The 141,477-nt window shown below is 54.7% G+C and overlaps 2 protein-coding genes across 5 annotated transcripts; both read right to left on the minus strand.

Moving 5' to 3' along the window:
* Positions 1–16,579: 16,579 nt before the first annotated feature.
* Positions 16,580–58,877, minus strand: ADGRB2 (adhesion G protein-coupled receptor B2). 4 transcript variants are annotated; one of them, XM_075553406.1, is made up of 30 exons: positions 58,755–58,877; positions 50,346–51,192; positions 33,555–33,638; positions 33,115–33,279; positions 31,703–31,867; positions 30,946–31,110; positions 30,697–30,864; positions 30,511–30,612; positions 30,306–30,412; positions 29,399–29,593; positions 29,229–29,297; positions 29,044–29,152; positions 28,487–28,820; positions 28,063–28,168; positions 27,810–27,853; positions 27,474–27,600; positions 27,066–27,169; positions 26,871–26,973; positions 26,070–26,220; positions 25,902–25,971; positions 25,456–25,522; positions 25,193–25,278; positions 24,821–24,919; positions 22,629–22,800; positions 22,288–22,383; positions 21,921–21,960; positions 20,896–21,518; positions 17,904–17,939; positions 17,577–17,672; positions 16,580–17,064 (listed from the first exon to the last, which is right to left on the minus strand). In XM_075553406.1, exons 2-30 carry the CDS (start codon positions 51,175–51,177, stop codon positions 16,879–16,881), a joined length of 4,701 nt encoding a protein of 1,566 aa, XP_075409521.1. In that variant the 5' UTR covers positions 51,178–51,192; positions 58,755–58,877; the 3' UTR covers positions 16,580–16,878. The 4 variants fall into 4 exon arrangements, with proteins under 4 accessions (XP_075409521.1, XP_075409514.1, XP_075409512.1 ...); XM_075553399.1 differs by lacking the exon at positions 24,821–24,919; XM_075553397.1 differs by lacking the exon at positions 24,821–24,919 and having other exon boundaries at positions 17,577–17,675.
* SPOCD1 (SPOC domain containing 1) lies at positions 58,644–117,936 on the minus strand. The gene is made up of 18 exons (XM_075527948.1): positions 117,841–117,936; positions 117,266–117,432; positions 116,628–116,898; positions 101,565–101,606; positions 100,296–100,427; positions 99,793–99,868; positions 99,391–99,481; positions 98,563–98,722; positions 98,352–98,468; positions 96,824–96,943; positions 94,536–94,650; positions 94,224–94,386; positions 93,620–93,755; positions 93,082–93,171; positions 92,247–92,433; positions 86,793–87,383; positions 85,569–85,697; positions 58,644–59,317 (listed from the first exon to the last, which is right to left on the minus strand). The coding sequence occupies exons 1-18, from the start codon at positions 117,934–117,936 to the stop codon at positions 58,644–58,646; spliced, it is 3,357 nt and encodes a 1,118-aa protein (XP_075384063.1).
* Positions 117,937–141,477: the final 23,541 nt, after the last annotated feature.

Here is a 141,477-nt window from a genome sequence, read left to right on the forward strand (position 1 = left end):
TGAGTGAGTGAGTGAGTGAGTGAGTGAGTGAGTGTTTTTCACTAAAACGTTCAGTGCAATTGGACTTCTTCCTTCAGTATCATTGGTTCTTGATCATACGCTCCCTCATGAACTGGGTGAAAACCAACTAGGTCTCTTCGGTGCAGTGACTGTTTTCCTTTCATCTTCTTTCGATGCTTTTTCTGCATCATTCAGTATATTGCCCATGGAGTTCTCCAGAATCTCAACTGAAGGCCTCCGCTTTTTCTTCCGTCCTTTCCACTTGAGATATGCTGAGCATATTCTTCCTGACTTTCTAACTCCAGGTCTGTGTCCATTTTGCTATAATGTTGTTGTTGTTGTTAGGTGCCATCCAGTCTGTTCCAACTCATAGGTGCACAACCGAATGAAACACTGCGTGCTGCTGCATCATCGTTGCGATTGTTTCTGTGCCCCAGCCCGTTGTTGCAATCACCGAGTCAACCCAGCTCACTGAGAGCCTTTCTCTCGCTATTTTTGTTTGTTTGTTTGTTTGTTTGTATCTCATCTACTAAGCAAGATATCCTTCTCCAGGGACTGATCTCTCCTGACAATTTGTCCAAAGCGTGTGAGACGAAGTCTTGCCATCCTTGCCTCTAAGGAGCACTCTGGCCTCACTTCTTCCGAGAGGGATCAGTTGGTCCTTTTAGCAGTCCATGGTACTTTCAACGTTCCTCCCAGCAGCACTATTCAAATGCAAAGATGCTTCTTCAGTCTTCCTTCTTCAGTGTCCAACTTTCACGTGCATAGGAGGTGAGTGAAGATACCATGGGTCGGGCCTGCCTTAGTCCTCAAAGTGACACACTTGCTTTTGAATACTCCAGTGAGGTCCTGTGTAGCAGGTGTACCTAATGCAGCCGCCTCCATGAGCATTGATTGTGGATCCAAGCAAGACGAGATCCTTGATAACTTCCGCCTTTTCTCCATTTCCCATGATCTCATGTATGATGCTCTTGATGTCATCCTCGTCAGGTCTGCTGTCTGTAGTGTCCAGTGTCAAACCTGTTCTTGAGATGTTCTCAAAATCCAGGTTATGTTTTTTACAGGTTATATTTATACTATATACCTGTTTTAATATACTGCAACGACAACTTGATGTTACATTCTGTTTGCAACAAATGTAACAAACCTTGGCCGCATTTCTTTTGCTAGTATTGAGTTTTTCACAGTCTCTTCCCACAGATGCAGTCAATCTGATTCCTGTGCATGCCATTCAGTGAGGTCCATGTGGAACGTCATCCTTGATGTGCTGGAAAAAGGCAACTGTATGGTGATAAGAGTTGTATGAGTCCCTAATAAAATGTAAAAAAAGAAGAGAAAAAAATGATTAGGGCAAAGACTGTACAGATGTGCTTTATACAATTGATGTATGTATATGTATGAACTGTGATAAGAATTGTATGAGCCCCTAATAAATTGTTAAAATTTAAAAAAAACACAAAAGAAAAAAAAAGGCAACTGTAATGAAGAAGTCATTGGTCTTGCCAAATTTTATCATGGGATCTCCAGCTTCGCTTCTATCGCAAGGAGCTATTTTCCAACTACCGTTCCTTCCTCTTTGCTTCCAACTTTTATATTCCAATCACCAATAATTATTCATGCATCTGGATCGCATGTTTGATCAATTTCAAACTGAAGAGGTTGGTAAAGCTCCTCCAGTTCCTCATCACTAGCTTTAGTGGTTGGTGCATAAATTTGAATAATAACAGCAGTGACTGGACTTCTTTGTAGGTATAGCGATATTAGCCTATCAGACAGCATCGCACTTCAAGATCTTAAGGTGTTCTTTCTGGGGTTTTATTGTTGTTGTTGGAATACCAGATTTATTTGTTCTCTTGGCAGTCTGTGGTACTTCCACTGTTCTCCAGCACCCCAATTCAAACACATCTATTCTTCTTCAGTCATCTTTATTTAATGTCCAGCGTTCACATGCATATGACCCAAATCCCATACTCATTGCTACTGAGTCGATACTGAGCCATAGTGACCCTAGAGGTGTTCTTTTTGATGAAGAATGCAATGCCATTTCTCTCGAATTAGTCATTCCCACCGTGGTAAATCATATGATAGTCTGACCCAAAATGACTAATACCAGCCCATTCCAGCTCACTAACACCTCGGGTATCAATCGTGACACATTCTATTTCATTTTTGAAGATTTCCAATTTTTCTAGCCTCATACTTTGCACATCCCACATTCTACTGTTTGCATTTGTTTCTTCTCGTTACTCCATCCACACCATTATGGTCCTCTGTGCTTTGAAGAGGTAGCGCTTTCCAGTTGCATTCTGAAGGGATCCCAGGCGGAAGGGCTCCTCTCCCTGCATCACCTGTGGCAGTGTTCAGCTGGTATTCGTGAGCTTTTCAGTGGCTAATCTCTCAGAAGTGAAGAGACTTCTTTGTAGTCTGTTCTTGGTCTGGAGACGGCTTCTGGAATATTTTACAGATTTTTAAAAATTGCTTTCTCGGGAAAATCCTAAACAAGTATTGTTATTCCCGTTTTACTAGTGAAGGAGCGAGCCTGTGGAGTTGCCATTCCCAACTGGAACATTTTACAGGGAAGCAAGCTACCCAGAGCTTAAGCAAGTTGTCTGTTAGGAGATGAAGGTGGGATTTTAATGGGGCACTCTCACAACACACAAGCTCCTCTCTCTGGGACTCGGTTTCCCCATCTGCAATATGGGGGTGTTGGCCACAGAACCTCTAAGCTCCGACTTGGGACTTTTGCTGCTGCAAGCCTAGGTCCCCCACTCAGAGGCCTAGACCAGCCCTTGAGCCTGAGCAGCAAGGAAGGGCAGGTGCAGGCCCGACTATCCTGCCAAAGGGGTGGGGGTGGGTGGGGCACCGCAGACACACAAAAACAATCAAATAAACCAGGCCCGAGAACTCCTAATCCTTCCCGGCTGTGGCTGCTACTGCGCAGGCCAGTCTGGGCTGCCATCGCCTGGCCCGCTCCCGGGACAACATGGGAGGGGGGCACGGCACTGCCAGGAGCCGAGTCTGGCCAGCAGAGTCGGAGCGATGCCCAGCTGTCAAGGCGGCCTCAGCTCCCGTCGGAGGGAGGGGGACCTCTGGGCAGGGTGACTCAGGCCTTCCAGACCCCCCTCCTCGGTGGGCAAGACCCAAGGCTTTGGTCTATTTTTAGAGCCAGCTCCAGGCCTGAGGCCTGAGAAGGGGGAGTAAGTGGGGCGCAGGCGCTTGAGCAGCTCCCCCATCCTCCAGGCCCACGCCCCAAGTCTTCCATCTGTCTCTTCAGAAAGTACTGGAAGCATATTACAGGGCAGGGGTCCTCAGCGGCGCAGGGGTGATGCCCGGGACCCCCAAACCGGACGGTTCCAGGGAGCCGGGTGTAACCCTGTCCAGGAACCGGTAACTTTGTAAGTGGGGCCGGGAACCGCCCCACGGGCGGCAGGTCTGGCTACTAGATTGGGGCCATGGAGGAAGGGGTTCCCCGGCAACTCCCCCCTCCCCCGACTGCCTTCAGCCCCCTTCTCCTCGCCGCCCCCCGCCCCCCCCTGCGAGCCCACCACTTGAGCGAGTTGGGCCGCACCCATGGCCTGGAGGCACCCCCCCACTCCACCCCTGACGCCGCCCTGTCACGCCCCGCCCACCCCTGGCCCACTAGTCCCGAGAGACCAGATGCTGGGCATCGGGCCCCTGGACTGGAACCGGACCCAGCTCTGAGGACAGGGGCAGAAGCGAGAGAAATGTGCTTTGGCGACCGGGAGGGCGTCGGAGGACGACAATGGCACTGGCGGCCTGCGACCCTGGAGCGGCCCGGCTTCGAGGATGGCGGGGCTTGGGCGGCCCGGGGCACGGAGAGCGCCACTGAGGCGCGAACAGAGGCCCGCCGGAGGCTGGGGCCTCGGGGGGGCTTGACGAGGGGCGCGGGACGTGGGGGGCGGGACACAAATCAAGGCCCTTCTCCCAGCGGGGCGGGGCAGGAGGCCGAGTGCGGGCTCCCAGCAGCAGCCCTCCCTCCACCTAGTGGGGAGCCTGGGAATCGTGGAAGGCAGGGCGGGCGAGGGGCGTTTGCGCTTCCCCAGGACTTCCTCTCCTGGACGTCAGCGGATCGCAGCCCTGCCCACCGCGCTCCCCAACCAGAGCCACCTAGAGACCTCACATCGGACAGCAGCAGGAGCCATCCTTCATCCTGCCCTCCTCTCGCCCTCAACTCCCAAGTCCTGAGTCCTGGGCCGTCATCCTGCACTCCTCTCCATCCCCAGCCACAGGCCCAAGCTGCACCCCACAACTGCTCTCCTGCCTCCAATCTTGCCCCTCCCCTATCCATTCCGCACAGTCATGTGTTTCCACAACAGAAAAGTGCTCACACTGCCTCTTGGGCTACAATCTTCCCATGGCTTCACCTCCTCAGGATGAAATCCAAAGGAAACGGGCTGGGACACCAGAGGCTCAGCACCTGCCCGGCCCAACTCCATTCCCAGCCCAGCTCGCTCCCAGGAACCTGCGAGGAGGATTCGTTCTTTACACACCTGTGTGCCCTCGCAGGAGGCCTTGGTGCCTGCTGCTCTCTTACCCTTAATCCTTACTGTCTTCAGGGCTCCCCTCCTTGGCTGGCCTTCTCTGAAGCCCAGGTGCGAGTCAGGCACCCCCAGTTCACACCTGCCCTCTTAGGGCATTCAGTGCTTGGGGGTGCGGTGGCAGGGCGGTGGATTGAGATACTCTTTGGTTTTCCCCCTGTGACTTTCCTCACCCAGGTCCAAGCTGACCCCACCCCCTTTGAGTGTCCTCGCTTCAGGGAACAGGGCAGGGTGAACACATAGCCACCCCAAGTCTGATGGCTCCGTGGCTCACCCTGATGTTTAAAAAAAAAACCTAACCTCCCAGGGGCGGGGAAGAGGGGAGGACAGGCTTGTGGGGGCAGTGACAAAGGAGAGATGGCAGCCGGCTATGGTGGGGGGGGCTGTGCATGGGGAGGGCCTTGCCAGCATCCCCCCACCCCGACAGGTGACAGCAACAAGGTGGTGGTAACATGGGAAAGCTGGAGGCTGACACTTGTCGCAGCCATGTTGCTGGAGTCCCCAGTTGCAGAGGGGCAGACGAGTGACAGGCGCCCTCGGCACTAGGTAACAGACATCTCTGTGGTGGCCAGTCAGGACCTGAGCTGCCCCCTCTGGGCGAAGGTGCAGGGGGGACCACCTGTGAGGAGGTGGGAGCGAGGCCGTTGGTGTGGATTTGAAGCGGGCACAGAAGCAGGATGCTTCCTGAACCCTTGAGTCTGTGTGCCTGCCGCACCTGCCTGTGTCTCCAGCACAGGGGCGGGACCGCGTGTGGCTCATTCAAAATCGCATCCTCAGCGCCCAGGCTGGTGGCGCTCGCATGCTCTGAGCATACTTGGGAGGCCACTACTTCTTCTTCTTCTTCTTCTTTTTTTAATCATGAGTCCACTACTTCTTGGTGGTTAGAGAAAAAGACCCAACTCTGACCTGTCTAAACCCCTCAGTTGCTTTCACAATAAAATCCCAGCCGCTGTTGTGGGCTTTGAACATGACTCCCACTGCAGCCTCCCTACCTGCAGCCCCTCCACTCGGGCCCCCCATCCATCCTGTCCACCCATCACTGTTGCAATTCCCCAAACTCGCCGGGTTGTTTCACGCCTCCGTGTGCTTTGCTTACGTGGCACCCTCTGCCCGGCGTGCTCTTCCCTGCCCTCTGTCTGCTGAGCTTTCATTTCACGCAGCCTGCGTGTGCAGGGTCCCTTCTTTCAGAAGCGTCCCCACACCCTCCCTGCAACCGAGAGGAGCCCCCTCCTGCTCCCGGGCTCCCTGCTCATCCCCCCCCCCCCAGCATCACCAGCTGTGCCCTTGGTGCTCAGGAAACATCCACTGAGTTCAACACTCCAGATGCCCCTGGCTCATACTGTGACCCCGAGATGCCTTGCCCCTCTGCAGGCCCCGGTTTTCCTCTCCGTGCAGTGGAGAGTGGGGGCTGGGGCTCGGTAGTTCCCTAACGGGGAGCACCCGTGTCATGGCAGAGTGGGTGTGCAAGAGCCTGCACATCAAGTGCAGTTCCCGGGCGTGCACTGCAAGGCAGGAAGGCAGGGCGCCGCTAGGACCTGCAGCATCACACAGGACAGCCAGGCATGGCCACCTGGAGACAAACCCCTGCCTAGAGAGCTGAATGTGACCCCCTCACCCAGAAGTGTAACTTGGCCTTCCCAACGCGGATGCACTGTCCTCCCAACCCCCTTCCTCAATCAGCCCTGGGCGCTGACAGTGAAAAACAGAGCCGCAGCCTGAGCTGCCAGTCCAGTGGGGAGTTAGTATTCTAAGAGCAACGTGCCTGCTGCAATATGCATGCCCTGAGGCGGGTGTCCTCTGGGGCGCTCCCCTCCCCAGGCCCGTGCATGCATGCCCCCTTACACACAGGCACACGTGCAGACAAATCTGCCTAGGGCAGGGTGGAGAGAGCCAGGCTCCAAGCTCTACCTGCTTCCTGGACACCCCCATCCCCTGTTCTGCCCCCCCTCCCCCAAACTAAATGTCCAATGAGTCCCCAGATGCCACACTGGTCCCTTCATTCATTTATCCAACAGTATTAAGTTCCTCTCCCATGCAGGGCAATGGTCTGTGTGCAGGGCCTGGAACACAGCCCCATTCTGCCCTCGGGCGCGCCCGGGCTACTGGGGGAGATGCACCCAACAAGACATGGTGACTTCACTTCAGAGGGTGAGAGAGGGAGCCTCGGGAGGAAATCGGGAAATCAGGGGCTATGATAAAAAAATGGCTCCGAGGGGAGAAAGGGGGGTTAGGAAGGCTTCTGAGGAGCTGGCAACGGACTGTCAATCAAGTGATTGACTCAGCCAGTGTGTCAGCCAACTGAGATAAAGCCTTTCAGGTGGGGAAGGCAGCAAAAGCAAAGGCCCTGGGGCAGGAGAACCCGTGACATCTGTTCAAGGGGCAGATTGGGTGCCATGCAACTGGAGCTCAGGCAGTGAGAGAATGTGGCAGGAGACAGGCTCTGGACGCTGGGTGGGGCCACTGGGCCAGGCCCACCCCTTGGGCCATGAGGACTTTATTCTAAGAGAAGCTTCTGGGAGGTTTGTAGTAGAGGGAACAAAATCTATCCCTCTCCCTGCTCCTCCTCCTTTGAAATATGTCTCCCCCAGCCCAGGACCCAGCATGGGGCCGTGGTCAGACGATGTTTAATGAAGCAATAAACAACCAAGTCAGGTTCTCTGGCCCAAGAGTTGACTGAATGGCGCCGGTGGGTGAGCTGGGCTGGCAAGGAGTCTGAGGGCAGCTCAGGCCCGGGGGTCAGGGGGGGCCAGACTAAGACACTGCACTCCCAAGCCCGTTGGAGCCTGTCCCCAATACATAATTCATAATAGAAACAACACTAATCTATGAAGCATAATCTTTATATGTAGCCTGAAATGAAAACAATTTCTTTGAGGATTTTCTGATTGCAAAACTCCAGATAAGTTTATCGAAGCTGAATGTCTTTCCTGCGTGCATGTGTTTGTGTGTGTGTGTGTGTGTGTGTGTGTGTGTGTGTGCGCGCGCGCGCTGCCCTGTTGCTATCACAGGGAACATTCATTCTGCCCATTGGGCCATCCACTGCTAGGTGTCAGGGCTGGACCAACTGTCCCCTCAGTGAGATGGTTTTAGGAGGGACATACATCAAGGTGTACCAAAGGTGCCTTCTGGGTCTAGGACTGACCATGAGCAGCCCAAGGGTGATAAGAAACAGTAGGATGATGGGCAATTACCCCTGCCCGTTGCTGGCCCTGTGAAAACGACATAGTGGCCCAAGGGCCTCTGAGGTGAAACTAAGGTTCTCCTGCACTGCTCTTGAGTACTGATGCCGACTCAGCCACCCGTCAGGACAGTTGGACTGCCCCTGTGGGTTTCTGAGACTAACTCTTCCTCGGAGTAGAAAGACCTGTCTTTTGCCCTTGGCTGGTGGGTTCATATGTTGGAATCATTTCAAGGTCAGCAGTTTGAAACCAATCTCAGAAACCCACTGGGGCAGTTCGACTTTGTCCTGTAGGGTGGGAGCACGCTTGGGCCCTAAACCCAGCTCCATCTTCAACTTACTGTGTGATCCTGGGCAAGTAAATTACCTCCCTAATGGTGGCTTTAGAGCCCAAGCTTGCCCCCCAAAGCAGGCCCCATTCTCTTCCTGAGGGGGTGGGCAGGTAGGATGGCCACAGACACAGCCCACCTGCCCATATCTGCCCCCACAGAGCTGGCATAGCACTGAGGGGAGGCCTACCCTTTCAGCCTTGTGGGAGGCTCTGCCCTCCCCTGGCCCCCTCCTTTGCTGCCTAGGTGGTCTCTAAGCCTCTAAGCTCACTCCCCCCAGTTCCTCTCTTGGGCCTGGAAATGAGCCCTAATCTCAGGGTCGGCTTGGGGCCTGGAAGCGGTTCCACATCTCCAGGGCAATACAGCAGCGACAGGCTCCTTCTGTCCACTGCTTTTGACTCGCTCAATCCCCACCTCACCTCTGGGTCTGGGCTCCCCAGGGAATGAGACTCCTCACTGGGAGAAGGGTTGAGATTTGCCTCCCCAGGGCTAGGGCTGGGGACCCAGCCTCCTCACAGACCGGTGATTATCAGGGGGAGGGGAAGTGGGGTGGCTCAGGGCAGCACCCCCAGGCAAGCCAATCTTCCCCGCACCAACCCCAGGCTGAGCTCTGCCCCTACTGGGTCCCAGCGCCCATCCCCCACCAGTGGGTAGGAAGTGACAGATGAACCTGAGGAAGTAGAAGTGTGGGGGGGGGGGGTTGATGATCGATGGCATTAACATGGTGCCCAAATTAAATATTGACTTTCGTGGTTGACTCTGGGGAAGCCTGGATTGATGGCTGGGGTTGGGCTGTGCCACGGTAAGGGATGGGGACACACCAGCCCAGAGCAGGCTCAGCAGGGAGCTGGGGCTTATGAGGGGCAGCTCAGCCCTGCTCCTTCCCATTATCATTATCGTTATTGTGTGTCCAGGGAGCACCCCATGGCGTCCAGAGATCCTTCCTGGGTCTCAGAAGCCAGCTTTGTTGATCTCTAACTCCCTCCCACCACTTCAGGAGAGTTCAACTCATGAGCACAGTCAATCTGATATCCATGCCACGAGACCCTGCCCCCACCCACTCCCCCACAGGGGATGGGGGGCTGGTTATTTAGGATCCACCACTGTAGGATCTTGCCGAAGCAAAGAGCAGCAGTCCCTGCCTTCCTGGGAACTTTCCAGCATCCCCACCTTCGGAGGCTGCAGTAGGTCCTGAGCACTCCTCTGCCTTTTTATAGCCCCACTCCAAGAATTGTCCACACTGGCTCCCACTCCCTTCACAGCCCACTCTGACCTGCCCTCCCACTGTGTCGGGACTCCAGCCCACTCCCACCCCCCACCGCCCCCGTGAGCTCCAGTCACTTCTCCAACTGTCTACTCCTGACCTGCTATCTCCCCTTGGCCAATTCAAAGGTATCTAGAGGTTAACACACCCAAGGTCAAATTCACTACCATCTTCCCCAAAGCAGCTCTTCTTCCTGGGCAGGCCTCTCCATGCAGGTGTGCAAGACAAACCCAACTCAGTCTCAGTCCACAGCAAGGGCTGACAATTCTACACACCACCCACACACAGATTCCATCACCCCTCCTAAGGACAGTCTCCTTACTGCTCTCTGCATCAGCAGGCACCAGAGCGCGCGCGCGCACACACACACACACACACACACACAGCAGCTAGAACCACCCTGCGAATGAGGAAATCTGATCACGTCAGGCCTCCACACTCCAAGCACTTCCTTGGCTTTCCACTGGTCTCAGAGGCCCAAACCAGAACCTGGTGCCCTTTGGTCTCTCCCTTCCCTCTGTCCAGCCACACCCATCTTTCCATTTCTGGAACATTCCATGCTCCTCCCCACCCCAAGACCTTTGCAAATACAGCTCCCATTTGTTATTGCCACTGACTTGGCCTAATTCACATCTGCCTTCCCTCAGAGCTGAGGTGAAGTGCCCCTTCCTCCTGCTGCCCCAGCCTGGGGCCAACTGCTTTGTTCTCTCCAGTGTGAACTCGGCATCCATCCACAGGCTTACAGGTGTCAAGCCGGTTTCCTCCACCACTGCACCTCGGTGAGCAGATGCCATGTGGTTTACCGTTTTAGTCTTTGCTCCCAGCACACCTCTTGGCACAGAGTGGATACGTGCAGTGGTTGAATATGCACTCTTGGCCCCAGGGGTAGAGGTGGGGGCAAAAAAGGGATATTAAAGTCCTGACCCTAGTACCCACAATTGTGACTTTTGGGGATACAGGGTATTTGCAGATGTAATCAAGTTTGGAGGTCATGCTGGAGGAAAAAAACAACAACACCAAAGACCTGGCTGCTGAGGCAATTCTGACGCACGGCAACCCTGGAGGACAGGGAAGAACCAGCCCAGAGGGTCTTCAAAGCTGTCATCTTTGGAGAGGAGCCCTGGTGCATACTGGTTATGCCTTGGGGGCAATCCACATGGTCTGCAGTTTGAAACCACCAGCAGCTCTGTGGAAGAAAGACTGGGCTTTCTACCCCCATGAACAGCTGCAATCTCAGAAACCCACAAGGGGGGGGGGCGCTATGAGTCAGCACGGACTCGATGGCAGTGCGTTTGTTTTTTTCTGGTGGCATAGACTTTTAAGCATTGCGATACTAACTGCAAGGTTAACAGTTCAAAACTACCAGCCATGCAGAATTGATGTGATGGCAGTTTGATTTGGGGGGGAAATCTTATGTAAGCCGATTGGAACTGACCTTTCCATTAGCATCAGGGACTTACCCACTTAACCAACACAGCTCCTTTACTGTACTACCATGGGTCCCAAGTCCACGGTCTGGTGTCTCTGTAAGACTTGGATAGGGAGACACAGAAGACACACACAGGAAGGTCTTATGAAGCCACAGGCAGAGACTGGAGTTCTGTTGCCACCAGCCAAGGGAAACAAAGATTTCCAGCAGGACCAAAGCCCTAGAGGAGGCAAGGAAGGATGGAAGGATCCTTCCCTGACTCAGCCTTGATTTCAGATAGCTGGCCTCCCTAGAGGAGGCAAGGAAGGATGGAAGGATCCTTCCCTGACTCAGCCTTGATTTCAGATAGCTGGCCTCCCTTGTCTGAAACGGCCGAGTTTGTGTTACTGCTGTGGCAGCCGAGGAAATGAACACCATTAGAGCCAGTGAATCATTTCCCGCCTGTGAGGGTGATAGTTTATGCCAACTAGACATTCCTGGGTGAAGGTAGGAGGCGGAGGCCTAATCTATCAATCACGTCGTAGCCTGATGATGCCTGCTTGTGGGTGTGGCCTTTTGTATAAAAGAGAGAGACCCAGAGCTGAACTGAGTGTTCTTGCCCCTTCATCTTCTCCTGCATCTGGTTCATCAATATCCTGTTCTGCAGATCCCAGGAGTTATCAGCAGATTGCCGGCCTCGGATTCATTTGGCTGACCTTGGATTCATTTACCTCTGTATCCACCAGTCTGTGGCCCTCTGGCTTCCTGTTTGTCAGCTTCTGCAGCTACACACTGTAGGAGAAGCCTCCAGCTTTCATCTGACCTACTGACTCAAACTGAAGTGAATTTGCTTCTAGAACAGTGTGAGCCAATTCTTCATAAAAATCTTAGTATAGTCATACACATACTAGTGTCAGTGGACTTGCTTCTCTGGCCAATGCAACCTAACAAACTTCCCAAGACCTGTTTCCCTATCTCAGCAAAGATACGCTGCTTCCGCCAGCTACCCGAACCAGACGCCAGGCCATCATGTTCGATGCCACCTAGCCCTCCCCAGTCCCTGCATCCATCCAGTCTATGGATTCTATCTTTGCATGTCTCCAGAAGCTTGTTTCCTCCATGCCTTGCCCACTCGATGTAGGGTCAGGCTTAGAGGAGTGAGCATCATCCGGCTTTCTGCTGCAGCCTCCACAGGGCATTCCACTCCTTGTGCACAGTATTGCTCTTGGGGCAAAGACTTCCTGCGGCACCCAATACCCACAGTATAAAACCCAAACGCCTTGCGCAGGTGTCCAAAGGCCCTTTGCAATCTGGCCCCAACGTCTTTCTCCCACTGGGAGATGTTCTTCCTCCTAAAAGCTCACTGTGGGTAGGTGTGTGTTTGCTTCCAAACTGTGTCTGGTGCAGTTTGGCCCCCACATTCGGCTTCCGCCAGGCCATCTAGCCACCTTCTCAAGGAAGCCTTCCTTCATCGATCTTTGTTCCTTCTGAGAAATCACACTATTTCTGCCTTTCTGTCTGTACCCAACCTCGTACACAGCCGCACTAAGCATGTTGTCTCTAAAATATCAGAGCTGAAAGCAACCTCCAAAGACTTCTAGCTCCACCCTCCCCACACCCCACCCCATTTTAAAACCGAGAGGTCAGTAGAGAAGCGACATCCTCAGGGTCATTCTCCATGGCCCCACCCACTCTGTCCTTGCATGTGCGACTCTGGGCTGACCACAGAAGAGAGGATGCTTCAGCGAGGGGTGGGCTGTACTGCTCCTTCTCGGACAGCGGGCCCTAGTGTCTCCTCAACCCTGGCCACGCACCATGTGTTTTGATGGTCTGAGAGCGTGAGGATGCAGGGGGAGGATCTTCCCGGGACAGGTGGTCTTGCAGGAGTGAAGGGAGGAAAATAAGGATTTCTAGAGTTAGGACCTTCGACGACTGTAGGGCGTCAGGAGCTTCCAGGGTGGCACGAGGAAGCCTGGCGGGAAATGTGTCCAGAGAGAGAGAAGGCAGCTGCTCCTTCCACCGGGCCCTCCCGTAAGCTGCCCAGGACACCTAATTTCCTTTAATTGGTGCCTAATGGAAGCGAATCAAACCCAATTGCACTTTAATGTCTCTGCTGAAGTGCCAGTCATAACCTGCCTCCCTCTCCTGGGCCTGGCTGGGCTGCAGGTGGGGAAGAGAGGGACGCAGGGTGGGGACCCTTCCCCCAGGCTGGCTGGAAGGAGGGCTGACAGAAGCCCACGTCTCCCTTGGGAGCCTGCAGGAAGCTCCAAACTGCCTGCTTCCGCTGGCTCAGGAAACACTTCACTCGGGACCCTCTCCATGCTAACATTGCCAGAGCTTTCCTGCCCCTGTGGCCCTTGAGGTAGCTGGCAAGGCAGGCTCTGCTCTTTCCCCTTTATTTCAGGGGACACAGAATTGACTTGCCCAAGGTCACTTCCTTTTGTGTGCATGGAAACATGCCGTCCAACATGGCGGCCACCAGACTGGGGGTGGGGGTGGGTGGGAAGGTAGCCAGGATGCACTGAGCACCTGCTCAGCCTGTGCCACACACAGCAGAGACCACGACGCTAAGGTGGGGGGTGAGGGGAGTGTAAAACACCTCAGTGGTAATGTTGATATTGATTACATGCTGAAATACCATTTTTGATCTACTGGGTTCAATCTATTATTAAAATGAATTTCACCTGTTGCTTTACTTAAGAAAAAAAGGTCCAGAGGACATTTTAAATGCCATCTGTTTAAATGCCATCTGTAGGGAGCTTTCTGTTTTTACCAGCCATTCCCAGATCAAGGTCTGGTTCCATGAAGGGAGGGGCAACCTGCTGACCCGGGGGCCCACTGCCAAGGGAGGGTAAGGAAAGGCTGCGGCTTGGCTGGGCCCCTTAGGAAGGACTCGCGATGGTGGCAGCTCTTTCAGCACCCTGGACAGCGTCCAAGATGGGCTTCCATTAGGGCTGAGAGATGGCGGTAGCCAGGAAGACCGAGTTGGGAAAGGGGTAGCTACCATCACAAAATGCTCCCCTAAATCAAGGATGCGCTCTGTATCCTGCAAGGAATCCTCCCACTCACCGTGACCCCACAGGACAGAGTCTCCCTGCCCTAAAGGGGTCCCAGAGCTGTATCTTTCTCCCCTGGGGCGGCTGCTGCGTTTCAATCACGGGCCTTCTGGTTCACAGCGGAGCACCTGACCACCGTGCCACCAGGAGGCCTGGCAGCCTGGGAGGTGATTATCAATCCACACCTTCTACCCACATGCTCCGTTGATACCCACTGACGCTGTGGGTCCTGGAGTGCTGACTTGAGCCAGGTGAGCACCAGGTGCGCAAAGGTACGAGCAAGTCTGTGTAATCAGTGTGGCAGGGAAAGTTGGAGTTGAGGACCAACCACTGGGCAGGGGGTGTTCCACAGGACAGCTCAGCTGCATCTGGAAAGCTGGATGGCAAATCGGCCGGGAGGGGGTTCCAGGTGGAGGGAGTGGCATGTACCCAGACATGATCCAAGAGTCAGCAAGGTCCAAATCCCAAACTACTGCCATTGAATCCATTCTGAGCCACGGTAATCCTGCAGGATGGGGAAGAACTGTTTCCTTAGGGTTTGTGAGATCATCAATCTGTATAGGCATGGGCAGCCTCATCTTTCTCCCATGAAGCCGCTAGTGGGTTTGAACCTACAACCTTGCAATGAGCAGCCCCAACTCTAACTCAGGAGGCTCCTAAGCAAGGTGTTGGCATTTGGAAGCGGTCCCACTGTGGCCTTATCCATGAAGGGCTGGGCTGGAGGCTGTGGGCCACAGGCAGGGAGTAAAGGCAGGGCAGTACAGTGAGACGGGAGTCCCGGGATGAAATGACAAACGCACGGTGTCGGCCCCTGTGTGAAGGATACCAGCCCCACGCATGGTGCAGGCCAGGTGGTCAGACAGGGCTGTGTCCTGGTCACACAGCAAGCCAGTGCCTCAGAGCTGCAAGGACAGAGTAGCAAAGAGGAGCCCAGTCCTTCCCTCCCAGCAGGAGCACCCTGTCCCATCGCCCACCCCCTCCCTGTCCCTGACCACAGGGGCAGTTGAAGGCCCTGCTGCCAACTGTGGCTGCTGCTTGAACAGAACCTGCAAGGTGAAGACCACATCCCTCCTCAGAGGTAGATGCAAATCCAGAGACTTAGCAAGTTGGAAAATGCAGAGAGCTCCTGAGACTGCTGCTGGGGGAGGAGCAGGGGCTGCAGAGTGGGGGGGGGCACTGGAGGGTTGGGAGGACAGAGGCAGCATAGAGTCCTGGCTCAGGATTTGGGGGGGGGGGGCGGGAATGCAAGGTCAATGTCAAGGACAGGGGCGCTTTGCTTCAATCAGCCCACCATCCACTTCTTTTGGAGACCTGCCCTCTTCCTGAGGGGGCTACCAACCAATGTCCCCTGCTCTCCCAAGTCCCAGCAGGCCCCTTCCTTTGGTGAGGTCTCAAATTGGAATTCAGGAGTCTTGCTCTCTGGGCGCAAAGTTGAGGCAAGTTGGGGGCAGGGTGTCTGGTGCCCCACCCACATTGAGGGCACCTGCCTGGCAGAATGAGGCTGATATGAGAGTGGCTGGGAGGAGACACTGACCCTGCCTCTCAGCTCTGTGGGCCCACTGTAGCGCAGGCTGAAGCTGGCACTCCTGGTTGAACCAAGGCCCCTCTCCTCAGCTGGCCGCTATCAAGATTCTACCACTCATGCCCACACCAAGGGAGTTTGAGTCACAGCCCCTTCCCATACCTTGTGGTCCTCATCAGTAGGAGGGTGGGCACGATACCTCCCCCCTTGGAGAATCACATGAGGCAGCTGGTGCTGACAAGTGCTGTGGATGTCACACAGCCAAGGGACTGGGGAGCTCCAGGGCAAGGAGCACAGAGCTGAGAGGACTCTGCCGGAGCCCTCGCTGGCTGGGTCCCACAGACAGAGCAGGAGACAGAGGAAAGCTAGGCCTGCAGGGGCTGTGACACTCTGATGGCCCCTACCACCCATCAGGTCCCACCAGCACTGTCCCCTCCCTCTGACAAGTTGACTCTGCCCGCTCCAACTGATTGTCAGCTCTCCAAAGGCTCCCCAGAGTCCTTGGGGAGGGCACGGAGGTCCCCATGGTAAGTAGCAAGGGCAGCAGCGGCAGCAGAGCCCCAGTGCACAGGGCAGGTCGGCTCTGCCACAGGCTGCTGCTCCGCCTCCTCTGCCCGGGGCCCCAGAACCCAGCAAGCATCCATGCACCCACTCAGCAGTGTGTCCCCTGCCTTGGCCTTCGGGCACCAGAACTGCTCCACCCCACACCCACCTTTCCGTGCAGGCCCCAAGGCCTGGTACAGGTGCCAGGAAGGTCAGGTACCAAGGGGCTGCGCTCCGACTTCCAATACCGGTCCCAAAAGGAAGAGGGTGAGAGAAAGGACAGAGGCCAGCAGGTACCAAGGCCAGGTTTCTCTCCCTGCTCTGGCCAGGCGGCCTGGGCAGGTCAGGGGCTGTGTGTGTGGGGGGGGGGAGGGGCTCCTGGACAAGAGGCTGTATGCCCAGTAACAACAGTCCAAAGGGACAGTGCATACTGGGTGCCAGCCCACACACTGTCTTAGTTCCAGGCCAGGCAGCCTGCAGCCACTAGGGAAGGCAGGCCGGCTGCAAAGGACCTGTCCCACCTGCCCAGTCTGCTCTCCCAGACCCTCCCTGCCTCCCCAGGGAGATGGGCAGACAGGGTCGGAGCCCAGCTCTCCCCCTCCCAGTCAGAGCCGGCTCAGTCACATGGTCCGAGGAAACTAGGTGAGGGCCAATGCCAAGGGCACGGAGGGCCAACATAGGAGTCCCAGGGCCCGGGAAGCAAGCAGCTCAGCCACAAAATCCAGAGACTGAAGTTTATTCCCAACAAAGGTCCCTCCCCCCTCCCCAGCCCGGGAAGGGACAAACAGGCTGGGCGAAGACGGGGCTCCAGTGGCTGAGGGCCTTTGAGATACAGGGGGGCGGGGTCTGGCCCCAGGCCACACTGCACGTGGCACCCCCAGCCCAGCCGAGTCCACGGCGCCTCCCTGCCCAGCCCTCGGGAGAGGGGAGGGGGCGCTGGCTCCTGGGCTGTTCCAAAGTGGCGTGTGAAAATAGAGAGATATATATATTTATACGCAGCGGGCAGTCCATCTCGGCACTCACACCTCTGTCTGGAAGTCACCTTCCGGTGGATCAGTGGCCTCCCAGGCTGCTGCCCGGTGCAGGGCCAGCCGCTCCCGGGGCTTGGCAGGCAGCGAGCCCAGGGTCATAGACTTGAAGGTGCTCCAGCCCTGGTGATGCCGCTGCTGGGACGGGCCAGGACGCTCCCCTGGGCTGGGCTTCTCCTGTTCGGGAAGGGCCAATACCCACTCACCCATCATGCAGAGGGACAGACTGAGGCGGCCCAGCAGGGAGGCCCTGAGCAGCACAGACAGTTGAGCAGAAGACGGGCCTGGCGACCTGCTTTCAGAGGGCACAGCCTTGAAAATCCTTCCCGTGGTTCTACTCTGCACACGGGGCCGCCCGGATGGCAATTAATGGAGACAGTGCCAGCAGGGGCCAGCTCTCCATCTGCCAGCCCACCTCACCCCTCACCGCATGTTTACCTATGGTAGCCTTCCACACCACCCAATCCCCAGGACAGCATTCACCCTGAGGGACTGCTCCTGGGGAGGCGGGATGGGGCTGGCCTGGTAAGGAAGAGTGAGAGGGGGGCGAGGAACAAGAGCTTCAAGAGCCCAGTCTGGGAACTCACACTGGACATGGCCCGTCCGAGGACACTGTTCACTGCTATGCCCTCTACCATGGGTCCTGAGTCAGGCTCGTGTGCCAAGTGGGCGGGCCGGGGAGCCCTCACCTTGGCCGTAGACTGGCTGCGGTAGCGGTCGAACGTGTGGAACTTCTGGTTGAGCTCATGGTAGAGTTCCGAGTGCCGTTTCCGGGTATGCATCACCTTCTGGATCCACAGGGTGTCAGAGAAGGTCCCTCCTCTCCTCCCCAGTCCCACCCAGGTCAAAGGGCAGAGCCTAGGAGCTCCCCTCTTTTCACCCCAGGGCCATGGCTGAGGCAGAAAGATTCCACACAGGATTGGGATCCCAGGGTCAGGTTCTGCAAGGGGACCTGCACCCCTTTAAGGGGTGTTGGTCCAGCCCTTCAGGGACAGACACACGCACACAGCACTTACTTCAAAGTCCAGGTCCGAGTAACGCAACTTCTTTCTCTGGGAAGGAGCAGGAGGCAGCAGGAAGAAGGAAACAGTGTCTCACCCAGTGCAAGATCGGTACAGCCAGGAAGCCTGGCTCCCAGCACTCTGCCCACTGCTGATCTCCCACCCAGGCCCAGCCAACGGCCTTACAAGGCACAGTCCTTGGGGTTGTGCCACAGGGGGCAAGGCACGCTGTCCCGGTCAGGGCTCAGACACTGGCCTACTCTCCCACTGCTGCGATGCACATAGGCAGACACTCACAGGGAGCAGGCACGCATAGGCACAGCTGCACACGCATATACACACATACCGGAAGCTGCCCGCAGATACTCACAGGAAGCAGGTACACATGCAAGCACACGCACACACCCACACAGGCACATACAAATGCACACACAGGCATGCACACACATACACACATGCTGGAAGCTGCCAGCAGACACAGGGAGCAGGCATGCACAGGCATGCACTTGCATGCAAACACATACATGCACACACATGTACATACAGGCATGAATGCACACACACAGGCATGCACACACACAAGCATGCACGCATATACACGTATGCCAGCAGCTGCCAGCAGACACAGGGAGCAGGCATGCACACAGCACAGACTACAAACACACACACAAGCACACACACACGGCTTGGACATACATGTGCACATGAGCCAGAAACTACTGTACAGACGGCCAGGGCAGCCACGAGGGCCTGGAGTAGTCACTCATTCCAGTGCACTGGGTGCCACCCTCCTGCCCCCTCACCACAGTCTGTCAGCCACTGGGACCCCTTCTCCTCACCCCACCTTGTCCCTTTTCCTACCAAACCAGGCCCTGTCACCCCAGTCTCCCCTTCTCCCACTCCCCGCAAGGCACCGGTGCTGCCTGAGGACAGAGTCTCAGAGTTCTTGGCACCAAGAGGGAACACATGAGACCTAGGCCCACTGAGGCCTGGGCGGGAAAGGGGCTTCTCCCCTATCCCTTAGAAGCCAAAGACCCCTCACCCCCAGGCACTGTCACTGCCATGACGGCCCATGCTGGCTGCACTGAAATGTTCCCCTGCCCCTCCTCAGTCTCTTTCTGGAAGCCCCAGAACTGCTCCCCCGCCCCCCCCCACAGCTCACACCCCCCTGAATGAAACTGAAATCTCCCACTCCTGTTCCAATGCCATTGCCCACATCAGAATTCTAGACATTGCCCCTGACCCCTCGGAATGTGACCACAGTGGCTGCCACCTCCCCGAGATGTGCTCATGCAGGCCCCCCACTCCCAGCCTGAGCTGGCAGGTGCGGGTGGAGCAGGACCTGCCGCCGTGCTGTGCACGCCCCTCCCACCGCCACTCTGTCCCGGTTACGCCTGCCCGTTTCTGCCATCTGTGGCAGGAGCAGCACCGAATGTTCAAGATGCACTCAGGGAGAAATGAGCTGCTAACTTCATCTTCGTTGCACGGAGGATAGGATATGCTCCTGCCCCGCCCCCCGCCTTACCCACAGCCGCTCAGCCTTGCACTAGAGTTCCACAACGGCCAGGAGCAGGCCACTGCTGCCTGCTTGCTCCCACCACATCAGTGGGGGAACTGAGGAGGCCAGAGGGAAGGGTGTCCACAGAGAACACACACCGGGGCCCAGAGGGGCCTGTGGCTTCTCAGGAGGAGACGCTCTATCACACTGGCCTGTGGGCAGTGCCACGCTGATTGCCGGCAAACCGAGCGCAGACATTTCCAATTATCTAGCATTTCTGCCTGCTCCACGCAGAGCCCGATGCTCGCTCTCTCCCAATTAACCCAGCTCTACAAAGGAAGCTACTATGGTGCCTCCACTTTACAAACGAGGAAGGCTGGGCTCCAGGGCTCCTGACTGGTTCAGACCAGTCTGACCTACCCTATCCCACAGCCCCAGCAATGTGCTTATTCACCCCAGAGAGACAGTACTGGAATCTGCATTTTGACAAGATCCCCTGGAGGACTGGAATAGACTCCCCAGGTTGAAACGTAGATTCAAACCGGGTCCATCTGGGTGGAAAGGAAGGCGCTCTGGTGATGACAGATAACACAGGTTAAGCATCGAGCTGTTAATGAAAGGTCGGAGGTTTGAACCCACCCACTGCTCCGCAGGAGAAAGATGAGGCTGTCTGCTTCCGGGAAGGTTTACAACCTCTGAATCAGTATGGGGCTGTTCTGCCCTATCGGGTCACTGGGGTCAGTGGCAACTCTTTAGCAGTAGGTATGGTGTGGTTTGGGGCTGAGGTGGGAAAGGCAAATTCTCAGCAGGTGGAGGCTGAGGGATTCGACTGCACTGGATCAGTCTGGAGCCCTGGAGGAAACTGAAGCTCAGATGAAAACCTATGCTCCAGATGCCTCTGCCACCCAGATCCCAGGTGTGAACTCAGCCCCTCCGGGCCTTGGTGGCCCAGGCTCTGACCCCACGTGCGCTGCCCCTGTCTGAGCCGTAGTCTTTTTAAAGAGATCTCGTTCTAGCCTGCCACCCCAGTGGAGGCCCCAAAGCCAGAGGGGGCAATTCATGAAGGGCCCTCCCCACATATGTACACGCGGGCAGTCCAAGCCTACTCAGGGAATTCGAGAAGCTGGGGTTTGCTGGGCGCGGCCAAGGCAGCAGCTCGCTGAGAGGTCTTCAGAAGAGCCTGCGGCCATGCAGCCACTGTATGACCGAGAAGAGCGGCAGGCTCTTCTTGCTGCCCTCTGTATGGAAACGGATGGCCAGGCCTTCCTTCCAGGAGGCTGTTGGTGAGTTCCAACTGCCCCCCTTCGGGTTCATAGGTGAGCACAATCCGCCTGCCACACCGCAACCATGAGAGCTCTATGGAACAGTTCTACCGAGCACACGCGGGATTACCGTGAGTTCAAACTGACTGGATGGAAAGAGCAGCGGCGGCAGCACACCCAGACACACAGCAGACACACTCCCGAGCGCTCCAGACAAGCTTGCCGGCTGCCCCTGCCCGGCACTCACCTCCAGGGAGCCCAGCTTCAGGGTGGAGCCGGGCACGGTACGGGGCATGGTCCGGCTGCGCTCCGCGGGCTCCGGCACTTGGCGGGGGCTGGGTGTCGGCGGGGGCGGTTGGAAGGTCATCCCGTAGGGGTTCTGCAGAGACCCATAGGCAGGGCCCAGGCCCAGGCCAGAGTGGTCCACGGACAGGAAGCTGGGGTAACCTTCAGTGTGGGCCAGCGCCTTGGCAGCCCTCCGAGGGGTGCCCTCAGGCCGGGCCCGGGGAGCCTCCTCCCCAGCCCCAGCCCCTCCACCACCAGGCTGCAGGCTCAAAGTCCGCCGGGGCAGCACCATGTAGTCCCCCTCGGAGCCTGCCTCGGATGGCCGCAGCCATGTGAGGTCCAGCTGCCGCAGGCCGCCCTCCCCACACATGTACACAGGGTTGGCCTCCCGGGGGGGCGGCGGCTCCCCCAGCCCTGGTGAGGAGGCCATGGGCATCAGTATGTTCCCGGGCAGTGGTGAGAAGCTGAGGCCACCCTCAGGGCCCATGAGGCAAGACTTGGGCTCCTCGTCCTCATCCAGGGACAAGCGGGACAGTGTGCCTGTGATGGTGGACGGATTGCAAGTGTTGACTTCCTTGAACAGAACTGGGGACAGAAGTCAGGGGAAGGGGTGAGTCCTGGGAAAGAGGGGGCCCCAGGTGCCAGGCTGGCCCCACTCGGACAAGGTGGGAGCTTCTGGGGAGGTTGTGGGTGCTGGTCCTCAAAGGGTGGTCAATCCTTACTCACTCCCACACCAATGGCAAAGAGAACAGACCTGATTGGGGCCCACAGACAGGCAAGGCCAAAACTAGAACTCAGGACCAGCTGCTACACTGCTATGCAGGGCCTGACCTCTAAACCCACTGAACCCACTGCCCCAAGGAGCCTGTTGCCCTCACTACCCCTGAAACCTGAGGTGCTGACTCTGAGGACTTCCCATGGTGGGGATCGGAGCACCCCTTCTGGACTGCTTCTAGGACCCTCCTGCACTTGACTGCCCAGACTCACCTGTCTGACAAGCCAGGTCCACATCCTTTTCAAAGTCTGACTGTGGGCAGAGAGAGCAGTGGGCAGGGCCCAATAGGTCAAGGAGGGAGGGCTCACCCCACCCAACCCACTCTGCTCAGCAGGCTTGCTACCAGGGCTGCCCATGGAATCTACTCGACAGAACCCAGAGGGCCCCGGGCAGGACCTTCCTCCAGCCCCAGCTTCTCCAGCGGAGACACTGAGGCTGGGAGAGGGAAGGGCTTGGCCAACCTCACCCAGTTGTCAGGGGCCGAGCCTGAGTGCAGCCTGGTCTCTGTGCCCTCCCTGCTGTGGGTGGCAGGGGAGTGGCCTGGGGCAGGGGCATGGCAGCCCAGGCCCAGTCACTCACCAAGATCTGCAGCTGCCCATTCTTGCACGAGTCAGGGGAGTCCTCGCTCTCCTCGGCCCGGCACACGCCCATCTGGCACTTGACCACATCCTGGACCTGGGAACAGAGGTGCCTGCTGGCTCTGAAGGCCCATCCTGGTGGTGCGTGGACCAGCAGAGAGGAGTCGTCCCAGGACACCAGGAGGCCAAGGGTGAGTCTGGGGTGCACCAGCAGGGCCAGGGGCTCTTGGAGCTCCCCCGCCAGGCTCCCTGGAGATCTGGTCCTGGATGTGACCTGCTGGAGTCTCCCTCCCTCCCTCCATCTGAGGTCAGCCTGGGGGTGGGGGGGTGGGGGCAGCCCACCTCTCGACGCAGGAAGCAATGCACAGCAGTGATGACAAAGCCCTGCGCGGAGTTGAAGACGGCAAAAAGGGCCTGGAAGAGGACGGAGCGGCGGTCCGTCATGGCCAGGACAGCGGACATCCATGTGAGTGCCAGCAGCGGCAACACCACACAGGAGCTCCAGAGGGAGGCCCTGGGGGAGGGAAGGGGAAGGGGGCACACAGAAGAGGTTCCCTCAGGGTGACACAGCAAGCGACAGAGTCACCTGGGCCTGGATCTCCACCCAGCTCAGGGCCCTTGCACTGACCCAGACCGGCAGAGCCCCAGGTGCCAGGACCTGAGCAGGCCCCCCAGCAACGAGGAGTGGAAGAGCTTAGAGACAGACAGAGGTGAGGAGGAGACACTTCAGGCCAGAGCGGGGGCCAGCGGAAGTGGGAGAGGCAGACACAGGAGAATCTCAGGGAGGCTGTGTGAGAGCCCGAGGCAGCATCAGCATGGGGGGTGGGGGAGATAGAAGTGGACAAGGTGGGTGGGGACAGCGGGAGGGGAGAGGAGGCAGAGAGATGCAGGCACTACTAGGAGAGGAGAGAGCGTGTGTACCAGGATCACCAGGGAAACTTTTCAAAATGCACAGGCCTGGGCTGCCTCCCCAGGGGCTGGCAGGAGAGGAGAGGATGGGGAGACGGGGAGAAGCCACAGACACAGTGAGACAGACGGAGAGATTACACAGGCAGGGCACGCGGAGGCCTGACGGCACACTTGTTTGGGAAGAAGGTGGGCCGGAGCCCGACCAATGAAGCAGACTCTCCGCCCTGCCCCCTCAGTTCCGTGGGGCGGTTGACGCCAGACAGGGAAGAGGTGCCAGCCCCTCCCCGCTCCCAGGGGCAGCTCCTAGGACTGGGTAGGGAGAACACAGCTGGGACAGGGGGTGAAGGGAGGGGCAGGGCCTGATCCCAATGTCCAGCCTCCTTGTCAGGGGAAGGAAGGAGGAAAAGGCAGATGGGCCCTACTCCCCACCTGCCACCACCCACCTGGGCACAGAGGGGCATCCCTGCCCAGCCCACTCTGCCTCCTAAACACCCATCAGGTCCCCAGTGGGCCCGGCAGGCCAGCTCCAGGCAGAGCAGAGGGTGATCATGGGAGGCCACGGCAAAGAGCCGGGCAGGGGGCCAAGGCCTGCCCCAGGGAGAGCTGCTCTGCCTGGCTGGGGCAGCCCAAGGGTCTCCGCAGCCCCTGGGGGCTGAGCCAAGACCACCAGGAGGTCTAATCACAGTAATAAGATCTGCTATGATTAAGCACTGACTCTTGGTCTGGCCCCACAGAATACTTTACATACATCATTTCAAATGTATTTAATCAAAACAGCTCCAACACACAGGCATGGGGGTTATTAGCTCCATTCACAGCTGAGACGACGGGATCGGGCCCAGCAGCAGGGCTGGGATGCAAACTCAGCCAGGCCAACTACAAAGCCCAGGCCCCTAAGGCCAGCTGGGACAGACTGGGCCAGGGAGGTGGATGGCAGTGCCAGGCACAGGGCGCTGGTCCCCGAGGGACTTCTCGCTCCATGGAGCTAGTACCTCCAGGGGCTCGACGTGCTCCCCAGGTGCAGACACCTCAGCCAGGGAGGTTTCCATGTGTGAGACCCTGGTGGGTCCCTTCTCCTCTTGCAAGGGGACCTTTAAGAATCTCAGCTGGGGGATTGGGGGCGGAATGGGGGAGTGGCAGTGAAATCATTCTCTGCCCCTGTGACTCTGTCTCCAATTAATTGTGCAATTCAATGGCTCTGAAACTCTCAGCCTCAGACTTGATGACAGATGATAAGACCCAATGATTCACTCATCTGAACATTCACTGCTTCTGATTGTCTTATTCTAAGATTCTATCACTAAGGCTAAGGTCCCATGGCTCCAACACTCAAGAGCCTAAGATTCTGTGGGCCTCTGTAGGGTGAAGGGTGAGGAAGAAGAGTCTAGGATGTGCCTGGGTGGAGCAAGGGGGCGGGCGGGGACAGGGCAGGCACAGGAACCCAGCATCCCCAGCGACCCCACAAGGTAGGTCAAGCCTTTAAGTCTAAGAGCGTGTGGCAGCTGTCAAAGTAAGGCCAAGATTTCTGGGTACCGGGTTGGCATCCCGCCTCCCCCACTGCAGGCACTGCCCCCCACTCCTCTGCCCACTCCACCCCCAACCGCCCCCCGGGGGGCACGACTAACATGGCGTTCCTGGCCGAGGCTGAGCTGAGCAGGGGGCTGGGGACCGCTCCACACGCTGAGCAGGGAAGGAGCAGGCTGGCCCAGGGGCACCGCTCCGACCTCGGGGGGTGAGGCACAGACAGGAGAAGGGAAAACATGGGAAGCCAGGAGGGGACAGGGGCAGAAGGTGCCCCAGTCAGGTGGGAGGGGAGGGCAGATGAGAGAGAGAGAGCTGAGTTAGGGGACGGGGGAGCAGCAGCTGAGCACTCTGGGTGCCCTCGGCCTGCGCCCAGGGGCCCCGATGTTGGGAGCCCCAGTCAGTAGGCCTCCTCCAGCCGTGATCTCTGAGAGCCCACAGTCCGTGCCCCCGGCCCCGGGCCAAGGGCTTCTTACCCAGCCCTCTGCTTCTTGGATTTGTCGGAGATGCCGTCCCGAGCCATGAGTTTGTTGAAGACGATGATCCCAATGAGCATGTTCACCTAGGATGCCGTGCATGGGAAGGGGCCGGGGGTGGGTGGAGGGGAGACAGGGTCACCAGGTGCCCTCTGGGCAAGGAGACCCCAGAGCAGGGATCTGGGATGCAAGGAGGTGGCAGAAGAAGAAACAGGCTGAGTCCCGGGGCCACATCCCTCCCGGAACACTGACTGGGTACATACCAGGACAATGACAGCTGCAGGACCCACAAAAGCATAGAGCAGGCCGCCCTCCAAGGAGAGCCAGCAGCTGGAGGGGGGGGATAACTGTCAGATGCTTAGTAGGCTCCCTCCTCAATCTCAAATCCACTCTCTACCCCCACCCCAGCAACATCCCCCTGTCCCTACGGGGCCACACCTCCATCACCTATGGGGGCCAGAACCCCCAGGTTAGGAGGAGCCACCGAGCCTCAGTTCCTCCCCCCCCCCAACAGAGGCCAAGAACAGCATAGGCCCAACCCCAGAGATGACTGTGGGGATGGACAAGGCCAAGCCCCAAGTTAGGCGTTTCTTAAAAGAGGTTCCACTGTGCATCCATTTATAGACGGGGACACTGAGGCTGGGGGGAGGGGATCTGCCCTAAGTCTCCCAGCAGGCAGGGCCCCAGCCCAGCATGGGCACCCACGTACTAGCTGGCTGTGCCGTATCCTTTGGTGCGGGTAAAGCCAACAGACACAGCCACCACCAGGGCAGGCAGACCTGGGGAAGCAGGAGGAGCCCAAGTGAGTGACCCCCGTCCTTCCAGGCCAGCCCAGCCCAGCAGCCCCTTGCCAGAGCCCCCGCGCCACTCGGCTCACCCCAGCCCAGGCAGAGGAAGCGCTTGCGCACGAGGCGGGTACGCATCCGGCCGATGACAGCCAGGTAGGACTGCCAGGCCTCGGTGAGCACCCAGCAGAAGGAGGAGAGGAAGAAGAAGTGCAGGAAGGCAGCCGTCATGGTGCACACACCCTGGAGAGGGCCAGAGGGAGGGCAGGGGCCTGAGCAGCGCTCAGGGTGGCCTGGAGGCACTAGGCTTCTCCCCACACCTGCCCATTTGAGGCCCCCCACCCCCCACAGAGCCCTGCCAGGTGTCCCCGCCTTCCAGCACCCACACACAGCACGACACGAGCTGGTGACTTGCACGAGGCACTCAGCATCCGGGGAGGTGGCAGGCAGGCTGCCTACACCCAAAGGAGGCTTGCAGGGAGGGGGGCAGACAGAGGCCCAGGCCGAGCACTCACCAGGCTGGCACTGTGCAGGGGCGGCCTGGGGGCAGAGGGAATGGCCAGCACAGGCCCTCCACACAAAGGTGGCCAAAGGGGCCACTCACCTGACTCCCATGCATCAGACACGAGGCCACCCAAGTTCCGAAAATACTACTCAGTCATGCCCCACCACGCCCTCCAACACCCCAGCCCGCCCCGGCCGCACCCCACCCCACCCTATCCCGGCCACACACACACAGAGGCTCAGCACACATCCAGATCCACAGCTGTGGAGGCCTTCTTAGAATATGCACACACCCTCACCCCGAGACACACATCCACCGAGCTTAGCTGCCCTGGGACCCTCGGGCCTCCCCACCTCTGCGCCCAGTGCCCCCAGCAGCCTGCACCTGCCTTGCTTAGCACCCGGGACTGGCCCACCAGGATGAGGATGTTGGATGCCAGGATCGACAGGCAGAAGTTCAGCAAAATAATGGAGCGCTCGGACTTGATGAACCTGGAGGGCACAGCGGGCATGGGCAGGGGGCTGGCTGTCCCAGCCAACCGAGGGGGCTGCCCTCCCTGGCCCCTGCCCAGCCCCGGGCCTACCTCCAGAAGGCAGCGTAGATGGCAAGCAGGGTGAGCAGTGCCATGCAGGACACGGCGCAGCCGATCACCAGGGGCACTGAGGGGGAGCCCGCCAGCTCCAGGGTCTGGGGGAAGGGACAGATGCTCAGAGGCATTGCTGGCAGAGAGGTGCTGGCCATGCCCCCCACACCCTGGCACTCACTGCTGTCCTGACATGGGCAGAGCAGCCCTGGCCCTACACGCACAACCACCACAGGGAGCCACACACAATCAGCTGTGTCCACATGCGCTCACCCACCGGCCACACATCACCATCTGGGGCACAGTTCCCACACCCAGTGTCTCTGCACAGATGCCCATTCTAGGGCACCCGCCTCACTGCCCGACCCCAGACAGCTGACAAGTGCCACGCAGGCCGGCTTTACTCACCAGATCCTTGGGTGGCTGGGCCAGCACAGCAAAGGTGGACAGGTGCTGGCACTGGCAGCGGGTATGAGCTGCCTGGGTCTCCAGGGTCTGGCAGTTCTCTGTGTCCCAGTCCCCGGAGCTAGCATCTCTTGGGTGGAGGAACAGCCCAAGTGAGCTGCAGTCCGGGTCCACAGCCCTGCCCACAGGGCTGACCGCTGCCCAAGAACTGGTGAAACCCAGGGCAGAGCCACACACCAGAGCCAGGTAGGGAAGGGGGAGCCCAGAATATGCCCCAGTCCCTCACACCAAGGCCAGCTCCGAGGAGCCCCTTCCCACTGAGGTGCCCCCCAAACTCACGCTCTGGAGTAGTCCCAGCTGGCACAGTGGGGGTCCGTGGTGCCCTGGGGAACAGAAAGGCCAGTGTGGGCAGGGGGTCCCCACCTGACCCCTGCTATGGGGCAGACCCTCCCAGGGCAGATCCAACTCGGTACCAGCAGCAAACCACACCCCGCTATCCACCTCCAGCTGCTGCTCACTGTGTAGAGCTCACTGTGACCCCCACACACACACACCCTGGCTGCTACACTGCGGTCCCCCCTGAGCCACTTACGTTGATGATGTAGGAGAGCTCCACTGTGATGAGGGGCTCCTCTGGGGGCTGCGTGGGGGGCCTCACCGTCACTGTCATCACCCGGGACGTGACGGCCAGCGGGGGCCTGGGCCGGGGCAGATACTAAGGTCAGCTCCTGCCAGCAGTTGTGCCCAGACCCAGTTGGGAGCCCTGAAGGTGCCCCCAATGGGGGTGGGGCTGGGCCCAGGGCAGGCCCAGAGCTCAACGCACCTGACCCCAAGCCCCAGCAAAGCTGGAGGGGGAGCTATAAAAACCACCTTTGTACAGAGCTGGCGCAGGGCCCGAGGGAACACAAAAGCTGTCGTCTCTCTGTGGCCAGCACAGACTCAGTCCTCCCAGCTCTGCCCGGGCCCTTCTGGGACCCACTACACCCCACCCCACCCGACCCCAGGCCGGGACTCACCTGGGGGGTGGCAGGATGAGGCCAAGGGTGCGGTACAGCACAGCACCAATCACAAAGTAGGACGACTCATCAGGGTCAGCCGGGAGGAGGCGCTGGTGGGAGTGGCCGGGGCCCGGGGGCACTGTGCCTGGGCCCCGCACCCGGCTGGGGCTGCTCGAGGTCCCAGGGGTGGCGGACTTCCCAGGGGCAGGGGCTGAGAGGCTGAGCACCTCCTTGGGCAAGAAGAGGCGGTCTTCAGAATGCCGTACCCAGTCCTTCATGCCCCTGCGGCCCCGCATGGGGAAGGTGATGTCGCTGGACACAGCCGAGATGGGCTCTCGCTGAATGCTGATCACTGCAGTCCAGACCCATCGGAGGGGGCGGGGACACACACAGAGCAGGTTCAGACGGGGTGCGGGGCGTAGTGTACAGGGAGAAACAGCATGGATGGAGGAGAGGAAGATACAAACCAGGGTTACATAAATGGGGGAACGCCTGAGGCTGGAGGAGGAGCAGTGAGCTTCAGACCAACCATCCCTGCTTCCCGGCACACAGGCTCCCACCCCACTGCCACGCACCCAGGTTGTCCGTGACAATGAGCGAGCTCTGAAAGGCCTTGAGGGCATCGCCCACCAGGTGAATGAAGTCCTCCACAACACGGAGCAGGTGCACAGAGCCAGGGGACACCTGGGGGCAGAATGTATGGGTCAAGGGCCAAGGTGGGCGCGGGTCGGGGGAGAAGCCTAGATGCCCAGCCCCTCACCTGCTGGGCATCATCCCACTTGTCCTTGTTCTCTGCGTCCACCATGAAGCTCACCACCTGGAAGAAGCGCTAGCGAGAGAGCAGGGAGTGTAGCGGAGCAGTAGACCCAGGGGAAGGGGGCTTCCCTGCCACCACCATGCTTTCCCCCACCCTCCCTCCCAGAGTGGCACCTGCACGTCGTCGGCCGAGGGAACGTAAGTGGCTCTCTTGAAGGTGTCGGTGACGTTCCTCAGGATGTCCACGGAGAAGAGCAGGTCCCCGCTGTAGTAGGTACGCCGGGCCAGCAGCTCCTGCAGACTGCGCACCACCTGTGACATGCCCTCGCCCGCCAGCATACGCTGCCCCTTGGCTAGGTGCTCCCGGAGCTGCAGCGACAGCGGGAGGGTCAGGAGCCAGGACCGGCCTGGCCCTCTTCTCCCCAGCCCAGCCCACCCATTAGCTGCGTCTGGAGGGGAAGTGGTCGTGAGAGAGGCTCAAGGAGCTCACAGGGATACCAAGGCCAAGAAAGTGGACCAGTGAGAGAGAATCCCAGCAGACACTTACACAGATGAAATCCGCAGACTGAGAGGAAGGAGGGGCTCAGATGTGCATTTCAGACACCATGGGAGCGGGGACTCACCACCCTGGAGTGACCACGCGCGCGCGCGCGCACACACACACACACACACACACACACACACAAAGTCCCAACGCAAGTGCATAATGAATCTCCGATCACAACGGGGTAAACAGGTACCCAAGGACCACTTTCACTGACACCACTCTTGCCCTGGCTCTGGGAAGGGCACCGGGGACCCTGAAATTAATTCTCCTCTGTCCCTTCCTTCCAACAGCTTGCAGTCTGGCGGAGGACACAGGCACCCAGATGCACTCATAACACCTAGTGATTGAGAAGCTTGGGGCACGCAGGCGGGCACCAAGGAGGAGGGCAGGCACTCGAAAGCTGGACCTTGAGGTAGGAGAAGGCATTTGCCAGACAAGGAGAGGCACAGCCAGGCAGAAGTGAGCACCACATGTGCCAAGATACCCGGAAATGGGAGAGACTCAAGCCCCCGCGCCCCCCAGCAGGCCACTCACAGACAAGTACAGGTAGCGGTACTCATGGGAGATGCAGCGGGCGAAGCTGGGCAGCCCCCAGTATGCCACACCCTGGGCGCTGAGGAGGCAGCGGCGGCTGGCAGACCCTGCAGCAGGGAGAATAGAGAGCAGGGTGTGGGTCTGGCCTCAGGCCCACCAAAGCCAGAGTGGCGATGCAGGGGAGGCAAGCTGCGGCCGCCCTCACCAGAAGCATTCGGGGGACACTTGTTGTAGATGATATCGCCAGCAGCTGCCTTCTTCCACGTCATCAGCATCACATACTCGTCTCGGCACATCTCGTGGAAGGCTGTGAGGGCAGAGGGAGGGGCTGAGCAGGGCAGGCTGTAGGGGAGGCCCGATCACCCCACCCCAGGGCCGTGCCGAGAACTACCTGGGCACCTCTTCTCGCTGCAGGGCTTCACCTCCTCACTGGTGCCCTCGCAAGGGTAGCCCTGCGCGCCCGAGGCCTGGCACATGCGGAAGCGGCGCTGCCAGCCCGTGTCGCATGTCTTCGAGCACAGGCTCCACGCATTCCACGGCCCCCACTTGCCATCCGCAGCTGTGGGAGAGGGAGCGTGAGCAGCCCCCGAGGCCCCCAGGATCAGGGCTGCCACCTGCCACCCCTGCGCCCAGCACTCACCGGGGCACTCCAGGTGGCTGCAGTCACGAGTGTCGGTGAGGGCACCTGTGCATGTGGCCCAGGCCGGGCCTGCCACACTGCACTTCCGGCTGCGCTGCTGGGTCCCGTTGGCACAGGATGAAGAGCATGGGCCCCAGGGACCCCATTCTAGCCACTGGCCTTCCACTGCATGGGAAGACAAAAGCAGGGGTGGCCGTTGAGCAAGGGGGTGAGGGCTGGGGAGAGGCAGAGCACTGGGATAGGGGGGTGGCATCAGAGCCTGCTGGGCCTTCTGGCTGGAGTCAGGCCAGCACTGTGTGGAGGCTGGACTGAGCAGGGGGCACTGGGCCTCATCTGTCTGCCTGTCACCAGCTCCAGGCATAGGGAACACCTCCCTACTCAGGCCACACACTCCTGACTTCCAGCTAGGGAGAAGGCTGCAGGGACATCTCCTGGTCTTAGCCCACACTTGAGGCCAGCTTTTGGGTTCCCTTACAGCCCTGCTGGCCACTGGTACCAAAGTACCATAACCCACAAAGGCAGCCTGGGGCTTTGGAGGTGGAGAACTGGATGGGACTGGTGTATTATCCCCAAGCCTGGACTAGGGGTTCCCTCCCACTCTACAGGTACACTTCTCCAGCCTCCCCATGCTTGGTCAAAGGTCCCGGAACCCCAAGGGCACTGGACCTGATTGCCCACCCGGAAACCCAAGGGCACTGTCTCCCGACCCCCACCCGGCTGGGCAGCGCCTGCTTGGAAACCCACGGGCGCTACTGACCCGGGCAGGCAGCCATGCTGCAGAGCTTAGTCTGCAGCTCAGGACCCTCGCAGGCCTTGCCGCCGTGCTGGGGGGGCACGCAGGTCCGCATCCGGCTCCGGGACCCCCGCCCGCAGCTGCGGGAGCACAGGCTCCAGGACCCCCACTCCTCCCACACGCCGTGCACTGCAAGGAAGCACGTGGCCGGTGGCTGGGCGGCACCTCGGCCCCGCCCACTGCCGGCGCCTGCCCATCCACCCACCAATCAGGAGCTCCACAGCTCTGCGACTGCTCCTCATTGGTTCTGCCCTGGATTCTGTTGCCAGGGAGATCTCTAAGGGCCCCCATGGAGCCACCCTTTGGAGAAATAGGGAGGACACGGGTTTCTGGTCCCATTTCACCAGGGACAGCGCCTGTGGACACTCCCAACAAGGAAGCTGGTCCAATTCAGGAGGGATGTGGGGGTCCCCCTCTCATAAGGGCACAGGAAGCCCAAGCAGGGCCCCCAAATCCATCTATTCCCTTCCAACCCGTAGTCCACGAGCCTGAATCCAACATGGCAGGCTTGGGCAGGAAGTGCCCCTCCCTGCCCCCCGCCCCCACACACGGACACAGGTACAGACATAAGCCTCTACATGGACACCAACACAGAGCGTACACCTGGCACACGGCTTTGCCCCCGCACCTTGCAAGCACCTGCAAAGCCCCAAGCACCAAGACCACTCCCCAGCCCCACCCCCCAGGTAACCCCTACTCTCCTCTTATCCCTCCCCTGGCAAGCCCTACTCTTGACCTGCCCCTCCCCAGGCAAGCCCTACTCTCCACCACAGCCAGCAGCCATGTGGTCTGGCAGGAGGCAGAGTAGACGAAAATGCCCTGCTCCTTAGGCAGCCACCTGCCCGCTGAAGGCACTTGGCTGAGGCTCACAGCTACCCGTGTAAGTGAAGAAGGCTTCAAGGTCCAGGGGAGGTCCCCAAAAGCAGGGTGTGGGGGCGCCCAGAGGACGCTGGGGATTGTCAGGGAAGTTGTCATTAAGTGGGGGGGGGGGTGTTGCATTTGTTTTTCGTCTTGAAGGACAGACTGAATTGAAATCGCGCAGAGGGAGGAGGAGGGGCAGGAAGCGAAAGAGCACAGGCAGGGAGGTGGGGGTAGGGCCAGAGGTTGAACACAGCGTCAGGATGATGGAGGGCAATGGGGGTCAGCAGGTGAGCTCCATTCCCAGGACTCGGGCATCAGGGGGATGGGCGTGATGTGACCAGACCTGAGCACCCCCAAGAGTGGACCCTGGTCTCATTCATCTGTGTCCCAGTGGCCAGCACGTGGCCTGGGAGTCCGTCAAGTTTGATGAATGACAGGAGGAAGCAGCCAACCATCTTTGGCAGATTTGCCGGCCCAGGTCTCAGGCAGATGGGTGGGGAGGAGGGCGGGCCTACCTGGGCAGGTAGCTGAATTGTTGCAGGGACGGGTCTCCCGCAGGGGCCCGCTGCACAGGGTCCCATAGGGGGAGGACACGCAGGAGCGGGTCCGCACCTGCAGCCCCTGCCCACACGTCAGGGAACACACGCTCCACGGGGACCACTCCTCAGCCGCTGGGTCACCTACAAGAGAGGGACAGCGTCGGCGGCAGGGCACCTCCCTCCCCTGGGGGTAGGGGGAGCACCAGGAAGGTGGATGTAGGCGTTTGAGGGGCCTTCCTACCCTAACCCCAAGTGACAGGCTCTCCAGAAGACCCAGCCCTGCCCACAAACCTGGCAAAGCAGAGACATGACTGAGTTTCGGGACGCAGACGGATGGGGACATGCCACGCACACATGCCACCAGACACCACGCAGTCGGGCCCCCGCCGCCAAGGAGGGAGGCGGGCCCTAGTTACCTGTCTGTGCCATGTAGAGGCCTGGCTCATCTGCAGACCTTGGCCACTGGGTTTTCACCTTCGGTTCCTCTTCCGGCTCCTCACCTGGAACACCGAGGTGATGGCAGGGGCTGAGCCAGTGCTGAGAGGGCAGCCCTGGGGTCTGGAACTGACCCCCCTGGACCCCTACCACTTTACAGTGGGGGAACCTGAGGCTCGGAGGGGCTGCCAGACTCGCCTAAGCCTCACAGACATCTTCCTGTCGCCTCAGCCAGAAGTCGGCAGAGTGGAGGAGAGATGCTGCTGGGGAGAGCACTGGGCCAGACAAGTGGGCTGCATCCCTTCCATGCCTGACCTCCTTCAAATCTTTCTCGGGGGGTGACCTCCATCGTCTCTGTGTCTCGGGCTGACTCCTAGGGCTGGCAGGGCAGCCCAGGAGGGGTGTAGGGACCTCTGCGAAACCTGCCTCTGTGCCATGATTCATGCCAAGCCAGGCCCTAGGTGCGGGGCCCACATTCTGCTCCCCAAACAGCACTGGAAGGAGGTCAAATGCCACTCCCAAGGCCCTAAGGGCCTGGGCAGAAAGCTGCACCCAGCAGACCCCGCTCGCCACCACCCCAAGGACGGAGGAGCAGCAGGTGCTTCTTGGGAGGCAGGCTGCCTGGGCCCGGCCTCACCAAGCACTTGGGTGTCCTAATTTGTGTTGGGCCTAGGCCTTGGAAGTGCTGCCAACTCTGGGGGAGGGCCTGGGAGCCACCACATCTCCAAAGTCTGCCCCTCCTGCCACAGACCCACAGACATGAGCTCATCACAGCGCCCCCAGCCACCGCTTCCCCCCTCCCCTACGCGCCACCCAGGAGCAGTACAGACGAGAAAGGCCAGCCCTCGAGGAGGCCGCTGGGCAGGTGGGACTGGGCAGGGCTTGCAGACAGGGCTCAGTCCAAAGTGTTCCTTCTGGCCTGGGAAGGCACTCTTCTGCCCAGCCCTGGCTCTCTCCTTTCTGAGCCACAGGCAACGCTGCTCCAAGACAGCTAGTAGGGACTGGCTTCAAAGTTAGTGGTTCAAACCCACCCAGAGGGGCCTCTGAGGACCAGCCAGGAGACCTGTTTCCCAAAGGTCCCGGCTGTCTCTACACAGTGCTGCTGTGGGTCAGCCTCCAGCTGACAGCCCCTGACAATGAAGGGACTGCGTGCCTTCCTGCTGATTAGAAAACGCAGGCAAGGCACCAGGAGGGTCACCCCAGGCCAGCAGACCACTCACAAGGACTGGAACCACCACCTGGCCCAGCTTCCTTCCGGTCAACCTCAGAGATGGTGCAACTACTTCAGCTCCCACTCTGCATCCTTCGATATATTCTAGTACCAAGACATGTGGGGTCAGGCCACCTGGGCCCCTGCCCAGGGCTGGGATCCTGACAGCCAGCCTGGGGGCCTCTCGGACCCCTCCCACCTGTGGGCTGATACAGGCCTGCCTGCCTGCCCAGAGGGAGGCACTCAGCACCCTGCCTGGCACGTGGGAGTGCTCCCAAGGCAGGGACACTGGGTTTATTTCCGTCATTTCCCCTCCCCTCCCAGCCTCCGCCCTCCCGCCCCCTCACATGCCATCCTTCAGCCCCCTTGGCGCAGCATCTGTGCACCGGCCTGGCTTCTCTTCGCTTCGCTTCACGTCAGGCCCTGCCTTGGTTGGGTCAGCAGAGATGTCCCTCGCCGCAGCTGCCATCCCCAGAGTCCCCGCACCCAGCCTTCTGCCACGCCCGCTCAGTTAGACCCCAGGCGCGAGCCTTGCTACAACCGCCTTCTCCACGCCCACCCCCAGGCTGCCAAAGAACTCCACAGCTGTGCCAACTGGAACCAGGACAGACTCCATAGCTGCACAGCCACTGGGGGCCCAGGGCTTCTCCATAGCCCTCCTCAAGCCCCCCAAGCTCTTAGAGAAAACCAACTTCACCCAGAAACCGGAAGTGAGCCAAGCGCTTCCCGTCCTGCCCCTCCCACCCCCAGCTGATCTCCATCGCCACCTCCCTGGGGGGCTGTGACCACCCTCTAAGAGAGATTCTCTCTCCAGCCTCCCATCAGCTTCCCCCCTCCTCCAGGCAGCCCAGCATTGCCCAGGCCCCTCCATGCTGGGGGGACCCTCCTCCCGATGTGCGCCCAGCTTGTCGTCAGCCCCGAAGAATGGTCCACAAGCTGGCACTCCAGTTTCTCACCTGTCACTCCTTTCCTGGCTCCAAAGTCACTTCCTCTATGAATCCACCGCAGCCTGGCTTCTGCCCACATCTCTGGCGGAAACGGTTTCTGACAGAGTCATCAGCACCGTGCTTGTCGCTAAGGCCTGCGGACACTTCGCAGGCCTGGTCTCGCTTGACCCCTCAGTAGCATTTGGCCCTGACTGCTCCCTCCTTGAAACTTGCCTGACTCGGGATTTTCTCTGGCCTGTCTGCCTAGCCTGTCTCCCCAGTGTCCTTGGCTGGTCTACCTCCCCCTTTGCTTTCCCCATCAGCCACCCACACTTTGTCCTGCTCTGGCTGCACAGCCACCCCCAAGGCTCAGTCAGCTCCTGGGACCCACCACTCCCCAGGCCACCCGACCCACCTCTCTACCACGCACCAGTCTTATCTAGCTTCCCGTCTCCACAACAGCGCTCCTGACTGGCCCTCAGGCTTGACATAACAGGATCATCCTCTCCTCCACACTCAATAGCTACTTGTTCTCCTCCTTGTCCTACGAAACTCCTCCGTGTCCTTCAAAACCTACCTTAAATGTCCTCTTGTCTGTAAAGCTTTCCCTGTTCCCTGGATGCCCTTCCATCATAGATGGCTGTCTTCTATCTGAACCACCTCCTGTCTCTGAATTCTTTGAAGGGGAGGCTCTGAGTCATCCCCCTGACCCCAGTGAATGCAAGGATAGAATCCGGCTGAAGGTGGATCCTGAACCCCAGTGAACACACTGCTCCCGGCCTCCTTGCCTCCAATGGGTCACTGGAAACAGCCATTTGTAACCTGGATGCCTCAGGTAAGCCAATCAGCTCTGCCCACCAGCCAGCACCAGCATCACAAATTTGACGAGCCAGCCTTCACCACAGCCAATCCTTCCAACAGACTCCCAACACAGGGCTCGGGCCCTCACCGAGGCCACCCCAAGCCTGATGCCCATATAGTAACAGCACTCTGGGGACACTGCTTCAGGCAGGTCCAGCAGAGAGTCCTTCCACCAACATCCTGTCCCTTACCATGTCTGTGACAACCATACCACCCCCCCACCCCTGCCACCTGCAGCCCATCCATGAAAGAAGCCAGCCTGACCTGTTTGTCACCAAGTCACACTGGTGCCTACAGGCCCAAAGTTCTATGCCACCTGCTTGCCAGCCATGGGCTGGCCAGTCCCACAATTTTCCCAGAGATAGTGTCTGTGGTGTCTAATCAACTATATTTGAAAACCAGAACTTGTCCCAGGTCCCTGGCATGGCTCTGCAGGTCCTAGGATGGGCCAGAGAATTGAAGGAATATGCCAGCCTTCTCTCTGTGACCTGGAAGTAGAGGGCAGCACTCAATCCCCCAACCAATACTGTGAATGAAGGCCATGCTCCCTGGGGGACAGATGGGACCAGAAGTGTCCATCACTGAAGCCCACATGAATCCCACTCAGCATGAGCCGGCTCCAGCTCTGGGGACGCAGAGCCAGGCAGGGTCAAGGAAGGGGTCCAGGCATCCCTAAATACCCTTCCAAGGGTCCTCTCTGTAAGCTCAGCTGGTCCTTTCTGCCTGCAGCCAATCCGGCTTGTTCTCTGGCTGCCAGTCCTGAGTAGGGATGACATCTGCTGCCCAGGCCCTCTTGGCCTCATACAAGTCTGTCTTGTTTTTAATAAGGTGGCATTCAGTACACAGCCCCAGCGTGGCAGTCGCCGTGTGCTCTGCACCCCTTACAACCTCGCGAGGACCCTTTGCCCCAATTCCTTAATGAGGAGCAAAACTCCCTCTGGAGAAAGGCAATGGAGGATTTCACACACCAGGCTGGCTTGGGCTCTGACCCTCCACAGCTGAGTCAGGCCCCTTCAAACACCTTCCCTGATTCCTGTGCACACCGAGGATGGCCCTTGTGTACAGCCCCAGCCACGTGCCTAGTCTACACGTCAGCCTCCCTCACCGCCAGTCTCCTGTGGCTTCCAGAATGATCCTCTGGGAGCCTGCTCAGCCATTGGGCCCCCCACTACCACAGCTTCCAGCATCAGCTCAGGGTTGGTGCTCAGGTCCACCTGCGGCAGCCCCTGCCGACCTGGCTGGTGCTGATGTCCTTGCCTAGCAAGCACCCCGCAAAGCCCTGTGCTTCTCTTCTCTGGGAAGGACAGTGGTTCGGAGGCAGGGAGACGCAGGCTTGACTTTCAGCTTTGCCCCTGCTTTGCGTCCTCGGCAAGTCACCTCACCTCTCGGAGCTTCCGGTTCTTCAACTAAAAATAAGGATGGCACCCCCACCACACTAGCTCCCTGCTGGTAATCTCGCAGTGAAGGGAGATGTTGCCCCAGGAACATGCAAACGGCATCTGCTTATGTTCTCCCTCCATCGCGGTCCCCAAGTCTTCTCCACATCCCATGCCCCCTCTTCCAGGAAGCCTCCTGGAAAAGGGCTGGACACGCTGGCTCCTCCTTCCCAGCCTCTGGGCTCGTCCTGCTTGATCTGGGGTCCTGGGCAGGGGGCTCAGTCTCCTTGGCTCCTCTCACAAGCAGGGCCTAGACTAGACCATCAGACCCAGGCCCAGCACTCTGTAGTCAGGGCCAGCGTGCTCTGTAGGGGTTCATCCACCCAGGCCCACGGAGGTCACCTTGGTTCAGCCCTGCTACCAGGGCTCTGTGCCTGAGCAGGCCTGCAGACACCGGCTACTCTCTGACCCACAGACGCTGCCCCCCAAACAGCCCCATCCAGCCCCCTCAGCCTGCTTTATCATGAATGTGTTAAATAATTATCACTTCCGCAGAGAGAGTGAGCGGGGACAGGCAGAGCAGCCGGCTCTAGGCAGGCACCCTCCCCGGAGCAGGCAGGCACTGAGGGTCCCGCTGAAGCCTGGCTCCGCCCCACTCTCTGTAGCTGCCAGCCCACCAAACCAAAAACTCACTGCCCTCCGCTCGATTCTGACTCATAGCAACTCAATCAGGCAGGGCCCTGTGGGTTTCTAAGGCTAACTCTTTATAGGAGTAGAAAGTCTCATCTTTCTCCAGTGAGGTAGCTGGTGGTTTTGAACTGCTTACCTAGTGGTCACCAGCCTACCCTGTAACCACTACACCACCTGGGGGCCCAGGAGTGGAGGGAAGTAGCTTTTGAAAATTCTAGGATACCTCCCCTCACTCCGGTAGTCTATTGAAACCCACTACAAGACCAGACACCCAGAGGCTAGGGCCCACTCCAGTGACTCTCGCCCCCAAGCCTCTTCTCTGTCCTGTCCACCCAGATCCTGAGAGCTAGCTGGGTCTCTGCCACCACCCCCACCACCCCCACATGGCTCCTTGAGAACAGGGACCACATCTGACTCATCCTGCCTCCCTGTGCCCCGCTTCTTACTGTGACAAGGTCCTGAGCCAATAGGGCCCGGCGCTAGTGCCTTAGGGTGGCAGTCCCTGCTGGCCCATGTGCTTGGCCCCACCTCCACCACGGGGGCCATGGCCCAGCCCCTCCGTTTACTTCGATCTCGCTGCACTTGGTGGACATCCCTCCAGGCCTACTCACGGGCTTGTGCTCCCCTCTGCCGCCAAAGCCCTCCTCCATCCTGCCAGCCGCCAGCAGGGTTTCACGAATCTGGAACCTCAGGGTGGGCGATCCCTTAGGGTGGCTCCCCAGCAGGCCACTAAAGAGTGGCCTCTGTCTAGGTTCCTTTGAATGCCTTTTGAGGTCCAAATCACTGTCAACAAAGATCCCTGATGGAACAGTAGTTGAGAGCTCGGCTGTGAAGTCAGAAATGTCAGCTGTCCGAATGCACTGGCTTCTGCAGAGGGACAGGAGCGGGGACATGGCCGTCTGCTGTGTAAGTTTACTGCCTTGGAAACCCTATGGGCCTGGCCTGTCCTCCAGGGTCACCACGAGTCAGAAGCCACTCGATGGCAGTGGGGTTTCATTGCCAATTTCCCTGGGGTAGTCTGGCTTATGCCTGTGGTTCTGATGTCATTAACAGTATCTCTCTCCCACCCTTGTCATCCCGAGAGTATTTCTGTGGAGATGATATTATCCAGTCACCTTCATCTTAATCCTTCCATGGAAGATAAAGTCTGTGCGGGGCTGGATTTTAACACGTCTCCAACACTTGCTAATTCCTCTTTCTAACAAACCCAGAGAAGGGAACAACATCTAGCTAGGATGTAATCATGCCACTTTGTTTTCACTGTGGTGGTTTCTCTGGTTACCTTCTATTTAAGGGAAATGACACTCTTTTTTCCAGTTGGGATATAAATTTCCCTGTGCAGACATATTAGATTTAAAAAGAGATTCAATGGAAAGAAAAGCTTCACAGGCTAGTGAATTCCTATTCCCTCCTCAAAACCCAACCCAGCCGCTTTTTGGAGGCATTTCTACCCTTTCATGGATTAATCCCTCATTCTCCCACCGCCCCGGACACCAACACAAAGTACAGTCACATCAATTAGGCTCATCACAACGGCACCAAAAAAACTCCCTGCCATCGAGTCAATTCCGATTCAGAGCAACCGTACAGGACAGGGTAGAACTACTGCTGTGCTTTTCCAAGACGGTAACTCTTTCTGGGATGAAAAGAAAGGCCCATCCTTCTCCCGAGAAGGGGCAGGCAATTTCAAACTGCTGACCTTGCAGCTAGCAGCCTGACCCGTGATGCCAGCATAAGGCCTTCATCTTGCCTGGACTCACAACCAATGTGCACGGAAGCAGCCGTCGGGAAGCCAAAGGACAAGCTGCATTAGGGAATCTGCTGCACAAGACCTACCTCTTTATAGAGAATTGAAAAACCAGGTTGTTCCTGTGAGGACCACGGTGTGCTTGACCCAAGCCAGGGTGTTTTCAATCATCTCATGCCCATGTGAAAGTTGAACACTGAATAAAGAAGACTGAAGAAGAATCGATGCATGTGAATTGCGGTGCTGGGGAAGAACGGAAGTATGAGGAGCTGCTAAAAGGACAAACCGATCTGTCCTGGAAGAAGTGCAGTCAGAGCGCTCCTTGGAGGCAAAGCCGGCGAGACTTTATCTTACATGCTTTGGGGCATCTCATCAGGAGGGCCCGTCCTGGAGAAGGAGATGGTGTTTGGTAAAGGAGCGGGGCGGCAAAAAGAGGAAGGAGATGGACTGGCACGGAGTTCCAGCCATGGGCTCCGGCACCAAAGCAGCTGTGAGGGTGGCGCAGGGCCAGGCAGGGTTCTGCTCTGTTGTGCACAGAGCAGGGGTCCTCGACCGTCCTTGGGCCGCGGCCCTTTCACACAGTTCCTCCTGTGGTGGGAACCCCCCCACCATAAAATGATTTTCGTTGCAACTTCACGACTGTCATTTTGCTACTGTTATGAATCGTCGTGTAAATATCTGATGTGCAGGAGGTATTTTCATTGTTACAAATTGAACACAATGAAAGCATAGTGATGAATCACAAAAACAATATATAATTATATGTTGTGAAATATTTATTTCTAATGACAAATAAATGAAATTGTGTCTTGAAGCAGGGTGTCGCATGGGTAGCAGTCTTCACACGAGGTACTCGCAGGTGGGCGTCTCTGCATGTAGGCAGACCCGCCTGGAGACAGAGAGAGGAGCGGTGTCTCAGTTCCGATGGTCTTAGGCAGCCCCTGTGAAAGGGTGGTTCGACCCCCAAAGGGGTCGCGCCCCACAGGTTGAGAACCGCTGGCACAGAGTTTCTCCGAGTCGGAAAAGACTCCGTGGCACTTAATGAGAGCAGCAACAGGTGCCAGGACCATGGTAAGCACGTTGCCCACAGCTCTTTCTCCATTTCCCCATGGAATAGCCCTACTATCTATCTCCTGCTCAGCTGCCCACAAGCCAGCCCCAACCCATGGCAACCCCGTGCACTATGGAGCAAACTGCTGCCCAGCCCCACACCTTGCCATCTCTACACCCAGTTGCAGATCAGACTGCGGTGAGCCAGAGGGTGTCCCTATTGTTTTAAATAATCTTTTACTGTGTTCTGGTGACAGTTGACCCAGCATGTTGGATGCCCACTTGACAATTTCCTCCCAAGTTGTTGGGTGGCAGTTACATTCGTCACCACCATGTGTCATCATTCTCTTGTGCTGTCTGTTCCCTTCCCACTACACCACTCCAGTTTCTCTGCCCGCTGGAGAGTCTCGTGCTTGCTTCTGAGCAATCAACTCCTTTGTGCCTGCATACTGATGATTTTTTAAGGAGGACCTCATTCTTTTTTTTAAATCATTTTATAAGGGGCTCATACAACTCTTATCACAATCCACAAATACATCAGTTGTTGTAAAGCACGTTTGTACATTCATTGACCTCATCATTCTCAAAACATTTGCTCTCCACCTAAGCCCCTGACACCAGCTCCCCCTCCTTCATGAACCCTTGATAATTTATAAATTATAATTTTGTCATATCTTGCCCTGTCTGACATCTCCCTTCACCCATTTTTCTGTTGTCTGTCCCCCAGGAAGGAGGCCACATGTAGATCCTTGCAATAGATTTCCCTTTCCAGCCCACCCTTCCTCTACCCTCCCAGTATTACCACTCACACCACTGGTCCTGAAGGGATCATCTATCCTGGATTCCCTGTTTCCAGTTCCTATCTGTACCAGTGTACAACCTCTGGTCTAGCCAGATTTGTAAGGCAGAATTGGGAAAATGATAGTGGGGTAGGAGGAAGTATTTGGGAACTAGAGGAAAGTTGTATGTTTCACCTTTGCTACATCGCACCCTGACTGGCTCGTCTCCTCCCTGAGATCCCTCTATAAGGGGATGAGCAGGACCTTATTCTAAGGAATACCAGCTGTCAGGCAGAAGCAGGGTTAGCAGGGCAGGTGGGCTAGGAGATACAGCTGGTGAAAACTCCAAGGACACTAGGAGAGGCCCGACCCCCTTCCCCACTCCTCCTCCTCTCCTTCAGGCCCAGGTGTAGAAGACTAACCGTTACAGATAACTTTTAACTCTATTTTGTGTGTGTGGGTATGTGTATATAGGAAAGAGCTTTATATCAAAGAGTAGTTGTATATATTTTTTTGATATTTTACTTGGCTCTTTTTTTTAAATCATTTTATTAGGGGCTCATACAACTTTCATCACAATCCATACATACATCAATAGTGTAAAGCACATTTGTACATTCATTGCCCACTTTTAACTCTATTGCTTAGCTCCGGACCTGCAGGCAACAAAGCTACAGTGGAAAATTCCTCAGCTACGCCCTTCCCCCAGACCTGAACTATAAAACCCCTCACCACCCTCTCGGGCGCCGATTTCCCTGGCCTTGACTTAGGGGTCCGTGAATTTTGCCCGGGAGCTCCTAACTAAACTTCTGAAACGGTTTTCTACCTTTGCCTTCTTTCTTTCCTTCGCCAAACCACCTCACAACAGCCTTTATTTTGTGTGTCACCTGGCTATTTTGGTGAAAGGTCATCTCAGGGGCTAGGTGTGGTGCCAGGTTTAAAACGCATCTAAGGGCGGTAGTCTCATGGGGTCCTCTATTCTCCCCCATTCCAAATCTGACTTGTTTCTTCCAATATTTTCAAATAAGAATATGAGTTCTGTTCCATATTTCCCCCCATTCTATCCAGAGGCAACCACTGTGACCCCAGTTGGAATGGTCTGTGAGTCACTGGGCACCATCTAGTTCTTCTGGTCTCAGGACATTGAAGGTCCTGGCTCCTGAAGACTTGTTTCTCCTCTGCACTCTTGGTTACCTTCTGACAGCTTTGCTCCTGGCAAGGAAAGACTCATAGATGGCTATTCAAAAGCTTTAAAGACCCCCCCAGACGCTGTTTCGCTGGGATGCAGGTCATGAGTTTTAATCCTAAGCCTTCAAATTGAAAACAAACAGTGTTGGAAGGTGTGTGTCTAGGAGCATCTACATTGTGTCTTCAATGAATACCCATGGGCCTGCCTCACATATCTGTATTTGTTCGTACCTAAGGAGACTTCTAAAGGCCTAGCAGGTTACACACAGACAGCAGTTCAAAGCCCCCAGCTGTTCCTCCAAAGAAAGATGAGGCTGTCTGCTCCTAGAAAGATTCAGTCTCAGACACCCAAAGGGGCAGCTCCACTCTAGCCTGCAGGGTCCTTATGAGTCTGAATCAACTCATGGTGGTGCATTTGGGTTGGTTGGTTTTCTGGTGGGGGATTATAGATATCTACCTCTGTTCTCACCTCTGTATACATCTGTGCGTATCCTGTATGCCAGTCTGCCTTCACCCATGCAGATGTGCTCAACCACTCATGTTTACTTCGGTTGTGCTGTGTTTACCACATCCACAATAGGCACCACTTCTCCCACCGCCAAAAAGAACTCCTCTGAAAGGTATAACTCATGCTTTCCCTGCCCCCACCCCCTTCCCGGGAACCATCAGCGAACACTGGTCTCTCTGTAGTCATCTATTCTTGTCTTCCTGTAAAGTTCTTGCCTTCATCCAATATTTGTCCTTCTATGCTTGACTTATTTCACTTAGCTTCGTGCCCTCTGGGCCCATCCAAGTCACACTGCGGTTCACAAGCTCATCATTGTTCCTTGTGGGTGTGCAGCATTCCACTGCACATAAGAGGGGACTTCACAAATTGCAGGGAAAAAATCTGTTTCCTTTTAATTCCACATTTCCACGAACATTTTGAAGTCCTTGCCTATGTACTACGGTCTGCTGACCCATCTACAGTGATGGGCACCTCGGTGGCTTCATTTGCTATTACGAACAAAGCAACAATGAACCTGGGTGTGCATGTGTCTGTTCAGGTCATTATTTTTCGGTCTCCGGGATATATACCTCGTTGCTGGATCATAAACCAAACCCACTTCCATCGAGTTGTTCTGACTCAGAGCCTAGTCGGCAGAGCGGGGCGGCTCCGTAGGCTGTCTGTCCATCGTTAGAAAAGCAAACTGCCTAGACTTGCTCCCCCAAAATGGTGGGCTCAACCCACTGACCTTGCAGTCAGCAGCCTGATAATGCTCAAGCCTCTGTGCCACTGGGGCTCCTTGTTGTATCACAGTCATTCTATTCCTAGTTTATAGAGAAAGTGCATCCCATATAGTATAGTGGTTTTAACATTGTACAATCCCACCAGCAACATTCCAATAACGCCACATCATTGCCAACATTTGATGTTAATTTTTTATTTTGTTTATTCAGTGCCATTTCAGCCAGCGTAAGATCGCTGTAGTTTTGACATACAAGGTTGGCAGTTCAAACTCACCAGCCACTCTCTGGGGGAAAGATAGGGCTCTTTTTTTTTTTTTTGCTCCTGTACAGACTCACAGCCTTCCAAACCCTGTGGAGCGACTGGACTCCATCCACAGGGTCCCTGTGCGTCAGAATCAACTCCGTGACACAGGTCACTGGCTGAAGACCGTAAACATCTTGTCACTTCACGTTTGCTGGTTGCTTGGATGCCCTCTTTGGTGAAGGTTGGTGAACGTCCTTTGCCCATGTTGTGATTGGTTTGTCTTTTCGCTGTTGCATTGTTTTTCTATGGATTTGAGAGATTGGACTCATATGGGATAAACTGTCCTGAAGACTTAGGACCAGTCTGCAGGTTGCCAACTCATTCTTTTAATAAAGTCTCTTACTGAGCCTAAGTTTTTAATTCTCATGAAGTCCCATGTATCTGTCTTGTCTTCCTCTATGGATGTAATTGTTGTCATGTTCGCGATCCTCTTTTTGCAAACGATGAGATCCAATTGCTTACTCCATATGTTGTCTTCGAGGAATTTTGTGGTTTGGGTTTAACCCTTACTTAGGTCTTTAATCCATTTGGAGTTCATTTTTGTGTGTGGTGTGAGCTATGGGTCCTGCTTTACTTTCCTGCAGTCCAGCACCAATGATTAAAGACACCGTTTCTGCCCCCTCTTAAATGACCTTTGACACCTTGTTGAAAATCAGTTGCCTATATGTGACTGGATTTAATTCTGAGGTCTGAATTCCATCCCACAAGCCCACGTGTCTATTAGAGACCAGCGGCTTTGATGATATAGTATAGGACCAAATCCTCACCACTGGACCAATAGGTCACATCACGCTAAGTGGATAAGAGATTGACATTGCAAGGGTTCTGTCTTGCTTGGATCCATAATCAAGGCTCAAGGAAGCAGCAGTTAAGAGATCAAACAATGCTCGGCATTGGGTCAATCTGCTGCACAGATCTCTTTAGAGTGTTGAAAAACAGGGGTGTGACGTTGAGGACTAAGGTGCCCCTGTCCCAGGCCACGGTATGTTCCATTGCCCCATGTGCATGGGGAAGGTGGACACTGAACGGAAGACCGAAGAAGAATCCTGCTCCATGCATTTGAATGGAGGTGCTGGTGAAGAAGGTTGAAAGGACCATAACTGTCAAAAGGGGGAAAAGTCTGCCTCGAGAGAAGTACGGACAGAGTGCTCTGTAGAGGCAGGGGTGGCAAAACTTCGGTCGTACGTACTTTGGATAGGTAGCCAAGAGAGGCCAGTCCCTGGAAAGGGACATCATGCTGGTAAGATAGAGGCGCAGTGAAAAAGAGGAAGGCCCCGAACACGGCAGATGGACACAGTGGCTGCAACAATGGCTCAGGCAAAAAAACAATTGTGAGGTTGGCGCAGGATGGGGCAGTGTTGCGTCTTGGTATATGCATAGGGTCCACATGGGTCAGAACTAACAGTGCAGCGTGTGTGGGTACCTGGAAGTGGGAGGCCTAAGGCTTTGTTCTTTTGATCCGCAGGGTTTGCACTGGCTAATCTTCAGAAGGAGATCGCCAGGCCTGTCTTCCTAGTCCACCGTGGGGTGGCCATTCCACTGACACCTATTCTGCATTGGAGTAGCATGAATCTCTCCACTGATAGAGGGGGCAGGTGCACATGAGGTGCACTGGCCAGGAAGCGCAAGAATTCTACCACAGAACTGTCATGTCTCGGCCCCATCAGACAGATCAGAAAACAGGGCGAAGTAACTTGCCCACAGCCACCTAGGTATCGGGATCAGGAACTGAACCGGGGACTGGTGACTTCAGTTTGTAGCCTTGGCCAACTCTGCGCACCACCCCCACCACAAGTCCACCTTGGGTCAGAGACCCGGCATCATCTCACCCTACAAACCATGAACATGCAGAACCCGTCTGGCTGAGGATATCCGGGAGAGACTGTGCTCCGTCCCCCTCTGTCCAGAGGTCCAGGCCAAAGCTAGAGGACACTCAGCAGAGCTCTGGCTGGAAGGCCTTTGAGAAGACACCACAGTCCCTGCTCGGGCTCCCCTGTCCCACCAAGACAGGCAGGTAGGACTTCACTTCCTGCCAGCAGACCAGGCTAGCCTGAGTGGACAGCAGAGGAGGGAGGTCTAGCTTGGGACCAGGCTGGGCAGGTCAGAGGTCACCTCCTAGAGGGGACTGGGTCTGGGCTGTGATTGAAAAGATGGAAGTGCCACCTAACCATGTGCACAAGTGAGGGACACAGGCCAAGCAAAGGCTGGGAGGCCTGAAGTAAGGGCAGTATTTAAAGGGGAGGCTGTAAAGGAGGCACAGCCCGGTCCAGGACGGGCCTTGACCAACAGGCTGAGGAGCGTGTTAAGCAGTGGGAGGCCCCGGGAGCTGAATCAGGCAAGTGACCCACCGAGAACTGGGGTTCTCAGGCCCCCAAGAGGGACAGGACTTTGTTCAAGCTACACCAGAGCAGCGGTAGAGCCAAGCTTTGAACCCCTCCTACCACCCAGGCCTGACACTCAGGAGATGCCAGGTTCAACTGGTGGCTGTGGCCTCAGAAAGGAGCCTGAATGAAGTGGAGATGAGCCAGCAGGTGGGACCCAAAGGTGGGACCGTGGTCTCATGGAAAGGAGAAGGACAAGGGCTTCTCCCCAGTGTCACTCTGCCGGGCCATCCTCTCTTTGGGTCAGTGGACAGGCGCGGCCCCCGGGAGCTGAGCTGTGCAGCTGGCCCTCCCTCGTGGGCCCAGCCAACTTCCCCGGCACAGCATCCTTGGTGCCAATCCTCCACCACCGAGCTGCTTCCTGCCTGCCTTCTTTTTCTTCCTTTCCCCCCACTTAACAGATTGCGGCAGCAAGATGGCACAAATTCATGGCTCAACTCACCAAAAATAACAAGAGATCTATCAAAGGCAGTTTGCGTGAAATTAACAGGCGCCTGTACCCTCTTGTCAAGCGCACTCGACACCGAGTCGGGCCCAGGCACTGCCGCCCCTTCACTGCCCACCAGTGCCCAGCCCAGCCACTCTTCTGGCACCAACCCAGCCCCGCCACCCCCCAGCGCCCCCGGAGTGGCCTCACAGCTCATCCGACACGGGAGGTCCTCAAGAAAGTGCACACCCCACCCGACCCCAGTGCCTGGCAGAGGGTGGGAATGGAGTCTCACTCCTGCTCACCTCTGTCCCCAAGGATCTAGCTCTTGGTCTGGCAGCTCTGGGTGCCAGCCTATCCTCCTGCAGCTGGTACCTGTGGCCAGCTGGTCCTGGTGGAGAGGTAAGGGGGCAGAGACAAGGCCAAGGGTTTGGTAATAGGGTGCTCGGGGCCCTGACAAGGCCACCAGCCCTCAGGCACTCCTGCCACATGCCACAAGCTAGGTGCTCAACACCAATCCATCCAGTGAGGTTAGGCAGCAAGAAAGGTGTGGCGGTGTGGGAGATGGAGGGGATGGGCCAGTATGACTTTAGACCCCAGTGAGCCCACAGTAGATGCCATATCACCCCATGCCTTTACCCCAAGGGGCCCTCCCTGCAGGGCAACCCCACGGCGAGGTCTTAAGACATGCCAAGTAGGACAGGGGCAAGGCACTTAAGAGTTCCAGCTCAGGACTCCCTGCTCAGAGATGATACCAGGCCTTGTGCCCAGAGACAATCAGGAGTTCAATCTTCACCCTTCTCCAACCCTAGGGGCCCCCATGGAGGTACTCAGGGTGGTGGGGAGGCCCAGTTGGGGTGCTGTCTTATCGCTGGTCCTCACTGACCCCCGAAGACCCTCGGCTTCCAACCAACTTTTGCTTCCGGCTTCCACTCAGCCCAGCTGGCTGCTCCTGGCTCTGTGCTCCACATGGCAGCCTGCCCAGATGGTGCCCGCCCAGGAGGGCAGAGCCTGGCTCCATCCATTGCGGACCAGTGGGCCGAGGGACCATGGGGAGAGCCCGACAAAAGAGCCTGCCTTCCGCCAAGCCCCAAGAGGGAGGCTCCTGTGGAGTTGTAGGCAGTGGCCGCCAGGCAGGAAGAACCATAAACCTCCTGATATACGTAGGGCACTCTCCGCCGATGTTCGACAAAGAAGCGAAATTCAATTTCTTCCTGCAGGCACTAAATCCCAGGCCAGCCTCTAGGGCCGGTAACCTGCCCACGGCCTGGCTGTCACAGGGACGGCTTCATTGACCACTGTCAAGAGGCCAACCTGGCCTGGGGGAGAAGCCAGAGCAGGGCCACTAGGAACTTGGCATGGATGGAGCACACTGCCAGCTGTCTGGGGGTGGGGGTAAGGGGCTAGGGGAAGGCTGAGCCCCACCTGCCCAGAGCACTAGTTGCCATGACAACAATCCACTTGAATTAAACCAAAGAAATATCCGTCCATTTTACAGAGGAAGAAACTGATGTCCCAAAGAATTCAAGGAACCCACTGGAGGTGACACCCAAAGGTCGTGCCCAACTCAAGGACACTGGCCCGCTAAACAGAGAGGAGCAGGAGGGGCTGCACGCTCGCTTCATGCTCTCCGCCCTCCTCGGGCCCTGCCACCTCTGAGTGCCCAGCCTCTCTCCTACCTTCCGCAGCCCGCCAAACCAAGTGGGGAAACAGAGGCCCCAAGAAGATATGGGTCCACCTGTCAGTATGAGAGTTAGGGACCAGACCCCAGGTCTGCCTCCCTCCCATGTCCTCAGCCCCTGATCCCTTCCAGGCCACTTGGCTGGTCCCTGTCCTGCACTGCTCAGGAGGCCCCCTGGGCTGCCACTGAGAGTCTCAGGGCCTTGAAGCTGAAAGAAGGAGCATGGGGTAGGGGGCAGCAGGGGAGGGCGCTGTGGCTGAGGAGGGCTGGGGTGGGAGCGGGAGCAGGCAGGACTCAAGGGCTCTCGCAAAGCTTTTGCCCAGTCAGCAGGAAGCTCTAGCAGCTGGTGGCCTCCGTCCCAGAAGATGTGGGCCCCAAGGGGGAGGAGGACAAGGGACGCTGGGAGTGGAGCCAGCCCAGCCCTCCGAAGCTGCCCCAGCGCTCAGGCGTCTTCCCCCAGGCACATTCTCCCTTGCCCTTCTATGCCCTGACCCTGGGCCACTGCCAAGGATCACTGACCCGTGTGCACAGGGTTAGGCCCTGCTCCCAGCCTCCTCCGGCATCCAGGCTAGCTCTGGGATGGCTCGCACTGCAGAGACTGGGGAGCCTCGCCGTCCCTCCAGCTGTGGGCTGTGTGCACACTGCTCCCTGTGCCCCAGATGCCCTCACTGCCCCTCTCCTTGGTCTCAGCCCACTTCCAAAAGCAGGGCTTCCTGCGGGAAGCCTCTCTGACCGCCCAGCTAAGGGGTCTGCGGCTCCCGAGGCATTACCTCATCGGCACCCCATTCTCCACCCTAACCAAGAGCGAGAGAGCTTGGTGGTCCCAAGGTCTCAGTGACCTCGGCACCCTAACAAGGCAGGGCACCAATGGGCCCGGCATGGGCCCCAGCGGCCCCCAAGACACACCCAGCCCCAGACTCACCATATCTCATCTCGGTTGTGAACAGGTCATTGCTGCTCCCGGAGTGCAAGTCGGCCTCGGCGGGCGGGGTGGGGCCCCCGGGCACCAGGGCATTGGACAGGGTATGGGCAGCAAGAGGGCCCGCCGGTGTGGTGGCGGCCGGGGCGGCGGCCGCCTCTCCGGGACAGCTGCAGCCCGGCTGGGCGAAGCCACAGGCCCGGCCCGCGGCCCGGCCGCACTCCTCGGTCCAGCGGCAGAGCACACCGCAGGTGAACTGGCTGGAGTTGTTGTTGTTGATGAGCAGCACCTCCACAAAGCGGAAGGCCAGGGCGGCGGGCGCGAGCAGGCGGGGGGCCTCGGAGGGCTCGGCCGACAGGCAGAGCTGCACGAAGTTCTTGTCGAAGTGCAGGAAGGTGAAGGGGCCAGAGCCGCCGCACAGCTCCAAGCCCGCTGCTTCCTCCGCCGCCGCCTCCTCCTCGTCCTTCTCGTCTTCAAGTCGCCCCGCCTCGGCCTCGGCCTCGGCCTCGGCCTGGCCCGCTGCCTCCTCTGGGCGCGGCCGCAGGCAGGTAAAGTTGACCAGGTAGTGGTCCAGGGGCAGCAGGCGGGGGGCAAAGTGGGTGCACACCTGCTCCTGGCGGTTGAAGCGCAGGTAGAGGGAGTACTTGGTGGGGTCGGGGTTCTCCAGGGTCCAGGAGCAGCCCGAGGCGATGGTCGGAAAGAGGTCCTGCAGCGAGAAGGCCCCGTAGAGCACGCCTGAGGCCAGGGCAGAGCAGGCACTGGGGGCGGGGTCGAAGGCGGTGGCCAGGCGCAGGGACAGAATCACAGACAGTAAGAGGGGACAGGCTGGGGTCATCCTATGTCCCTTGCCCTGTGGAGAGAGACAGTGGTCAGTGGGCCACCCTGCCTCTGAACCTCCTGCCTCCTGTGGCTAGCGGTAGCAGGTAAGTCTCATGATTAAGCCCATGTTCTTGTTAAGCCCCCCACTGTGTGTGCCCCCTTAGAACAAGGGCCTGGACCTCTCTGCCCCTGAGTTTCCTCGCCTGTAAGATGGAGCGTTGATGGTACCTATCACACAGGTTTGATAACAGGACTCAGGGAGCTTCGTGAGGGGGGAAAAAGGGTTCCTCAGAGAATCTTCCAGAAACAGGAGTTTTTGTCACTATTTCCCGATCAACCACAAGGGTCTCCGCCTGACATCAGGTCCAGCCCCCGAACCGTGCCCCCAATCTTCAGTCTTCCTAACTGTTGCTCTCCTTCCCAGGATGTCGTGACAGCTGGGAGGTGTGTCAGGCCTAATCCAGCAGTAATTGTCAAAGTGGCAGTGTTTGACGATGATTTGCTTTTTTATAAATCAAAGCAACTGAAGGTTATTCCCAGAACAATGTCACTGGCGCTCACTTGCTTTGCTGAGTGGGAGAGAAAGGGGTGGGGTACTGCCAGCGTGCCAGGGACTGCGCACAACCCAGGCAATGCCCAAGGGAGGGGCTGCGGTGGGAGCATCCGTGACTGGTGCTGTGGAGCGCCTGGTGAAAACACGGGAGGGCCCGGGGCTCCCACTCAACTGCCTGTCTCCTAGCTGGGAGACCCTCATAGGCGTCTCCAAAGCAAAGGGCAATAATCTCCTCCTTCCCTTCCTGCCCACACGGGGTTATCCTCAATGCCAGGCTCAGCTCCAGTGAGACCACCAAGACCTATTCCCTGTTCTTAACTCCCACAGGCCCTGCCTGAAAGGCCACATCACCCAGCATGACCTCTTTTGCTGCTGTCAGCTGTCTTCAGCCTGTGAGAGACACAGAAGCAGCAACAGACCCAAGAGCCAGAGCACAAGACAGAGCAGTGGGCCCGTGGGGCAAGTAAAGGTCTTTGTGGCAGGAGGCTTGCTTGCAGAGTGGGATGCCTGCAGGCACTTAATTGGAGAGCTAGGTTTGCTGACCCATAGAGCTAGAGCTGAGCGCCTTTGAGCACTTATCACCAGCCCTTTAAGAGCTTTGGAACATTGCCAGAGCAGGGCAGAGGCCAAGAGCTGTGTGGCCAAGAGGCCTGGGACTAGAGAGACGCCTGTGTGCTGGCATGGCTGGGAAGACACCGTCCAGACTGAAGAACTGTGTCCCAAGCATTTCTGATCTTGAATTTGTAACCTGTTAACTTCCTTAATAAAACCCAGAATCGTGAGTATGGTCTGTGCATTCCATGTGGCCCCTGCAGGGAATTATTGAAGCCAGTGGAGAAGCAGAGTGTTGGTGTTAGAATTGGCCAAGGAGGAAATGGGGGAGGGGTGTAGGTTTGAGCTCTGCCTCACAGGACTCCTCACCCCCCCCCCAGTGAAATCTGAGTCAGGCATTGTGCTGCCTCCTCCCCACCACCACCCCCCCACCCTCAGCCTGCCCCATCCTTTTTGCAGCTTCACTGACTGAGTTGCTATTGTAGTTGTGGCTTCAAGTAGATTCCAAATCGCAGGGGCCCCAGGAGGCAGAGTGGAGCATTTCCCCAGGGTTTGCATGCTGTCTTCCAAGGTGCCTGGGGTGGGTGTGAACCTCCAACCTTCTGCTTACAAGTCCAGCCCTTAACCATCCTCTCTTGATCTCTCTCACTGCCTTCAAGTTCATTCTGACTTACAGCGACCCTAGAGGACAGGGTAGAACTGTAACAGGGTCGACTGTAACTCTTCCCGAGGCCATGGGTGGTTTCCAACTGTTGACCTTGTGATTAGCAGCCTATTACCCCACCATGGATCTAGCCCTTGCTATGCCCCCAGGGCCAGCTTGTTCCATCTCATGAGTTTTCAAGCTCCTAAGAGTAGTACTCTACAGCCACTCACAGGCTGCACTAAGCTGAACTCCCAGCCAGTGTGTGTGATACTCAGGGTGAAACACACACACACACACACACACACAGACCAGAGGGAACCAGGGGTCTGGGTGCGAGGTGATCTACAGGTGCCCTCCCAGCGTGGGGCCACGGCCCACAACCTGCCCAGCCTCCACCCCCAGCGGTCCACAGGGCAGTGCCCAGGCCCTGGTCTGGCTCAGCTCCATTTCCAGCCCTGCCCCGAGCAGCCACACTCCCTCCCTCCCACCTCCGTGACCCCCACCTGGCTGTCCCCACAAGAAGAGCAAGGATGAGGCTCCGCCGAGGGGAAGCCACGCTCAAGATTGCACAGCTCCAGTGGAGGGGCTGGAACTGGACGCTGCGCCTCAGGGCCCAGCCCAGGTGGCTCTCTCCCGACCCCTTGCCTCTCTGGGCTCCTCCAGCTCTCACCATTCAGGACTCTTGGGCCAGATGGGCAAGCTATTAGCTCTAGGAACTAAATTACAAACAGAAAGATAATTCACAGGTGTGGCTGGGTTGTCCCAAGACACAGCTGCTCCTTGGGGACAGGTTTCCTCTTGCCTATTCAGGAGTCTAAGCAGTGACTGGGATTGTGGGAGAGGGGGGTCAGGAATTGGAACCCAGAATTCCAATGCCTGTTCAGTCATGGGGATGCAGTCATGGGGATGCTCTCTGCCCCACAGACCATATGCTGCACCTCTAAGTCAGGCCCAAGCACTGGCCACAGCAGGCCTCCCATGCTTCCCAGTCACAGAAGGGGGGGGGGGGGAGGGACCACAACTCATCACAGCCCCATTCCCCTAAGATGAGCTGTCTCCTCCAAAGGACTGCCTGGCGTTGCTCAGCAGAAACCAGAGCAGGGGCTTTGTGTGCCCACCACCCCATTCCTGACCACTCCCATTCCCACCTCTCCCTCCACCCCAGAGCTGAACCAGGGGCCAGAGCCCTGGTCTCCCCTGCCTCCCATCAGGCCAGTCCTGAACTGCTCAGCCTCCCTAGCCTGCTGCAGCACCAGCAAGGCCAGCAGCTGATGATGAGTGACATCCAATCCCCCCGCTGCCCCCAATTATTTTTAAGCAGGCTGCAAAATTCAGGCCGTGGCTGCAGCTCAGTGGAGGGGAGGTAGGGGCTCACTATAATTGGCCTCCCCTCCTCCACTTAGAGCAGGTCGGGAACCTCCACACACACACCAACCCATGGGGCCTTGAACATCCTTGTGCCCTGAAGACAGGTGCACAAAAGCACGTGCACAAGGCAGTGTGTACCCAGAGGCCTGCACGGGTGTTCTATACACAAACAGGCTGGCATGCACACAGGTTGGTGAACACCAGACATGTGAATGCATGTACACACAGGGTGCACACACTCATGTGTACAGGGTGTAAAGAGTCAGACATCCGGACACACGCACAGGGGTGGAAAGGGTCTCTTAAGAACACACAGGGGCCTTTGCTCCTCTGGGACTTAGCACGTGGCAGCTGAGCCGCAGATGCAACCTGACCTGTTGCCCCTTCCTTTGTGCTCCTGCAACTGGGGCCTGGGATGCCCAGTCCTACCTCCCGGACCTCCCTACTGCACAGCCCAGCCCATCAAGAAGCTAGGTCCACTCTTGCAGCCTTGTGGTCAACATTAGCTGGCCACCTCTAGACCCAGCCCAAGGCCCCTGCTTCAAGCAGCATCCTTCAGACAAGCCCATCACACTCCTAGAATTACCTGGAGTAAGCGTGACTCTCATTGTTCCTGAAGCAGCATCAGACCACCTAGGGGCTGCTCTCTCTCACTCCCCATCCCATGAAAGACAGCAGGGAACTCAGTGCTGAGCAGGGCCAGGGACCACCACTGATTCTCCCAGGCTCTCCTGAGCAGTGGGAACTGACCCCCCCTCTCCCCCGCAGCCTTGAGGGACCCTAAAAGGACCACCCCTTCATAGGCAGCCATATGACTGATCTACCAAGCCTCAGACACACACACACACACACACACACACACAATCCCCCCAGGGTTCCAGGTATTCAGTCTTGCCCAGTTCCTAGCTTGGGCCTGGGCACCTGATGGGGCTCCCCTCCCTCTTCTCACCATCCTCTTTCCTGCAGAGATGAAGTCACTGGGGCCTCTGAGAAAGCTCTTTGGGTGGAACCACAGAGTGGCTTTGCCACCACCAAGGCCACCAAGAGCACACACACACACACACACACACACAAACACACACGAGACCCCCCTGGGCTGGTCCCAGCCATCTCTGAGACCCTCTTCTCCAGCCCGAGGCTTCCCTTCTGCACCAATTGAGGCATCCTGGGCTTTCGAAGCAGTTGGAAGTGACCAGACTAGAATGGGAGGGGCGGGGTGGGGGGAGAGGAAACTAAAGCAGCTGGAGAGGGGTGCCTTTGGGCAAGGGGTCACGATCAGCGGACAGCCTAGCACTGGGTGAGAAAGGGCAGGCTGGAGGGGTCTGGGAGGAATCCCAATCCCAGCGAGGGAGGGGCCTAGATGGGTGAGGGGGCACACATCCGTTGCGTTTATCCACCTGGCAGCTCCAATTCGCCAGCCTGTCACTCACTCTCTGCCTCCCGGGTGTTAGCAGTCTGGTGCGACCCAGGCCGCTCCGCGGGCAGGGATCCCCCCACACGAGGCCCCTGGGTTCCTAGCTCCTGCACCCACCGAGGCCAGAGGTCGGAGTCCTCAAGGGGCCATGGTCTGGGAGCTCTGGGACCCAAGAGGTAGCTTCGAGATCTGGTGGGCGGGACTGGGGGGGAGGGCGACCCCTAGAAGCCCCTCCCCCTCCGGCTGGCAAAGAGGATCGCTGGGTCCCCCTCTACGTCTCTCCGTCGGAGGAGGGGGCTCCAGGCCTCCCTTAAGCTAAAGGAGAAAAAAAGATACAGGACAGGAAGAGGGACGCCTGCGGGCCCCCAACCCCCTGGGGGCGGTGCCTTAGGGTGGGTCGGGCGAGGGAGGGGGCGGTGACTCAGCCGCCCTCCGCCTGCCTCCCCGGAACTTTGCAGCAGCTGGAGCCGCCGTTGCTACAGGAACCGAAAGCTTTTGTTCCCCAATGTCAGGGCTGCTGGGGCAGGCGGGTGGCTGGGAGGCTGCCCACTCCCTGGTGGCTCTCAGGTCAGGCCACAACGTCCACAGGACTTCCGGCAGAGCCGACATCACGGGTTCGAGGCCCCTTTCTTCCCTTATCCAGCCTTCACCAACCTATTCATGCCAGAGCCCGGTTTCTCCCAACTCCAGCGCCCGGGGCCGGCCCCTAGCCCTCTCCACAGTGCCCTGGGGCTGATGAGGCCTGACCTCCTGGGAGGGGGTGGGGTCGGGGGCTCCTCTGTGGCATCCTCACCCCACCCTCATGCCATCTGCCTCCCCTTGAGCGGCCCGAACATGAGTGTCTTCCCTCGACTCTCCTCACTCTCCTCACCTCCGCAGCCTCTACACCTGATGCTCTCTGGCTAGACCCAGAGAGGTCCCCTGGGGGGGAGGGTTGCAGGATGGAGGGGAAGGGGGGCAAACTGGACCTGCTGAAACCTCTCTGGGGAGCCGAAGGTACTTGCTGGCTTTATTACCCTGGGAGTTGGGATGAAAGACGCCAGAACCTGCTTTACATTTCTCTTCTAAAATTCTAAGCACAAGGTGGGGGGAGGGGTGGGGAGCCTGACCTTGGCCTTGGACACTTTTTTTTTTTTTTTAGTATTTCCCAATGCCAGACCCTCTGTACAATCTCATGACGTTCTCCCAGCAAGCATGAGCAGCAGTGATCCCTGGCCCATGCTACTGAGGGGTAACTGCGGTAACTGAGATGAAGCACTTGGCCAGGCCCCACAGCTTTTGAATGCAGACCGGCTGACTACAAGCAGAGTGCCCAGCTACTGGGCTCAATGACCTAGGTCTAGGAGGCTGGGGTCAGGGCAGAGGCCAGCTGGCTTTGTGTTATGGAAGTGCCTACCACTTATACACACCCCCAGGTTAGGAGAAAGAAGAGAGTGGAGGAGGAGACAGAGTGAAGGAGGAGCCAAAGGAAGCAGAGAAGACCTTCCTTCACCCCCTTTCCCCCAAAACGTATCCCGTACAAAGTTGGAGCTGCTCTCTACCCCCTCTTTGGCTGACAGGGGAGGGACATCCCAAGTGCCCGCTCAGTCCCAGGGTCAGATGACTCCACTACAGCCCTCCTGCGCCATGCCCAAACCAGACAGAGCCCACCTTTGTCCCCATCCCCACCTCCCTGGGACAGCTGTGGTGTAAGGAGGCTCCCTGAGGTCAGCTTCCAAGTCCAAACAAGCCCAAGCAGACTCTACTGATGGCAGAGGCCAGCCCCACGGGCTGTGCCTGATACCTCAAAGGGCTCCTGACTTGCTGCTGGGTGAGCACCCCCCTCTCCCCACCCCACTCCCAGGGCATGTGACAAGGAGCATCCTGGCCCAGGGGACATAAGGGTGCACCCGACCTCGACCACCAACCCCATTTCCCTAGGGACTTCCCAGCGCCAGTCCCGCAGCCACTGCCGCTGCGCCCGGCTGCGGAAACCCGGGTTGTCCACGGGTGGAGAAGGGGCGGGCCGCGGGCAGGGGGCGCCAGAGGACGCCCGGGGGGCCGGCCGGCAGCTGGCTAGGCGGGCAGGCGGGTGGCATCTCCCAGCCCGGGCACCCCTCCCCCCACGGGCACCAGCCCCTTCGGTCGCTCTGCACCGACCACGGCACCGGCACCGAGGACTTTCCGCAGCCGTGCCCTCGGACCGAGCAGACTGCGGGAGTGGCCGCCAACTTGACAGCCTAAACACCCACCCCCCAAGTCATGCTGGCCCGGGGGCTGCGGGAGGGTGCGTCTGGTGCTCAGTTCAAAGCCGGGGGTGGGAGAAGCGGGGTGCGGGGATGCACAGATAAGACTCCGGTCAGAGATGGGGATGGCGAGCCAGGGATGCGGGTCCAGGCGTTGTCCCGCTGGGCGGGAGGGAGCTCGGAACAGACACGGGGGACACGACCCCAAGTCCAGGCTAGGGGGAGGGGACTTGCAGCAGAGATTGGCGAGGGAAGGCGGGACTCCAGGCAGATATGGGGGGAGGGGGCGCTGGGGCAGAAATGGAGGGGGTACCCCTTCGGGGTACAGGCGCGGGGAACGGCTATGGGCGGCACGGATCGGAAGGACCCTGGGCCGAGATGGAGTGGGAAGTGGGGAGCAGGGTCCGGCCCCCGGACCAGGAGGGGAGATGGAGGAAGGCAGCAAGCTGCAGGTTGGAGAGAAGAGCTCTCACCAAGGCGGGGGCGCACTGGCGCGATCAGGGCCGAGACAGGAGACAGTGATGGGAGTACGGTTTGGGTCAGGATTGGAGGGGGGTGGGGGCGGCTTTTAGCAGACGTGGGCAAAGGGGTCGGCCCCGTCTGGGGGAGGGGACGGTACAGGGACTCCTCAGAACGAAGGGGGCCTGGGCCCCAGGCTTGGGAGTTCCCAGAGAGATGGGGGTGGGAGGGTGCTAGCAGAACTCATTCCTCGAGGGGGGAGAATTCAGCAGAGGAGGCCAGGAGAGAGCCCCGAGTTCGGGCCGGTGCGGAAACTCCGGGCCGCGCGGGTGGGCTCGGCGCGGGGCCGGGTCGCGATCTCAGGCCGGGCACTCACCTGGGCGCCGTCAGCAGCAGGAGCGGGGGCCGGCGCTGGCGGAGGCTGCCACGGGGCGCAAGTTTGCCATCCCTGAGGCGGGGGCCGGGCCGGGCGCGGGGCGGCTCGCAGCAGCCGCGCCGAGGGCCGAGGCTCCCGCTCCGCGGAGCGGCGGGAGCAGAAAAAGCGCCGCGGAGCAGTGCGGGGCGGGCGGGCGGGCGGGCGCCGGGCCGGGCGCGGGCTCCAGCCGCCGCCGCCGCCTCCTCGCCGCGCCGCCCCCCGCTCCCCCACCCCGAGCGCCGCCCGCGCCGCGCGCCGCCTCCTATTCGCGGGCGGCGGCCGCAGCCCCGGGCCCCGGAAGCCCGCGCCGCATCCTCCACGGTCTCCTCGCGCCGCCGCCGCCGCCGCCGAGCCAGGTTCCTCCGGCCGCTCCGGCCGCTGCCGGCAGCGCGCGCCGGGCGGAGTGACGGCCGAGGGGGGACGCGGCGCCTGCGCGGGCCGGGCGCGGGAGGGGGCGCGCGCCGGGCCGGGCGCGAGGAGCCGCGGGAGAAGGGGCGGGGGGCGGGGGCGATGCGCGCCGCCTCCTGTTAAAGGGGGAGCAGCGCCAGCCGAGCCCAGCGCACCCTCCCCCTTCCCGCCCGGAGCCGCGGGCGCCGGCGCGGGAGAAGCCCCGGGTAAGCCCTCGCCCCGCCCGCGGCCTCCTGGACCGCAGGATGTGGCGAACCGCGACGCCCCTCCAGCGATACCCTGGGCCTGAGATCTCTGGAGCAACCAAGGTCTCCAGGGCCCTGAGGGCTGAAACAGGTGCCCCACCCCCGGTATGCATTGCATATTGCATCCCTGTGCATGCAGGTGCCACTCTTGTGCGCTGAACTTTGCATATGCTTATGCATACAGGTGCCCGCTGTGTGCACTGCAATGTTGCCTGGCTCACTGCTTGCATAGTGTGTTAACGTGTGCCCGACCCTGATTGCATGTTGCTTCTTCCTGTCCATAGAGATGCCATATGTGTGCAAGATTACAAGTGCCACATATGCTGTCAATCTCAGATAGGTGTCAGCTGTGTACACTGCAATGTGGTATGTTTGGTGCATACTCTAGTGTAAACTCTGCAAGGTTGCATGTCCCTAGGCACGAGAATGCTGCACGTGTGCAGTATGTTACATGATTTCCTGAAGGCCTGTCTATTCCAAGTGTCTTCCCTGTGCCAGGGGCGCCTCCGTGTTGCATCTGTTTGTGTAGAAGCAGCAAAAATGTACAGACTCAGCCCCTCCCCATCCTGGCACTGTGCCAGGGGCAGTTGGGTGGTGTCTGACCCCACATGGTTCAGGCAGTGTCCAGGGCCCTGTTTTGGCAGTTTGTGGCCTGGGCATGCTGCCACCAGGAAGGTGGGCAGACCAGAAACATACCACAGTGGCCAAAGACAAGAAGGTTAATCCCAACACCCCCCACCCCCTCCCCCACATCAGAGAAGGGTAACTCTGGCCAAAGAGGAACCAGCAGGGGGCAGCTGTGTAGAAAGGGTGGAATGGTCTGAGACACCCCCCCCCCTCTTTTGAAAGGTTCCTGAGCCAGGAGGTGTCCAAACTTGGAAGGCAAAGAAGTCTCCAATCCCCCCACTTCACCTCTCTGCTAAGAACCCCAAACCCAAAGATGCCCTTCCTCTCCAAACTACCCTGCCCATCTCCGCCGGGGACAGTAGCAGGAGGACTCAGACAGAATGGCCCCCTGCTCTGTCTCCCTCCAGAGGTTTCAGTGACATTTGTTGTGAGTGATTGTGAGAGATTATGGACCTTAATGGAAGGAGGTAATAAGGAGTGGTGAAGGAATCTCACCCATCACCTTAAGGGGATTTATGAGGCCCTGGGGCAGGCAGGAGGACAGGGCCCAACACCTTCCTTTTCCCAGCGGGAGCCCAAGAAGGTCTGGGCTTTGGACCCAGTGCTGGCAGGCAGGACTCCTGAGTTCTTCCTGGGCATCCTCAAACTGGCCATTCTGGGCTGGAGTCTCCACCACTACCTTAAAAGCCTAATCTAGTCAAACAGGCCTCTCCACCTGCCAAATGGACTGAGAGCCACACAGGAGACCCTGGGACCCCCTTTCCTTAGGTACAGTGATGGGTTGCTGGGGTTGGGGCCTCAAGGAGAAGGTGGGCAGAGATATGAAATGCCCATCAGGATGCAGGAACAGGCCCTCAGGAGCCCCAAGAACCCTGTCCTCCTTAGCCCTTTCCCCTGCCCACTGGGAGCCAGTCTCCCTCCTTATGAATATTCATGAAATTAGCATACTAGAGACCCAGAGCCCAGAGAAACCCTGGCAGGTCTCTGGCAGATGTGATGCAGCTGAGTCCCAGAGGCCCTCCCCCAGTCCCCAGGCTCCAGCTGGGATGGGGATGATGGGAGGGGCTGTCTCTAGAGAGACCACAGCCTTTTATGTGTTACTCTCCACCCTGTTCAGTCCTCACAAAAGTGTATGTCCTTGGGAAAACAGGTGGTCAGACAAGGTGAGGGACAAGGTGAGGGTGCTATCCTACCCCAGGGTCTCCTCTTGGCCCCCTGGATGGGCATCAGGGATGAGGGTCTATGGGAACTGGGTGGAGAGAGCAGGACCTCTCCCAGGAGGTGTCTCCTTCCAATGGGATATGAGGGTGGGGGGGCCTTCCCCACCTCCTCTCCCATGAGCCCCTGCCCTTCCAGACTCCTGCTGGTGATAATACCGCCCCTGAGGACTTGGCGTAATTACAAATCGTTTCCATATTCAAATCCAGCTGGTTGAGGAGAAATTACTTCTTGGATGGCCCTGGTGGGGGGTGGAAAGAGCAAGCCTTAGCTCCAGGAGGAGCCCCAGGGAGGAGACACAGAGACTAGGCAAGAGCAGGGGCAACAGCCTATACTCGAGTACAGAGAGGCTTTGGCCAGAGTGAAGGGACATGGCTTCTCCCCCGTCCCCTGATCTCCTAGCACATGGGACCGAGGAGGAGGACCCCGGCCCTGTAGTCTCATTGGCAAGTTCATTGGTGCCTCAGATGGAGGGGACCTGCCCCACACGGAGGGGACCTGCCCCACAAGGGCAACTAGAGGCCAGGTTCTCTTTCCTGTTCTCACACTGCGGTGTGTGTGGCAGGTACAGGGGTGACCTTGAGAAAGTCTTCTCAGCTTTGGGGGTTGGGGGACTTTGCTTGCTGATCTGTGAAATGGTGTAAGTAGCACTAGCCTGGGCTCCCTTAGGAGAGAGAACACTGAGCCTCTGGACGAAGTCTTTATAGGCAACTCTTGAACCCACCCTCGCCCTCACCCCACCTCCCTGGCCTCCAAGTTGATTCTACCTCCCAGCGACCCCAGGAGGTTTCCAAGGGTGGGCTCCTGATGGAAGTGGGCTGCCATCGCTTTCTCCTGAGGAGCATTTGAACCACGCTGCCACCCGTGCTCCTTTTAATAATCATTACCAAATGATTCGTATTTAGTGACTAACAGCCACCATTAGCTAGGGGGGTGGGCAGCTCAGGAGAGGGTGTGCTGGGGCCAGGATGCTCCCTGGCCTCAGCCTGGCCTCCCGCTGGGGCGGCCGCAGTTCCGCTTCGTTGTCCTTTAAACAGATGAGAAAATGCTCTTCTTTTCCCAATGATTTATTTGGCCGGGAGCCTGTACAGGCTTCCTTCTAGCCCGTGGGACCGAGGCACACCCCTCACTCAGTCCCTGCCAACCGTTGCCACTCAGCTAGCACCCCCTTCCCCAAAGCTCTGAAGACCAAGGTCCCCTTCTGGTTCCCACTTCCACCACAGGGGCTCTGAGCATGCCCCTACAGGACACTCACATCTGAGTGACAATCTTCTCACCAGGGGCTGCCCAGTCATAGCACCAACAACTCACTGCCTAGTCGTCATAGATCCTGGAGGGGGGACCACACAAAGATGGAAATGCTGCATGTCTACCTTCCATCCTTCCAGCTGCAATTGCTAAAAAGGAGCTCCAGGCAACCTGGGTTGCCCCAGGCTACTGTTTGTCCTTTTCTTGGTGCTATAGATTTGGAAGAACCCAAAATACCCAACCCCATGGTCACTGAATCAATTCATCTCGACTCCAGAGGACAGAATTAGTAGATGTGCCCCATGGGGGTTTCCAAGGCGGATGCACATGACCTTCTCTTTGCTCCAGATAGCAGCCAAATGCTTTAACCACTGAGCAATCTCAATTGAGCAGACAAGGGAGGATTAGCTACTCCCTAACCAAATCTTCCCAGAAGATCAATCCCAGGGTCCTGTGGCGTCCATCTGGGCAATGCCTGTATCCTCTGGACCATCGGATCAAGGGTGGAGAAGCCCTTTAGAGACCTGGTGATCTTCCCACATAGAGGCCTTCCCCTGACACGTGTGCCCAAGGATTTGTAGAAGTTGACAACAAGGTGGCCTCCTCCTGGCACATAACCAGTATCTCTGAGAGCTTGCTGTCTTCTCGACACTGAGATCCAGGTCATCAGCAAATCCACTGGCTCTGTCTTCCAAAACATTCCAAATCTATCCACCCTTCCGCGAGCCCTGCTGGGACCGTCGGTTAAACACGGGACTGCTGATCAAAGAGCAGAACACCCCCCCCACCCCCCCACCCACCCCACCCCCAGCAGCTCAGCAAGAGAAAGAGCACACAGTCGGCTGCGGTAAAGACCGACAGTTCTCCTCTGTCCTACAGGGTCGCTGTGGGTCCGAATCCACTCAAGGGCAGGGGGCTGGGTTTGCATTTGTCCACTTTTCACATCCCCCCTGCCAATCCCTGAGTGTGAGCCACCTTCCTCTTGGGGGCTGGACTCTCCCAGGTCCCCTTTCTAGCCCCACCCATTCTCCTGAAGCAGCTCCTCCCCTTCATTCCAATGGCGCTTAGCATCAAATACAAAGTCCTCCCGGCTCTGCCCACCTCATCTCCAGAGCCACCTCCACTCCGGCCTTCATCCCACATATGATCCGGTCATACCAGCATCTGTGATTGTCTTGAACAACTCCAAACACTTCCTCTGGCACAGCGGTTCTCAACCTGTGGGTCACAACCCCTTTGGGGGTGGAACGGCCCTTTCACAGGGTCACCCGATTCATCACAGTAGCATAATTAGCAACGAGGAACTGTATTAAAGGGTTGAGGTGTTGGGGAGGTTGAGAACCACACTGCTCTAGCGCTTCCCACGGCTTCGCCTTTCTCAGCACGGAGGACTAAACCCGCCACATCACCTCCTCCAGGAAGCCTCCTTGCCACCCTGACCACACACCAGGCCGTCTGTCCCCTTGTTGCTGCTGTCAGTTCCCTCCCGTTGATACCGACTCGTGGGGACCTAGTGTGGTTCTGCCCTGTTTTAATTCCTTCATAGCTCTCCTTACTCTGAAAATACGTTGTTCATTCCCACACATGCGACCCGTCTCCCTCGCCGGCTTGTGAAGTTCATGAAGGTGGAAAGGAGGAACGTTGTCACCCAGTCCTCGCTGGGTCCCCTGGCACCTAGAGTGATGGCAGGCACGTGGGAAGTACCCAGCATTCAGAAAGGAAGGAATGAAGGCGGGGGTGAATGATGAAGGAAGGAGAGCCTTCGATCTGTGGCCCACGACCGATGCTTGTTGAGTACCAGTTTCCAGAGTGATGCACCTGGAAGTGTTTGGGTTCTGGGGTCACCGATCTGGATTCCTGACTGTGTCCCTCCCCAGCTGTGGGACCTTGGACAGGCCCTGTGTGTTCTCCAGCCCCCGTTTTCTCCTCGGTAGGTCACAGGATGGGATCGCTCCAAGAGTGATGCAAGGGCCAGACCCCAGGCAGTGTCATCTGCACGATATGCCACCTGCCATCAGGTCCCTGACCTTGAGGGCTTCCCAGGCCCCTGGAGAGAGAGGTGTGTCAGCAGGAGCTCTCATCTGCAGAGATTAGTGCCTGCAGCGGGCGCCTGCTTCAGCCCAGGTGAGCAGGGTGCTCGCTCGCGTACATGCGTGTCTGTGTGTGCCGACGTGTGTGCGAGATCCCTGCAGAGAAGTGGAATCTGGACTCATTTCTCCGTGGCATCCTCTCTCCTTATTTGGAAGGTCTTTTCTGCCTTCCATGTCCACGGGATCACACGCGCACAGACACACACGTGAAGGCATGCACAGACAAACCCATAAGCACGCACCTGCCCCACCGACAGACATGTACACTGACTGAAAACACAGTCATCTAAACCACACACACAGCCTCAGGACACAACATAGCTCCCCGTTTCTGGTCCCACGAAGATCTTTCTGGTTTATCCATCAGCTATGTCGCCTCCTGCTCAAAGGCAAGGTCAGACACAAACGCTTCTGGCTGACGTCAGGAAGCACAGGCATTCATTCCCCTTGGTAAGTCTGAGTCCTCCCTGAGGTCTAATTCTACACTCTCCTGCTGTAGGCCTTAAGGAGAAGGAACCCTGGCAGCCACTCAAGATTGGTAGGCACGTAGCAGGTGGAGATGACGGAGAAGTTTTCTCAGTTTTCTGCCAGAGTGGATCAAAACCAAAAAAGCAAACAAGCAAATTCGCTGCTGTTGAGCTGATTCTGGCTCCTGTGACCTATCGGACAGGGTCAACCTGCCCCTGCGAGATTCTGAAACTGTAACTGTGAAGAGGAGTAGAAAGCCCCATCTTTCTCCTATAGAGCCACTGGTGGGTTTGAACTGCTGGCCTTGCAGTTAGCTGCCCGGCACGTAACCACTACGCTGCCAGGGTGGAGGGTGAAGGACAATCTCAGACGTGGGTCAGGACACTCAGTGGGCACAGGGGCACACTGGCAGTGCAGGGCCAGGACGTATTCCCACCCACTGGGATGCCCAGGCTCTATCCCCTGGGTTTGATGCCGCTTGGAATCTGCTGGGATAGGCTGTGCCAAGCAGGACATAACGGGCAGGGTGAAGTGACCTAGAAGCCTAAAGGGTCCAGATCATCCTGTTGCTCCCTGACAGTGTGCGAACTGCTTGTCACTTATTGTCCCCTTGAATTGGGCATCTTCCATCTATATGCCAGGTACTACTGAGTCTAACTCGTGATGCCTGTGTGCATCAGAGCAGAACTGTGTCCCATGAGGTTTCGATGGCTGGATTTTCAGAAGTGGATGGCCAGGCCTTTCTGCTGTGGTGCTTCTGAGAGGACCTTAACCATCAGTCTTTCCATTAGCAGCTGAGTGCAGTCACTGTTTGCCCCACTGGCCCCTGAAGTGGCTATGGTCACCCCCTTTTTACAGATGAATACTCTGTGCCTTAGAGAGAGGCCAAGTCAGGACCCGGGCCTCCCCCTGAGTGTGTGTGTGTGTGTGTGTGTGTCCCTGCCTTAGTCCTGCTACATCCTTATCCTCCTTGCCACCCCTCAGAGGACAGACCCACCTCCAGCTGTGGAAAACAATGGATTCTGGGATTGGAGTTGTCTTCCAGAGAAGACCAGGTAGCTCAGGGTGAGATTTGTGGGGGTCTGACACCAGGACCCAGCCCTGAGATTGGGGGCCCAGGTTGTGAGGGGGGCAGCAAGCAGAGTTACTGAAGGTATTGGGAAGGACCATGCACCCCTGAACTGACTGTCATGCCCCCTGGCCAGATCAATGCCACTTCTCAAGGACACAGTGCATGGTGACCCAGCCTCTGGCCCTTGAACACACAGGAAGCCCCGCTGGGGGCTGCGGGGGGGGGGGGTCCTTGGGTCTTCCTGCCCATCTGGCACAACCATGACCTCCTAGGGGCTCAGGCTTGGGGGTGGGCTCCTAGGGGCTCAGGCTTGGGGGATACGGGTGCCTGCCTGTTGTGGAGGGAGGGAGAGGCCCCAGAGCGCAGAACGAGCGAGTGTGCTGTGTGTCAGAGTGGGAGTGAGTGGGGCTGAGCTTGGGTACACGTGTGGGTGGTTGTGTGCGTCAATGTGTGGGGGGAGAGTCTGTGTGTGTGTGTTGTGAGCCTGTGCGCAGGATGTGTGTGTCTGTCTAGGCCTTGTACGTCAGTGGCCAGGGCCTGGCTCTGGGGATCTCTGCTGTGTATGAGTGCGCATGTGCGTGCCTGCGTGCGTGCGTGCCTGCGTGTGTGTGTGTGTCCGTACACAAGCACATGCTCGTGTCTTTGTATGCAGGGCATATAGATTTTCATGCATTCCTTTTTCGGATGTGTGTACCGTATGGTGTAGCACGCATACATGTGTGATGTCGGGGTTTGTGCAGCTACTTGGTGTCTGGGTGACCATGAGGTGTGTTAACCGGGCACTTTGTGTGTCATGGGAGTTAGTGTGCAAGTTGGATGCGTAGGTTTTCTCTGCGTTCAGTGAGTGCTTGCGCTGAGCTGTGAGCATGTGTATGCATGTGTGTGTGAAGAGAAGGGAGGTGTTGGCAGGCTGTGTGTGCCTGTGCGTCTTTGTGTGACCGGTGTAAGTCTGCATCTGTGCATGTCAGTGTCTGGGCCGTCTCTGTGTCTGGGCTGTGAGCAGACCCCTGGGTTCTGGGTGAGCCGGGTGCCTGCTGGCTGGTCCTGTGTCCTTGGGATTCTTGCCTTTCAGGCCTATTTGAATCAGTCCTTCTCAGGAAGCCCCTTTTGGCTGCCAGGCCGGGACCTTGGTCCCGGTCTGCAGGCCACCTTCCCAGGGGTCCCCCTCCTAAGGGAATGCAGAGACTGCCTGGAAGCGGGTCAAGGTCACTCTTCTCCAACTGTGAGGGCTCCCACACACTACCTCAGAAAGGGCCCCACTGCCGAGCCGCCCTCAAGCCCTGCGCTGCCCTGGAGCCCCTGAAATGAATTTTAATTTCCGCTCTGGGCAGCCGGGAAAAGAGTCCGCACCGACTGAGGGGGTGCAGGCAGAGGGGTGGCAGAAGGGAGCGTGGATTTGAATTTCAAAGCAGCTGGGACCCAAGTGCAGTCAGCTTGGCAGGACCCTGCGTGCAGCGTTTGTGTGCCGGTGCATGTGCGCCTGCACGGTGGCCTGGCCGTGTGTCTGAGCACACTGTTTTGTGACTGGGCCTCTGTGGGGCAGCCCCTGCGGAGGCCGCAAGTATCAGGGAACGCCCGTGTCAGCTGGTCTGCCAGAGGGTGTCTGCGCGCGCGTGGATGGGGTTGGCATCGGCTAGTGTGTGTTTGTATGAGCCAGTCTGTGCCTTTGTGTGCCCCCTGCCAGCCCCTGCCTGAGTCTGTGCGTGTGAGTTAGTGCGGCTGTGTGCCTGTGTGTCTGAAGCCACGGTGTGGACGTCCCCGGGGGGCGAGGGGGAGTCAGAGTGTGTGTAGGCGAGCGTTTGCATCTGAGTGTGTATCTGTGAGTCTGGGTGGGCGCGTGTTTGGAGGAATGAGTCTGTATGGGCGTGTCTGTGACTTTGCGTCCGTCCGGGTGCCAGCCCCTACGTGAGTCTGAGTGTGTGTGTCAGTGTGTTGGTGTGTTTGTGTGCCTGGGTGTCTTTGTCATGGTGCGTCTGCAAGGGTTGGCACATCAGCGCTGGTGCCCAGGTATTGGCGAGTGTGTGAGTGTGCAGGCCCATCCCCGGCGGCCAGTCCCTGCACGTTGTGTGCCACCACCACCACCCCTCGCTGGCCAGGAGAGGACCACACAAAGGCCCCTCTCCCCACAGAGACCTCAGGCTAGACAGGCTCCACAGGCGGCCGGCTGGCAGCTCTGGGCAGCACCTCCCTCTCGGCCCCCCAGCGACTGCTCTGCGACCCGCAGGCGCTCAATGGACTTGGGGAGGCAATGGCCGGAGAGGATGGGCCGTTAGCAGTGGGGGCAGAGCGCGCAGGCTGTGTGCTCTCGCTAGGCTGAGGGCGTGGGGGCAGCTCATCCGTCTTGGGTAATGGACCTGCAAGGCTCAGAGATGTTTGCTGTCCGGTGGCTGTATGGAGACGCAGGCTGGAGAGCAAGAAGGACCGCCCGCCGTGCCATGCCTGCCGACTGGGCCTGAGGAGGCGCCATCCAGGACAGGCACGCAGGTCCCCTCCCAGTCACACCTCATACTCAGGAATCAGGGGTGTCCCCAACACTTGCTCCGGGGTCAGGTCCCCTCATGCACACCTGAACACATACGAATCCAGAGACAGGCAAGCATGTGTGTCCAACACACCCTGTCCTGACCGCCCCCGCCGGCCTTGGGCCTTGGTCTCTGGAGTGAAGAGATCAGAGGCAGAGGGAGAGGACCCAGCAAATAGGAGAGACCTGCATCCCTCCCTCTCTCCTCTCCTCTCAGTCCCCAAACTGCACCCTTGAGGATGCAGACCCCAAACCCAGTCCTTCCCATAAAGGACCACCCCACAGTCAGAGGCCGGCAAAAGGCCAGAGTCACGCGTCCCCAGGGACCTGGCTGGACACAGGGAGATGATGTCAGCTTGTCCAGAGGTCAGTAAAGGAAGAACTTGGCTGGAACGTCGGTGTTCAGGTTCTTCTTCCCTGCCAGATGGGCAGCGTGCTTTGAGAAGGGCGTGCAGCTGACTCCTCCCAGCGAGGCCTCTCGAGGGCTGCCCTCCAGACACTGCCCGCCGGAACCGAGGACGGAAATGATGAGTCAGAGTGCAGACCCCGGAGAGGGGTAAGGAAGTGCTCTTCACAATAGTATGCAGAGCCCTCCCTGGAGAGAGAGAGAGAGAGAGGGAGAGAGAGAGAGAGAGAGAGAGAGAGAGAGAGAGAGAGAGAGAGAGAGAGAGAGAGAGAGAGAGAGAGAAAGTAGGGGGTGAGGCAGGAAAAACATCACTGAAGGCCTCCTCGTAAGCTACCCCAGGGGTAGATCTTACTCTGAAAGCAACAGAGATCTGAAGGGGTTTAGACGGAGAAGGATCATAGTCAAATGTGTTTGAGGAAAAAATAAAACGGGCAAATGGCTCGCTCATTCATGCGTTGCACACATATTCCGTCTTGGACCCCAGCACCTTCTGGTCTCTGACCATGGCTGCTTACGTGGTCTTTACACTCTCGGAGGGGAGGCAGAGGCAAGCACAGGAATGTACGTATGGAAGGGCTGGATTGCTCGGTGTGATGAAGAATGACAGTCTAGTGTAGGGGCAGAAGGTGTCCCTGGAAAATAGGAGGCTCTTAGGGTGGTCAGGGAGGTGTCCCTGAGAAGGTGCCATCTGAGGAGAGACACGGCGGAGGCGAGGGCTATTTGGAGGAGAAACTGTTCAAACAGGGGGATTGCAAGTGCAAAGGCCCTAAGGAGAAGCATGCCATTTACTCAGATGGGCAAGGCTGGTGGGAAGTCGATGCGTTCTATTTTGGACATGCTGCATTAAGGTGCCTTTAGGACATCCGGGGACAGGTGACCAGGAAGCAGGAAGGATCTGAGCGGAGATAGGGTTTCAGGAGAAAGGAACCTTGGGAGCTGATGCAGTAGGAGAATTGCAGAGGCACTGAAAGAAGGGGAGTGAGGGGCAACCTGAGGTGTGAGGGCCAATTCGGGGAGACTGGCTGCAACCAGTAGTTAGTGGGGTTGGGAGCCTCTAATCTGAGTGGCAACCCCAGAATGGTCCTGGTATCCGTTGCTCTTCCTTTCAACCCTGGCTGGGCCCACAGCATCTCCTCACTGTCAACGCCTGGGAGGGAACCCAAAAGACAGACTAGGTTGTTGACCGAGGTCCCCTTTCCGGTAACCCCTACCGTCCCTCTGCCATTCTAACCCCCTACCATCCCTCTGCCACTCTGCCAGCCATCAAAGTTGCCATTAATGCTCCTTCTGCAAGCAACTCTGCCGCCTCTCCCAGCTGCTACCAGTCCCGGGAACCGTGGGTCTGGAGGTCTGGGTCACAGGCTTCGTAGGTGACTTCTGACCTTCCTTTTCCATTTGTACGAGGATTTGAAGGGACAGCTCTAAGCAGAAATATTTCAGTCCTGGCGCGCTCGGACTCCCCGGGGCCTTCCCACCACACCTCCAATAGAGTTCGTGATGTTCAACGGGCTTGTGGTAACCGTTCAGCAACTATCCCTGATTTGTAGTGGTTGCCAATTCCCATGGTGTAAACCCTCCCACGGTGGCCAATTTAAGTTGCCCATGTGAAGCCAGGCTGTCAAAATTCCTAAATATTTAACAATCGGCTCTCGCAAGCTGGTAGAAGCCTGCTCCAGAACATTGGTCAGACTCTTTCTAGAGAGAAGGAAAGAGGGGTAGAAAAACAAACCCCCAAAACCCAGAGCTTGGAAAGAGGAGGGGAAAGGGAGACGGCAGGGGAGGGGTACTGCCAGAGAAAAGAGAAGAAAAGTCGGCCTTTCTGGCCTGCCTATTTTGTCCACCCATTGTCCCTCCAGCTATAGTCTGTTAGCCATCTATCCACTGAGCTTTCTACTCAAAGGGTGAGCCGGTATCCAACCCTCCACCCTCTTTCCCTGCCTCTCTCCCAAAGTGGCTGCTCTTATTTGGACCGGAAGATCAGACAGCCATCCTGACCCACAGCCAGATCACAGCTATGGTCACTTGTAGACGGGTGACCTGGGTGTCTGGCCCAGCTCTGCCACCAGCTCCCCTTCCCTGTCCTCCATTTCTCCATCTGTGAGTTAGGGGGCCAGGGGTCCTCTCCAAAGGCCCTTTGAGCTGTGAGATTCTGCGCTTCCGTTCAGTCCCTGTGTTAGCTCTGGTGGCAGCTCAGGGCCTCCCCTCTCAGACATACATTTCCCCAGCCTCTGAACCCCCTCCCAGTTCTGGCGGCCCCCCACTGCCTCTGGCTCCCCAGGCTCCCAGATAAGGGGCCCAACTAATTACATTAGGATTTCATGCCAATTAGTAAACAATTACACGGGCAAATTGGTGCCTAATTTGGAGCAATAACAACAGCTCCATTGGCCGAGGAGAGATGACTGCAGCGAAGGCCATTCACCCGACCTGGCCTGGCAGGGCCCTGGAGGAGGAGAGCTGGGCTCTAGCCTGGGCCAAAGTCGGCTGTCTCCTTTAAGGCTCTCCAGGAAACCATTTAGGCCAATGACGTGGTCTGCCCAGGCCTTTGCTAACCTAATGGTGTAGGGGGCGTGGGGAGAAGGGGCGAAATGGGGGCAAGAGGGAGCTGTGCCCAACTTCTGGCTTCTTTGGGGAGGTTGGAGGATTTGAGGAGGTGGAGGAGGGCAGACAGCATGTTGTCAGTTCCGCGTCCTAGCGGCCCTGGGTACAACAGAAGCAAATACCGCTGGGTCCTGCATCCTCCTCACCCTGATTATTAGCTTGGAGCCCATTGTTGCAGCCACTAGGTGTTCATGCGCCTTGTCTTGGAGCAGCAATGAAAGACTTGGATGCTGGGGTGGGTCACGGGAACATAGGCTAGCGAGAAACCAGTTGCCCCAAAGTACAGCATGGCAGAAGTCACCTGGGCTGCAGAGACAGCGAAGGCCTGGCATGCCACTCCGGGGAATTTCAGCCTTCTAGAGGTCTTGGGAGCCGCCCGGGACTCAGAGTTTGGGGAGGGCAACTGTGTCCAAACTTACTTTAGGCTCCACCGGAACCGCCATCCCACCGACAGCTTGCCATGGGGCCTCGTCTAGTCTGTCCACTTATCACCTCTGGGACCACTGGCCTTGCCTAGGACCAGAAGACCAAAGCAGCAGTGCTCTCCTATCCTCCTTCCACGCCGTCAGCAATGTACCGCCCGAGACACAGACCCAGCCACACTCTTCTGCTGACACCCTCAGGGGCTCCTCACTGCGCTCAGGTTGAAGTTCACCACAAAGCCCTTCACCCTTGACAAGACCACTGCTGACCTCCCTAGCGTTCCCTCTCCTTCAGCCTTTGTAGCTACCCTGTGCCCTGAAGCCCACACACCTGATAATCCCGGGCTTCTCCGTGCCTCTAAACCATGACCTGGAAGTTCTCCTGCCTGAGCTGTTCCCCAGCACCTCTGCCATGTGGCCAACAGCCTCCTCACAGCCCTGTGAAGCACCAATTCTCGCCTCTGATGTCTGTCCAGACCCCCTCCTTCTGAGGCTCTGCTCCTGTGGTTAGTTGCTGTTGACTTGGTTACGCGGTTGGACCGCTAACTGCAAGATCAGCAGTTCGCTCCAAGGGGCTGTCTGCTCCTGAGTTCATCTCAGAAACTCACGGGAGCCGTTCTCCCAAGTCCTATGTTGGTTTGGGTTTTGCTTCCGACTCATAGTGACCCTATCACACAGAGTGGACTTGCCCCATGGGATATTCCCAGCCTGTAAACCTTTGTGGATAGAAACAGGCGGCCACAGCTCTCTTCCCAGAGCAGTCTTTAGTCAGCCGCCGAGCACCTAACCGCTGGGCCCCGGCCACCTCTGGGCCACAGCTGTTTGTTTGCATCAGGTCTGCCCATCTAGGAGGACTCCGAGCCACTTGCGTGGGCGGGGCCTGTGGCCGATTTACTTGCTGTTGCCTTTGCCTTGTGCAGAAAGTAAGAGACAAGACAAGGGATAAGCGAGAAAACGCTTTCCTCTGAGGACAGTGGGGAAACCGAGGCAGGGACTCGAGAAAGCTGGAGGATGCTTCCCTGCGGAGGGAAAGCTGATTTGCCCATGCCCACTGGAGACCAGCTCTGCTCCCATGCCTCCAGAAGCCTGGAGTACTCGACAGCCTCTCTCCTCCTGCCCTTTCCACCCCTGCAGCCAAGGGTTGCCCCCGAGGGCAGTTCTCGATCTCTCTCGCGAGGCTAAAAGGAGCCCTGGTGTCCTAGTCTACAGGGCTGCCAGCTGCAAGGTCAGTTACTAGTTCAAGCCCACTAGGCGGTCCAAGGGGGAAAGCTGTGACGTTAGCTCCCATAAAGATCCACCCAGTGGCTCAAACCACCGCGAGGATGGCACGGGACTGAGTGGCATTTCGTTCTGTTGTACAATGGTTCCCTATGGTCAGACCGACTGGACGGCACCTAACGACGATGACGACGACAAAGATTCACAGCCCTGGAAACCCAAAGGGACAGCTCTACTCTGTCCCATGGGATCACTGTGAGTCAGAATCGACTCAGTGGCACTGAGTTTGGTTGGGTTCATGAGGTCCTTGATAGAGCTGACAGGATCGCAGCGTGAAGGCCTGTGGGTAGACTCCAAGAGGCACCTCTGAAGACCTCCCTACCGGAGTGACCAATGGGGAAAGAGGGTGCTTGGCCCATTCCAGGGAGGCCAGGTAGAGGCCAGACATGGGTTCCGCCCTTTCTGGAGGCAGGGTGACAACGTTCCTGGGAGCTTGGTTCTCACTCAAGGGGCTGCCACTCCATCTCAGGGCCCATCAGTCACGTTAATTACCGAGAAAAAGTTGATTTCTCCTCATTTCCAGACTCCAAATGACAGTGCCATTAGGTTGGTAATGTGCTGGGAAATTGTGCGTGTCTGTCTTGGAACATGTCTTGAGCCCCCGGCAGGGGGTTGTCGCTGAGACTCTCTGTGGCAGAGGGCCAATCGCTGGAAGCAATGCTGTGCCACCAGAGCAGAACTACGTTCCCTCTCTGTTCAGCGGGTACCAGCGGTGGTGGTGAAACTATACTAGGCCACGGTCTGGGGAACAGCTCAGATCCACATGAGCAAAGCTAGAGGTTCTTCTTTCAGACTCAGGAGTCTCCTTGTCTCAGCCCAATTTAAACTCAGGCCCATCAGAGTCCAGGATTCACCCGAGACTTATCCAGAACCTTTGCTTGCGCCTGCCTCCTTATTGGACCAAGAAATATCCGGAAACTATCATGCCGCTAGGAGCGAAGAGGTGGCCATTCCCACACCTTCCTTCCTTCCTTTTCCAGCAAAGCCAATCCCCCAGGTATAAGCAGGTCACCCCTCCCAACCTTCTGCATATATCTTCACCCTCCTCAGCTGACCCTACTTCACTATGGTACATAATCTACTGTCAATTTGAGACTTAAAAGTGAAGGGGTGGGGTTTAGCCTGTCAATCAGATCTCAGCTTGATGACCTCATCTGGAGGCGCTAAGGAGATAAATAGCTCACTGGGAGCAGGACACAACACTCAGTCTCTGAGAGACATGCTTGTCGACAACCCACATGGAGACATGCTGATGGCAGCCATGGCCTTGGAGCTGGAGAAGCCACGTGGAGACCCCTGCCAGCGCTGAGATGCTTATAACACCACTGGATCCACTAGACTTCCCAACCACTGGCCTGTGATCTTCCTGTATTCGGCATCATTGCATGTGTTTCATGAGTCTGAAGAGGACTTTATAGACTGATATCAGACATATGGACTAATATCAGACTTATGGACTAGATCTGGACCGGGCTGGGATGTTTTCTTAATGTACAATTACACTTTATATCAAGCTCTTTCTTATACACATGAGTGTCTATGAATTTGTTTCTCTAGTCTACCCAGACTAACACATTCACGTAAGAGGAAACTGAGGCCCAGAGAGGTGGAGTGATTAGCCTGCACTCAGATCTTAGAGCTAAGCTTGGTCGCCTCATGAAAGCTAGGGTCCTGGGTTGAATCCAACCAGTATTCTAGTACACATTCTGTGTCCCAGCTCCTGGTAGTGAGAATGAGACACCAACAGGCCCTGCCCTTAGCAGCTCAGGTTGGTGAGGGAGAAGCCGGATGGAAAAATATAATTATAGCTCAGTGTGATTTGTGCTGACACAAAAGAGAAGATACAAAAGGTTTATCCTCACTAGTAATCAAAGAAATGCAAATTAAAACAACAATACGATGCTGTTCTGTTTTTTAACCCCTTGAAACTAATCCAGCTTGTTGGTCTTTTTAAGATAGCAGAGAAATGGAATTCAGGGTGCTCTCAGTCTCTGCTGATGGAAGAGAAAATTGGAGCAGCTCTTGTGGAAGGCCATCAGGCAGTGGTGTCAAGAGCTTTAAAAGCAGGCAGACCCTTTGGTTCCATCCATCTACCTTCCGCAGCGCCATCCAAGAAGTAGACCGGATGTTGAAAAGGCACGGTGTACAAGGATGCCTGGGGCCATGACCTGTAACCACAGAGGGCCACGGCCAACGTGGATGGCTAGCAAGCGAGGGTTGGTTAAATGAATGGTGACACGTTCATGTGAAGAAATACTATGCCACCAATTAAAAGTCATGCTCTTGACAGATTTATAATAACCCGGGAAAGTGCTCGCTACAGAATGACAAGAGAAACAAAGCAAGAAATGAAACTGGACCTGTAGGATGGCTGGAGCTTCATCAAGAAAAGGCTGAAACCAGGGGGAGGGTCCCATGGGGACCAGCAAACAGACCTGGACCTATCTAGGATCTGTTTTCTTTTCCTCTTTTCTCTCATCTTTTTCTCTTCCCCTTTCCTTCTTCAGCTGTAGGTTTTCCTATTGTTCAGACTAGGATATGGATGGGTTGTCTGATTATATGGGTTGGACCATGGGAGGGAAGCCCTGGGACCATGGGAGGGAAGGCAATGAGACCAATGGCCCCAGAAGGTAATGGAGGAAGAAAGAGGTGGGGAGAAGGGGGTGGTGAGCAGATGACGTCATGGACAGGGGAACAACTAGGGAAGCGGAACCAGCATCTAGGAGAGGGTAGAGATCCTGTGAGCATTCGAGCAACACCAAGCTAGTGGAGAGGAGCACTGAGAGGGGGGAGAAGGGGGAAAGACATGGCGGGGCAGGAGGAGGCAAAAGGAAACAGAGGCAAGCTCTAGGAAGCAAAGGCACAGATAGGGAGATTAACAGAGGTGGGCACTTATGCAAATACATTAATCCATAACAATAGTGGTATTGGCCTGTGTACATGTATTTATAAGACAATACACTGAAGCTGCAGACAGACCTTGGGCCTCAGCTCATGCCGTCCCTCAATACAAGAACACTTTGTTCTAACAAATTGGAATTCTGTGAAACTCACCCCTGCCCTACCCCCACCCCCCACAGGATCACTGCAGAGAAAAACAGGTGCATAGCAGATGTGGTGAAGACAGAGGATGGTGCCCGGCTATTAAAAGATATAGTATCTGGGGTCTTAAAGGCTTGAAGTTAAACAAACGGCCATCCAACCATGAAGCAACAAGCCCACATGGGAGAAGCACACAAGACAGTGCAATTGTGAGGTGTCATCGAGACTGGGCAACGGGCATCAGAAGATCCACAACAAACAGTAAACAAACGAACAAAAATGCATTGGTGAGAATGGAGGGGGGTTGGAGTGGAGACCCAAAGTCCATCTATGGGCAATGGAACATCCCCTCACAGAGGGATCACAGGGAGGGGTGAGTCAATCAGGGTGCAGTAGAGCACTAATGGGTCACGCAATGTACCTCTTTTTCCTGGAGGCCTCCCCACCTCCTGCTATCATGACCTCAGTGCTGCCTCCCAATCTAGACTAGATGGGAGCACGTACATAGGTATAGGCAAGAGATAAAACTCACAACACGTGGAACCCAGAAACAGGAATGGGAATAGAGATACCAAAAGGGTAGGGGGGGAGAGGGGGAGAGCTGGGGAAGGAGGGGGAACCAATCATAATGAATAACACATAGCCACCCCACCCCCCCCCCTGTCAAGGGGAAGAACAACTGAAGCCAGAGGGGAAGGGAGATGGTGGCCGGAGTGAGGTTTGAAAAGAATTAACAATATACAATCTATCAGGGGGCCGTAAGGGGGAGGGGAGGAGGGAAGGAAAAACGGAGTTGCTGATCCCAAGGGCTCAATGGAAAGTAAATGTCTAGAAAAGAACGATGGAATATACGTACGAATATGTAGGATACAATTGATGTATGGTTTATAACAAGAGCTGTAAGAGCCCCCAGTAAAATGGGGGAAAATTTAATCTAAAAGAAAGTGCAATTGTTTTCCCCTTCAAAAAAGAAAGAAAGAAAAGACTTAAATAGTGCATTTAAAGGACGTCTGGAAGAAAATAAACCAAGAGTTCTCTGAGGGGATTATGGGGGATGTCTGTTTCATTTTAGACTTTTCAGTTTCTTCCAAATCACCCACAAATGCTCAGGGTGGGGTGGCAAGGGTGGGTGGGAAGGTGGGAAAGGTCTTTAGAAATGAATGCAATTGGAAAGGGTGGAGGCAGTCAGTCCAGGATGTGGGAGCACAGTTGAGGGGCTCCTGATCCAGCCCAGGAGAGGCCAGGAAAGACTGCCTGTGGAGACGGTGCCTGCATCCTCCATCTCTTGAATTGAGTACCCCTATGATTGAGCTGCTCATGTCAAGTCCAGCAGTTCAAAACCACCAGCTGCTCCCTTGGAGAAAGATGAGGCTTTCTACTCTCAGGAAGATTTACAGTCTTGGAAACCCAGGGAACCGTTCGTTCTGCTCTGTCCTGTAGGGTGGCTATGAATCAGAATCGACGCAGGCAGTGCGAGCCACCAGAGGGAGGACTGGTGTTCTAGGCACAGGGAACAGGATGTGCAAATGCTCAGAGGCAGCAGACACCCTGACCTCTGCTGGAAATAGCTTACCTGACTGGGGGAAGGGGCAACAGGTAGGGCAGAGAAGGATAGAAGGGACTTTGTGCTCTCAGAGTGGAGCACTGACCAGGGGTGTGTGTCTGTCTGTTTGTCTGAATTGCGTTTTCGGGAAGACTGGCACGGCCCCAGAGAAGGGGGCAGGAGCCTGGCCCGGAGCTGGGGTAGGGCGAGACACTGCGCGTCAGGTGGCTGGTGCATTGTCTGGGTGAGAGAGGGGCTGGCCCGGCGGGGTGGTGATGGCAGAGGGAGGAGGGGCCAGCTGGAGTGGTGATTAGATTTGACAGGACTCGGTGATTAATTGGAGGAGAGGCAGGGGAGGGGGAGGAGAGGCTGCGCCTCTGACAGGGACCGTAACGCAAGCAGACACACACGCACACACACGCGCGCACACTCAGAATTAGACTGCACGGTTTGGGGAGTGGCATTCTCCCCCCAGTTCTCAAAATGGGCAGATTGAAGCTTACTTGCTATTTGGTTGCAGACCCAGGAAGAAAGCGACCTTGACCCCATCTGCATACCTTGGCTGGCCTCCCCGCTGCACCCTGCTCCTTGCCCCCCACCTCTTCACTCCCAGCTTGCAGCTTGGGGAGGAGGAGGCAGGGCGTGTGTAAGAAGCCCCCCGCTAGGACGTGGACGGACACGTCGTCACATATTAGACACTGTCGCACCCAAGGATATGAATCCCCATAAACACAACAGTCACCCATGGAAACCCTGCGAGTCAATCACAGGCGAACAGGGGCTGTCAGTCAGGGGGGCCTCCACGATCAGTCCCCGGCTGGGTTTTACACATAGGCCATTGTGCTCAGCCAGAGCGCCCACGGTCCTTTGGGTGGCTCCACGCCCAGCCCTGCCCCGATTCTCCACTCTCCAGGACAGGACAGAGCTGGCAGAGGGGCCCAGCACAGAGTACTGGCACAGGGACCATCCGTGAACCGGGGCAGAAGGGAAGGAGGTCTCTGAAAGGGTTGCCAAGGCAACAGGCTCCCGCAGAACCAACCAGAGGCTTCGATTCTCCACTCTTATTTTTAGAAGTTGGGCTTGGGCTGGTCGGGCCGGCCAGCAGGCCAGGTTGCCCGGGGCAGTGCCTGTGGGTACAAACCCAAGCCTACAACGTCCTGAGAGGTTCTGGTGGGCATTGCCCACCCCCAGGCGTCTGTAGCACACCCCCAGCAGGCCCTTGTTTCTTCACACAGGGCCAAGGTCCTTTCGCAGCAGGACCCTCCCCCTCCAGGCCGGGGTGGGCACAGCCGGACCTCCCACAGCAGCCTGTGCATGACTAGCTTTATTTAGGGGGCTAAGAAACCGGAGTTTGGCCCGCTTTGTTGAGATGATGTGCGTGGGGCTTGCAATTATGTCAGGATGAGTGAGTGTGCGTGGACTGTGTGTGCATGCTATTTGGGGGTACCCTCCAGGGGTCCTGGTGGACTGCTAACTGCAAGATCAGCAGGTCAAGCCCAGCAGTCGCTCCGTGGAAGAACGGAGGGATTTTCTGTGCTAGTAAAGATTTATACCACTGGAAACCCAAATGGTCAGGTCACTCTGCTCTACGGGGTGCTTAGAAGTTGGAATCAGTGGGATTGGTTTCGAGAAAACTGGTTTTCGTGTGTGTGTGTGTGTGTGTGTGTGTGTGTGTGTGTGTGTGTGTAAATAAAGATTCACAAACTTGGAAACCCCATGGGGCAGTTCGACTTGCCCTACAGGATAGCTATGAGTCAGTCAACTTGGCAATGAGTTTGAGCTCTGGGGTTCTCCACAGGGCAAAGCAGAGGTCTTCCTCTCTCTCATTTACTGGGCCCAGAACTCAAAGGGGAGGACAGGCGGAGAGCCGACATTGGGAATGGAGGGGCCGGACCCCGTGTCTGAGTGGGTAGCTTCCGAGGGGACAGAGGCTGGTGGCAAGGCCAGTGAGCCACCAGACAGCCCCAGGGGGACCAAGTGACTGGGTGGGAGGAGCAGTTCAGAGGAAGCTCCTGACTTTCTGGTGACTCCTCCAGCTGCTGGGGATTTCTCAGTTGATCTGGGACGGCTCTGTTTGCATCTCATTTGCCTATATTTGCATAACAAGGGCCTAGCTGGCACTGGAGATTGAAATTCCTGGCCTGGATAACTGTGTGAAAGAGGGGCCTGGGGAGACGAGCTGGAGTCCAGGGGCCAGAAGAACACAGGTGGGGGCTGACTGTTGACACTGCGTGTCCCCATCCAATCCCAGGACCCTTCACTGGCTCCTCACCCCAGGTGCAGGCGGGGCAGATGACTGCAGGAATGGGATGGGGAGGGGTGAATCAAGTGACCCTTTGAGAGCCCCCAGCAGTCGGCAGGGGGCTGGAAACTCAGCAGTTCCTGCCACCTAGGGTTGGTCTGAGGAGCTAAGCCACGGAGCTAAGCCACGCTTTAAAGTCCTCCAAACAGTACCTGGCACAGCGTTAGCTGCGAGTTGTAAGAGTCCCCTCTTATCTGTCATCCTGGGACCTGGCCTTGTCCCTCCAGCTGGAGAAGCAGAACTTTCTCTGTCACTGCGAGAGTGGAAGAAGTAGGGGCAGGGGCAACTTCTGTTTACTTGTATTCCCCTCCTCCCTCAGAGCCCACACTCCCCTTTTCCCCTCCCCCCAGCTCCGCCCCCTCCCCACCCCGAGGCCAGGATGCCAGGAGGGCAGCCAAGTCTGTGCACAGAACACAACGGTTTGCTTAATATCCTTATTAGCTGAATGAGTGTGAATGAAGGAAACACACAGACCCGCTGCACGAAAGTCAAACAGCAGCCTGGGTTGACTGACCCAAGGGCAGCCTGACAGGCAGATGTTTCAGCTCTGGAGGCCTCAGCTGGGCTGGCCCAGAACAGCGGCACCCTCTCCTGTCCGTTTGCATGAGGTGGTGGGAGATGGGAGCGAAGGGCCTGGCCAGTCTCCACAAGGTCAACCCTGGTTGGTAAGTAGCCCACCCCTGCAGAAAGGGCAGGGGGGCAGTGTCCACCTGTGCCTTGGTCCTCTTGTGTCCTGTGGCTGTCTGAACAGGGGTTGCTGCTACCTCTGTGTATCTGAGCTTGCGTGTTCGCAGCTCAGAGCCGCCTCTCTGCAGAGCAAGGCGAGGTCCTGAGGCAGGCCCCTTGGGTCTGGGGGCTGCTGCTGAGCCTCATTACCTCCGTGTTCGCACCCCTGCCCCGCTCTGGCAGAGCCAGGCCTCAGTGCCGCTCCCTGTCAGCCAGCGGCTTAGCAGTGATGGAGAGCTCTCCTGGGGCCCCCAAGGCCTCTGCCATCTGGCCAGGCTGGTGTTGGGGGAAGGGAGGCCCCTCCGACCTCAGAGAGCTGGGTGTGTGAGGGCATGTGGGAGTGCAGGTGTGTGGGCCTGCCTGTGACCTGTGTGTATGGGATGTGTGTGTGGTTGGGGGGGGGTAGTGTGGTTGTGAGGAGGATGGTGTGTGTGCAGTCATGAATGTGTATCTATGTTTGTATGAGGGGGCTTAGGGTTTCTGTACAGGAGACTCTGTGTCCCAGACTGTGGGCTAGGGTCTGGGTATTTTCTTGGGGAGCTGGAGGGTTGAGGGTGGGCAGAGAAGGCCCAGTGGGGACCGAGGCTGTGGTTTGGGAGAGAGGCACCCATTCTCAGTGAAGTCTTAGTACAGCCTTCCACCCAAAGATCCATTTCTTTCTGATCTGTTAGCACCTCTCTCCACCTACCCGAGTGAGGTGCACGGTCCTGAGTCCCACCAGAGAAGCCGGAAGACCCTGGCCGGGAGAACTAAGGAATACTGGACTCGTCTGGAGCCCTTGTGCCTGGCTGCAGGCCTCATCAGAACACCTGCCCTGGGAAGCCCCCCCAGTGACGACTCAGGATCATTACATGACCAGAGAGAGAGAGAGAGACAAAGTCACTCTGATGTAAAGTCCCACGCTTACCCAGACCTGAGCACCAGCCCAGGTTCACATATGAGCAGGGCCCTACATGGGTCACCATGGTGGTACACGCCCATACACACATCACAACACACACATGCCCACAGCCACACAGTTACACATACTGGCACAAGTGGGTACACATGCAGAAAGACACATACCCATCACCAGTGGGTAAGACCGGTGTGTGATCCTGCAGGCAGGAAAGGGCTTCAAAACATTGTGGAAAGATGGGACAGGAAGACAATGGAATTTTTCTAGGAATTTTTTGAAGGCCTCTCCTACACATTCTTAGAAGGGCACATGGACTTCGTGTTACATGCAAACATGCATGCACACACAGCTACACACATTCCGTCCCTTCGTGTCCCCTCCTACCCTCACTCCCCTCCAGGTCTCCTTCTCCAGCGTCCTCACTCACTCTGGATGAGCTGCTCCAAGGGGGGCCATGCCAGATGCCCCCTGGGCCCTGAGTGTGTGGCTGTCTACTATGTACATAAGTCTGTCTATGTCTGAGAGTCATTGTGTGACTGATACTCTGTGCCTTGAGCATTGTGTGCGCTGGGGCAGGCAAGGGGCAAGGAAGAAACCCACGGATTAATGGAATGAGATGGTGGGGTTTTTCTGTGAACCTTTTGCAGCCCCCTGGTATCTTGGTGGCCGTGTGTACTGGCTGTGTGAGTGTGTGTGCCAGCAGGCGATATGTGTCTCCCGTGACTGCATCTTGTGAGCCGTCTCCTGGAGGTCTGTGTCTCTGTTATGTTGATGGTCATGTTGCCCCTCAGTGTGCGCAGCCTGTGTACAGGGCTGCGTGGCCCGGGACCCACCGGCTGACTGGTTGGCTCCCCTCCCGGCAGAGGCTCTGGCCTGGGGCGGGGCTGGGCGGGGCTGGACTGAATCCCCCCAGTCATTGACAGTTGTATTTACAGAGCTCCGAGTAGGACATAATTGCTTCTATTAATCTTTCTCCGGTTGTTAATTGCTCACTTATCGGGTTGTGTATTATGCCGACTGTTGCTCTTAATTCGCCTCCATAGCTGCAGGTGTTTGCTGCCTTATTAACTGTTAATCGGCGCGGCTAGGGATAGAGACTTAATTGGCCCCCAGAGTGGGACGCAGGCAGGCCAGTCGGGCACTGCCAGGCTCTCTGCCTGTCCCTGGAGCCCTCACCTGTAGAGGACAGGTGCCTTCCAGGGAAGGAGCTGGCCCACCGCCATTCTCCGGCAGGCACATAGCTGCACACAGTGGTGACAACTGCAGGGTCTGGCTCCCATGCCATCCCACGGCCTGTGGAAGACAGCTGACCAATCAGCACCCATCCAGCTCCCATAGCCCACCCCACCCCCACCTGCTTTCCTCTCCGACAGGCTTCCTCTCCCCAGTGTAGGAGTCAACCTCATTCATTTTAATTACTGAACATAACTGAGAACTGAGAGGTCAGCACACATGGAAGTCGTTCTCCCCCTTCAGCCTGTTCCCTGCCTTCCCTCCGACCCAGGCAGCCAAGGCTGTGCAGGGCTAGAGACCCTGTGCGGAAACAGGGCCAGGGCAGGGAGGGTGCGAATGAGCCCCAGGAAGGACTTACCAGCTACTGAGGAGGGTAGAGCCCCACAAGAATAAGACCTGGGCCCCCATCTCAGCCACCTTCAAGGGCCCCATCTCCACTTGTGCTTACAAGGACAGGGAAGCTGCACCCGCCTCAGTGCTGTTACCGGCTGGCTGTAGGAGTTCCTGAGCTGCCTTCTGGCCCTTAGTCAGAGTAGAGGAATCCCTACTGTCCATAGGGAAACTGAGGCCCAGAGAGGGCAAGGCAGTGGCCCCGGGGTCCTCAGTCCTCTGTGGTAAAGGCTCGGACGTGGCCATTCCCCTGAGCCCAGGTCCTGCTCCCCGGCCTAATTCATCCCTGGGTTCTCAGCTCCAACAGCCCCAGCCCCAGCCCCAGCCCCAGCCCTCCTTAGCTCTGGTGTGCGAGCTTCCCCACCTCCGCTGCCACCTTTCTGAGTGTGCTCGGCGCTGGGGAAGAGCGTGCCACCCTTCACCAACCTGGCCTCCAGCCGCCCAGCAGGACATGCAAGCAAACCAACAGTCCCCAAATCCGATCTGCCACGCCACCTGGAAGTTCTTCCTGCTGTCTCACTGCCCCGTCATCTCTTGAGCTGCAACTTAGTCTGCTGCGGTTCAGTTCTGAGAGGCACCGCTGGGCTCCCAGGAGTGCCTGCTCTGCGGCAGACCAGCCCTAAGTGGGTAATGATCTTGGCGTTGGGGACTGTTGACTCTGATTCGCAGGGACTCTGTGTGACAGAGGCTAACGGGACACATCCCCATTTACAGAGAGGGAAATTGAGGCAGAGAGAACTAAGCTTGCCCATGGCTGCACAACCCTGAAAGGGCCACACTGGGGTTTCAGTAAGGCCTGGCACTGCCTGTCTGAGAGTCTGGGTGTTTCTGGGCAGCAGTGCTTGGGTGGATTCCTGCTAATGGTTCAATCAAGTGAGGTGGGGGCTGCGAACTGGTGGTCATCATGATAGCACACCCCACCAAGCCCCGATCTAATAACAGCAAGACACAAAATACTCTCATGCACAGCTCTCATGCCCAGCAAAGGGAGAAGCTAAGAACTGTCCAGGGATAGTTGCTCCCACAAGTTCTGGCCCCGCCTTTATGTTAATAGCATGCAGATATATGTAAATATACACAAGTAACCGCTCAAACCTTTGGGAGCAATGGGGTGGGGGTGACACAGGAGCCGTTGCTATGGAAACCCAAACTCGATGCCCGGCCCACCCCCACCCCTGCAGGCGCTTAGACACTTGCACAAAGAGCCAGGGTTCCCCGCTCCCCAGCCCTGAGGATCCCGAAGTCGCATAGGGGTGACCCGGAACTCCCCTCGGACTGCGTCCTCTAGCCCAGAGAATCCGGGGAGCGCGGCAGCGGGCCCCCCACACTGCAGATCTCCGAGCCATCCTCGCCAGCCCGGGGCGGCTCCCTCTAAACCAAAGGGGCTCCTTGGCCCTTCGGAATCCTAAGGACGCCTACTCCGGGCCTAGCAACACGAGACCCGCCCAACGTTGCTTAGCAACGACCCTCCAGCCTAGCACCCGCCAGATTACGCCCCTAGCCGGCTAAAGGGGAGGCGAGGCCCAGGCTCCAGAGCTAGGGTCCAAAGGTGGGCGTCAGTACTGACCAGCCCCCGGCCTTGGGGCAGGCGGCAGGATGGGGTCCGCCTGTAAACCATCCCCGCCCCGCGGGGCAAGGCGTCCGGAAGACTCGTCGGCCCCCGATTAACCGGAAAGCCACGTCCCGGGGTACGGCGTCTGTCCTTCCTTAAATGCCGGGGAGGCGACCACCCACCCAGCTGCGGAGGAGGCCTCCACGGTCGGGGCCGTCACGCACAGCCCTCTCCACCCACACCCACACCCGCTACCCCTCCCCCCCACAACAGCGTTAAAAAAAAACACCCGTTGCACACTCAGAATCAGAGCTGAGGGTTTGCATAATTAATTCCCATCATTTGCATATGTCTTGGAGGCTGTGGCGCTCCCACGCCCTTCGGAGCCGCAAAACATTCCGCAGGAGCTCCGCCCCGGCTCACCTGTCCAGCAGCCCCCGCCCACCGCCACCCCCACCCGCCTAGTTTTCACCCCCTGACCCCACCTGCAACTCCGCCCACGCCATTCTCGCCCAACCCCCCAGTCCGGGCTCCCTTCCCGCCGGCCCCGGCCTCCATCCCAAGGCCGAGGGCCCCCTCTGCTGTCCGTCGCGGGTAGGGCAGCCGCAGAACTCCTGGGGCAGAGAAGCGGGCTTCCAGCCCCGCCCCACCTTCCCACCCTCTCCTGTCCAACAGGGTACCCGGTGAGGCTGGTCTGTGAGTAGGCTTTGAGAGGCATGGGTTGGGGTATGTGCCCTGAGGCCGGGGGTCGAAACTTGGGGTCCTGGCACATAACCTTTTCCGCAAACGAGGTCCTACTTCCCCTTTCTGGTCCTGTGACTAGGGTGTGTGCTTGTTACTCTGTGACCTCTCCGAAGCACACCCCACCCCATGGCCAGGCGGCACCCCTGCGCTAGCTGGTCGCCCGCCGCCCCAGGTCTGTGGGCAGGACAGGAGGTAGGGGAAAAGGGCCCGGCCCTCCATCCGTCTCAACAGGGCACGCACACACACACTCAGACCACCGTGGAAGTCTGACCCACGCCCCTTGGCAAATGAATGAACGTAAAGCCGCTGCAGGGTGCTTGCTGTCCCCTTCCTGGCAATTTCGGGACGACTCTGCCCAAGCGGGAGACCAGAGGCAGGTGGTTAAGCACCCACCCAGTGGCGCCTTGGAAGGCAGGCCTGGTGCTCTACTTCCGAAAACTCAGCCGTTGAAAACCCTGCTCTGACATACACCCTTATCACCTCCGTCCATGGCAAGTTGTTTTTATTAACTGGTACCCTCCACCCATTTCCCTCCCCGCCACCCCCTCCTCTCCCATCCCCCCTGCCCATCTGGTAATGGCTGTGCCCTGGGACCAGGGGGACCTCAGACAAGACATTCACTAGGCTGCCACCCCCTCAGGGCCAACCCTTGGCTCTGAAACCACCTGTGCACAGCAACACGCCCCCCACCCCGGGACGCCCGCCTCCTGCAGATGCAGATCTCTCTTAGCCAGTCAGCAGGTGCAGCCCCACATCTGTCCAACTCTTTATTGAACCCAAACCAACCCCAAACAGACTGAAGAACAAGAAACTAAAACCAGAGGGGTGGTTTGGCCTTCCCCTCCCCCACCCGTCTCCCTCGTGGGAACTCAAGGTTCAGCACTAATGAAGAGCTCAAGCCCCCCTCTTCTGAGGGGTGGGAGGTGTCAGGCCTCTCTGGGAAGGGGGTCCTCTGGGAGTCCCACCTGTGGGGCCCACAGAGGAGCTAGGTGCTGAGTCAGGGGGCCGGGCAGATGGTGCAGAGGGTGGGGGCAGGAGCTGCTGGCCTGGGGGCCACAGGGAGGCTTGAAGCTGGTGGCTCATGGTCACCAGGGACTGGAGGTGATGAAGCAGGGCTTGGTGGGGACAGGAGGTCCTGTGGAGCTGATGGCCACGGTCAAACCACTGGCCAGCTGGGGCTCCTGCATCAGGGCTCCTAGCATGGACCCCGCCTCGCCCTGGGGGCCACTGCCCTCGACCAGCAGCCCACAAGGCCTCAGGCTCTCCCCACACTTGCCCTCTGCCCCTGGAGGGCCTGGGCCAGGCACACATCTCCCTTGGAGCCAGTCCACCTTGGCGCTGGCTCTGCTGCAGGGCCCCCCGGGGCGGGGGGGACCCCTTCAGGGGCACATCCTGTTTCCTGCCATCCTTGTAGCATCTTGTCTCCACTCTGCTGTTGAAGGAGACCTTCTTGCGAACTCTCGCCTCCTTCAAGGGGCTGGAGCCAGTTGTGGCTGGCAGCCCTGCCTTGGGGAGCAGCACGGCCAGCAGCAGGCTTGAGTGAGTAGTTTCCAGGCCTGGGAAGAGAAAGCCAGGTGTAAGTGGTCCAATAAGCTGGGTCAGGTGTGACCTAGTCTCCAGCGAACAGTGTCACAAACCCACATGTAATTGATGAGTAAGTCTGCTGGCGAAACTGGGTTATTGAGAAAGGAACCACAAAAGCTACAGCAGGAGGGCCCGAGGCTAGACTTCAAGAAGAACTTCCAGGCACAGGGACCCCTGAGATGCTGTGAGAACATGTGTAGGGAGCAAGGGGACTAAGCCATTCTCTGAAGACGTGGTCTTAGGTGTGCGTGGGAAAGGAGTAACTTGGCTACAGGTGAGGACTGGCTGGTCAGCCCTCAAGACCCTAGGGATTCAGCGTCTATCTCACTGTTTTCAGGACAGGTAGAGCTTTGCTCGGAGCCTGACACAGTCTTCCTACCACTGAAGCCCATTCGACCCGACTCGTGGTGCCGCCCTCTCCTGCTCCATCCCCACGATCTGCTTTGGGTCACACTGTTGTGATGCATACAGTTTTCACGTACTGACGCTTGGAAGTTGATCGCCAGCTCTTTCTTCCTCATCCATCTTCGTCTGAAAGCTCTGCTGAAACCTGTTCAGCAGCATAGCAACAGGCAGGCTTCCATGGACACAGGGGTGGTGGCTGTTCACACGTGAGGTGTGTTGGCAGGGAATCAAACCCGGGTCTCTTGCATGAAAGGCGAGACTTCTACCACAGACACCGAGGCCCCACTGGTCCAGCACATCGATGGCAAAAACATCCCTCCGTCCCACCTGTGGTGATGTTTTCAGTCCACTATTGGTGGGTCTGTCTCTATCTTGCCTCCTCTGGGCCAGCGGGGTCTGATCCATGAGGTTCTAGTGGTGAGCAGGAGTCAAGTGGACAGGCAGTGCAGGGTGGTGAGCAGGAGCAAAGGCAGGGGTGGGGGGCTATGCCGCATGGGCCTGAAGCCTGGCTCTGTAGGCAGGTGGCCCTACCTCAGGGTTCTCCTCTGGGAAACGGCATGAGGAAGAGAGAGAGAATCTACAGAGGGCCACCACCCGCGTGTCAGTCTGTCATGCAGTAGGGGCTCACATGTTGCTGGAAGTAAGTCACCAAGATGTCACATGCCAGCAGGGGCACCCCAGGTCAGCAGAGCTTCCGGACTAAGTACAGGCTATGGAGAAGAAGCAGGCTGGGCACTTCTGAGGGATTTGCCATGAAAATTTACGAATAGTAAGGCAACACTGCTAGATACGTGCCAAAAGATGAGTCCCTCAGGTCAGAGGGCACTCAAAATACGACGGGGGGAGGGGGGCTCCTCAAAGGAGAACCAGCCGTGGTGATGGAGTCAGGCTGTGGGGACCTTTACTAGCTGATAGGGCACAACCCCACATGAGAAGAAACGGCTGCAACATCTATTAAGAATCAGACACAGAACGCACACATGGTGGAAGTATGGCATGAAGCATGGTCTAGGAAAACTGGAAGTCATCAACAATGAAATGGAATGCATAAAGATCGAGATCCCGGCCATTAGTGAGCTGAAATGGACTAGCATTGGCCATTCTGAATCAGGCAGTCAAATGGTTTACCATGCTGGGAAAGACAGGTTCAAGAGAAATGGTGTCCTATCCACCACCAGAAAGAACATTTCAAGGTTGGTCTTGAAATACAATGCTGTCCGGGAGGGGGTACTATCTCTACCCTGACACGGAAGTCCAGTTAGTACAACTCTTATTCAAATGTATGTTCCAACCACTAACACTAGCGATGAGGAAACTGAAGAATTCTAACTTCTTCCGTCTGAGATTGATCAAACATGTCATCCAGATGCACTGGGAGTTATTGGCGGATGGAATGCAAGCATTGGAAACAGAGAAGGGGCATTAGTTGGCAAATACGGCCTCAGTGAGGGAAAAGACGCTGGAGAGTGCATGATAGAATGTTGCAAGGCGAGCGGCTTCATCAAAAATATGTTTTTGCACCAGTGTAAAAAGTGAGTGTACACACGAACCTCAGCAAACAGAAGGCACGGGAATCAAGCTGACTATGAAGGAAGAGATGATGGAGAAACTCACGACTAACAGCCCAAATGAGGCCAGGACCCAACTGTGGTGCAGACCATCAATTGCGCATATGTAAGTTCAGGTTGAAGAGGAAGGAAACGGAAACAGGTTCATGAGAGCCTAAATAGGACTGTGAGTCTGTCCCCCTGAATTTTGAGAACATCTCAAGAACAGATTTGACACAGTGAACACTAACAACAGGAGATCTGACCAGCTGTGGGAGGACATCAAGAACATGCTCCATGAGGAACGCACAGGTCATTAAAGACTGGGGGAAATGATCAAAGTGGACATCGGAAAGACTCTGGCACCTGCTCCTGGTTGTAGAGGGCAAATGGAAGAAATGAAGTCCAGGCGCTGAACAGAAAATGTCAAACTGCCGCTCCAGAAGACAAAGTCAAATATTATCATGAAATGTGGAGAGACCTGCAGTGAGAGGGCCAGAGGGGAAGGACATGCTCAGCATATCTCAAGCTGAAAGAACTGAAGAAAAAATTCAAACCGCAAGTTGAAATATGAAAGGATTGTATTGTCAAAACATTGAATGATGAAGGAAAATACAATTAAAAAAAATTACAGTCACTGCAACCAAAAAGACCTGGTTGACATTCAATCATTTCAAGAGGCAGCGTATGATCCAGAACCAGTGATACGGAAGGAAGACGTCCAAGCTTCACCGAGGCATTAGCTGAAAACAAGGCTCCAGGAATTGATGGGGTACCAATGGAAATGTTGGAACAAGCCGGAGAAGCACCGGAATCACTCACTCGTCTAGGCCAGGAAATTAGGAAGACAGCTACTTGGCCAACTGACTGGACGAGCCCCACATTTGTGCCCATTCCTGAGAAAGGTGACTCAGCAGACTGCACAAATTATAGAATAATGGATCACAAGCAAGTAAAACTTTGGTGAAGCTCATTCCACCCGATTGCAGCTGCACATTCTCAGGAAACTGTTATAAATTCAGCTGGACCCAGAAGAGGACGTGACACAAGGGCTATCACTGCCTCCATCAGCTAGATCTTGGCTGAAAGCCATGAACCCCAAGATGTGAACGTGTTTCATTGACGAAGCAAAGGCATTCGCCTGTGTAGATCTTAACAAACGACGGAAAACATTGAGAAGGAAGAATTCCAGAGCCTTCCTTGTGTTCACGTGGAATTTGTACATGGACCCAGAGGCCTGGGCAGAACACGGGGATGCTGCACGGCTTAAAATCTGGACACGTCTGGGTCAGTGCTGTGTCCTCTCACCATACTTGCTCAATCTGCACGCCGAACACATCACCCAAGAAGCTGCACTGTTGGAAGAAGAGCACGGCATCAGGATTAGAGGAAGGCTCATCAACAACCTGCAGTTTGCCGACCACACAACCTTGCTCACGGAGAAGGCTTCGAGGACTTAGAGAGGATGATCCGGGATCGCAACCTTTATCATAGATTACGAGTCAACGTGAAAAAGACCGAACTCCTTACACCCGGGCCGGGAGACAGCCTCCTGGTAAACCAATAGAAGCGCAAGGACTTCATCTAGCTTGGATCCTCAATCAATGCTCGTGGCAGCAGCCATCAAGACATCCAAATGAAAACAGAGGAGCTGATACCAAAGAAAATGTCTTGAAAATGATGATGGCAACATAGGTACAAATGTGCTCGATGCAATTGATGTGTGGGTTGTTAGAAGAGCTGTAAGAGGCCCTGATAAAGCGATTTTTTTTTTTTGTCTTTTTTTTTATTTTTTAATTTTAACAATTTATTGGGGCTCATACAATTCTTTTCACAGTTCATATATATACATACATCAATTGTATAAAGTACATCTGTACAGTCTTTGCCCTAATCATTTTTTTCTCTTTTCTTCTTTTACATTTTATTAGGGACTCATACAACTCTTACCACAATCCATACATATACATACATCAATTGTATAAAGCACATCCATACATTCCCTGCCCCAATCATTCTCAAGGCATTTGCTCTCCACTTAAGCCCCTTGCATCAGGTCCTCTTTTTTTTCCCCTCCTCCCTCCCGATCTTTTTTTTTTTTTTTAAAGACATCCAAATGTACTTCATTGGGCAAATCTGCTGTCCAGCCCTTCTCTGAAGTGTTCCAAGAGAAAGGATGGCTCTGGGGACTAAGGTGTGCCTGGCCCAACCCGTGCTATTTTCAACCGCCTGCTATGCGTGTGAAAGGTGAACACTGCACAAGGCAGACTGAAGGGGAACCATGCATCTGAATGGGGGTGCTGGCGGAGAATATCGAAAAGACAAAGAATTCTGTCTCGGAAGAAGCCCAAGCACAGTGCTCCTTAGAAGCGAGAATGGTGAGATGTGGCCCCACGTATTTTGGACGTGTTATCAGGAGAGCCCAGTCCCTGGAAAAGGACATCATGTTGGTCCTGCAGGTCAGCGAAAAGGAGGAGATGGGCTGACTTACAGTGGCTGCAGCAGTTGGCTTCATTCTGTTGTGCAGAAGGTCGCTATGAGTCAGAACGGACTTGGGGGCCCCTAACGGGCGTCAATGCATGGGTAACAGTAAGACTTTAGAGTTATACACGAGGCAGCGGCTCCTGGCCCCAGAGCCACTGAGGCTTGGAGCTGGTGGTTCCTAGTCCCCAGGGATTCCTGGTGCTGGCGCAGGGCTTGGTGGGGACAAGAGGCCCTGTGGAGGTGCAACTGCAGAGGGGCTGGAGGAGGGGCACCCGCTTGGCTCATACAAGGATGAGCTAAGACTGTCACCACCATCGTCTCTGTTTCTGGATTTCCTTCTGAGCTACACCCTCGTTCTGGCGAGACTCGGGTCACCTGGTCTGAGCATCAGGCACTCACCTGGGCCTCCAAGAGGACGCAATCTGGCAGGCAGGGGCTGGAAGGCAGGCAGGGGCAGCAGGACCACCCCTGCGTGGTCCACAGCCGCCAGGCAATGGCACTGCTTGTTGTTGAGGTAGGAGTAGAGCAGGCGGCAGTTCTGGGTGTCCCGGGCCCCGTGTGGGCACAGTCTGACCACGCTGACGTCCTATGGCCACAGGAAGGAGAACACCTTGGGGAGGAGAGCTCCCCACTGCTTCTACACACACCCCTAGCCTCATCTAAACCACTGGGAACCCAGACAGCGATCCCCACGGTGCAGCAAGCAGAGGAAACAGGTGCATGCCTGGGGTCAGAGGTCACGCTGGAAACCAAACCCAACACCTCAGAACCAGGCCTTCACCCAGAGGTAGGGAGAAGAACGTAGGTCGGTTACAGATCAAATGTGTCCCCTGGACTGTATCTTGGACTCTCACGTCATCTATGGGGGACTGTGATGCCCTTTGAGACTAGGGGTGTTTCTTCGTTATGTTAATGAGGCAGCACATTAATGTAGGAAGGTCCTAAACCTAAGCACTTCTGAAGTGTCAACAAAGCAGATCAGACACACAGCAGCAGGCACAGGCAGGGAGGGAGAGACCGATGCCACCAGGAAGAGCTTAAGGGCAACCAGGGCCTTCCCCCAGGGCCCACCTACGGCTGAAGGCCTGGTCTCAGATCTCTACTCTCCGAAAAGGTGAGAAAATAAATGTCTGCTTTCTAAAGCCACCACTGTGATATTTCTGGGAACCTACGGCAAGTAGGGCTAAGAGGGGTGAGCTGCTAGAAGAGGCCACCCCTAAAGGTGCCCTGTTACCTTGGCCTCGGCTGGTCTGACGCTGGCCAGCAGGTCCCAGACAGTGGTGGGGGCAACACAGCCAGCTGAGCGGATCACGTCGGGCAGGGCCTGGAAGCAGGATGGTGGCCGGTCAGCTCCCAGCATCCCCCCCAACCCCCCACTCAGGACGGACTCAGTACCGCCCACCTTGGAGGCAGCTGCTCAGAAGCCCTCAGTGGCCTGGGGCCCCAGGCAGGCCAGAACCATCTCCTACAGCAGGTCTCCGAAACACCTGTCTCCTCCAGTCGCGCACACACCCTTCAGACATTTTGTCACTCCACAGTCATTCCTGAAAGTCCACTTAGGAAACCCAGGAAGGCACCAGGCTCCTCCTGGCCCCGAGTGCCCCGTCCTTTACCATGTGTCTGCAGGACGTGTCCTTTGTCCCCAGCCTGGCTCAGGGGTGCCAGTGACCCATGTTAGAGAAATGAGTGAATAAATGATGGAATGAATGCATGCACACTAGGAGTATGCTCCCCCCACACACACACCCACGCCCCCCACAAGGCAAGAGTACCTGGACGAGCCGACAGCTGTGTCCCAAGACCAGCTGGGCCTTGACCCGGAATGGCTTGATGGAAAACATGTGGATAGCCCCCTCCCAGAGGGGCTGGCTGGGCGGAGCCTTGGTGGCCCCAGCGGGTGTCTGGGACCTAGAGAGAGCAGAGAGACAAGGCCAGGCACAGCAAGTCATCAGGACTAGTCCAGCTTCTACCCCCTTTACTTCAGAGCAGGGCCTGGGGTCCCGTGGCACGGGGCTAGAACAAACGTCACTGTGCTGGCCACCATATTGGTCCAAACTTGGCCTTGTGCAGGGGGACATCGAGCAGGCTGAAATAACTGTCTCACTGCACAGATAGGAAACGGACCCCCATAGAGGCAGCAAGTCTTACCTAAGCCCACACAGTACAATGGGCCCTGCTCTGAGTGCGGTGGGGACACCAGGTAAGTAAATGCTCGACGGCTAGTCTTTGGGAGGAAGAGAAGGCTGTCTGCTCTCATACAGACTCGCAGCCTTGGAAACCCCAGGGTGGGCCACGAGGGGTCTCAATGGACTCGGTGGCCGTGGGTGGTGTGTGCTACACCAACGGGTGCCCCCCACCAGTTGCCCGCTCCCCTACCCCGAGCCCCACCTGTCCTGGGTATCTGTGGGAGGCTTCTCCCTGCTTGGTGCCATCTCTGGGGAGGACACAGGGGCTGGGTTTGACAGTCTCTGGAAGACATTGTCTCCGTTCCCAGTGGTGACTTTGGCCTCGTCTGGCAGTTCACCCGAGGGCTCCAAGTCTGCAAACAGCAGAGGCAGGAGCTGAAACAGGAGGACAGTGATCCTGAAGCCGGACCATGGCTTGAGAGCCAGGACTGAAGAGGTTGTTTGACGGTGTTAGGGGGCATGGGCATCCCACCTGAACACCTCCCAAAGGCACGGCTCCCACCCCTGCAGACTGTGCAGTTGGGGTCCAGGAAGTGATACTTGTGCTGCTCCGAGCTGTCAGCCTCCGAGGTGGCGGGCGGGGCCAGAGGGACACAGTCTATGCACACCATGGGTCCCTGGGAGACACAGGAGAGAGAGCTGGCTGGAAAGGCCGTTGGGGACATCCAGGGGCCCCAGGGCGTGGTTTATCGTGTCTTACCACATACTCACAACGCACTCCTTCCTTCCTTATCAAAGAATTCATAAGTAAATCCACCTTTGTCCCACTGCTCAGAGCCGATGGCAGGTGGTCGGTATCTCCCTCTCAGACCACCTTTCTATACACAGGCTTGGGGGCCTTTTAGTGACACAGTCAACTGGGCCTCTCGTTCAGTCCGCTCATTACCGCAGAGGCCCGTGCCACCAGGCACCTCTGCTGCCCCACCTCTGGTCGTTTCACAAACAGCACCCAGGACGTCTGGGTGCGGAAAGGCTTCTCCTGGGCTTCGAACGATCTCCTTACACTACATTCCCAGAAGCAGGTGCGCAACCCACGGACAATGAAGGGTCTGAAGACCTCCCGGGGTCCACTGCCAAACCGCCAGGTCACCTTCCTCTCACAGCATGAAAGGACAATGCAGTATCTGTTCATGCACACTCACACACACACAAGGGGGCTTCACAAAGTGCGTGAACAGATGGAATGAAAAGATAATGGAATTTTTCCCAGGAACCTTTTGAAATATATATATAATACATACATACCTGTATATCCAAGCTTCCTTGAGTATACATGTAGTATTTACAGATTAATTTTTCTGAATAAATTGTTGAAGCCTCCTCATACTGCTGACACATATATGTCCGGATTGACTTGCTGGCAGTAATAGGTGTATGTGTGTGTGCTCATTGTAAAAAAATCAATGGAACCACAGTGAAAATAACCAGGAAGGGCATGAGCCGGGCTTCCTCGTAGACCACCTGCAGGGCAGGGCCATGGCACCGGCTAGGAGTCCACCTGCCTGGACTCAAATCCCATCTCCACCAAATGCCAGCTTCGTGACCTTGGGGAAATGACTTCAGGCTCCTCCTCATCCATGAAATGGGCACACTAATAGCATGTGAGGTCTGAGGTATAGGCGGGCACATAGTAGGTGTCCACTAGGTATTAAGTGGGCACATAGTAGGTGTCCAATAAAGAGTAAAGATTGTTATTACGTGTCATCTCCATCTCCTCCCCTCCTCTCTCGGGGGGCAGGGGGCATCTCCCCACGTCTACCTAACATCTCCCCCGACAGTCCCCTCTGCGTTCTAGGAATACAGATGGTGGTGGTTGGGGAGGCAGCCACACCCCCTTTGGGGTTCTCTGGCTGTGCTTCTCCTGATGTGGACTGTGGGGGATTTGGAGGGAGGGGTCAGGGATTTCTGTCTGTCATGTCTACTGCCATTTCGCCCATGCCTAGATGGGGCCTGGCCACAGATGATGCTCAACAAATATGCACTGAGTCAAAGAACATGGTTCCCCATATCCCCAAACCCCAAATCAAACTCCCTGCCGTCAAATCAGTGCCGACTCACAGCGACCCTATAGCACAAGGTAGAACCGCCCTTGTGGGTTCCTGAGATGTTAACTCTTAAGGGTATAGAAAGCCCCATCTTTCCCCTGAAAAGCTGCTTGGTGGTTTTGAACTGCTGACCTTATGGTGCGTAACTACTAAGCCTCAGACTGTACCCCAATTAGGCCAGGGTGAGCAAATGACCCACAGGTCACTCAACTGAGTCCAAGTGGCCTTCTGAGAGCAACCAAGGCAGGTCTATGGGCCATGCTGACTGGCTGCAGAAGCAGAACTGATGGGTGGCAGACGGAGGCGCAGGACGGAGCCAGGATTCCCAGCAGTCACATGAGACCTGGACTCATGGGATGACCCCTGGTGATTTTCCAGGTCCCGGGACAAGGCCCAGGAAGGCTGCTGAACCGGTTGCCCTGGGTTCTGATGCCCTGCCTGGAGCATCCCTGGCCCTTCCACTGCACAGAAGAGCTTAGTGATAGAAGGTGCCCTCACTTCCAAAATGATCCCTACCTGGAGCACTGTGGCCACCTGGCTTCCCAAAGACACAAGTGGGACGTCTGAGGTGTTAGGACTGATGGCTTCTCTCATGGGGTGCCTTGGGTTGGACAAAGACCCCCTCCCCTGTCTCGGCCAGGATCAACCAGCACGTCGCTGGTCCGAGAACTTGCCCGAGTCAACAATGGCAAGGGACGTGAGGCATGGGGTCCCGGGGCACAAGGCAGGGCAGGGCCATGCTTACCACCAGATCCTCCAGGGTCTGCTCAGTGTCCCTTGGGATTTCCTCCACGCCCTTGTGAGTCAGCTTGGTGGCTGGGAGGCTGCACGGCTGCTGCTGCTGCTGCTGAATGATCTTCAGGCCCTGGCGCGGCGGGGCAGTCAAGCTCTGCTGAGTCTTTGCCCACAAAGTGCCCTCCCCCAACCCTGGAGGCCCATCCTGTGGTTTTCCTTCTATGCCCGATCTTCCCTTCTTCCACACTTTTGTTTAAGCCCTCCCTTCACATGGAATACCCTCTTGTCTCTGCCCCACTTCCTCGGAGTCCACTCATGTGGCCCTCAATTCAACCCTGCCTCCTCTAGGAAGCCTTCCTGGGTTCTGCCTTTAACCACAAGTCAATTCTACCTCAGACTATACCCCAACCCCTGCCCTGAATGAGAAGGGTGTGGTGGAATGCCAGCTAGATCATTACTAAAGAGCCACAGGCAGTGGGGTCTGGGGCAGAGCTCTGAGCCACGCTAAGCTGCGGCTTCTCTGTTCCCTGGAAATTCGTTGAAAGCACGATATTCAACAGTCTCTGCAGAGGGCTGGTGGAGTCGTAGTGCGATGCTTAGTGAGGATCAAGGTCAGCCCACTGGAACTGCCTCCTAAAGCATGATGACTCCTCTTTTCTAGGAACGACTGGTGACAGAGGCCTCACGTCGGGGCAGCGGGCAGTCACGCTCACGGTACTCACGGTGCGGAATGCCCCCCGTGCTTGCTGGAAAGCGTGGAAGCACCATGTTGAGATTCTTCCCGGTTTCTGAACAAGAGGGCCTCGCATTTTCATTTCTCACTGGGCCCCGCAGTTTATGTAAGCAGTCTCGCTCCCGGGCCCCCAACAGTATCTGGATAGAAACTCAGCCTACGGCGGACGCTGCTCTATCACCGTCATCGACTGGCCTCAATTATTCACGCTCGCCAGCCCAATGTCTTCCCCAACAGGGGTCTTAGTGCCCTTCTCCTCCCCACTGGCTCCAGTCCTTACACTCAGCTGCCCACCACCACCAGGCAAGCAGTCTCCAAGCCCAGGCGGTGCCTACACTGCCCTGGCCCTGAGGAGTGCCCAGTAAGGAGCGGCCCACGGGTACAGGGTCCATGAGGACTTTTTGAGGAGTGTGGGGTTCACGGGGTCTCCCAGGGGTTCCTCAGACTGGGCTAGAGAGAGGGGCACCCAAGGGGACTATCCCTCCTAGTTGGCTGACGATGACTCTGACTCCAGACTCTGAATAGTACCCCCTCCCACACAGCCCCACCACCGCCTCCCTCAGCCTCCAGAAGTCTGCCCCTCTAGGGGGGTCACCACCTAGCTCTCCACCCTCAGTTCGGCCACTGCTGCCCAGTGGGGAAGCTCTGTGGCCCCTCTCCCTTGCCTGCCTCCTTGGGCACTTCTGCTCCTGGTTTCACTCCGGGTGCGCTTCCTTCACTCTGCCATCCTCCTCACCCTGCTTCATCCTCGGCCACCATGCCCACACCCACCACCCCTGCCCTCTCCCGCCTCTGACTGGCTCACCCTTTTCTCTTCCTGGTCCCGCCAGCGGGCCAGTTCTTGGGGGGCCAGCTGGATGGAGCTCATCCGCACCAGGCTGTGGGGGGTGAGATCCCCACGAACCACTCGGAGAAACAGGTCCTGCAGGGCAGAAAGCAGGGGCTGCAGTCCACTCGGAAGCCCCCAGCCCCACGCCCTGCCCGGCGACCAGGACTCTGCAGCCTGGAAGCCTCACCGGGTTCCTGGGGTCCCGCAGGTTGAACACCAGGCTGCGGTACTTGGTCTTGTAGCGGCAGGTGGCGTCCTGCGTCAGGTCAAAGAGGGCCGCCTCAATGCCCGCAGCGAGGCACCCCAGGGCCTCCTCACTCAGCACCAGGTATGGGAGCTCCTTGAGGCTGAGGGGGCAAGATGGGGGTGCGGGGGTGTTAGGAGCCAAAGCCACTTCCCGTCCTGTGCCCTCACCTTACAGCACCCACTGTTTTCACCCCGCCCTGTCGGGCAGCATTTTGCTCCTCCTCGTCTTCAGACAGGGCGCTGGGGGTTCAGAAAGATACAGGACTCGCCCAAGGTCACGCAATCTGTGGTACAGGGGAGACCTGTCTCGATGGCGGGACCCACACACCACCCCTGGGCCAGTGGAACGAGCCTGTGTGGAAGAGGGGGCAAAGGTGGGGTCAGGCACAGGTCCAGGGAGGAGACAGGGCCCTGGGTGGAGGCCAGGAGACCCCAGAAGTGATGCTGAGGTTCTGACAGGCCTCTGCAAAGCACCCCTCACTTGATCGCCATCTGTAAGCAAAAGCTCCGGGCTCACCTCTGGGACCCTCTCCCAGCACAGTCTCATTGTGGACCCTGAGGGCATTGCTGGGGGTGACGGCTGGGAGGACCTGGCAGAGCCTGAGCCAGCTCCATCTTGGAGTCAGAGTGCTTGGCTCTCACTGTGGCTCTCCAGGGATGGGAGGACCACACTGCTTCATGCGGGAAACCATGCTGCCCACGGGCACTGGCAGGTGGTGATGGGCGGGGACGGTCCTTCCAGGGTCCGAGGTGAGGAGCACAGCCTTACCGACTCCGCAGTGCCTCCTGCAGGGCGTGCACCACCGCGCCCCGCACCCGGACATCCTGGGGCAGCTTCTCCTGTTCATGCTGAGGGTGGCCTACAGGAAAAGTGAGACACCCTCCGCTGGGCACCCAAGAGTACCCAGGAGAGTGATGGGGGAGGGGTGAACACCGTGCTGAGGGGCTCAGGCAAGTGGGGGAAGGGCCCCACTCTTAGGGACCCAGGCTGTTTCCATGCATCTGGGAAGTAGGCCCAGGCAGCCAGCAGCCCAGCCCCTTGGGAGAAGGACAGTGTGTTAGGGAGGAGAAGGGAGGATTCCTGGCAGGGACTGGGGACCAGGAGCGGGCCTGGCCCTCCCCAGCAGTCACTGAGAGAGGAGGTGGCGGGGGCACCTCCAAGGGCCCTTACCTGAATCTTCACCCTCCTCTCCTCTGCCAGCCTCCTCCTTGTCAGCAGCCATTGCTCTGCATTGTGAAAGCAGGGCCTGAGGGGGAGAGGCGGGGAAGTCAGGCTTGGGGAGGCGGTGGGGGGATGGCCACCTCTGAGTTACCTCCCCAAGGAACCAGTGTGGGCGGGATGCAAGCACTGTCCCTGGACACTCAGCACTGGGCTCTGTACCAGCACCTCCTCTTGTGAGGCCCAGGAGGAGGAACCCTGAGACGCAGAGGGCACTGAGGCCATCCTGAAGGAGGCAGTGGAGGGCGCTGGCCAGCAGACCAAAGGCTGCCTGCTCCCTGCCCATACCACAGGGCCCCAATCCTCTTTGCGGTCAGGCATCCCCTTTCTGAGCCTTAGGGGTGGCTCCGTGAACCGGGTGGGAAGGGGCGCTGCTCAACAGAATGAAGTGGGATTTGTGAGTCGGGGCCCCTCTGTACCTGGCACTCAGTGGTGTGTCGGGTGGTGGGCCCTACCCTCTTCCCAGGTGCCTGAGCAGGCAGGACCTCCATCAGGTTCTCCAGGGCCTCCAGCTTGGCAGGCTGCCGGCCCCCGGTCGAACGGTGGCTGATGGCCCCCAGGAGCCGGATGACAGGCCCGGATCCAAGCTGCTGGGGAGAGAAGGTCAGAGCCAGGGTACACGGGGGACCTGTGCTTCCCTCACCTGTACACACACACACACGGGGGACCTGTGCTTCCCTCACCTGTACACACACACACACACACACACACACGAGGACCTGTGCTTCCCTCACCTGTACACACGCACACACACACACACGGGGACCTGTGCTTCCCTCACCTGTACACACACACACACACACACACACACACACGGGGGACCTGTGCTTCCCTCACCTGTACACCTGTACACACACACACACACCAGCCCAGACCATTGGCTCTGTGAGCACAGGGAACATGCCTGGTCTTGGTTCTTGCTGCTGGCCCAGTGAAGATGTGAAGATGCGGGGACTGCCTGGCCTCCCCTTCCCAAGAAAGAGGCCTGACTTCCCTCCTCTCCTCTCCCCTTCCCCGCTCATCCCCTGCCGGCTCAGAGTTAACTGAACCCTTTAGGGGCTCTTCTCACCCTCCTCCTGAACAGACATGCATGTCACCTCTCCTGACTGACTCAACCGCCAACCCCTCCTCACAGTCCCGCCATGCCCCCTTCTTGGGGGTCCCTGCTGGCTCTGTGTCCCTCCTAGGAGGCAGGCCCATGATAATCAGATCCATCATTCCTCCTTTCAGCCACAAGTGCAATCAACGCCCCCTCCCCACCCCCCGGTCCAAGAGGAAGCCCTTCGAGACCCACTCAAAGCGCAGGTGGTTCCTGGTGCTGAAGGAACTACTGCGTCTAGTGGTGGACCTTGTTTCATGCTCAACGCTAGCCTCGAGCCTGGCAGTTACGGCGCTGCGAGGCTGGCGGAGGCTGAAGGTCTCCCTCCCAACTTTCTTTGCTTTGGTCTCATTTTCAGGGTGGGCTGCTTCTTGGCATTGATTGTAAACCCCAGGAGACTTGACTTTGGAAGCAGGTGGGTCTGACATTGTCTCCTTGCACGAACGACCATGAAGCGATCGTGTTCCAAGGCTCAGTGTCAGAGGGGACGGGAGTACTGGGCTGCACTAGTTGGGCACGTCAGAGGGCACTGACCGGATCTACTCCGGGGGGTGGGCAGTGTGTATGTGCATGTCCCCCGATGAAAGGGGGGAGACGGAGAGTAAGGAAAAGAGGACCTACGTACGTAACACACATGCTTCACCCCACGTGGCAGCTCCACTTCCTCCTGGGAGAGAAAAAGGGGGCAGGGATTAGGGACCCCACAGCAGGAAGCCACTCACAGAGGAGAAAGATGTACGTTCCATGTCCACCGTCAACTCGGGGTGGGGCGCAATGTCCATCAAAGGGGAATGGTCAGCAGACACATCATCCCACGGATTCTATGAGGCCACTAAGAAGGGAGTCCTAATAAAAGTTGGCCACTCGCCAGGGGCGGCCCCGGAGGAAGCCCTTCCCATGTGAGCCGCCAGGAGGTACGCACTGTGTGCCAACCCCCATGGCGCTGAGTCAGTTCCGACGCACACTGGCGACCCTATGGGAAAGAGCCGAACTGCCTGCTGGGGTTTCTGCAACAGCTGATGGCCACTTCTGCCTCCCACGGAGACGCTGCTGGCTTTGAACCGCCAACCTTGTGAGTAGCAGCCAAATGGGCAACCCCTGCACCCCTGGGGTACCTCATTGGCGATTACTGACCCCATTTTACGGATGAGAAAACTGAGACTCAGACAGGGTGTGAAGATCCCATCGGTACTAAGCAGCAGGGCTAGGGTTAGAACCTGGTTCTCGCTGGGTCAAAAGCACTGAACTCCTGGGCTCTCCTGAGCAATGGCCCCGCGGGCACTCGCTGACATGGAGAGGATGGTGGTAGGAAGCATTATTATATAAAGAAAACACTCCACATGCACATACAGGTTATGGAACAGGCCCTGTTGCATAAGCCTGTTTATGTAAATACGTATTTATAGATGCATAATGGAGGTTATCTCTGGGGAATAAAATTCCAGGGGGATTTTCACTCTGTACTTGTAGCTATGTGGATATTTATGTTAGTCAAAATGAGCATGTATTTCTTTCATAACCAGAAACATATTTTTATTAAAAACAAGCTCAGAGCAGTGTGTGTACTGTGCTACCATTTGCGTGAAAAAAAAGGGAAACATTTTTTCTACATTTGTATTTGCTTGAATATACATACCATATCCCTTGTGTCCACAGGAGCTGAATAGCCAGGGCCAGGGCATTAGGGGATGGACAGGGTGGTGGGAAGACACTATCCTCCCACCCTTACTTTTTAACCGTGCAAATGAGTCAGCCTTTCAGAGAGGAAACTGGAAACAGCAACAACCCCATTGCCCAGAGCAGCTTCCTATTCACGGGGCAAGCCCACGGGGGGACAGCGGGAGGGGGTCGAAGAGGAAATACACCCTTGGAGGAAGTAGGGGAAATACATGAAGAATTACTGCTGCGTGTTGAGTCGATCTCAAGTCGGAGCAACTGTGTGGGGGCAGAATAGAGCTGCCCCCATCGAGTTTTCTAGACTGTAATCTTACAGGAGCACGGCGCCAAACCCTTTCTCACACAGAGGCTTGGTGGGCTCGACCTGCCAACATTTTGGTTAGTAGCTTAGTGCTAAGCTGCTGTTCCATCAAACTCACAGCCACTGAGTCAGGCAGAGTCCCAGAGACCCTCTGGACAGAGGCAAATGGTCCCCTCTGAGTTCCTGAGGCTCTAAATCTTTACAGCAGCAGAAGGCCTCCTTTTCCTCCTGCAAGGAGGCTGGTGGGTTTGATCTGCTGACCTGGTGGTCAGCAGCCCAACATGTAATCCCCTACGCCACCAGGCCTCCTATTGCACCACCAGGCTCCCCACATTTAGAATAACCTTTCGCAATTCAAAATCTGAGCTGGCCTCATCTCAGGGGTCGATACACCAGGCTCCCGGGCCAAGCAACATCAGGTAGCAGACTCAGACCAGCACAGGCTTACTACAGCCGCTTCGCAGACCAGGATGGAAAATAGAGTCTCATAATATTGGGAGAGAAACAAAACGAAGAGGTGAACATATGCGTGAAGGCATAAAAAGGATACAAAATGACCAAGCAGATTTGGTTGAGAACCAAATATAGCTTCTGGAAATGAACATACAATAATAATAATTAAAATTTTAAAACTCAGTGGGTAGTTTTAATAGCATATTAGGCACAGCTGAAGTGAGTTAGTGGACTGGAAGATACATTTTCAAAAATCACCCGGAACATTTGCAGCACAGAGCGTCAACACGACGACAAAGGGTGGAGTGAGCAGGACTCATTAAGCTGGCGACAGCTCCAGAGGAGCGGGGAGGAGAGCGGGGCAGCGGTATTTGAAGAAACTGTGCCTAAGAATTTCCAGTGTTGATAAAAAACACCAATTCACTGATTCAAAGAGCTCAGTCGATTCCAAACAGGACTCCCCACCTAGAGACATCACAGTGAACGTGAGGACAGCAAACACAGCAAGACCCTTGGAGCAAGCGGATTATCAGCTAAGACTTCAATGGCTAACAGTCAATCCTCACCGTAACGGCGTGGAATCAGGTTTTACAGAAGAGGAAACTGAGGCACACAGAGACACCGAAACCCCAACCCCTAGTGCCATTTGGTCCATTCGGACTCATAGTGACGCTATAGGCTAAAGAGCAAGTGTCTCATAGCACTTGTGGGAATTTAAATCGTAGAAGTAGACTGCCGCATCTTTCTCCCATGGGTTCCCGTGGCTGCTGGGTTTGAACCACCGACCTTTCCGCTAACAGCCCAGTGCTTAGCCCACTCGGCCCTACGGTTCCTTTCATCGAGATACAGGAAGCGTGTCCAAGGTCACACAGATTGTAAATCAAGGAGCTGGATTTCAAATCCAAGCAGCCTGATCCCATAGGCCCTCTCTTTATCCAACAGGGTTTATGCCTCTCTTAATGAAAAGACATTTTACCTACAAACCAAGACTCCAAACTCACTGCCATCGAGGCGATTCTGGGTCATGACAACCTTTTGGAAGGGTGGAACTGTCTAGGTGGGCTCCTGAGACTGTAACTCTTTACAGGGGCAGAGAGCCTCCTCTGTCTCCCTCGGAGTTGGTGGACTGGAACTGCTGACCCTGCAGTTAACAGCCGAATCTGTAACCAGCACCTCACCAGGAACAGACAAATCAGACACACAGCTGGCTTCTCGGTGGCAATAATAGAAGGAATGCCACAGGAGAAAGCTTTCAATGAGTTTAGAGAAGAGAGCTCCCAATTGCGGGTCCGAGCCAAACACTGCAGGCATGAGGATGAAAATGCACAGATAAAAAAGAAAGGAACCCGCCCAGGTAATGTAGAGGAAACCAAGAGAGTGCCTCTGATGGCTTTTTCAATAAATGGACTCTTCAAGGACAACGCGGAGGCCGAAGGAAGAAAAGGGCCCAGATGAAGAACGGAAGCACAAGGTCGGAATTCTGAGCAAAGGAAATGATAAAGATGAGGCTAAACCGACCCAGACGCTGGCTGTGCAAACCTAGAACGACAAGTGTGCAATCTCTGGGATTAAGAAACAATGTGGGGAGAACCTGGGGCAACTTCCTGGGTACCAGCAGCAATGGACCGGGAAGGGGCAGCTTGGACTGAACTGCACCATCCTGGAGGAGATTAGAGAGTCACTGGGTTTTGTTGCCGTTGCGTCAGTGCCAGGGCGCGGCGACATCCTAATAAAAGGAGACTGCCGGTCAGCTTGGCCACCTCCACGATGGCGGCTCCACGGGGCCTGCGTCCTCACGGCTGTCAGTCGGTCTCAGGGAGGGTCTTGCGCCTCTCCCACACCCGGTGTGCTTTTCTACACGTGCTCTTTCCTGATGACATGGCCAAAGTGCGAGAGCCAAAGACGGGCCTTCCTCACCTCGAACAAGTTGAATTTCGACAAATTTGGGATTCTCCTACTCAAGAATATAAGCAGGGAACCGAAAACTCCCAAACCACTAGCATGATAAAAAGGGATCAGCAGAAGTAATCCATCCAAAAGGAGACAATAGAAGGGAGAAGAATGGAAAACGCAGGGCACATGGAAGCAAAATAAGAAGGTGGGAAGAGATCCCAATAAATCGGTATATACCACAAAGAGATTTCCACAAAAGTCAGGCCTTCATAAAACTAAGATTCGATTACAACAAAACTCAAACCTACTGCCATCAAGTCAATTCTGACTCAGAGTAACCTGGAAGGACAGGGTAGGCCTGTCCCTGTGGGTTCCTATGGCTATAACTCTTTACAGGGGTAGACAGCCTCATCTTTCTCTTGAGGAGCAGCTGATGGTTTTGAACTGCTGACCTTGTGGTTAGCAGCCCAATGGGTAACCACTGCACCACCAGGGCTCCAGTGACAACATCCATCTCGACAAATCAACTATGCATAAAAGTTTAAAAGGATAAAATTGGAATACTACGTGAACAGGCAAATAGTAACCAAAATAATGTCGGTTTAACTATATTCCTATCTGATAAAATATACTTTAAGCAAAAAATAACAATAATTAGAGGCAATTTATCAGGAAGTTATAGCGATTCTAAACTTATATGCATCTAATAACATAATCTCCAGTGGAGCCCTGATGGCATAGTGGGCTATGTGTTGAGCTGCTAACTGCAAGGTCAGTTAAAAGATTGAAACTGCACAACAGATCTTCTTTAATTACAGTGAGAGAAGCTAGAAATCAGTATAGAAGCAAACTGGACATTTCACCAAAATGTGGAAGCAAAACAATTGATGGATCAGGGGAGACATCAGAAAATGCTTTCAGATGAATGGAGTCTCTGGATGGTGCAGGCAGTTAATATGCTGAGCTGCTAACGGAGAGGCTGGAAGTTTGAGTCCACCTAGAGGTGCCTTAGAAGAGGTGCCTCCTGAACGCCCCGCCCCAAATCAGCCATTGAAAATCCTAAGGAGCGCAAGTCTATTCTGACACACACGACGCCGTCATGAGCTCAGAGTGGTTGGGGTCGATGACTGTGTGGACCAGTGGAGATGGCTAGATTACAGTCGACATCCCACCATTTCAGCAGGTAACACCTGAGCAAAAACCAATAGTTCTGAAGGAAGAAGTCCAAGCTACACCAAAAGCATTAGCCAAAAACAAGCCTCCAGGAATTGATGGAGTACTCATTGAAATCCTTCAGAAAGCTGAAGAAACACTGGAAGCACTCACTCGTCTATGCCAGGAAACTTGGAAGACAGCTGCCTGGCCCACTGACTGGAAGAGATCCCTATGTGTGCCCATTCCAAAGAGGTGGCCCAAGAGAAAGCTCAACCTACAGGACAGCATCGTTGATATTGCACACGGGTAAGGTTTTGCTTAAGATCATCCAAAAAAGAATACAGCAGGACATTGACAGGGAACTGCCAGAAGTTCAGGCTGGAATCAGAAGAAAACGTGGAACAAAGAATATCATTGTTGATGTCAGATAGGTCTTAGCTCAAAGCAGAAAATACCAGAAAGATAGTGTTTGTGTTTCACTGACTAAACAAAAGCATTCAACTGTGTGGACCATCATAAACTCTGGACCACCTTGAGAAGAATGGGAATCCCAGAACACTCCCTTGTGTTCATTTGGAACTTGCACATGGATCAAGAGGCAGTTGTGTGAACAGGAAAAGGGAACGGTTTAAAATCAGGAAAGGTGTGCGCCAGGGTTGCATCCTCTCCCCATACCGTTCAATCGAAATGCTGAGCAAATCATCAGAGAACCTGGATTATACGAAGAAGACGTGGCATCCCAGATTGGAGGAAGGCTTATTCACAGCCTTTGGTAAGCAGCAGACTTGCCTGCTGAAAGTGAGGAGGAATTGAAGTACTTGCTGATGAAGATCAAGGACTGCAGCCTTCAGCATAGATGACAACTTGATGCAAGGAAAACCCAAATCCTCATGACGGAGCCAAGAGGTGACACCATGATAAGTGGATGAAAGGTTGAAGGTGTCGAGGATTTGTTTTACTTGGATCCATAATCAGTGCTTATGGAGCAGCAGCCAACAGCTCAAAGGACGAGTTGCATCAGGTCGATCTGCTGCACAGACCTCTGTAGAGGACTGAAGAGCACGATGTGACTTAACCCAAGTCATGGCGTTCTCCATGGCATCTTGTGCATGTGAAAGTTGGACACTGAATAAGGAAGACCGCCGAAGAATCGATGCATTTGAATGGTGGAGCTGGAGAAGAGTGTTGACAGTACCACGGACTGCTTAAAGGACAAACTGATCTGGATTGGAAGAAGTAAGGCCAGCATATTCCTTGGAGGCAAGCATAGCAAGACGTCATGTCCTATATACTTTGGACATGTTGTTCAGGAGAGACCAGTCCCTGGAGAAGGATATCGTGATTGGCAAAGTGGAAGGGAGGCAAAAGAGAGGGAAATTCTGAAAGAGATGCACTGACACCGTGGCTGCATCGATGGGCTCAGGCCTGGGACCAATGGTGAGGATGGCGCAGGACTGGGCAGTGTTTCGTTCTGTTGTGCACAGGGTCGCTATGGGTCGGAGCTGACTCGATGGCACCTAACAGCAACAACAAGACTGGAGGTGGTTCCCACTCAGACCAACCCTGCAGGGCGGAGCAGAGCTGCCCCACGGGGCTTCTATGGCTACACTCTTGGCTACACTCTGTTGGAACCTATGTCTAGGTTTTTTTTTTTCCATGAGGGGCTGGTGGGATCCAACTACAATCACCACTTAACCCAGTGCTTAACCATGGCACCCCTAAGGCTTCTTAGAGACAAGCGTAGTGGGTTACGCCCAGGGCTGCTAACTACAAGGTCAACAGTTCAAAACTACCTTAGGAGAAAGATGAAGTTTTCTACTCCCATGAAAATGACAGTCCCAGAACCCCCAGGAGCAGTTCTACCCTGTTCGATCAGGTCCCTGTGAGTCGGAATTAACTTGATGACAGCAGTGAGTTAGTTAGCCTTTAATGAATGAACGCACAACATACCCAAACCTATGCGACGCAGTAGACAGAAGCCAGGGGAAGGGCAGGGCCAGCAGCAGCAGGGGCCGCAGGTCTACAAGGGTGGTGACAAGGCTCTGGGGGCCAAGGCTGGCAGCAAATTCATGTCCTCACTGCCATCAAGTCCATGCTGACTCATAGCAAGCCCCTGAGGTTCCCACACTGTCACTGTTCACAGGAGTAGAAAGCCCAGTCTCTCTCCTGAGGAGTTGATGTCTGATTTGAACTGCCGACCATGCAGATTGCAGCCCTGAGCATAACCCCTACATCACCAGGGTTCTATGAACATTACAGGGAAGGAAACAGTCCCCCAGTGTGGATGCACCTATCAGGTCCTTTAAGCCTCAAGTCCAGCCTGAGTTCACATCAGGATGTCACCTCCAGGATCTTGGGGTCTGGGGACCTTCTGGTGCTTCCCTTGCCCCTTCGTGGCCCTCATTCTGCCCTGACCTTCCCGGGAATTGCTTCCTCACTGTCCCCTCTCACCACCAGCCTTTCACCCCTGTGTGCTGTCACCTCCTGGGAGAGCCACCTGGCCCCAGGGCCCTACTTCTTGCCAGTCTCGGGCTCCCACTTTCCTGCCTGGGGCCCTGAGGAGATGCAGGTGCCCCGCCTCCTGCTCCAGCCAACAGCTGGCTTCTCCCTCGTGGGCCCTGCAGCTGTCTCCCTCCTGCTGTGTGAGGAGCAGAGAACAGCAGTGACGTGTTATTTGTGGTTTTGGTGAAGATTCAGCCTGGAAAGTTTTTTTTTGGTAAGGCTGAGAAACCCACTGGGAACCGTGGCTGCTGATGGCAAAACAAAAAAAAAGTCCCAGGTTCTGGGGAGAAAGAAGACAGGCAGCTGCAATGGAGTTGACACTGGTTCACAGCAACCTTATGTCAACACAGGAGCCCTGGTGGTGCAGTGGTTACTCGTTGGGCTGTGACTCTCATGGTCAGCAGTTCAAAACCACCTGCATCTCTTCGGGAGAAAGACTGGGCTTTCTATTTCTGTAAATAGCTACAGTCTCAAGACCCACAGCCACTTGCAAACCAGAATGACAGACGACAAACGGGTGGTGGAATCACTGCCGTTAAGTTGACTCTGACTCGTGCGACACCGGGTTTTTTCTTAAGCAGCTCACCAAGCCTTTCTGCTCCGGTGCAGTCCCCGACCTCTCGGGCAGCTGGTGAGCCTGTTACCTGTGCACCCCCGAGGGACCCCTTTCGCCCTCGTGGCCCCACAGTGGGCACTTGGCTAATGACCCAAACTTGACTGTTTGAAACCACCCAGCATCTCTGGGCACGCAGAACATGCGCCTGGAGCAGGAGGCAGTTGTGCCAGCAGAACACGGGAATACCACATGGTTTACAATCGGGAAAGGTGTGCGTCGGGGCAGTATCCTCTCGCCATACTTGTTCCATCTGTATGCTGAACAAATCATCGGAGAAGCTGGGTACTATGAAGAAGAATTCAGCATCGGGATTGGAGGGAGGCTTATAACAACCTGCCATATGCAGATGACACAGCCTGCTTGCTGAAAGTGAGGACCTGAAGCACTTGCTGATGGAGACCAAGGACTGCAGCCTTCAGTATGGATTATAACTCAATGTCAAGAAAACCAAAACCACTCCCAACAGGACTAATAAATAACATCATGATCAATGGAGAAAAGGTTGAAGATGTCAAGGATCTTGTCTTCTGGGATCCATCATCAGTGCTCATGGAAGCAGCAGTCAAGAGATCAAAAGACACACTGCACTGGGTAAATCTGCTCCGCAAGACCTCTTTAAAGTCTTGAAAAGCAAGGATGTACTTTGAAGACCAGGTCTGCCTAACCCAAGCTAGTCATTTCAATCAACTTACATGCATGTGAAAGTTGAACAATGAATAAGGAAGACCAAAGAAGAATTCATGCATGTGTATTATGGTACTGGTAACGAAAATTGAAAGTACCATGGACTACCAAAGGACAAACAAATCTGTCTTTGAAGAAGTACAGCCAGAATGCTCCTTAGAGGCAAGGATGGCGAGACTCCATCTCCTGTACTTTGGGCCCGTTGTCGGGAGAGCCCAGCCCCTGGTCATGCTGGGTAAAGCAGAGGGGCAGCAGAAAAGAGGAAGGCCCTCAACATGATGGACTGACACAGTGGCTGCATCGGTGGGCTCAGACAATTGTGAGGACGGCACAGAAGTGGGCAGTGTTTCGTTCTGTTGTGCACCGCGTCACTCTGAGTTGGCACCAACGTGTCGGCACATAACAACAACACCACGCATCTCTGTAGGATAAAGGCCTGGTGATCTGCTCCCATAGAGACTAGAACCAGCAACCCTGTGGGGCCGTTCTACTGTTACATGGGGTCAGTATGAGCTGGGTTGGCTTCATGTCGCCCACCCATAATGATGAGGGGCTCCTTTAAACCCTGAGAAACTAGAGAAGGAAGCGCAAACAAAGCTCAAAGCCACACGAGGAATGACGGGGGAATCAGAGCAGAGATTCATGAAATAGGAAATCAGAAAACAGTAAAAAGGATCAATGAACCCAAAGGTTGGTTATTTGAAAAGATTGATGAAACTGACAAATTCCTAAGGGAAAAAAGAGAAAGTCGGATCGACTCAAGGGCAGTGAGTGAGCCACTAGTAACTAAAATCAGGACCAAGGCTGCAGGCAACTACTACCAACCTTACAGAGATTACAAGGACAGTGCGGGTGCTTTGGTGGCACAGTGGTTACATGCTGGTCTGCTCACGGCTGCGTCTCAAGTTCAAAAGCACCAGCTGCTCCATAGGAGAAAGATGGAGCATTCTATGCCCATAGAAGGAAAGTCAGAGAATGCTATGAATAATTAATTATATGCCAAAAAATTAGATAACCTACATGAGTAAATTCCTAAAAATATCCACACTATCAAAATTAGACCAAGAAGAAATAAAACATCTTGACAAATCTACAAGGAGAGAAACAGAAATAGTAGTTTAAAAGTCCCAACAGAATCATTTTATTGCATTTTTAAATGAGTTTTTGGTGTTTTCCCCCATTTGGAGATATAAGCTATCTGTGGGTGAAATGAAATGATGTCTGAGATATGCTTCCAAATAATTCTAACAGGGGAGGGTGTGCGCAAGCTGGCGCATGGGTAGCATGCGTGGGGCAGGATTAGTCTCGGGTTGACTGTTGCTAGGGTGATGAGGACATCAGTTTCACTTCTGGAAAGGGCCACTCGGAAAACATTTTAGGCGCAGGGGGCATACACAGACAGCCTCTGGTCCCTGGATGGTTAACGTGCCTGGCTGCTAACAGAAAGGAGGAGGGGCAAGTCCAGCACCATGTAAGCAAGGCCTGGAGATCAGCTGAAACGCAGCTTTTGAAAGCCCCGGGGCACAGTTCCACTTGGACACACACGGGGTCACCCTGAGCCAGATTCCATTTTCCTTTTTTCATGGCAACACGAGAACAAACGGCTAGCCGCATTCCAGTAAAATCTCACTTACCCAAACAGATGGGCTGTGAGATTCCTGGAAGAGCCCCCTGCTTACTGACAAGTCACACTGCAGCCTTGTGAAACTCCAACCCCCTCAGCCCAGCTCCTGGGCTCAGAGCAACGCTGCAGCGAGAGTCCTAGCTGGAACCCAAAGCCTGTCTTAACTCCTGGCCTGGCGCTCAGGGAGTCACTTGGCTGTTAGTCAGAACGGCTGGAGGGCACCGGACAACAAACTGTGAGCTCCTGGCATGCAACGTCAGGGGGCGGGGGAGAGCTCTCTGGGGTTGTCCATCTGTCAGAAGACATGCTCCCTACCTACAACTCTTGGCCCAATTCCCCTCCTGACAGACCCCTTGCAGTTACAGACAGGGCCCTGTGGGTCTGGAAAGGGCAGGAGGTGCTATGTGCCTCTCTGGCTGTGACGAGTCCTCCCCCTCCACACCCCCCCCCATGTCCCCTCCTATCCCAGCCTGGGTAGCTCCAGCCTCACTGGCCATTGTAGGCTTGGGGCAGCGAAGAGCTGGCATGCTGCCTTCCCTTCACCCCAAAAGTTTGTCTTTCAAGCCAAATGGATACAACGTGCCCAACTGCTCGTCAGACTCCCAGTTGATTCTCATATTCCATAGAGGGTCAGTGAACAGATGCCTGAGGGGCACCCTGGAGTAAGAGGCAGAGCTTGACCTTGAAGCCGTCTGCCTGCCCCTGCCAGCAGTCAGGATGCCTCCAGAAGAAGGGGCCAGGCCCCTCAGAGGGGCTCCTGGCCAGCCAAACACCATGTCCACACTCACCCCCACCGGCCCCTGGGCCACTAGCCCTGCCTCCAACCACCCTCCTCCCCCATCACAACACAGCCTCAGTCCTTCTGCAGCTGGCTCCCATTACCACGGCAACAGGTCATTTGGGCAACTGTGGGAAGACAGGCTCCATCAGAGCTCAGGATGAGCCTAAACTCCTGGTGACTAGGAGCTAAGAACTCTTAATACCCTTCCATTTCCTGACGGCTGAAGCCTCCAGCCTAGGTCACTCAGACAGACAGCAGCAAGGCCAGTCCGCAAGCCTCTGGGACATGGGCTCTTCCTCACACTACCAAAAGCTAAACCCACTGCCACCGAGTCCATGCCAACTCATAGCGACCCTGGGGGACAGGGTGGAACTGCCCCTGTGGGTTTCTGAGACTGTAACTCTTTACAGAAGTAGAAAGCTCCATCTGATGGTTTCAAACTGCCAAACTTGAGGTTAGCATCCCAGTGTAACCACTACACCATCAGGGGTCCCTCCACGACGGTGGTCAGAAACGAGAGGGGGGACATCACAGCCCACCCTTCCGTCCTGCCAGCGTTCCAGGGCTATGAACCATTTGTAGACAGAGATGATGCACGGCTCAGGGAAGCACAGCCAATATTCACTTGGGGAGAGCTTCAAACACTACACAACTTCGCAAGGAAACAAAACGCAAGATCCACAACAACTGCTTGTGCCTATGTTCATACAGAGGGGGCTGATGTGTCGATGCGCATGTACACACGCTGTTGTCGTGGCCATCAAGCCGGCTCTGAAAGGAGTCCCTCCCTGGCTAATCCAGAACAGTCTCCGCAGACATTAGCAGGCTCCCATCCACCGTGGCAGCCACTGCTGTGGACTCTGTGCCTCCCGCCCAGGGCTCCTCACCAGAGTGCTGTTGTGGGGCACAAGGTGTCACTGGAGAATAGCTGACGTCCAAGGGGCATCAAAAAGTTCGTGGGAAGACTCTATTCTTTTCTACTTCCAATCCTCCACGGACTTTTTGGAGCCCTGGTGGCATAGTGGGTTATGTGTTGGGCTACTGACTTCAAGGTCAGTAGTTCGAGGCTACCAGCCACTCTGAGTGAAAAAAATAAGACTTTTTACGCGAATAAAAAAGTTTCGTGTCTTAGAAACCCACAAGGGCGGTTTGGTTTTTAGAATACATCACAAGGTTATGTAATACAGTATAACAATACTGTGTCTGGGTAGTCTAGAGAAACAACTTCATAGACCCTCATGTGTATAAGAAAGAGCTTTGGGGGAAACAAAGAAAGAGCTTTATATACAAGAGCAATTAAATATTGAGAAAACATCCCGGCCCAGTCCAGATCAAGTCCAAAAGCCCGATATTAGCCCATGTCCGATACCAATCAATAAAGTCCTCTTCAGACTCACAAAACACATGCAATGATGCCAAATGCAGGAAGATCACAGGCCTGTGGGTGGGAAGTCTTGTGGATCCAGTGGCATTGTAAGCATCTCAGTGCTGGCAGGGGTCTCCATGGCAGTCCTCTGGCTCAGGGCACTGGGTAGTTCCATGTGTCTTGTCAGCTGCAATGTCTCCCAGGGAGTGAGCATGTGTCCTACCTCAAGCGAGCCATTTATCACCTTAGCACCTCCAAATAAGGTCATCAAGATGCCACCTGATTGACAGGCTAACCTCCACCCCTTCACTCTTACTCCTCTCAAATTGACAACAGATTATGTAACTGGTCTTTCTTCCACAAGGTCTTTCTTCCTAGTCCCTATCAGTCTGGAAGCTCTGCTGAAACCCGTCCCCCATGGCTGGCCCTGCTGGTATCTGAAATACTGGTGCGGTAGCTTCCAGCAACACGGCCACACCCAAGCCACTGTAGCCGGAAGAGCTGACAGATGAGGAGTCGCCAAACAAACTGAAACCAATTGCCACTGCGTTGATTCTGATTCAGAGACCCCGTGTGTGTCAGAGGAGAACTGTGCTCCAGGAAATTTTCAATAGCTGACTTCTGGGAAGTAGATCACCAGCCCTTTCTTCCAAGGTGCCTCTGAGCGGACTCAAAGCTCCAACCTTTTGGTTACCAGCCCAGGGCATTAACCATTTGCTCTATCCATGGACGGCTCTGTTTGTATTGCATAATTACATATTATTTTTTAATCTACATACTAATTTTAAAAGGGCTGGAAGGATATGAACAGTTAACAGTGGTTATCTCCAGAGGGTGTGCAAGATGAGGGAGGAGGTGGTGTTGCTGTGCCAGGTGGCCTCCAGTCGGTTTCCGTGTCATAGAGACCCTGAATAACACAATGAAACACGGCGGCGGCCCGGCAGCATCCTCACTGCTGTTATGCTCGAACCATTGTTGCAGCCACTGTGGCCATTCAGCTGGTCAAGGACCTTCCTCTTTTCACTGCCCCTCTGCTTTCCCAAGCGTGATGTCACCGTCCAGGGGCTGGCACTCCTGTGACATGCCCAAAGTGCGTGAGAGGGAGTCTCACCACCCCGGCTTCTCGGGGCGGGCTGGCTGTATTTCTTCCAAGACAGGTCCATTCGTTCCTTTGGCAGACCAGAGTACTCAATATTCTTCACTCGCACTGAAATTCAAGTGCGCCCATTCTTCTCTAGTTTTCCTTAGCCAATGTCCGGTTTTCACGTGCAAAGGAGGCTATTGAAAACGCCAGGCCTGGGTCAGGCAGGCCATTCTAGTCCTCAAAGTGACCTCTTTGCATCTCAACACGTCAGAGAGGTTTCGCGCAGCAGCTTGGGCAAGGTATAGGAGGGCATTAAAAGAGCCTTCTTGTTCTAAAATGGATCATGGTGATGACTGTACAACTCTTCTTGATAGGACGGAACTATTGAGGTGTATGGTGTATGGGTAGCACGCCAATAAAACGTTTTAAACTACAGAAGGCAGGAGACTGCTGCATTTTGTTTAACACACAGGCGCACTGGATCCCCAGTCGGCAGGGGCTCCAAAGAGGGCAAAGCGGACAAGCAGTTCACTGGCTCCTTGTCCTGGTTCCACTGTCTCTTTACTGTCTGACCTTGAGCATGGAAGCTCATCTCCCTGGAACCTCAGTGTTCACATCAGTAAAATGGGCCCGCATCACCAGCCTAGTGTGGCCGGGAAGATACTGACCAAGTGCACGCCCTAAGTAAGCTAAGTGCCACTTTCTCCTGTGATGATAGTGTGGGCGCTTCACCTACAGACAGCGCAGCAAGCTGGCAAGCCAGGATGCCTGGGTTTGCATGCGAAGCGTGTCACTCAGGCGCTGTGTGACTCGGAGTACACGACCTCACCTCTCTGGGCTTCGTAAGAGGATGGAACCCAAAGCGCACAGTCTATGGAGCACAGTAACGACGTGTAATAAAACAGGAGCACCACTTTGTGCCTTTGGGTATAAAAATGCTAGTGACATTTATGAATAAAATGATTATGACAGTATAAATAAAAATAACCAACCGGAGCGTGGTAGCTTGAGGGATCATGGCCAGTCCTGCCCCGCCCTCACAATCGCTGCTGGGCTGGAAGCACACTGTGGGCTGTCTGACAAGGCTACTGTTAAGGCGAAGGGGAATGGACTATGAATTAAGCCATCTGTCGTTGGTGGTGATTGTCAAGGCAACGTTGACTTGGGCAACCCCTTGAAGAACCACTGCATTTCAACAGGATGACCTTCCACAGCACCGCGTAACCACTGGCCATCCAGGGACTCACTCTCTTAGATCGGTGGACTGGCATCAGGACGCCATTGGCACACACGAGGTCACTCAGATGAGAGGGCATTTGACAACGCAGGAAGTGGGAAGAGGGGAAATCTGAACCCAGGGCTCTGATTGGAATTCAGCAACTGTGCTTTATTTTCCCCATCCTGACCTTGGAGGGTCTCAGTTTACTCATCAATAAAATGGGATCATGTTCATTAAGCGCCCATCTGGCTTAGTTCTATGGCATTCCACCACGAAGCATGTTGGGAGATAGAGCCTGGCCCCTCCCATCCAACCTCGGAGATGCAAACTTACCAGTTTGGGGCTGCCTCCTGGGATGGTTTCCCTCAACTGGACCCGGATGGAGCTGGAGCATCCATCATTGCGCTTCCTCAGTACAGCACACGGAGAGCTTCTCCGCCCTCTGACTGGGCCTGCTCGGGCCTGGCTGGTTGCAGGCTCCAGGGAGGCACTGAGGTTGGACAAGGCCTCCAGGGAGCTGGTGTGGGTGTCCATGGGGGCAGGGAGTCCTTGCTCCCCCTTGCTCCAGGGCCCAGGCTGAGCCTTGACCTCCAGCTCCTCCTGGCTATGTGAAGGAATAGTGGCCCTGTCGCTGCCTGGTGTCCGGAGGTGCTCAGCTTCGTGCCATTCTGTCCAAGTCTCTCTAGACACTCTCAGCCACCGTGCAGGGCTCCCTGGAGGATCTTCTGGGGCTGGCCTGGCGGCCTTCCTTCCCGTGGACAGCAGGATCTCACCAGGGCCAGAAGGACCAGCAGACTGAATCCCATCCTCTGCAGCAGGCAAATATTCAAGCTTAGTTCTGAAGCAAGACACCCCCCCCCCCAAAAAAAAACACCTCTCCTGGAGCCCTCACCCAGTGCCCTGGGAAAAGAGAACTGGGAGGCACTCCTGAGGGTGCCAGAGTAGTGCCTATGGGGGAGGGGTACACCCACAGCACGGGGCTCTCACCAAGCCACAGGAAGCCACCAGGCCCCCGCTGGCCCTGCAGCAAGGCCCGCACAATACTCCTCACCCCCGCCTTGTTCCTATAGGAGCCAGACCTTGCCATATAGCAGGCCCTTCCATCACACCCTGGAGACCTCAGCCCACCTTCTGCAGCCTGTGAGCCAGGGCCGCTTGCCTCCTCCACCCCTGCTGGTCTCTCCCAGAACCCACATTGACATGCTATCACCATTGCTGGGGTCAGCTGCAGTTCAGAGGTCAGGCAGAGAAAGCAGAATCTTTCTGGAGGTCAGCCCTGCCCCTGTTGTGGCTTCAGAGTGGGCACCTGGGAACAGGAGTCCCAATCTGGCTGTCTCATAACTCGCAGCTCTAGGACCACCCCATGGGCCCCAGTGTCAGAGCCCTTGGTCCAGAAGCTGGCATCAGCAGAACTCCCAGTCAGGGGGTGGGGGGGATGGGGTCTAATACCTGCCAGGGCCCCTTCCGTAAGGACCCTGCCAGCCCACGTTTGGGCCTCAGGGCTTGGCCACAGGCAATCTGGCGCCATCACTGACACAGAGCCAACTCCTTCCACATCCTCCTGGGAAAACCCAAAGAGACCTCCGAGAGTCAGGGCAGGGTCCTCCAGGCCGGACCCCTCTGTGGTCACCTCCTGGGACATGTCTGTCCACCTACAGGGGCCAAAAGACAGCGGGAGGAGACTTCCTGGAGGCCACCTCTCTTCCAGAAGGTGAAGCCATACCCAGGCGCCCACAGGAGACAGCATCCAGGAGTGTAAGCACCCAGCGGGTCCAAACGCCCAGGTTTAGGGAGGGAAATCGCGCCTCCAAAAATAGGATTGCACTACACCGACCCGCGAGGTCTTCCCAGCTGTGCGGGTTTACACTCTGGCCCACAGGGGATTGAAAATCGTGGCCGCTCATTCACCGAGCATTTATCTGTTATGTCTCGTCGTGTTGACAGCCACAGAGAAGGAAAACGAGATTCTGGAACGTGCGGTGGCTCATGGAAGGGCCCACAGGAAGTGGTGGCGCCCGGGATCTCACGCAAGTCAGGGCCCAGCTCTACACTGGGCGCGCCCGCGCGAAAGGACCAATTCCCACCTGGCCACCCTCCCTCCAGGGGGGCTTGTGAGGGCAGACGCCAGCCCAGGTTCCCGGACCGCTCCCCGACCTCAGTGGGCCCCGCTCTCTCACCTAGGGTCCCTCAGTGGTCCCGCGCCATTCCACCCTAAAGCTGGAAAGGACGGGGATCACGTGGCGCAGGGCGGGGCCGCGGGACGTTATTCTGAGCGAGATGGGGCGGGGCCTCTGGGGATGCGGGAAGGGCGGCTCCGAGGCGTGATGACGTCTGACCCAGGTGGGGCGCTGGTTCCCTGCAGGGATTGCTCCATGGAGGTGTCCACTGCACGGGCTTTCCATGGACTCTTGAGCAGGGCTAGGAGTCACTAGGAGAGGGGAGTAGGGAGAAGGGGGCCAGGGGTTCGAGGCGCAGAAGGGCTTTAAATACTGGCTGAGAATTTCAACCTGATCCTAAGGCGATGAAGAGCTACCCCAAGTGCCTAAATCGCGAAGAAAATGTAAAGGAATGTAGGGTTTCCCCCTTGTTATTTATATTATTATCATAAATAAAATATGGATATGCTTATTCGAGCTAAAGGTCATTAGGTCTCATCCAGTTAACTCGGACTCGTAGCGACCCTATTCACAACAGAATGACACACTACCTGGTCCTGGACCACCTCAATCTTTTCTCTTTCGAGATGTTGATGGACGTTCTCACAATTACTGTTGTGTTTGAGGCCACTGTGGAAGCCACCGGGTTGATCCAGCTCCCGAAGGTCTTCTCTCTTTCTCCGACCGTCTACTTTATCAAGCGTGATACCCATTACTAAGGCCCGCCTGGAAAAATGTCCAAAGTATGTGAGATAGTCTTATCATTGTCACTTCTTTTTTCATTTCTTTATCTTTTCTTTTTTTTAAATCATTTTATTGGGGGCTCGTACAACTCTTATCACAATCCATACATACATACATCCATTTTGCCAAGCACATTTGTACATTTGTTGCCATCATCATTCTCAAAACTTACTTTCCACTTGAATCAGCTTGGTATCAGCTCATTTTTTCCCCTCCATCACGAACCCTTGACAATTCATAAATCATTATTATTTTGTCATATCTTACACTGTCCAACGTCTCCCTTCACCCACTTTTCTGCTGTCTGTCCCCTGGGAGGGGGTTATATATAGATCCTTGTGATCGGTTCCCCCTTTCTACCCTATCTTCTTCTTCCCTTCCTGGTATTGCTACTCTCATTATTGGTCCTAAGGGGTTCATCTGTCCTGGATTCCCTGTGTTTCCAGTTCCTATCTGTACCAGTGTACATCCTCTGGTCTAGCCAGACTTGTAAGGTAGAATTGAGATCATGATAGTGGGGGGAGGAGGCATCAAAGAAGTAGAGGAAAGTTATATGTTCCACCATTGCTATACTGTACCTTGACTGACTTGTTTCCTCCCTGCGACCCTTCATTAAGGGGATGTTCAGTTGTCTACAGATGGGCTTTGGGTCCCCACTCTGCACTCCCCCTCTTTCACAATGATATGATTTTTTGTTCTTTGATGCCTGATACCTGATCTCATTGACACCTCTGGATCACACAGGCTGGTGTGCTTCTTCCATGTGGGCTTTGTTGCTTCTCAGTTAGATGCCATCGTCACTTCTAAGAAGGATGCTGACGTACTTCTTTCAGGACAGATTTGTGTGTTCTCTGGCAGTCTATGGAACTTCCAATACTCTTTGCCAGCGCCATAACTCAAATGCGTCCATTCTTCTTTCCGGGGTTCGTATGTGTAGGAAGCAATTGAAAATGCCATGGCTTGGGTCAGGCACACCTTAGTTCTTAAAGTGACATCTTTGCTCCTTAACATGCTAAACAACCTTGTGCTGCAGATGCTCCCAATGCAATACATTTGGTTTCTTGACTTCTGCTTCTGCTTTCTGCTTCCAAGTAAGATGAAATCCCTGACAACGTCAGTCTTTTCTCTGTCCATCAAGATGTTGTCTGTTGTTCCATTTGGGGGGATTTTGATTTTCTTTACACCGAGTTGTAATCCATATAGAAGGCAGCAATGCATGATCTTTATTCAAAAGTGCTTCAAGTCCTCCTCACTCTCAGCAAGCAAGTTTGTGTCATATATATATATAATTAATTAATAAGCATGATTCCCCATTCTTCTTCAAATAGTCCAGCTGCTCAGATTTTTTGTTCAGCATATTGACTGAATAAGCATGGTGAAATACAACCAGGCCACACACCTTTCCTGATTCCAATATCCCTTTGTTTAAATGACTGTCTCTCGGTCTATGTTCAGGTTCTGCCTAGACACAGTTAAGTGTTCTGAAATTTCCATTCTTTGCAATGTATTCATAGTTTTTATGATCCACATAGTTGAATGCCTTTGCACAACCAATAAAACACAAGTAAACATCTTTTGGTATTCTTCACTTCCATCCTCATCCACCTGTCATTGACAGTGATATTGCGTGAAAATCTGGCAGTTCCCTGTTGATGTACCCTTTTTAACTTATTGTCAGTAAAATTTATTTGCATGTGATATTAATGATGTAATTTGATATTTACCACATTCTATTGGGTCACTTTTCTTTAGTATATAAACAGATATGGATCTAGTCAGGTCAATTGCCCAGGTAGCTACTTTCCAATTTTCTTGGCATAAACTTGTGAGGCTTCCTGCACTACTCCATGTGTTGAAACATTTCAATTGGTCTTCCATCAATTCCTGGAGCCTTGTTTTTGGCTAATGCTTTCAGCGCAGCTTGAACGCCTTCTTTCCTTCAACACCGTTGGTTTCTTTTTTTTTTTAACCATTTTATCGAGGGCTCTTACAACTCTTATAACATTCCATACATCAGTTATATGAAGCATAATTGTACAATGAAGTGTAGGGGTGGAGTCTAGCATGTCAATCAGGTCACAGCCTGTGGGCATGGCCTTCTCTTAAGGAGGATCCTGGGAACGTTCTCTCTCTCTGCTTCACTTCCGTGCGGAGGAGCCACAGGGAGACCTGCCAGAACCCTGTGATGCTTCCACCTCCACTGGATCCACAAGACTTTTCACCCACCAGCCAGTCATTTCCCTGCATTCTGCATCATTGCGTGTGACTGTGAATCAAAAGAAGGACTTATGAACTAATATCAGGCTTATGGACTAGCACTGGACATATGGACTTAAGTTGGACTGGGCTGGGATGCTTTTTTGATACATAATGACGTCTTGATATAAAGCTCTTTCTTAGACATACATGAGTGTCTCTGGATTTGTTTCTCTAGGCAACCCAGCCTAACTCAGGGGTCACTGAGTAAGAATCAACTCGATAGCAATGATTTTCTTTCTTTTACTTTATTCATGGTGGAGTCCCTGAGTTGGCCCCTCAGCTGGTGAGCAAAAGGTTGATGGTTTTAGTGCCCCCGTCTATACCTTGGGAGAAAGCATGGCACAGTAATTCTGAAAACCAGACATTAAAAAGTGTGTGCAGCACAGCTCTGCTCTGACACACGTGGGTTCATCATGAGTGGGAATCAGCTCCACATAAATGGTATGGTGTCTGGTATGATATTTTATAGCAATAACAATTCAGAAGAAGCTTATTGACCTTGATCCAGATTGGTAGCCATTTAGGCTTTCTTGCATGTTTCATTATAAAGTTTTACTTTGTCTCCTCAAGCTGTCCTTTGACATGTTTTGTTCAGTCTTAAACTTCATCATAGCAACCCTGGATTGGGTGTTCAAGGCTGTAAAATGGTATGGACTATGTGCTTCCATAAAGATGTACAGCCTTGGACTCTCTATATAGGGTCCACTATGAGTTGGAATACTCAATAGCAGTGGATTTTTTTAAATTTAAGTTTTTAGGTAAATCAGCAAGGAGACTTGGTGACTTAATCCAGTCCACTACTAGGGCTTCTTGCTTGTTCTATCTACTTTGGGCCCCTCTATATCTGGGTTGACTTCTGGGTGACGTCATGTATGTGAAGCGCAGGTTGTCACCTACTGGTGTCGGCTCTCTGTCCAAAGAGCTCCCCTTAGTATTTCTTGTAAGGTTGGTCTGTTTGTTTTTTTGTTTTAGAAATTCTTTTAATTTCTGTTTCTCTGGAAATGTCCTAATTTTACAATCCTATTTGAGGGACTGTTTTGCTGGGTATCTGATTTGGGGTCGATAGGTTGTGTTTTTTTCTTTCTGAGTCTTCTATATGTTGTTTCATTGCCTTTTCTGCCTGCATGGTTTCTGCTGAGAAATCAGAGAATTATTGGCTCCACTTTGTAGGTAACTTTTCATTTTCCTGAGCTGCTCCTTGGGTGTTTTCTTTGTCTTTGGTTTTGGAAAGTTTGGTTGTGAGGTGCCTTGGTGACTTTCTTTTGGGGGTCCATCTTGTTTAGGGTTTGTTCATCTTCTCGAAAGCATTTATTTTTGTCTTTAATAATATTAGGAAAGTTTCCTTCCAACAGTTCCTCAACAAATCTTTTCTTTTTGTTGTTTTTTTCCTGTTAGGGAATTTCAAACATGTAAGTTATTCCTCTTGCTGGGGTTCCACATAATTTTTTAGCTTTCCCTAGATTTAAATTATTTTTTAAAATTGTTCCTCTAACATATTAGTACTGAGAGCTTTGTCTTCAAGCTCACTAATTTCACTTTTTTCCATTTATCCAATTCTACTCTTTTGCTCTTTCAATATATTATCTTTCTGAAATTTTAGAATTAATCTTCTGGATTCTATTGGCTATTTTTGTATGGTTTCAAGCGTTTCACTCATTTTGTTTAGTTTGCTCTTTTGGTGTTTTCTTGAAGTCTCCTAAAGTAGCCCTCAGTGTCTTCCTTTCTTTCATTTGCGACTCTCTTGATCGTGCTCAGGAGTTCAGATATCATCCTTTTGAATTCGTTCTCCACTAGTTCCAAAGCTTCCTTCCAGGAAAAGCTCCTCTGGCTCTCTGTATTTGGACACTTGTCTGAGTTACTCTGCCGTGTTTCTTCATGTGAACTAAAATTGTCTGTTGTCTCTGAGACATTATGTGATTACCGTATTTGTATTTGGTGGATGATTATATGTTGGTATGATCTTAGGTACTAATCACCATTTCCCGATGGGTGTGATAGAGAATGTGAGTGTGCGCAGAGTTCTCTGTTTGTGGCCCATGCAGTACAAGTGAAGGCAGACCTGACTGGTGTTGGCTGCTCTCTATCAATGATTAAGCTGTACAAGATGGTCCAGCCCAGTCTGTGTGGCTGCAGAAGATACGGTTGTGGCTGGGCCCTGGGGACACAGTTGTTGTCTCCTGTTGGGTGGGAGAAGCGTGGGGGAGGGAGACAAGATAAAATACAAGATAAAGAGCAACAAACAGAAAATAATCATCATGATAATCCCAGCAAGGCAAAGCAGGCAAACAACAGCAAGGGGAAAATAATCAAAATACCTAAAAATGAGAGGAAAAGAAATCAATACAATCATCAAAACTAGAGAAGAGAAAGAAGAGGGAGAGGGAAGGAAAAAACAAGAAGAAAGAGTGAAAGCAGAGAGAGTGAGGATAAAAAACAAGGGAAGGGAAACAGGAGCAAAGAACGGAGAACATGGGGAAGGGCAGGACTCGGAGGGAGAAACCTGGAGGGCAGGGCAGCCAGGATGAATCAGCACTCTCTCCAACCAAGGAGTCCACGCACCCCCCTGAATTCCTACCAGCCGAGCTGTTGCCTGGTCCCGGGGCCTGATCTGGAAGCAAAGTCAGGTGGTGGCTGAGGTCAAGGTGCTTTTTCTCAGAAGAAAAGCTGTGGGGTCCACAGGGCAGCTGGAGGCAGGACAGGTGGTTTGGAAGGAAAACTTGCCCCCTGGGGTATATGACTGTGCTTTCTGCTGGTCTACCACACAGAGATCGCGCTCTTCCAGATGATGCACCTGGAGTGATGCACCTGGAGCCCAGTCCATGAGGGTGTGTATCTGACCCCAGGAAGACCAATGGCTGTGCAGGGGAGACATAACTGACTGCTGAGTGGGTGGATTTTTTTAATAAATCATTTTTTTTCGGGGGGGACCACTTACAGCTCTTATAACAACCCATCCAAGGGGAAAATATGAGGAGCCAATACCAAGGACTCAACTAGAAAGAAAATGGTTTGAAGTACAATTGATGTCCTGTGTGATCACGAGGTGCCGAAGGGATCAGTTATCAGGCATTAAAAAACAAAAAAATCTTATCATTGTGTGCTCATCTCTATAATATGATCACTGAAGACAAATGGGTATATAAGCAAATGTAGCGAAGAAAGTCGATGGTAAATAATAACAATTTAGGAATTATGAAGGGTTCATGAGGTGGGGGTGTGGGGAGGGAGGGGGACAACGAGCAGCTGATATTAGTGACTCAAGTGGAAGGTAAATATTTTGAGAATGATGATGGCAACAATTGTGCATATGCGCTTGACACAAGGGATGTATGTGTGGATAGTGATAAGAATTGTACGAACCCCCAATAAAATGATTTTAAAATAGATAGATAGATAGATACATGAAAATAAATAAAATGAAGGATATCATCCACTTTTTGATTTGGAATAAAGCTGAATTAAAATTTTTTTTAAAAAGAAGGTTGATGGTGCCTGGCTATCAAAAAATATAGTGTCTGAGGTCTTAAAGGCCTGAAGGTAAACAAGCAGTCATCTAGCTGAGAAGCAACAAAGCCCACATGGGAAGCACACCAGCCTGTGTGATCACAAGGTGTAGAAGGGATCAGGTATTAGGCATCATCAGAACAAAAAATCTTACCATAGTGAATGAGGTGGGGAGTGCGGATTGGAAACACAAAGCCCATTTGTAGGCCACTGGACATCCCTTCACAGAAGGGTCTCAGGGAGGAGACCAGCCAGTCAGGGTGCGATGTAGCAACGATGAAAAATACAACTTTCCTCTAGTTCCTAAATGCTTTCTCCTCCCCCTCCCCCAACTATCATGATCCCAATTCTACCTTGCAAGTCTGACTAGACCAGAGGATGTCCACTTGTACAGATAGGAACTGGAGACACAGGGAATACAGGGTAGATGATCCCTTCAGGACCAGTGATGTGAGTGCCTATACTGGGAGGGTAGAAGAAGGGTGGGTTGGAAAGGGGGAACCGATTACAAGGATCTACATGTGATCTCCTCCCTGGGGGATGGACAACAGAAAAGTGGGTGAAGGGAGATGTCGGACAGGGCAAGATATGACAAAATAATAATTTATGAATTATCAAGGGTTCATGAGGGAAAATGAGGAGCTGATGCCAGGGACTTAGGTGGAGAGCAAATGTTTTGAGAATGATGAGGGCAATGAATTTATAAATGTGCTTTACACAATTGATGTATGTATGGATTGTGATGAGTTGTATGAGCCCCTAATAAAATGATTATAAAAAGAAGAAAATACAATTGATGTATGAGTTGTTATTTATTTTTTAAATCATTTTATTGGGGGCTCAGACAGCTCTTATCACAACCCATACATACATCCATGTGTCAAGCACATTTGTTGCCATCATCATTCTCAAAACATTTTCTTTCTACTTGAACCCTTGGTATCAGCTCCTCCTTTTCCCCTCCCTCCCCCATCTTCCCACCCTCATGAACCCTTGATAAATGATTGGTATTTTCACATCTTACACTGTCTGCAGTCTCCCTTCACCTACATTTCTATTGTTTGTTCCCCTCAGGGACAGGGGGTTATATATCGATCATTGTAATTGGTTCCCCTTGTCTCCCCTCAGGGGGCACTCCCATTATTGTTCCTGAGGTGGCTGTCTGTCCTGGATTCCATGTTTCGAGAACTCTTACCAGTGTACATACTCTGGTCTAGTCTAGCCAGATTTGTAAGGTAGAACTGGGTCATGATAGTGGAGGGGGGTGGGGGTGGGGAGCATGAAAGAACTAGAGGAATGCTGTGTGTGTCATTGGTGCGCTACTGCACCCTGCTGCCTGGTCCCTTCCTTGCGACCCTTCTGTAAGGATGTCCGGCTGTCTACAGATGGGCTTTGGGTCCCCACTACTAGCCCCCTCGTTCGCATCGATATGATTGTGTTCTGGGGTCTTCTGATGCACGGCACTGCCTTGATGAAATGCTGCTTGCAGAAATTCAAGATGGCTGTGCCGTGTCAGGCCAGCCGACAACCCACCTGCCTGTTTCCTTTCTGGATGCTGTTGTTGGGCTCCTTCTCCTGGTTAGTGCTCAATCCATTTTCCCTTTTCTTGGAAGCTTAGGGTTCCACACTTTTGTCTGCATCTGTTTCATTTGGTCTCCTGTATCTTTGTTGTAGAGGTTTGTCTAGTCTGCCATCTTGCCAGAATTCAGGATGATATTTTCCGCCTGTTTCTTCTTCCGTTTGTGTCTCTTGACTGAACCCCTCCAGGCAATTTCCTTTGACTTCCCTGACCACTGTCCTCCTCCTCCATCTTCACTTTGACGTTCATCATCAAGTTTTCCAGCACTTCCATTCTGTCTTTTAAAGATGATCCATTTTGCCCTACTTTACCTGTGGGATGACCCTTCATGCTCAAAATCAGATTGCATTTGTGATTTCATGCTCGTGTACATGCTTTCACTGCAGAGCCAGAGAGTTGGTAAGCCTGGGTCAGTGGGGGCACTAGACCTGTGCCCCTAGAAAGAGATTATAAGAAGCTTTGATAGTGTGGAATGTGAAATTCATCCAATGAAGTAGTGCACCACAGTTAGGCCTCAAAGATACCATGCTGATTAAAAAAAGCAAGACAATGTTAATTATTAAAAAAAGTGGGTGGGGTATATGGGAACTCTGTAATATCCTTGTGGTTTTTCTACAAATCTAAAATAGTTTTAACATTCAGTTGTTATTATTATATTTTTTAAAATCATCCGCGTGCAATATGATCCATATGGAAAGTCATTGGGTGACTGTCAGGGTAACAAATGAGGTAAGAATTGGGATTGGATATCACCGATGACCACAATACTGCTTGAAGGGGGGCAGGGAATTTACTGAGAAGACACCCCCCCCCCCACTATGTAATGTCTCAGTCATGATGGCAGAAACTAGACCAGGTCCCCCAAAGACGAAATAAACTTAGCCATTCTGGCACATATGGATAATCAAGGATTCTCACAGTTAAGCAAAAAAGAGGGGAGTGGTGGTATTATTCTTGCGTCATGTGTTCTTGGGAATAAAATGGCTGCTGACTTATATAGTACAACTGTAAGCCAAGGAATGCTTGCCCTAGACAGGCAATTTCAACTCACACCAAGCCTATGAGTTAAGTACTGTTACTTTCCCTTGTTTATAGCTGGGGAGATAGACACCTGAACTTACCCAAGGCCAGTAAATAGGAGAGTCAGCTTTGGAATCTGGCCAGTCTCTGTCTCCTGATATTTGGAAAGGTTTCATTATTTAAAAAAAATAATAATAATGGAAGTCAGGGTTTTGCCCAGGTTGGGCCCAATGCCATTTATTGAATTTATTGCCATTTATTGTTCTGTGTCCTCCGTTGAGTCATGACAGCACCGCTGATGTACACTTAGTTCCCATTAGTGCACAGATTTGGTTCTTGGCTCTCTGTCTCTGTTCTTAATCAGTGTGTCTACTCCTGACCGATAACCCATTGTCTGAATTCTAGAGTTTATGACTGGGGACAAGTCCAGCTCTCCAACTGTGTTTCAATTTCTCACAGTTGTCGTAGCTATCTGTATATGCTTATTCTTCTATATGAACGGTAGGGTCAGTTTCTCAAATCCCCTGAAAAGTTCTTGTGAGATGGGCAATCTCACTGAGTATACACATTAGAAGAATAAAGGACTATTTAGTGATAATGAGTCTTCTCATCCACAAATAGGATCTTTCTCCATTCTTTCAGGTCTTCAACTTATATTTATAGTTGATTTTACATTTTATCATTTTTTCTGCTTTTCTTCCCCCCCCTTGTGATTTTTCCACTTAGCTATTGCCAATGGAAAAGAAGGCAGTTGTATTTTGTTGATCTTGTATAAGGAAATCTTCCTGCGCCTTTTAATGAATGCTAATAATCTAGCTGTTGATTTCTCGATAAGTATATGAAAGGTACAGTCATATGGGTCTGAAAACAAGGACAATTTCATGTCTTCCTTTCCGTCCTTACACGGCACACTTCCTTTTCTTGCCTGGTTGCATTGTTGGAACTGCCGTGGGTGGTGCCAACAATGCCGCACAGCTACTGGATGAAAGGTTGATGTGTCAGTCTGGGCACATTCGAGAGACAAATCCACAGAAGCTCATATGTATAACAGAGAGTTTTATATAAAGGGTAAATGCACATCAAGAAACATCCCAACCCAGTGCTGCCCAAGCCCACAAGTCCAACATTAGCTATATGTCCGACACTGATCCACAAAGTCCTCCTCCATTTCCCAAAACACACACTATGATGCCGACTGCGGGAGGAAAACCGAATCAGCGAATATGTAAGCATCTCAGCGCTGGCAGGAGTCTCCACACGGCTGCTCCAGCACCCAGGGCTGCATCAGGGTAGGTCCATGAGGCTTTTCCTCAGGAATGTCTTACAGGAAGTGAGCCTTGCCAGCTGAAGCAGGGAACTTCCTAAGGCAGCTGCACCCTGGTCCGACCATCACAAAACAGAAGACCCAAGAACAAGAAAGGTGAGGCTCACTGAGCCATTTACTTTCTGCCCTTCAATTAACCCCACATGTGTTTATCAGCCAGGTTGGCACAATAAATGTTAACTAACTCAGTTGACATTTCAAACCCATCAGAAGCCAGTCCTGCAGGTCTGCTTTCAGAGATGACGACCTTGACAACCTGCTGGAGCAGTTCTGCCCGGCACACTTGGGGTCACCGTGAGTCAGGATCAACTGCAAGACGAGGAACAAGGGAATCATTAAATAGACGCTCGGGGATCCTTGTCAGCCTCTGGTCTGTCACTGGGAAAATCTCAGGTTTCACAATTAGCCATGATTTTTTTGGGCAGTCATTTTTGGTAGCTAATCGTGAGTAGGTTAAAGATATCCCTTCGGTTGTTAGTTGAGCTCGGAACCATTTGTAACACTCAAGAGTTTTCTTACTGAGTTGCTGACCGCTTTCTCTCCACTGATGGGTCTTGAATTAAAAATGTGTGTGTGTGTGTGTGTGCACCTCTCTCTTATATATTGTGTTGGTCCTTCTGCTTAAACCCATGAAGAAGAGGAAGTATATTCATAAGAGTTTTCGAGTGTGGACCTGCCAGCCCTTGTAGCTCAACACCACCGCCACATTTCGTGAGCATTGCTGGGCCTCTGACGGAGGAAGCCCGTCGGGACACTGTGGCTACGGCTGCACCTCTAGGTCCTGTGGCCAGCCGCCGCGACCAATGTCCTGTCCTCCGAGCTCCTAGCGCTGAGCAAGATGGTCCCACGCACAGGGTTCCAGTCCCTAAGCCAGCATCAGCCGGAGCTGTGGCTGCTGCAGGTGGACGTGCTGGGCTGCTGGGACGTGGGTCTTGTCAAGGCTGCTGGCTGCTGCTCATGGGCACGGCTCCTCTCGGCACGGCTGACCATTGTCGATGGCCCTGGCCCTGGCAGGGTGCCCTGGCCCCCAGATTGCCCCCACCATACCCTGTGCAAGGAAGCCCTATGTGCAGGCCACTGTGTGGAGGGAGGGGTCAGGCCCCTCCCCTTTGACAGGAGGGTACAATTTTTTTTAGTCTGCAAGGGAGAGTCGCCTCTTCTCAATTAATTACATCTTTAGGCAACTACCATCTTTTTAGATCAGTATAGATTCATAGATGTTTATTTTATAGTCTGTGTTATAATTCAATATTATTTTCTTTACTGTGCTACTCAATTAGTGCCAGTCTTGGCCACTGAGAAGCCTTTCCTCGGGTTTCTGGGGGGGTGTGCGTGCATGCGTAAACACTTGCTGACACCACAAGATGCTCCGGGCTCACCTGGTGGTCTTCTTGCCCTCTTGGAGACTTTCAGCCTCCCTGAGGTCAGATGCAGGTGAGTCTCCAAATGACCCCTTCTTGCCTTCACTCATCCCTGCCACTTGCGACGAGGCCTCCAAACCCTGGGCCCTGGTGCCCCTCTGATCCCGGCGAGCCTTCCGCTGCTGGAGACCCTGAGCTCTCAATTCTGCTCCTGCTCCCCCTTATTACTTTGCCCTCCCCTCCCTCTACCCTGCAGAAATGGTGCCTTCCCCACATCATGGGGTTGTCCACAGGGTCCAGCCCCGGAAACGTTGTGTCACCTTTATACTGTAAACTTGATGTGTGTAAACAGACTGAGCTGAAAGACAAAAGCACAAACTGCCTTTTTGTTATCTTTGAGGCCTCTCTTACCGTCTTCATTCCTGGAATTCATCAATGTAACTAGTCCCTTGTTCTTTGGCTGGGATTATTCTTAGTACCCACCAAACCAGCCAAGGGCAGTTTACCACTGAGGTATCTGGTTTCCAATCCTGGTGACCCTGGCCAGTCAGTGGCCCCTCCCTCATGTCTTTATTAAGGGGGTGACCAGATTTTCACATTGGTAAAATGGGACACCATTGATAAAACTCATATCCTGGCGAAATAGCTACATGGCAGCCGAAAACCATTTACCCTAGCTTGTTATGCATGCTTTCCAAAAATCAGGACTTTTAAAAAACACTGTGGAATGTGGGACAAATTGTTAAAAATCGGGACTGCCCCGCCAAAAAACGGGACATCTGGTCACCTTACCTTAATAGCCTCCTGTCATTAGTTGCCCTCAAGTTGGCTCCCATTCGTGGAGACCCTACAAGAGACCAAAACCTTGCCAGGCCCTGCTCCCTCCCACAATCCTGGCACGCTCCTGTCCACTGCTGGGTCACTGTGCCGCTGAAGGCCTCCCAGCCCAAGGTGCTCATCTTCTAGCATACAGCGGAGGGTGCTCTGCTTGATCCATTTGGTCATTTCCAGTAGCTCACCAGGCCTTTCTTCCTAGTGTGGCTTCATCTGGAAGCTCTACAGAAACCTGTTCAGCACGGGGACCCTGCAGGTATGTGAAATACCAGCAACACACACGCCAACAACAAACTGACAGACAGGTGGTGGGCATTCAATAAATGAAGCCGTTACCCACTATCAGTAGGAAGGGGTTTTTTCTTCCTCCCACCAGTCCCCCCAAATGCATCCTCTACACCCATTCTAAAGCTCAGATGTGAGTGTCACGCCTCTGTTTACAATCCTTCCCGAATCCAGAACCCCCACCCCCACCCCCGTGGTATTCCACTCTGTGTATCAGGCCTCATCTTCCCCTCTCTCAACTCCCCAGACTGTCCACTCTCCCCAGACCATGCCCTGCCCCTCCACACTCACCTTGGCTTGGGCTGTTCCCTCCACCTGCCATCCGGCTCCCTCTCTTCTCCATCCGGGGACTTCTAGGTCCTGGTTTCCGTCTCAGCACAGCATTTCCCAGCCTACCAGCAGGAGCCCCTCCAGCCCCTCCCTCAAAACCACCAGACTCAGCTGAGTCCGTCCCCACTCACAGCAACCCTCGGGCGCTGCCCGAGACTGTTCACTCTTTACGGGAGTAGAAAGTTTCCTCTCTCGCCTGCAGAGCATCTGGTGGTTTTAAACCGCTCACCTTGTGGTTAGCAGCCCACGGGAACCACTGCACCACCAGACCCCCTGCAGCACCTCCCTGGTGTTATGATTCTTTGCTGCCTGCCTGCCCCGCCCCCTCACTGGCTAGGCTGCCCACTGGTCAGGATAGTGTTCTAGAGGAGAGAGGGCATGGACCTGTCTGTGACCTGCATTTGGGGTCCTGCCTTTGCAACTGCCCTCGAGCGGCCTCGGGACCTTGTCTAACCCCTTGGAGGCTTCTTTTCTTCATGGATCAAAGGGTGGCAATAAAATAACTAGTTGAGTCAGAGTTGACTGGAAAGCAGTGAGGTTTGAGTTTCATTTCATAGGCAGGAGCCCTGGTGGTGCAGAGGTTCGGTGCTGAGCTGCTAACCCTTAGCTTGGCAGTTTGAACCCTCCACTGGGGGAAAGCGGAAGCGGGGCGGTCAGCCTCCATAAAGGTGTGCAGCCCTGGAAAACCCCAGCAGTTCTCCTTGGCTCTGTAGGCTCACGATGAGTTGCAATTGACTCAATGGCAGTGGGTCTTGTTTGCTTGTTTACAAAAAGGTTGTGATGATTTAAGTAGCTAATCCAAGGAAAGCGCTTTGCATATGCCCAGATTTGTGTAGTCAAAGGACCCATTCCCTCCTCCTCTTCCTACCAGGTAGCCAGGGATTGCCTGCTCTGCCAAGTTTGCTTATTGATGGATTCAAGATGACAAATAGAGCAGCATGACGCCTAGCAGGGACATCCTGGGTTGATGCTGTGGCATTAGGGATGGGCTAGGAGCCTGCTATTCCTCCAGTGGCCCCCACTGATTTCCAGGGCCGGGGTGTCCCAGCAGGCCGAGCCCAGGCTGAGCAGCTATTGGAGCAGGGGGTTCTGCAGTCCGGCACCCTGCCTTCCATGCCAGTTTTGTCGTTGGCTGGCAGAGTGACCTTGGACAAGCTATTCTTCTCTGAGGCTCATTACGAGGCCCTAGTCTGTGAACCCAAAACTATAGATGGAATCATCCCTCCCCAAGATGATTGTTGAAAATCCTAGCCCTGCAGATGGAATCCCATTTAGGACCAGGGGTTTTCGTTATGTTGATGGGACCATGTCAGTGTAGGGGATGCGTTCTGGCTCCACACAGCTCTCTCTGCTTTTCGGCTGGTGTTTCAGAATTCACCGCAATGCCCACTCACAGCTCCTCGGTGATCATCACCATGATGGAGTTTATTAGGCAAGTTCACGGTTACAGTTCTGGTGAGAAATGCTCAGAATACAGTTGTTCAGTCAGGGCACGTTACAAAGTTTTTTCAAACCTGTTATTAAAGGCTCAAAGGACATGCCACTCGCCACTAAGCATAAAGTCGGAGGCTTCCGCCATTGTGGGTCACAAACCCAGCTCCCTCAATTAAGTGCTCAGAGGGACCCCACTCCACAAGCCAGTCTCCTAGGTAGTGAATTATTCCGTTCAGTAGCAGGAGTTTAAAACCGACTGAAGCATTTTATTAATATCTTGGTTCTTTCACACAAACAATTTATCATCTTCATTCTGTGATGCCTCTCAAATTGCATTTCATAGTGAAAAGTTAAAACATTCCATATAAAAATATTATTAGGCAAATGTTTTGATTTTTCATTGTATTCATAAACCTTTTTTAGTCTATCTTGCATGAAAGATGTTTGAATAAGAGTTTTATCACAACCAAAAGGAATAATCTCCTCTCCCCCAATTAAGAACCCAGAGGCATCCCACTCCACAAGCTAAGCTCCTGCCCCAAAGCATTCATCTTTACTTTCTCTGTGGGCTGGGAAGTCCATGGCTCTGTCGCATGCCCTTGCTCCTGGTTCTGCTGTTGTTACTTCTCTGGCAGTCCTCTGACATCACAACTGCCTCTGGACCGAGGAGCTTCAGCGCACAAGTATCTCAAACTCCAAAGACTCTTCCCTCTTCCTGCTTCTGGTATGGTTCATTTTATACCCAGCAGGATGGGCATCACAACGAGCCCCATTAACAACCGCTCACAACCGGGTACCATCAGTGTCTACCCCACCTTCTGTTACCCAGACCCATCCGGAAAGGATTGTTTGGTGGGAGTAACAAAGACAAAGGCTAGTCAAGAATCGTAGTAGGTAAGAGCCACTCCATTGTAGTCTCTTGAACCAATCGCTGAGAGATATGAAAGAGCAGATTGGGCAGCAGGGATGGGGAAAGATTGATGTCACATCTCATGAAGCATTTCAAGGTACTGAGAAACAGAAGCTGAAAAGAGACAAGGACTTGGAACCAAATGCTGACACAGAGAGAAAAACTTCCTCTAAGCACTGGTGCCCTGCGTGTAGAGGTCTAGTCTCTGAAAACGTGAGAAGAGAAATACCACCCGTGGCTGGTACTTCTGCTACAGCAGCACTGGGTAGGAGAGATGCTGACAATGTCACTCTAGCTGGTAGCTGCCGAGTTGGCCTAACCCACGGTGATCCCATGCACAATGCCGAATGAGCCGCTGCCGGATCTTGCACCTTCCTCATGATCAATTGAAAACTGGACAATGTTCCTGTTCATAACCCATGGACAAGCAGATGGACTCTGGGCTCCCCCTTAATTCTAGGTCCAATCCAAGAACAGTTAGTCCTTATAGCATGGCTCAATACATACCGTCATGAAGAGATCACTGAAGATAAGGGTGCTACCGTAAAATGTGGTGAAGAAAGCAGATGGTGCCTGGCTATCAATAGGAGTAGTGTCTGGGGTCCTAAAGGCTGTATTCACACAAGGTGAGGTGTCGACTAAGTCCACACCGATGAAGCACGCCAGCCTGTGTGATCCAAAGGTGACAATAACAAAACCCAAATATGATGAAGAGGAACGTATCAGAGATTAAATTGTGAACACCTAATCTGTAGACGGCTCTGGAGGACAGTGGGAACCCAGAATCCATCTGCAGAATATCTAGTCAGAATAAGCCTCTGGCAGATCTCCTCTAGCCACAGACCAGGGACTCGACAGCTTTATTATCAGACAGATTATTAATAACATGATTGTGGTAAATAGAACTATGGTATAATAGGATACTTGGTCAGTTTATCTCCTTTAAAAAATCATTTTATTGGGGGCTCATACAACTCATCGCAATCCATACATCCATCCATTGTGTCAAGCACATTTGTACATTTTTTGCCATCATCATTTTCAAAACATTTGCTTTCTGCTTGAGTCCTTGGTATCGGCTCCTCATTTCCCCCCCCATTCCCGCCCTCCCTTAAGAACCCTTGATTACAAATTATTATTATTTTGTCATATCTTACACTACCCAATGTATCCCTTCACCCACTTTTCTGTTGTCCATCCCCCAGGGAGGAGGTTATATGTAGATCCTTGTAATCGGTTCCCCCTTTCCACCCCACCCTCCCTCCACCCTCCAGGTATTGCCACTCTCAGCACTGGTCCTGAAGGGATCATCTGTCCTGGATTCCCTGTGTTTCCAGTTCCTATCTGTACCAGTGTACATCCTCTGGTCTAGCCATATTTGTAAGGTAGAACTGGGATCATGATAGTAGGGTTGGGGGGAGGGAGTTGAAGCATTTAGGAACTAGAGGAAAGTTGTATGTTTCATTGTTGCTACACTGAACCCTGACTGGCTCATCTCTTCCCCAAGACCCTTCTGTAAGGGATGTCCTCTTGCCTACAGATGGGTATTGGGTCCTCACTCTGCACTCCCCCTCATTCACAAGGATTTGATTTTTTGTTCTTTGATGCCTGATACCAGATCCCTTCGACACCTCGTGATCACACATGCTGGTGTGTTCCTTCCATGTGGGCTTTGTTGCTTCTGAGCTAGATGGCCACTTGTTTACCTTCAAGCCTTTAAGACCCCAGACGCTATATCTTTTGATAGTCGGGCACCATCAGCTTTCTTCACCACATTTTCTTATGCATCCATTTGTCTTCAAGGTGAAGGTGAGCATCATGGAATGCCAGTTTAATAGAACAAAGTATTCTTGCATTGCGGGAGTACTTGAGTGGAGACCCAATGTCTTATCTGCTACCTTAACACTAACTCTATAAATATGTGCACATAGATATATTTCCCCATCCTCATATATAAATATATTTATAGCTCTTTCCCTACACTAATAAAGCTGCTCTTAGCCTCAAATATCTATCTATATCTATATTTACATATGTACATGCCTTTATTTAGACCTCTATAAATGCCCTTTGCCTCCTATCTCTTTCCTCTATTTCCTTTTACTTTCCTCTTTCCCACTATCATGCTCAGCTTTCATTTGGATTTCAGTAATTCCTCTCAGTTACATTACCCTTGGTCACTCCCTACCAGGTTTCCTACACCCTCCTCACCACCGATTTGGATCACTTGTTGTTCCCTTGTCCTTGGGTTTGTTAACACCACTTCCTTTCTTCCCACTTCCCGACCCCCCCTCCCCCATGTTCCTCCGGTTCATTTGGTCCCGTTGATTTCTCCTCCAGTTTGTTCATCCAGCCTGTCTTATCTAGAGAGATCTGAGTTTATCTCCTTCTTAACCCAACCTGAATGTTTGCTAAGCTTAAATATTTCTCACTTATTCCATGACAGAAACGTCTTCTCTGGCTCTTTAAAAATATTGCTGGTGGTTTTTTCTTCCTTATTCTTTATTTGTATCTTTCTAGTCTTATTTTATTTACTTTTCTTTTGTTTTTTATTGCTTCTATTAGGTTTCCCAGTTTCTGAAGCACAAAAGGAGTGGATGTATAGAAACAGTAAGTGATCCAAAGGTGTATTGGGAATGGGGAGTGGGAGGGTTCGGGGAGCAGACAATCAATGGGGGAGGGAGAAGGGAGCACTAGAGCTGACTGTGATGATGTATATACAAGCCCCCTTTTTTAAAGTGACTTAACTCTGGAGCTGTATGATATGTGAATTGTAAATCAATAAAAAATAAAATCGGGCAATATTCTATTGTGATCCACAGGGTTTTCCTGGATGATTTTCAGCAGTCGATTGCCAGGCTTTGCCTCCTAGCCCAGGTCAGTGTGGAAACTCCACTGAAACCTGTTCAGCATCCCAGCACCCAAAAGTCCCTACTTAATGACAAACAGGTGACGGCAGCCAGAGTTGGTGGGGACCAGAGATAGCTTTCCTCATACCGTCGTCACATGCCCTGGGGTCAGTTCCAACTCATGGTGACCTTCGCACAACTGGACAAAACACTGCCCGAGCCTGGGCCGCCCCCACAGGTGTTCTTCTGTTCGAGCCCTTCAGTGCCGGCACTGCGCCAGTCCATCTTATGGAAAGTCTTCCTCTTCTTCATCTCCCGCTACTTTACCAAGCAGGATGACTTCGTACGTTTCCCTCATGGGTGGTGAAAATGCCTCCAACAGCAAGGCCGCTGCAGCTTACATGAGCCTGCAGACCTGTAGCCTCTCCTTCCCCATATAGCCCTGACCGTCTGACACTGTTGTGAGGATCCAGCAAGGTCACAGACAGCAGCGCCGACACTGCTGACACCTGGTGGGAATCTGGATTACCTAATGATACACCTCGTGGTCGGAAGGTCTAGGGAGCAGAGACAGAAATTTGCTTTAGCTGTTTGTAGCTATTGATCTGCCAGCTTTGGAAAATGCAAAGAAATGCACCCAGCAGGAAAACACCTCCTGTCTTGAGCTGCTAACAGGCTGGCCCTGCCAGTGCATAAACCACTCCTGCGCGATTGACTTGCCCTGACATCGGCTCTGTGCGCCTGGTGAGTTGCTTTGTCTCCCAGGACAGGGAGGCTGATTTAATTAAAGAAGATCCTGAACTGTGGGCAGGAACCTCTGCTTTCCCTTCTGCAGCTCGTCTCCATAGTGATGTCAAAGGGCCCAAGGGCGACTTACAGGGCACCGAGTTAGCTTCCTTCATGTAGACATGCAGGTCCTGCCTGGGCGGGGAGGGGGCGGGCCTCCATGACCTCCGGGCCTCACACTCTGGGTTGTTGTTTCTCCTCTTAACTGAGACAGGTCCAGTCAAGCTCCAAGACCTTCGTTCTGACCCCGAGAAGGCTACAGAACTGCACAGTAGCAGCCAGAGGAGAGACAAACCCATGATCACTGAGTTGATTTTGACGCATGGCAACCCATAGCTCCGAACAGGCTCCCAGGAAGGATGGCACAATGGTCCCACCATGAGGTGAAGGGCTATGGGCCAGGACAGCAATGTGCAGAGGCTCTCTTCCCAGACACCTATATCCTGTGCCCCTGACCCAAACAAACAAACAAAGCTCGATGCTAATGCATAACGACCCTTGGAAGGTAGAACTGCCACGGCCACTCTGCAGGAGTAGATAGCCCATGTCTCTTCTACAGAGCAGCTGGTGGTTTCAAACTGCTGGCCTTGCAGATCACAGCTCAATGCATAACCACTACCCCACCATGGCTCACTCCTGCTCCTGATGCAGGGAGAGGAAATCCGTCTTCTTCTGCCCCCACTGAGAATGCAGGAATGAAAGTTGCATGACTGGCCCCTCATCCACAGGGTGGGGTTGATCCAGCGGCATCAAGGTGCAGCAGAAAGGTCCAAGGTCTGGATTCTCACCCTCTTCCTGGGGTTTGAGCCCGGCCCTATCATGGAGCAACCCTAGGCCGATCTCTTAACCTTTCAACCCCACAGTTTCGTCAGTGTGTCTATTTGTTTGTTTGGATGGTCATTCGTCCTCTCATTTATAGACAACAGAGTCTACTCTGTCTAGTTCAAGTTAAACAGGACGTTAGTAGTGAGGGATGTTAGAACCACTGGATGTTGGAAATCCAGGCTCTAGAGGAAATTCTCAAGAATATCTCGCAAGTGGATGCTGCTGTTGGGGAGGACCATGTTGCCTTGGCTACCACACAGGTGTAAAAGGGAAACACTGCTGTTTCCCTACATAGCTCACCTCCCATTAGTATCTCAGGGATGCGTCTGAATGGAGAAACCTGGTTCACACACTTGCACCTTAGCTGCAAGGGAGGCTGATTTCTGCTTTGGAAGGAGAGTCTCAAGACCTAAGGAACAATCAATAGGTGGGCAAAACACCCAGGATAAGCAAAGAACTTTTTTGAAAAATCATTTTATTGGGGGCTTGTACAACTCTTATCACAATCCATACATCCATCCATTGTGTCAAGCGCATTTGTACATTTGTTGCCATCATCATTCTCAACACATTTGCTTTCTGCTTGAGTCCTTTGGTATCAGCTCCTCATTTTTCCCTTCCCTCCCCACTTCCCCCTCCCTCATGAACCCTTAATAATTTATAAATGATTACTATTTTGACATATCTTACCCACTCCCTTCACCCACTTTTCTGTTATCCATCCCCCAGGGAGGAGGTCACATGTAGATCCTTGTAACTGGTTCCCCCTTTCCACCCCACCTTCCCTCCACCCTCCCGGTATTGCCACTCTCAGCACTGGTCCTGAAGGGATCATCCATCCTGGATTCCCTATGTTTCCAGTTCCTATCTGTACCAGTGTACATCCTCTGGTTAGCCAGATTTGTAAGGTAGAATTGGGATCATGATAATGGGGTGGGGAGGTGGAGGAAGCATTTATGAACTAGAGGAAAGTTGTATGTTTCATTGTTGCTACACTGCACCCTGACTGGCTCGTCTCCTCCCCAAGACCCTTCTGTAAGGGATGTACAGTTGCCTACAGATGGGTCTTGGGTCCCCAATCTGCACTCCCCCTCTTTCACAATGATTTAAATTTTTTGCAAAGAACTTCTTAAAAAGAAGAACCAAGTAAGAGGCTTTGAACTACCCGACCTAAAAACGGTCTATACAGCCACAGCAGTCAAGCAGCCTGGCACGAGTACAATGAGAGATAAACAGGCCGATGGATGAGAACAGAAAACCCAGACATAACTGCAGCAGCGTAAGGCCACTAATCTTCAACAAAGGACCTAAAAATATCCAGTGGGAGAAAGACAACCTCTTCAACAAATGGTGTTGGACAAACGGGATTCCCATATGCTTAAAAACAAAATAAGACCCATATCTCTCCCCATGCTCAAAAATGAACTCAGTATGGATTGAAGACCTCTTTGTAAGCCCCAGAGCTATCAGGAGTATCACTGAGAAAACTGGAACAAAGTTAAGTGTCCTGTTGCAGGGCATACAGAGACGACCACATATACTGAAGGAGGCACCACTGCGGAGGGCAAGCTAGATGACTGGGACACGCTGAAATGACGTCACCTATGCACATCAAAGGACGTCATCAGGAGAGTAAGATGAGAGCCCACAGATTGGGAAACATTTTTTTACCACACAATGACATATCAAACGTAAGTCTAATTACCAAAATCCATGGAACTCTACAATAGCTCGATAAGAAAATTATAACAAAAACGACGTCCAATGGCTAACAATCACATGAGAAAATGCGTATGATCACTAGCTATCTAGGAGATGCTAATTAAAACCACAATGAGATGCCACCTTATACCCACAATCCTAGCCCAATTGAAATACAGACAACTGCAAACAACAAATGCTGGAGAGATGCGGAGAGAACGGAAGCTGCACACACTGCTGGTGGACTTGTGAGTGCATACAACCAGGATGGCAAGACTTTAATGCAACTGGGAATCGAAACCCATCCGATCCAGCAATGCCACTATTCGGCATATGCCCCAAAGAACTGAGAGACACAACCGAGTGGGTGTCTGCTCTCCCATGTTCATAGCAGCGCTCGTCACAGCAGCAAGGAACCGGAAGCAGCCCAAATGCCCAGCAGTAGGAGGATGGGTCCAGAAACTGTGGTACATGCACACCATGGGATAGCACGCTTCCCTAAAGAACACGGATGAAGCATGAAGCCACGCATGACACGGACGGACCTGGAGACCATTATGCTAGGTGAAGTTAGTCAATCACAAAAGGACAACTATCGGATGTGTCTGCTACTTTAAGGAATAACACCAGTTAAACAAATCTTAGAGACCAATTCCCAAACAAAAGGGTAGAAAGTCTGCCTACCGGCCATGAACCATACATCACCCCCTTGTGTTCACTTCAGAAGAACCGCCTCAACCGAGAAGAGCTCGCATCGTCTGGGGACTCTCCTTCAAGAAAGGGGGAGGGGAGAAGACCACTCACTTGAAGCCATGCAACACTGAGTCAAAGCGCTGACAAATCAACAGGCCCTCCGTAGGAATGAAAGGAGAACCCCGCTGGAGAGTCAAGTTCAGACCAGGGGAGGCGAGCATCCACATTCAGATGAGACGCTGATATTTCTGAGGGTGGGTAAATGGGAAGGAACACCCTTCCACCAGGAAGGGCTGCTAAACAATAGTCGTAGGGAACCTAGGGGGTGGGGCATAAACCTGGGTGTATGATCCTGGATAGACCCTTTGAACATTTCCACCCAACCCTCGGTGAACCACGCCATGGACTAAGCACCATGCCAATCTTATACCCTGGCCTTACAGGGACATGGCATCCCCCAAGGGCCACACCAAGAGGACTAGACATGGAAGCCCGACTGAACGAACTGGGCCCTGCCTCAAAACTACCTGTACCCCTTGGACTTGGGACTGAAAATCCCTGATGGGGGAGGAAGCAAAGGACGGGCACC

This window comes from Tenrec ecaudatus, chromosome 1, assembly GCF_050624435.1.
Source record: "Tenrec ecaudatus isolate mTenEca1 chromosome 1, mTenEca1.hap1, whole genome shotgun sequence".
NCBI lineage: Eukaryota > Metazoa > Chordata > Mammalia > Afrosoricida > Tenrecidae > Tenrec > Tenrec ecaudatus.

Coding starts and splice junctions, on each gene's coding strand:
- ADGRB2 (XM_075553406.1), bottom strand. CDS start 51,177: ATGACCCCAGCCTGTCCCCTCTTACTGTCTGTGATTCTGTCCCTGCGC. Junction 29,594..30,305: donor ACCGCTACCTGTACTTGTCT/GTGAGTGGCCTG, acceptor CTGTCGCTGCAG/CTCCGGGAGCACCTAGCCAA. Junction 27,854..28,062: donor AGCTCTCCTACATCATCAAC/GTAAGTGGCTCA, acceptor TCTGTTCCCCAG/GGCACCACGGACCCCCACTG.
- SPOCD1 (XM_075527948.1), bottom strand. CDS start 117,936: ATGTCCCAGGAGGTGACCACAGAGGGGTCCGGCCTGGAGGACCCTGCC. Junction 96,944..98,351: donor GGGACCAGGAAGAGAAAAGG/GTGAGCCAGTCA, acceptor CCGCCGCGCCAG/GGCCTGAAGATCATTCAGCA. Junction 92,434..93,081: donor TCAGACCAGCCGAGGCCAAG/GTAACAGGGCAC, acceptor CTGTGGCCATAG/GACGTCAGCGTGGTCAGACT.